The 144179-nt window shown below is 46.6% G+C and overlaps 2 protein-coding genes and 2 long non-coding RNA genes across 4 annotated transcripts; 2 read left to right on the forward strand and 2 right to left on the reverse strand.

Moving 5' to 3' along the window:
* Window positions 1-18102: 18102 nt before the first annotated feature.
* LOC125171906 (uncharacterized) lies at window positions 18103-89989 on the reverse strand. The gene is made up of 5 exons (XR_007154492.1): window positions 89871-89989; window positions 55947-56049; window positions 33417-33669; window positions 22687-22849; window positions 18103-18250 (listed from the first exon to the last, which is right to left on the reverse strand). It is a non-coding gene; the product is annotated as an uncharacterized LOC125171906 (long non-coding RNA).
* Window positions 41933-48472, reverse strand: LOC125171907 (uncharacterized). The gene is made up of 3 exons (XR_007154493.1): window positions 47677-48472; window positions 46639-46734; window positions 41933-42287 (listed from the first exon to the last, which is right to left on the reverse strand). It is a non-coding gene; the product is annotated as an uncharacterized LOC125171907 (long non-coding RNA).
* On the forward strand, window positions 48792-68811 carry KCNA3 (potassium voltage-gated channel subfamily A member 3). Its single transcript, XM_047869145.1, has 2 exons — window positions 48792-52271; window positions 64771-68811. Exon 1 carries the CDS (start codon window positions 48916-48918, stop codon window positions 50656-50658), a length of 1743 nt encoding a protein of 580 aa, XP_047725101.1. The 5' UTR covers window positions 48792-48915; the 3' UTR covers window positions 50659-52271; window positions 64771-68811.
* A 26282-nt stretch (window positions 89990-116271) lies between the features above and the next one.
* Window positions 116272-118651, forward strand: KCNA2 (potassium voltage-gated channel subfamily A member 2). Its single transcript, XM_047871349.1, has 2 exons — window positions 116272-116318; window positions 116772-118651. Exon 2 carries the CDS (start codon window positions 116934-116936, stop codon window positions 118431-118433), a length of 1500 nt encoding a protein of 499 aa, XP_047727305.1. The 5' UTR covers window positions 116272-116318; window positions 116772-116933; the 3' UTR covers window positions 118434-118651.
* Window positions 118652-144179: the final 25528 nt, after the last annotated feature.

The following is a 144179-nucleotide window of genomic DNA, read 5'->3' on the forward strand; positions in this document are numbered from 1 at the left end:
CTAATTAATAAACACTTTGGGCAGGCCGGAGAATCATAGGAGATTGAAGGAAAAATCACAACAGGAAAAAATTTCACTACCTTGTATTTAAATAGCATGTTCTACCTTGTACATTTATCTATGTTGCTTTCATATCTGTATGCTGCCATAACAAAGCACCACAAACTGGGTGGCTTCATACAACAGGAATGTATTCTCTCACAGTTCTAGAGGCCAGAAATCTGAAATCGAGGTGTCAGCAGGGCCAGGCTCCCTCTGAGACTCTGGGTAGAGCCCTTCCTCCCTTCTTCCTGGTTTCTCATGGCCACCAACAATCTTTGGCATCCTCGACTTGTAGCTTCATTGCTTCAGTCTCTGACCCAGTCATCACATGGCCTTCTTCCCTGGGTGTATCTCTGTGTGTTTTTTCTTATAAAATCACCAGTTGTTGGATTTAGGGCCCTTCCCAATCCAGAATGACCTCATCGTGGCTTGTTATATCTGCAAAGACACTATTTCCAAATAAGGTCACATTCTGAAGTTCTAGATGGACATATATATTTGGGGAGACACTACAATATTAGATTGCAATACTACCCCCAGAGCTCTTGTCTTTAACTATCTCCTTTTAGGCAGGTGTTTAGCTGTGGATCATTAGAATGTACCAATCCCTCACCTCCCTTCTACCACCTCTGCCTCCAGCTGCTCGGTGGTGGAAACTTCCTCCTTGGTCTTGCAGGTCCCATTCAAATGTACTTGCTGCAGATTGCATCTTTTAAGTTTGCTTCCCCTCGAAACAGACCCTGAAACAAAGATTTGATGACAAGCAGTTTATTTGGAAGACCACCCCAGGAAGTACCTGTATGGGAGCGGGGGACAGGAAGTCAACGTAGGGATCACTATTACCCAGGAAGCTGTGGGTGACTGGAATTCACTTCCTCTGGGAACCTCTGGAAGACCATGTAAAGCAACCCAGAATTGTTCCAACTGAGGGGTGAGGAAGTTGAGGTGTCTATAATGCCCTTCCGTCTGTCATTAGTTGAAGACTGCCCCCAGGAACACTGGCTCACCACACTGCAAGCCTGCCCTGTGCACAGGCTGAGCATGCCTCTGCCACCAGAGAAAACCCTAAGGCAGAGAGTCACAAATGCTGCCAGGAAGGAGCCCGTGGCTTGCTCAGGAAGCAGGCATTCAAGGGCGTGTGGACATAGGCACCAATTGTATCTGCTACAACTAGGAAGACATCGATTTCTTCCTAGGGCTTTCCAGGTTCCTATTTCATAGTAGGTGCTTAGTAAATATTTGTTGGATTGAACTGGCACAGGTCATTTGAATAAAAGAATAAAGAACAAAGAGCATTCACTCAGTTACTAAGCAATAATTCATTAAGCATTTACCACATTCCACGCACTGCACTATACCTTGAGCATGCCAGCCTTGTGTCATTCTGAGCTTGGTACAGAATTATTACCCTTAACAACCAACCACCCAGACCTGGCCTTCGTCCATTACCATCAGCCAACAACCTTGAGGTCTTCCAGAAGAACTGACCTTGGCTGAATCAGCAAATACAAGCTCTGTGTGTCTCTGATGGTGAAAATTCTTTGTAGAACCTGGGGATGAAGCTATCCTTCTTTATGCTCCCTCATTAAACTCTTCTTCTTCCCAATCCTCAGACTCACAGAGCAGTAAAGTCCCATCTGGACTGGGTCATCTCGACCAGCTGTGACAAACAAGTCCCAAACATTTGCTGGCCTCTGTCCCAGATTTTCACCAGTTTAGGAAGTGAATTTGGTGAATCTGAACCTCACTATTGGGTAGACAGCAAAAGAAACTTTTGGTACTATTGACATCGGGATCTTATCCATCCATCTTCTCTATGCCCCAAATCATTCCAGACCGATGGGACTTAATGCTCTTCTTAATGAGATGTTACAAAAACTCTTCCTGTCACCCCACTCCCTTACTCTCGAGAACCAATTATTCTCTCAGGGTCTCCCTAATACAGTTTCACTCTGCTGTCATCTTAGAGTGAGCCAAGCCCACCGTTCAGACAATCCCAGAAACACCCCTTCTCCCACCAGCAGAACAGTCTAGTGAGCAACATTCCCCAAGGGCAGGCTTGTCAGAGACCAGAGCCGACTCAGGCCGTGGGTCCTGTCTCATGTCAAACCCTGCTCTGTCCCTGCCTCCCTCGGTCCCTTGATGTGTGCTTTTAATATTCATCTCCTTCTCCCTCTCTTGATGTGAATTAAAAGAGCAACTTGCCAGGCAAACAAGAGGAAAATAACAGATTGCTGCTGTTCATTAAAGCTCCAGCTCAATAGAGTCTGATAAGAGCTTTGAGATTGGTTCTTCTCCCAGTCGGGGGAGGGGTGTGGGGGGCACGATAATTACAGTTCCTCGGATCTGCTGTGAGCTCCAGGGATTCTGTGGATGGAAATGCATGTTTCTTCCTGAAGCTTTCCTGTCTGGTGGAACCCCGGAGTTTAGGCCTATCTCTCTCATTTTCCTGACAGAGAATCTTAGAGAATTCACTTTACCTTTTTGGGTTTCATGTTGTTTCTCCTAGAAATGGAGGGGGAAGAAAAAAAGACAGATAGCCTCCTATAAGTGGTAAGGCTAAATAAATGAATAAATCTGAAAGTATTTTGGAAGACTCATTTTCTGTATTCTGTCCATCTCTTTTCCATCAGCATTTAAACGTACTTAACTGTCATCTTAAACAAATAAAGCCCTCCTGTAACCACAGGCCCCACATTAGCTACCACCTATTTCTCTCCTCCCCTTTGAAATCCAATGTCACGAAATGTCTACATTTATCTTTATTTCCCCACCTCCCACCCCCGCCTCTCAGCACCCTACAATCTGGCTTCCACTCGTCACTCCCCCGAAACCGTTCTCACCACAACCACCAATGACCATGTCACTAAATCCAATGAATACATTTTAATTGGATTAAGATGCTAATATATTAGTCATTACTTAATTTGACCTTTTTTTTTTTTTCTTCCAGCTGTTTGATTCTTTCCTGGAGTACTTAACTCTCTTTTCCTGGCATCCAAGCATTACCACATCTGGGCTTTTCCTCCTCTGTCTCCACCAGCCCTCCCGAGGCAGCTTCCTCAGTAAATGCCAGCATTTCCCAGGCCCTCTCCTCATCACCGATTTCTCTGGGAGTAACCTCCGTGTCTCTAGTCTCTACTCTAGCTCACTTCTGTTTCCAGAGCTTGAGACCCATGGACCCAGCCGCTTACTGGATGCCCCCCATGTCCCTCAAACTTGGCATCATTTTCTCCCACTCCATGTTTTCCTTTCCTGTTCTGACTCCAGAGACCAGCAATGCTGTGACCCCTCTTCCCAAGCCAGAGGCCTGGGCATGGTTACGGATTTCTGTCTCCCTGACTCCTTATCAGAACCCAGGTCTAGCCATTCTTCCTCCACTCCATCACCTTCTTTCCCCCCGCCTTGTAATCTGGCCCCGCTGAAGGCCACCCCTCTTATTTATTTGCCCAAATGGCTACACCAGTTTCCCACATGGCCTCACTGCCTCAGCCTTAGCATCTCCCAATCTGTTCTCCACAGTGCTTCCAGAACCATCTTTCTAAAGTCCAAATCTGATTGTGACACTCCCTTCAAATAACTCCATGGTGCTTCGTGGCCGTCAGGATAAAGTCCAGACTCATGAGCATGGTGGCCCTTCCTGCTCTCCTTCCTGCACTTCACCCCTGCGGTCTGTGCTCTGCACTCTCTCTTCCCCAAGTACATCACACACGCCCACATGTGCACTCTCCTTTAAGCCATTGCACCTGTTCTTCCCCCTTCCAGGAGCGATTTTTCCCTCTTGCCCTTATTTCCATGGTCTGGCAAACCACTTCCTGTCCTTCAACACCCACCACATTTGGCTTTGAATCCTGAAAGCTCCTCAGCATCCTCATGGTTCCCTCCTCGTGACACTATAGCCATCTATTTACTTGTGTGTCCCCGGTACTGAAAACTCACTGAGGTCATCGTTGTGCTCTTGTCATCAGCACCTGGTCCGATGCCTGGCATGATATAGGCCCTTGATAAGCACTTGCTCAAATACAGAACACATGGTATGCTGAGGACAGATCACTGTCACTGCATAACAAGCAGCTAAAGACCCCATTTTCCCATTTGGTTGAAAAAAAGGTTGTGGCACCAGAAAATTAAATAGTATTTCTAGCAAGACTCCCACTCTGCAGGGTCTAAGTAGAGACCAGTGGCTATTTTCGCAGTCACACAGCACAGGCTTGCTTCCTTTCCTATTCTGAAGCCCACACCCCTCCCTGAATATGCTGTTTCTCCCCCCAGGCAGGTAAATATCCTGGGTGGGTAGGATTATCTGACTTGTATATGCTCTTTTTGCTTATTTTTATGTTTTTATATCGAGCATGTATTATTTTTAATAAGCAGCATAAGTAACTTCATTTGGGGTTTACAGTCAGTGGTGACACGGAGTACTGCTGATAAGCAGGAGCTGAGTGATGGTACTTTCAGAAGGAGATCACAGTTGGGAACGTGGAGGGAACAGTGACACAGGGATAGTCCAGGTTAATGCTATCCACAGGCCCGGATCACCTGCCAGGCACAAGATAGTCCTGCAGCTACTGCAGGAGATAAAAGTGTGAGCGAGGCATGGGGCCCAACCCCCAAAAGTGGGCGAAACATCTTTTGGGGAAGCTTTTATCCAGTGCTGGGAAGCGCCAGGCAGCATGCTTGGTGCTTTGCTGATGCAACTTCTTAAAATCTTCACAACTACCCTATGAGGTAGGCATCTGAATTCTGTGTTTGCAGATGGGGAAACTGAGGCACATAGAGTTTTGGTTTTGCTTTTGTTTTTTGTTTTTTTAATTGCCTCCAGATCACAGTTAATAGGACAGGATTTAAACCCAGATGTCTCGTTCTGTCCTCTTCGCACTACATAAAACTGGCTTTGATAAGTATCTCACAAGGCAGGTATGAGCTCAACGGGGCTTTTAATTGCAGATCAGAAAGTTCGATGTGGGCCAGCCTTGAAAATAGAGCTGCCAAGATGGGAGAAAGGCCATAATATAAGCCTCAGGGAGAGGCAGAGCCCTTGGCAAATACTGTGCAGACAGCATAGGAGTGAAGCAAAAGGCAGTCACAGCCTGGATAGGATCCAGGAGCCGGGGGGTGGAGAGAACTTCTGAGCCTGTTGTGTGTTGTGTGTAGGTATAAGCAGAGCAGTGGGGAGAGCTGACCAGAACCAAGAGTTCCCGGGCTGAGGAGGGAAAACAGGAACCAGCACCAGAGAGAGGACACTCCAGGTGTCAGTTGCTGACTGATGACAGAGAACAGGCAGGACAAGCAGAAAGCAACAAGGGTACAGGCAGCAAGGTGCTGAGTGTGGTCCGTGCTGAAGATCTTTACTCCTGTGGGCCTGGCCTCCTGAGCGATGGGAAGAGCATTCCAGCCAGAAGGAAGAACATGAGCGAAGCGTATTAAAACATGGAACAGTTTGTGATTTGCTAACAAGAAACAGAAGTGTTGGATGTAGTGGAGTGTTGTAACAGCTGTGAGAAGAAAGACCAGAGTTTCGTGACAGTTACATTCTCGACTTCCCCGCCCATGGCCATTGACATCCATATCTTAGAAGGGTTGCTAAATGTGTGGGGGTGGCGACCAAGACTCGTGTTCATTGGAGGCGGCTGGGTGGCTCAGTTGGTGAAGCGTCCAACTTTGGCTCAGGACATGATGTCGCAGTTTGTCACTTCAAGCCCCGCATTGAGCTGTGTGCTGACAGCCCGGAGCCTGCTTGGAATCCTGTGTCTCCCTCGCTCTCTGCCCCGCCCTTGCTCATGCTCTGTCTCTCTCTCTCTCTCTCTCTCTCAAAAGTAAATAAACATTAAAAAACAAAAAAGACTTTTCATCAAATGATTGATGACTCCTCCCTGCTCTTTGTGGCCCCAACACTATGTTTTGGCACTGGCCATTCAAACACAGCCAGCCCTCCCACCTGGGACCTGCTGCATTCTTTGCAGAGCCCAGTGTAAAAGGACAATGCAGGCCCCCCCTTGTTCCAAACCCAGGGGGGAAATGCTATTACCGGTCACTATGATTTCCTTTCTGGGGCACCTGGGTGGCTCAGTTGGTTGGGCGTCCGACTTTGGCTCAGGTCATGATCTCATGGCTTGTGAGTTCAAGCGCCGCATCGGGCTCTGTGCTGACAGCTCAGAGCCTGGAGCTTGCTTCGGATTCTGTGTGTCTCTCTCTCTCTCTGCTCCTCCCTTGCTCACACTCTGTGTGTGTGTGTCTCTCTCTCTCTCAAAAATAAACATAAAAATTTTTTTTTCAAAATAAATAAAAATAAAATTTTCCTTTCTTCCATTATCTCTCTTTTGACTTGTCATGGTGTTCTCCATTTGCTATTTAGTATCATTCTAAGTAAAGAAAATTTTTAAATGTTAACTCTCAGTATAGATTTTCCATTCTTCTTGATATCTTATAATGTCGGTTTCAAACAAAACTGTAAGTGCGTTTAATTCATATGTGGAATCACTGAAATTAAACCATTTGTATTTCCTAGTTCTTCATGCATATGTATTTCATTACTACCAGAACAGGAGGAACATTACACAAAATGAAGTCAACGGTTTCATTTTACTTCTTGATAATGTGCACGTTCTATCAACACTCTGCCTTCAGCTTACTGATGAGCAAGAAAGGAGGAGGAACTGTGGGTTGTCCTGTCCTTTCTCTCCTTCTATGTCATCATTTTCAGTGGTTCGTTGATACAGGGAAGCAAAATGAGTAACAAAGGAAGTGAGCAACTCAGGAGACTATAGATGCTGGCGAGGATGTGGAGAAACGGGAACCCTCTTGTACTGTTGGTGGGAATGCAAACTGGTGCAGCCACTCTGGAAAACAGTGTGGAGGTTCCTTGAAAAATTAAAAATAGATCTACCCTATGACCCAGCAATAGCACTGCTAGGAATTCACCCAAGGGACACAGGAGTGTTGATGCATAGGGGCACTTGAACCCCAATGTTTATAGCAGCACTCTCAACAGTAGCCAAATTATGTAAAGAGCTTAAATGTCCGTCAGCTGACAAATGGATAAAGAGATGTGGTTTATATATACAATGGAATACTACTTGGCAATGAAAAACAATGAAATCTGGCCATTTGTAGCAATGTGGATGGAACTGGAGAGTGTTACACTGTGAAATAAGTCAGGCAGAGAAAGACAGATACCATGTATTTTCACCCATATGTGGATCCTGAGAAACTCAACGGAAGACCAGGGGGGAGGAGAAGGGGGGGACAAAAGAAGTTACAGAGAGGGAAGGAGGCAAACCATAAGAGACTCTTAAATACTGAGAACAAACTGAGGGTTGATGGGTGGTGCGGGGGAGGGGAAAGTGGGTGATGGGCTTTGAGAAGGGCACGTGTTGGGATGAGCACTGGGTGTTGTATGGAAACTAATTTGACAATAAATTTCATATTAAAAAATAAAAAAGGATATGATAGGGTTCCTTGGCCATTTGTGTTTCTTAGAACACTGCTGCTGTCTTTCCACACTGGAAGCAAGTTCTGGTTCATGTCTTCAGTCACATATGCAACATGTTCACTGTCTACTCTCTGTGAGTCCCTTGGAACTCCACATATCATGGTTCCATGGGAAGTTTGTGTTCGTGGGACACCACAAATGCTAAACACAAATGGGTAGGCAAGGAACAGAGGTGGACACTCCTGTCACACACATCTGTGCTCACACACATGCCCCATTGTCCATCAGGCAATTGTTCCACCACGAGTTGGAAGATAGAATTACTAGGAATTTCAAAGTGGTGAACAGAGCATTACATCAAGCATGGTCCATGTGACGTCACAGCCCTGTGTGACTGGGCAGGATGTGTGCCCGTGAAGCCAGCCCCGCTCCCAGTGGTCATGCTGTAGAAGATACACACAGCCAGGTCTGGACAACTACTTGAGGCCATCTGCCCCGGACTGTCCCCCTGCCCCCCCCCCCCACCCCTGGCTCCTGGGCTTTCCCTCTTCCTTGAGCATATCCTGGTTCTCAGTCTCCAGCTCTTTAACTTTGGTTTTCGGTCTGTGTTTCTGGCCATTAGGGTTTGGGGGCTTAGTCTAACATCCCTCTCTAGGAAGCCAGCTCTCTGCTTGACTCTTGGATCCCCATTTGGGTATCTCTTTCAGTGTCAGCAAAGAGGACCCCTCCTTCCACTTCTGCCCAACAGGACATATCAGCCACGCCAGCATCCACCCCCCCTCAGCACCACCACCTTCCCATCGAGGAAGAATTCAAACATCAGCGTTCGGTATTCAGGAGAACACCCACACGCACGCTGTTTCATTGCCTTTCCATCCCCATCACTGTACTAAAACCGCACTTTGAAAGATCATATTGCAAATCCAACAACTGTTTACATCCTATTTCCTTGATGGCCTTGGGGCAATTGCTACTATCAGCTAGAGTTTTTCCTCTCAAAATCCTCTCCTTTGGCTTCTGTTCCACTGAACGATTCTTATTCCCCCATTTCTGTAAGCACATTTTTTGGAGTGTGTTTCTCTCTTTTGCTCCTAGCTATTGGTTTCCCTCAAGACACAGGCCTTAGCTATCAGTTCTTGCTCACTTTCTTAATGCCCGCCTTCTCTCAGCCCCTGGCTGACAGTCCCCAGGCCTGCATCTTCCAGGCTCACTCCTTCCCAAAGCTTCAACCTCAAGCCCCTTTCCCCCTGTGGGTCTCAGTGCCCCCATCTGAAATGGGGAGTTTGGACCGAATGGTCTTGTGCCATACCCCAACCTAAACAGTGTCTTCTCTTCACCAAGTGATTCCCCGTCCCAATTAGCCTAATTCCCCTGAAACCTCCTCGAACAGAGAACACCAACGTTCAGGTCAAGTTCCCTCCTGTGGTTCTCACTGTCCAAGAAGGTTAAGAAAGGGGGTTTCTTTTACATTAGGAACTGAGACCACAGCCTCGGGTCCTTGGTGGGTTTTTTACTCACTCAACAATTCAGAATAAAGAATACCCAACAGCAGGAGGGAATCTCAAGTCACAACATATATCCCAGGAGGCAGAGTACGGGTCTGTAGCTTAATCCAGTTTGACACATTTAATCAATAAGACTGTGTTTATACAGTTGACCCTTGAACAACATGGGTTTGATTTACATGTGAGTTGATTTACGGGTCGATTTACATGTGAGTTTTTTCAATGTATGCAGCGCAGTACTGTAAATGTATTTTCTCTTAAGATTTTCTTAACATTTTCTTTTCCCTGGCTTACTTTATTGTAAGAATATAGTATAGAATACATATATCACAAAAAATATGTGTTAATTGGCTGTTTATGTTACTAGTAAGGCTTTGGGCCAGCAGTAGGTAATTAGTAGTTAAGTTTTGGGGGTCAAAGTTATACGTGGATTATCCGCTTGCACAGAGGGGGAGTCGGTGCCCCTACCTCTGCATTGTTCAAGAGTCAACTATACTTGACCTCTTGGTTTTCTGTTTAAGTCTAAGTTTTCTGTTAAATGGGAAGCATGATATATAATCCCAAGATTGGGGGAATGATTAGGTTGGAGAATAACGCTAAAGTATTTTAGTGTACAGTGCTTCTAAAGCCAAGCAGTGTTAAGCCCCTCTTCTTAACCTGTGCTCCCCAGGTTTTTCTCCTGACCCAGGACGGAGTCTGCCTGTGTGGCTCTTAAGATGTCTCATGTGGGTCTGCCTCATCTCTGTGGCCTTTTGAAGGTCGGGGCCATGATTCATGGTCTTTGCAATCCCCGTCAGGGCACACACCAGGAACTCAGCAGATATTCATGTAGTCAAAAGATGACTGTGACTGTGCTATGGCTATATCGTGGCAGGGGTGTCTGGGGAGCTTCCCCCTCGGGCAGTGTTTTTCTGAAGCTGATGTTTGGGTGAATTTCCACTTCCTGACTACTTGCTGACCAACCCGGGTGTCAGAGGCGGCAGAGGTGTGGGATTGGGCTGTGAGGCAGGGAACGTGAGCCTGGGGGAAAAGCATCAATTCTACGTGCTCTTTATCTTTTGCCTGATTTCAGGTCCCTCCTCTGACTGAGAGTTCCCCAAATGAACAGCAACTCTTTCTCCTCCTTCTTCTTGGTCCCTCACCAAGCAGCTCCCTGCAGCACATTAATAGGCCATGCGTTGTTTGGGAAGAAAACCTTGCGTTATTTAACACAGTACATAGTTAACAGGATCCCTGGGGTAAAAGGACCCCTCTTCGTGACCCACATGCCTCTTTTCCAGAAGGCCGTGTGGCAGGGCGGAAAGACTGCAGGCTACTGCTCAAGACAGTGGTTCTAAGCCATGCCCTCACCGGATGGCTGCCTTCACGTCCATTTCTGTTTAGTGATTATGTCAAGGCACAGTTTAGGCAAGAAGGTCCAGTCAGGAAAGTGCCTCCATGCCCCAAAGTTCTGTAGAAGGAACTTAAAAAGGGGGGCCAGTATTACAGGTTGTAGAAGAGTTAAAAAAGCAAACAGGTGCATTTGGCAGCCCCAAGTTAGTAACTGTAAGAAGCTCCTTTCAACTCTAGGCTGGAGACAGAGGGAGGCCATGATGTCACCTTATCCCAGGCGCAAGACCATCCTGTGGGAACTGAAACTAAGGAGGGGCTGCCCATTGGAGGCTGGGATCACAGAAGAGATGTAGAGTCTCCTTGAGGTGCTGCTCAGAACAGCAACCAGGGAGAAGCACTTGGCCTTCCAGATTCCTCTTGGCCTCCAAGTTCCTGCCATCCTGCCAGTTCTTCTCATTCATTTGGAAACCAGAGGACGAGGGAACCTGGGAAATGTCACTTTCAGGGTTGGCCCCGTGGTACAGAGCAGAGCAGGGGAAGGGTATTGAAAGACAAGTGTCAAAGATCGTACAAGGGAGTTGCATGACCACCCCCATTATCTCCACCAGCCCCCACAAGCCACCCCAATAAACAATCTAATTTTAAAAACGCTTTCTGTGTGGCTTCATCATTAAAACTCTGCCAGCGCCTTCTTGCAGTCGAAGTGTCACCCTTGGTTCCTCCATAGAAGTTCTAGAGCTGGTGCCTCCCCTACCATCGCCAGCCTCACTCTCCTGGCTTAGAAGGTAAGCAGGATGGTGATGCCTCAGGACTCTGATCTCACCTCTGCCCCAGACCCCTTCTGGCTCAGCCATCACCTCCTGGCTCTGACAAAGAGCTCAGTTCAGAACTCATTTGCTATGTGGACCTGGATTTGGCCAGTCCATTGCTTTTCACCCAACTTTTGAAGGTCACAGAAGTGGGAGGTTTTCAATTATGAGCAGGCTGTGAGGTTGGGGCAGCTGCCAGGAAATGACAAGAGGTAGACACAGTCTTTCCAGGCTGGGGCACGTCCCAGCTACAGTGATGAATGAGTTCGGCCTCCTTTGGTTGGCACCAACCTGTCAGTCCTTGATAAAGAGCTCACCAAACATTGTGCTAATACGAACAAGGATAAACAGGATAGGGTTTCAGCTCCCTTTGAAACACACTGGCTGGGAATAATCTGAAAAGGGAAGGTGAGGAGAGAGGCCCCGAAGGACAACAGTCCCCTAAGTGTCCTTCGTGCTGTCTCAAAGGAGCTCGGCTACTCCATTTCCTGAAAGTAATCAGGTCTGGTCATCTCAGCAGGAAGGCATTCTTTGGGGAAGGAATGAAAGGAGCAGTCTGGTGAACTGACCCTCCTCAAGCCCAGAGCAGACACCAGGGGGCGACTCAGATAGAAACAGACTGTGGTGGCCTTGAAAGCCATTTGAAGAAGTTGGGTGTGTTTCTGAGAACAGGGGAGCCATCAGGTGCTTTGAAGGAGGGTAAGGACGGAAGCCACGTGATAAACACAGTTATTTCCAGAAGAGAAATCCAGTGGGCCCATGTTCCCAGGGTGGACTGTAGGGACTGGAGGTGGAGACTGCAGAAGAAGGTATTTTGTGAATCCAGCCACGTGGTGAGGGAACATGGCCAAGGTAGGGATGGTGGGTGTGAGAAGAAAATAGTGGGAGACTGTGGATGTTTAGGAAGCATGGTGGTTTCAAAGATCTCAGAAAAGTTTTGAGGTCCATAACTATATTGACTAACAGAAATGGGAGAGAATCTGGTTCATTCTTCACGTTGGGTGCTAGACCTGCTGGGTTTAGATTGGCAGTGATATCTAAGTACATGTTTTACATCAGGGGTGGGACCCTAACATAAGAGGACAGAACTAAAGAAAGAGATTTCCCAGTCTTAGAGGGGACAGTTAGTTGATGCTATGATCTTCTTAATGAAGGCATGATAGAGGGAAAAAAAAATTAACCTGGTCTGGTCCTCAGTGAGAAGAACAGGAAATACCTCCATGTTCTTTGGTTCCTAAGCTGATACATTCAAGCTACAAAAAGATTCTTGAGATTCGTTGTTTTTCACCTTCCAATCCCTTCCCTTTTGCTCTTCATCTGGAGATGTGAGCCACACCATTACTTAGGATTGCTTAAGGGGGAGGCGTTGGCAGGGTGAGATGCTCCATTTGGGCCTCCCAGCATTAAAAAGGGGATCCTTCTTGACGCGACCTGCCTATGTGGCCAGGTGAATGAAGGCAGGGCAAAACTGGCTTCCTGAGAAGACTCACATTGAATGGATACGCATGAGTACGAGCTGACCTCATGTCATTCCCTCTTAGGCAACAGGGAGGTGCTGTCCAGATGCCAGGCAACAGCCCGCTTCCTCCCCTTCCCCGGCCGAAATGTTGTAAGTCACTGATCACATCTCCGAGTAATCAGAGATTTCAAGAACAAGAGGGAGAGGATTTTAATCTTATGGGAAAAGAAGAAACCAAACAGATTAAACCCCAAATCCCTCTAGAGGGAACAGCATGTTAGAGAGATCAAACAGCACTTGAGATTCAAGGAAACTGTTCTGCTTAATTCAGGGAAAGGATCCACTAAAAAAAATTGGTTTGCTGTCTCTCTTCTGGGTGGTTTGTGGACTTACCATTAAGTGGGTTGAGTGCGTAGGAATGAGCGACCTTGCTAGGATTTTGTAGAAGAAGGGAGACCAGTGCTAAGCAATCTTGGAGGCACCTCTGCCTGGTCTGGCTTCTCTCAGAGTTTTTCTGGAAGAGTCTTCACTTCCATCCTCTTTTTCTGATGGGCAGACTCCTACTCGTCATTCAGCATCCCTGGAGCCAGAGTGCTCCAGTTCAAACCTAAACTCCACTTGCTTGTGTGTCTGATTCCCCAGCCAGACTCCCGAGTCCCCACAAGGAACTGATTACATCCTGTTCTTCTTTGAATCCCCTGGAGCCAGCACAGTGCCTGGCACCTGGAGGGTTCTCGCTAAATACCTAATGACTGAATGATTAGCAAGCTAAAAGCTTCAACACTGGAATCAGGCTGCCTCGATTTGAATCCTGGTCCTACCGTATATTGACTGTGTGACCTTGGGCAAGTGTCATAACCTTTCTGTGCCTCAATGTCTTCATCTGTAAGATAGGATAATAAAACACTTATCTCATAGGGTAGAAGTGAGTCCATGTGTGTATAATGTTTGGAATGTTTGGCAAAAAAAACAACAACAAACAAAACAGTGATTGGCACAGAGAAGGTGCTCGATAAAAGTTAGCTACTATTACTTTTAGCACTTTCACTGGCACCTCAGATGGATTAGCAGCTGTCTTTTCTCAAAGTGATGCACCTAAAACAAAACACGTTTGTTAATAATTTCTCTCCCATACCACGGTTTGTGGGGAATTTGCCATTAGATGAATTAATGATCACACAAACAAATTATAATTCAGGATTTCCCACAGTAATTTGGCCCAGACAGAAGATGAACTCTGGAGAGTCAAATTGGCTCATTTATCTCTGCTCCGGGAAGGCCCCACAGGAAAGGGAATCATTCACCAAGAAGTGCTATCAACAGGGGAATCTGTTTTCGAACAACAGCGATTGGGCTGGTTTTCAACCTCAGCTTCAGGTGATGCGTTTTTAGTTTGTCTCAGGCTGACGAAGAGGAGGAGGTTTTAGAAAGTAGTGTAGGAAGTGGCAGAAAGTGAACATTATGGGATGTGTGGGAAGTGAGTGCCCACTGGAACTGAGGGAGTGAGCCACCAGATCTAGGTCATGGCCGGGCTACCACCAGCAGCAGCCTTTAGTTCGGGGAGTTTAGGGCCAAGGTTGCAAGGAAAGCCCAGCTATCCCAGAATAAGATAACCTGACTCGTGGTCCATGCCACGCTGCCAGCTGTGCACATTCATACAAGAAGCTCGAGGTCGAGGATCAAGTAAGTTGTCTGTGTCTTCTGTTGAAATAATTATCATAGCTCATGCCAAACATTATGCTAAGTGCTGAGCATAGATTGCCTCATTCTGTCCTCACAAAACACGCAGGAGGCAGATTCCAAGCCCTGTTTATGGAAGAGACAACTGAGTCACAGCGCCTTGCCCTGGGAACACCGCTAATCAGGTTTTGCAACTAGAGAATGTGATCCTAGGACTTGTGTGTTTACACACTAAACTTGCTGCTTTGTATAGGACATACTATACAAGCATCAGCTGCTTAAAAATTGCTTTGTTTGATGGATGAAGGAAGGGAAGGAAGGAAGAAAGGGAGGGAGGAAGGAAGGGAGGAAGGAAGGGAGGGGGGAAGTAGGAAGGAAAAAAGGAAGGAAGATGGCTGCTGTAGGATGGAATCTAGAATTCATCCCTAGAATCTCTTCTCACTGGACCCTTGACTCCATGAACAGATACCTATAGTGACCTAAGTCTCTGTCTTTTCTGGGCCTTATTTTAGATGATTAAAACAATACTTTGGTTTAGTGTGCCGTTGGACTGTAGACCCACCCTGAATCTGCCCGTGGCTGGGTTCACTAGCACGGAGGTAGTGGCCCCAGAAGGCCGGGGAACACCTGCTGGCCTGTCATCTGGGGTTTCACAGTGACACATGTTCTAGACTGCAAATCCATCTAGCAGCCGTGCAGTTCTTTACATTCGGCCTCCTGGATCTCCTCTCTCGTTTCTAATATGCCACCATTTTTGAGAAAGCCAGAGAACCCTTAACCTGCTCCGAGAAGCTGTGTTGCTCCTTTGCTTATGGGAACGAGAACAATGACTTTCAAGTTCTTTCACGTTAATCTTCAAAGACATAATCGCCGACAGAGTCTGAGTGGGCCAAGTAGAAAGTAGGTCATTAGGACCCAGAAGCCCTGGCTAGAATCGGTCGGTCGCTCTGACAGATAACCTGACAACAGCAAAGCCATAGGATTCCTGATGAGAAATGAAGACTCACCCGGGCTCCCTTGCCTCCTGCATCATGAGCAGCTGTGTTGCGGATGGTCCTGTGCCAGGGATGCCCCACTCCCCTCCCCCAGCCCACAGCGAACAAGCATCCGGTCTCCCCACCGTGTTGGGGAGGGGTGGGCAAGCCCCTCTCCTGCGCTGGAAATTCACTAGCCGGAGAATCACAGCTTTGTATCAGCCTCATTTTCCAGGGCTGCACAGATTTGTTCCTGATTACATTCCAGCAATTGGATACAATCTCTTTCCTCGGCGCTGAAAATGATTTGGGGGGAAATAAACAATAGGATTTGCCATGTTAATATTCTCTGCAGCCTGCAGGGTGTGGGAGGCATACGAAGCACTGACAAAAGCTCGTCCACCCAGACTCAGGAGATGATCTTGGGCTGTGAAGGGTGAGAATGAGCTAGTCTAAAAGAGAAGAAATCCACCGCGCCCCCCACCCCCAACTCACAGCCATCTAATCTCCTCCCTCCATTTTGATTTCTGAAGCTGGCCAGACAGAAGGATCAGGTCCTCCGGGCCGGGGTCTCATAGTGATGGAGCCCTAAGCCTCAGACTGGAGGGAGTATGAGTCAACGCCTCAGTGCCACAGAGGAAGTGTTTCCAGGCTATTGAAAAGCTTAGTTGTATTAAGATTGGCTATTTACTAAATATCTACCATGAATCAGGCACCAGGTAAAATCCTTCAACACATATTTAGTTTTAAAGTTACATGAATTACAAAAGAAGTCCATGCTCATTATTTTTAAAGTAATATAGATGAGCAAGATGAAAATATAAATACCCTGGAATCCCATCTCCCAAAGGTAATCGCCCTTGGCATTTTGGCATGTGTACCAAACAGCAACCCTATGAGGTGTACATATTATTTTGAATTTTGCAATTGAGGAAATTCAGGCATAGAGAGGTCAAGTATCTAGGTAAAAGCCACGGTGCCGGTAGGGTCAGGATTTGAGCTCTGGGTCCTTCATTTGATAAATCTTTATTGAGAACATAAGCACTGTTTGTTCTGAGAGATGGGATTTCAGGTCTATAAGGAATAAGACAAAGTTTTTGATGCTGCGAAATTTCAGTCCAGTGGGAGAGCAAATCAACACTTACTTGTGTCAAAAATGGCAAGTGCCATGAAGAAAATGAAAATAAGTCACTTTCATGTTAGTGACTGTCATGGGGTAGCTAGTAACATGGAATGGATCGAAGAATAATTTTTGAGGAAATATTTTAATGTTTAAACACTTACACAGAGTTTACTCTGTGTGTGTGTGTGTGTGTGTGTGTGTGTGTGTGTGTGTTTAAACAAACGTTAATGCATTTAAACCTCAAAAAATCCTGTGATATAGGTATCATTATCACACCTATCTCAGGTGAGGAGACTGGGGCACATAACGTTTCCAAGGTCACACAGCTAGGAAGTGGTGAAGCCCAAGATTTAGATCCAAGGTGTTTGGCTCTAAAGCCATGCTTATCACCATTACCCTCCACTGCCTCGGGGCTGGGATCTGAATACTAAGGCATCATCCATAGAAATATCTGGAAAGAATACCCAAACAGAAGGGACAGCAGGGCCGAAACACTGAAGTGAGAATGTGCTCGGTTTGCCTGAGTGTCGGAAGGAATGCCATTAGCCCGTCCGGCTAGGTTACACACGGCCTTGTACACCAGAGGAAAGCCTTTGGATTTTGTCTTCAGTGCAGTAGGAAGAGATTGGAGATTTTCAGCAGACAAGTAACTTGATCAAATGTGCATTTTGAAGACAATGCTTTGCCTGCTGAATAGAGAACAGAACTTAGGGAGTCAAATCAGAGAGGAACCAGGGACTAGGTAGGGGTCCAGACTAAAGATGAAGGTGGTTTGCACTAGGATAGTAGCCAAAGAAATAGAAATGGGGGCGAGGGAATTGGACCATCCAAAGTTATACTCTTTCCATGTAAAGCTCACTGCCTTAGAGAAAAGCATTTTGGTAAAAGCTCTTTGCTAAGCAAGGAACCATCTTGTGGGGTTGGATGGGAGGCTGGTCCTCTATAAGTCATGAGCTGGAATCAATGATGGAGTTTATTACAAGGGTACAGAAAATAATAATACTCCTCACTTAATGAGTAGCTAACGTGTTCTGGGCTCCATTCTAAGTTCTTGCCATATGCCAACTCATCAAATCCTCACAACCAGCTGATGAGGAAGGCGTTATTATTATTCCCACTTTACAGACAGGTCAAGTCAAACTCCTCAAGGCCACAGTGCCAGTGAGTGGCAGAGCTGAGCCTTCAAGCCAGGCAGGCTGACTTGGAGACCATGGCTGTTAGCCACCTCACTGACCTGCTTTTGAAAGAGGTCTTCTAATCCTACCAGAAGCCTAGGGAGCTGCCAGATGGCAGATGAGCAAGCCCCCAGCAACGGCAGCAAGGGCCTTCCATTATTTCCTAACAAGAATGGCTTTTGCATTAGGAAAAAAAAAAGGTACAGACAGTCCTTCTTTCAGTGCTGGATTTCACATACAGCCCATTGGTGCAACCACAGCTCATTCCACCAGTTCCACAACCACTTTCAGGAAGGAGCAGGGGGTAGTGCTGGAGGCTGGCTGCATACAAGGCTTTACGGCCGAGCGTCTGGTCAACTTAAAAACAAAAAAGCTTCCAAACCAATCCGTGTATGATCGTGGACGATGACAATTATAACCTAACATACCACTTTGAGCTAAAGAGCTTACTCATCAGAGGCAGCGTATTAGCCTCTCTCTGATGGAGATGACATTTCCATCAACAGATAAGGGTTGCAAATGAAAGTAAAATCTTAGTGACTAATAAGAAATACCTTTGAGAGACATACATTTTGGAATAAGTGTGCTTAGCAACAGCCATCTTCCTGTTTACCTTCTGCCTTAGTTGCTGATGAAAGTCTCCATATCGACGAGGTAGTAGATTTCTATTCATTAGATGACTTGTTTCGAACGTGTCTGTATTACGGTGTCAGCACATACTGGGGAAATGATTCAGAGGAGATATAAGGACATTTAATATTTAATTCCTACCACCTAGAAACTCATAATCTAACATGACAATAATTTAACATGACAATAAACGATATACGGTCATCCATACAACTCAAGGGATTTTGACTCATACTGTAAATGATAATAAAGGCCAAAGGGGGACTTATCATGGCTGCTTGGGCTGGTCAGGCTAAGCTTCTCAGAGGAAGTGGCATTCCATTTGGACCTTACAGGATGCATGGGAATTACATAAGGGAGAGGGAAGAGAGGGATTTCCAAGTTGCGAAAACACAAGCCATGTTCCTGGAATGATGGCAGAATGACCTGAACAGAGTGAGAAGTGGGTTTTTATGGGCTAAATTGTGCTCCCTCAAAATTTACCCGTTGAAACCCTGACCCCTAATACCTCAAAATGGGACTTGCATTTGGAAATAGGGCTTTAAAAGAGGTGCTTAAGTTAAAATGAGGCGGTTGGGGGGGACCTTATTAAAAATAGTGAAAACTTGGACATGCAAGAGAGGCACCAGGGATGTGGTGCCAGAGGAAAGATCGTGTGCACACAGGAGAAGGTGGCCATCTGCAAGCCAAGGAAGAAAAAAGGCTTTAGGAGAAACCCAGCTGGCTGCCACCTTGATCACAGATTTCTAGCCTCCAGAGAGTGAGCAAATAAACTTCGTTTAAGCTGCCGGGTCTATGGCAGGCCAAGCAACTAACACATGGACATAAGGAGGTGGGGGAAGAAAAGGGCTGAGTTTGCTGATTTGGGGAAGATTGAGGGCCATTTGGCCTTGCTTCTCACCCCCCACTAGATACATGTCCCACTCCTGCATGCTGCTGGGCACAAGATGGCACCTCAGGAGATGTGAGTGCCTCCATTTAATAATAAGCTGGCAATTATCCAACAGGTGGCCCAGACTCCAGCACGTGGGAGTAGCTCTGTAAACGTTTCCTGAAATAATGAATAAATGCATGAAGCAGACTCCAGTCAAAATTGCCAATGGCGAGTGATACTAGATTCCCTCTCTTATCCCTTTACTTTCCTTTAATTTTGTCATACCTCTTATTGTCACGTAACCTCACTAAATGTGCATTTTGTGTGTGCATTTGTCTTTCTCTACTAGATTCAACCCGTCATGCGGGTGGGCCTAGACTTTGTTTTTTTTTCACCCGGCACTTAAAACAACGACTCTAGCACATAGAGGACCCTCAGTAAGTGTATGTTGATGGAAGGAAGTGGAATTCTTTAAATAGATCATCCCTTTCACTCTTCACAACAGTTTTGCCAGGTAGACAGAGAAGGACCTAGAATAGGGTCCATTTTATAGATGTTGAAGCTAAGGTTCAATGGGTTAAGTGTGCTGAACCTCACGCAGGTACAGTGGCCTCAAGCTTAGTTCTTCTTATCCTGTCCTCTTCACCACACCGTGCTGTCTCTGTCACAGCTTTACTGAGTTATTATTTAATAATTCCACCGTGAGTCAATAAAAGAAATAGCTCAACAAAGAATGTTTCTGTATTACCTGCTGCACTGCTCTTGAGAACATTACATACGAATGAATCAGAGTCCTTTTTATCAGGAACCCAAGGGAATTTAGCGCCAAGAACAATTCTGGGTCTCCTGAAAATTGCTGTTTCCTCTTATCAGACAGAACCTTATAAATTATGGGATTTCATGTCTTGTCTTGGCTGTCAGGAAGCACAGAAATTGAATTAGTGCTTAATTACAGTAATAATCTAATTTCTGGTCCAATTGCAATCCTCTCCTCCTATACATGATTCCTGATCTTTATTTCTATTTTAAGCAATCATGTATATGGATGGACAGTTTTGATTATTAGCTATAGCAAATCCTTTTTAAAAATAGCTGTGGTGGAAAAATCTAGAAAACAAGCAATGACCAGTGTGAATCAAATGCTTGCCATTCGCCAGGAGCCATCTCTGCCCTTTACATGTATTAACTCATTTCATCACCAAAAAACCAAATGTGTATACTGCCAGGGAAGCCAAATGCTATAATACAGTGTAATGAAAATAATATTCTGCCTTAGGAAAGAACAGGAAATTTGCCTTCTCCTCACTTCCTCCAGCTCCTCTCACCTCTTATTTTTTTCAATACTCTCCCCTAATTAGATTCCCTGCTTCCACCCTTGCCCCCTTTAGTCTACTTCTCAATGAGTGGCTAGGAATGTCCCATGAAAACAAGACTCAGGGGGCACCTGGGTGGCTCAGTCCTCAAACATTTGACTTCGGCTCAGGTCATGATCTCCCACTTCATGAGTTCAAGTCCCACATCGGGTGGGCTCAAGCCCCGCTTCAGGTAAAAAACGTGAGCCCCAGGTGAGCCCCACTTTTCTCTCTCTCTCTCTCTCTCTCTCTCTCTGTCTCTGCCCCTCGTGGGATTCTCTCTCTGCCCTTTGCTCACTGGCGCCCTCTCTCTCTCTGAAAGAAAGAAAGAAAGAAAGAAAGAAAGAAAGAAAGAGGTATGTCACTGCCCAAGACCCTCCAATGACTTCCCATGTCACTCAGAGTAAATGTCAAGGACTTGCCTAGGATGTACAAGGTCATACAGGATCCGGCTCCTGTGACATGTCTGGTGCTGTCCTGTCCCTCACTGCTCTGGGGCCACACAGGCCTGCTTGCTCTTCCTTCAATATTACAGGTGCTTTTTCACCTTGGGTCCTTTGCATTTACCATTCTTAAAGTCTGGAATGCTCTTTCTTCAGATAGCTGCATGGTTTGCTCCCTTGCCGCCCTCAGGGGTCAAATGTCACCTCAGGAAGACCTTCCTTGTTCAACTGCTAGCCCCTCCCTCAACTTTCTTGTTCTGTTTTTTTCCTGCCCACATTTAACTAACATGCTATTTATTTTCACTTGTTTATAGTTTATATTGACTATTTCTTAACAATGTAGACTCTCTGAAGGCAGGCATTTTTGTCCGTCTTGTCCTTTGCTATGTCCCAATCAACTAGACCAATGTTTGGTATATAATAGGTGCCCAATAAGTACTTTCTGAAATAATGAGTCAACATGGGAGGAGGAAACACGTTCTGCTACAAACATACCATATTTTGCAAGTATACAAAATGTACAAAACGAAAATATTCACTGTAATTATTAAGCTATTTTCCCAAACTCCTTCCTTCCGTCCACATACTAACTCTATTAGGTAAACTGAGTTAATGTTTGACTGGTAGCATATGATAGACTACAACTGTTTATGTGATTTAGGTAAGTGAATGTTTCAGACGTACAGGGGATCTGAGCTGGTCAGACTGGAGCTCTAACACTGCTACTTCGCATAGCTCCTTTCTGCCCAAAAACCTTTCCTAAGTTGAGATCAGAGATCTTTTTCAACGTTTATTTATTTTTGGGACAGAGAGAGACAGAGCATGAACAGGGGAGGAGGGGCAGAGAGAGAAGGAGACACAGAATCAGAAACAGGCTCCAGGCTCTGAGCCATCAGGCCAGAGCCTGACGCAGGGCTCGAACTCACGGACCGCGAGATCGTGACCTGGCTGAAGTCGGACGCCCAACCGACTGCGCCACCCAGGCGCCCCAAGAGATCTTTTTCTTTTTTAAAAATTCCCTGTGCTGTAATTTTCATCCCTGCGACTTACTCATTCCATAGCTGAAATGAAATCCTTTTCATTTCTCAATATCTATGAGAACTTCTGTTTTGCAACTGAGGGAGGTAGAATAATTGGGTTTGGAGGGATGGGAGTTAGGGGCAGAGGAGGGGAAAGAGGAGGACACGGATAAAGGCGGGGACCAAGTCTCTGTGTTCATTATTGCACCCCCAGCTCTGGAATCAGTAAAGATTGGTTTGTTGAATTGCTCGTGCGGCCTCTTGGTCAGAGTCTAAATACATAAAACTGGAAAGATGAAGACTTGAAGTCAGAATTTTTTTCTTGGCAGCTTTTTGAGATTCTGAGCAACAGATTCTCCCACCTTTACCTAGAGGACTGGCATCTTGGGAAAATCTGAGAAGTGGAGCCCCTGGATGGATGCTGACATCTAAGAGTGAGCAGTGCAGTAGCGATGCTCCTTCAAGGGGATCCTGGGCGAGTGGAAAGCATCTCATGGTCCGTGGGTTGGGGCACACATGATACACCCGTTTGGAAACTCCTAAAAATAATGGGGGCATTTTGAAGGAAGCAGAGCATGTAGCCACGTCAGCATCCGCAGGCTGGTGAGGCTAGTTTGATTTATATGGCATCGCAGAATTTAGATTTGGAATGAGCTTTAGAACCATTTCAATTAGTCATTCTTCCCAGAAATACGTATGTCTTTCCTTTTCATGCAAGAACAAAGCACACGAGTTCAGCATAATTTATTCTCTTGTGCCTCTCATGTGTTCGTCTTTGAATTTATCCAGATTATTGAAAATCTGACCCCCCCGCCCCGCCCCTCTCCCACCCCATACCTAGCAACATTGAGAATTGCCTTGTCTCGAACTTTCTGGCTCTTTCTGGAGGTGAGTGCTTTTGTTCCTCTCCACTTCGCGTGTGCCTTGCTGCTGACACTCCTGCCAAGTGTCTTCTCGCAATTTTAATTGCTAGTCTTGGTATAGGGCGGCTCTCCTTCCCCTTTAGAAGAAAAAAAGCATTCATTTAATTTCTAACCCAATTAAACCATGAGCTCATGAGCTCATGCTCTGTGGGCCAGAGCGATGGGCCCTGCAGTCATAAGCAGAATAGAAATTGCCAACATTAACATGATTCCCTCTTCCCCATCCAGGAATGATTAACACAGGGTGAGAGTATGTTTGTGCTCCAGTAGCTTTTTTCAATTAATTAATCAGCAGGTACAAATCCAAAAAACCAAGCTTCTGAAAATGTTGAGGACTTGCTGGCATTTTTGGGAATGCCGGGGCAATCACTCGGGTTCAGGGGAGCTCTTAAAGTTCAGCCCAGCGATTCTGGTGTTGACCCTTACCAATTCCCTGACTTGGTAGGGATTTCACTCAGCTTCACAGAGCTACACGGATGACAAATTGGCCTCAAGTCGGCAGATCTGAGTAGAAGGTTACGCCTGCTCTGCCCCTGGTAGAAATAGAAGGAGTACTCTCCATCAGCCTGAGGTTTGGGCTGCAAAATGGCAAGTGGCTATAGAGGGACCAATGAGTGGAAGAGGAGTGCTGAGCCCCCAGAGATGGGGGCTGCTGAGGGGCTTACCAGCTATAAGGACTCGAGTCAGTCTCTATATCCTACGGTCTTCAGTTTACTTTTCTGTGAAATAAAATGGCTACGCCAGAGGCTCTCGAAGGTCCCAGTGGCCTTGACTCTCTCTGAGTGTATCAGTGAATGGCACTTAGGCACTTGCTGGGGTTTGCGCCTTTCTCTTTCTTCAGTCTACCTCCCCTACTGCTTTCTGTCATGCAGGATGTGAGCATTAGGAGAATGTTTGAGTTCATTACCAAGGCAGCTTATCTTGAGTCCAAGAGATCTGAGAGCCAGGGCTCCGACCAAGATTCACAATAGGGAAACAGATACGCAATCTGGTGCACGAAAGAATGATGGGTGGGCTGGGGGAGTAAGGCAAGAGAGGTGGAGACCTCTGTATTTGGTGGAATGGGCAAAAACAATAAGAAAGAAGGAAAAAACGATAACCCAACCTCCAATAGGAGGGCAAAATAGGATAGGATGCCAAAATTTCCCAAGCCACAAGAATCAGAGCCCAGAAGATACACCAATGGACTGAAGAGAGGCAATGAGCCCTGTAAGGAGCTATTTAATGCTGCAAACCTGTCACCAGGTCTTTGAGTAATGTGAAGGCTCATTTGTGTCTTCCCACAACTGATTGCGGGGGGTTCTTGAATCCCTCTCTCTCCCTTTCGTGCCCTCTCCCTCTCCCTGTCTCACATGCACACACTCACACAGTAGGGATCAGGTGTGTTCTTGAACCCACTGCATGCAGTTTTTACAGTGGATAGTGTGGAAAGGCTATGCTGACAGAGAAGAAAAATGTGAGGGTATGTTGTTTAATGGTGAAATTTCCCCCACTCCTTACTATCGGGTACTAAGAATAAAAAAGCAAAGTAATGGTAGAACATATTGTAGAAATTCAACAAATTCAATCTGTTTGAATAATGAAAGAGGGAATTCACGAAGGAATTAATTAAATTAATAAGGGAATTAAAAACTCATCTATTTGTGGGATTTGTTCTGTCCTTTGGTGGAGCAAATGCCCTGTTCTCTAGCAGCATGTTTTACTAGCTTTTTTTTTTTGTCCCTGGGACATCTCTAAATTCATTTCTCTGTGAATAAATCAAGGAAGCGCATCTCAAACATTTACACCATCGACTTAGAGCCTTGTAAGGAAATCGAAGGCTTGGAAAAGTACTGTCTAAAGGCTATTTCACTCTGTGTTGCCACCAGCCAGCGTGAAATGCTGAAAAAACAAATGTTCTCAATCATTTTGTATAGTTTAGTAGGCTCATTTTCTCACAGCTGTGTGAGATAAAAACAAGTAGCTGATTTTTTCCTGAGTAAACCAAATTCCAATTGCAGAGCCTATACCAGAAAAGAATCCACTGAAATGCACATATTTTTGTTTAGAGTTCTTTGACATGCACAAGTGAAAGACAATATTCCGTTATTTTGTCTTGCTTTCTCTCCCAGGAACTAAGGCAGACAGCTATGGGTGTGTGTGTGTGTGTGTGTGTGTGTGTGTGTGTGTAAATGACTCCCATATAAAACTATCACAGTGTATTGCTGACTAAGGTTCTTTAAATAAGTCAAGAAACGCAAAAATCAAAGTTCTCCTAACCACATTAACTTCTCTTTTCGCATAAACATTTCCCACCCTGAGCCTTATCATTACAGATTCCTATATTTCACTTCCTGGGTGTCGAAGGATGACTCTGGTTGAGAAAAGAGTGTCTGGAAACATTACAGAAATGGTAGTTGTGCCCTCTCAAATGTGCAGACTTTAGAAGGTCAAGAGAAAACAGGCCAGTGTCAAAGCTGACCCTCGCTGTAGATGATATACACTAGGTTGGTGGGATTGGACATAGGTGCCCCAAATGGTAAAAAGCAATGGGTGCCCACTCCCAGAGGGCACCTGAGCTGGTCTACAGGGAGAGGGTACTTACCACACCAAACAATAACGGACATGAAACATCTGTAGGAAGGTAGTAAGATGGAGGGCATTATATTCCTGGAATTTTAACACTCTGTAAAGGCCCTTGAAGTAGAGGGACTGAATTGCAAGAGTCATGCTCATTTGCTAACTGCTTTTCAAGGGGCAGTCCATTTAGCTCCAGGGTTTTTGTTCTGCAAGAAGGATGAGACTTTGGGGCCAAAGCTAAATTGTCCAGGACAATTGAGGATATGTGCTGTCTGCCATCAGGCACCTTCTTTCTCTGCCTTTCTCCATGGGGCATTAATCCTCTCCTTTAAATAAATGATGAGGAAATATTTAACAAATATAGGTTTCAAGAATAGCCAAATTATTAGCCTGCAGTCTGGTTGATGCTGGGCATGCTTCAAGGTAGGGAGTTTCCTAGGTTTACTATCTTTCCCTACCTCCCACTCATCACCCTCCACAGCGGGTCCCTGTGGTTCCGGGTTCATGATGGCTCGCACATCCCCTACCTTTGGTTTGGTCATTTTTATCCAGTCAGTCTACAGTGAGACACATTGAAAACTCCATAAGATGCCACAGCATGGCCGCCAGGCTCTGTGCTCAAAGATTTGGCTTCAACATCTCCAGTCCCCAAAATACCCTAGGTTGATCCCTAAACGCCATATACCATTTGAACAGGAAGATCAGAAAGCAGGGCTCAACGCAGAGAATGAAAGATTGGAAATCAGAAGATCTGATTGCCAGTTCTAGTTCAGCCATAAACTAACCAATAACCTTAGTCCACCATATCAGAGTAGTACTCACCATAGACTATGGGATCCTCTACCTTCCCCAGCCCCCCTTGCAATTGGGTTAGGATCATGTGACTAGCATTTGCCAATGAAATATGAATAGAAGTGGCCTATGTGGCTTTCAGGCTAAGGTAGTTTACGAGCCAGTGTGCAAACTCAGTTCCTCTCTGCTGTGACCTTGGCGGCCTCGTGTTCCTGACAGCGTAACTACAAGATGGAGGAAGACCACTGAGTCGCATCTAACTATGACATGAAAAATAAACTTTTATTGTGTTATGTAACTGATATATTGCAGTCGGTCTGTTAGAGCCGACACTAGCAACTAATACAGAAAGCCTTTCTATGACCCAGCTTTCTCATCCAGCTCCAGTACATTGAACCACATTAAAAGAAGATGAAATGACATCTCCAGAGTTGAAATTGCTTCAAAATAATAAGTCATTTTGAGTATTATGCAATATATTTTAAGATTATGTACTATCATTACCTAAGTAACCTTGTCATCTCTTGAGTGCAGGAACCACTCAATTCAAATGGTCTTTATTTAATGCGAGGTGTCCTCACCCTGTGTGGGAGTCTCCAGGGCTATGTGATGAGGCTGCAAGGCAATCTTCTTTCTTGGGGAACCCCACAACTTCTGCAGAGTGCCTAACTATGGTGGGACACAACAGATATTTGCCACATAACCAAACGGGGCTACCATTTTTGGTCCCCTCCCCTAAGTCATGTTAGACTTAACATTAATTTTCTGTGATGGTTGCCAAAAAGCTGACCAATAGGTTGAGAATAGTCCTGGTGGAGAGTTTCCTAGGCCACCAATAGATGATGATCTTTACAAAATTCTCTAACATGGGGAAATAGGTTCAAGAATTCCTTATACTTACATAAATGGGTTAGAAGAAAGCTTAGGGTGGAAAGCCACTACCACATGGCAAAAACACCCAAGGTTAGCTAGCAAGCTTTGTAAGGGGATCATGAGTAACTTGTTATATCACCTGCCGGAAATTACTTTCTTCTGACGCCAATATACTATTGTACTTTGATCACAAACTCCACTTGGCCCCCCCAGACTCTTTGCTTCTTACACACACAAGTTCATGATTACTGTCTGATTGTTTTCTTCATGTTCACCTTGTGTGTAAGATCTTGTTTTCTTCATGTTCACCACATGGGTAATATATTGTGAGCTCAATAAATACGGAGACGAAACCCCTGTTCAGGGCTCTTGTCTCCTCCCAGACATTAGCCTCTCTCATATTCAATTCTGCGTCCGCTGTCTTGCTGGACCAGAGAGAACTCCAGACTCATAGTCTGCGACACTCTAAAGCAGCTGCTTGGAAATATAATCACAGGATTTGGGGTTAGACAAATTTTTAGAGGCCAAGGTCATGAATATATATGGTAATTTTTGTGCTTGCCGTGAGGGAGGTCTCATCTTCCCGATAGAAATTCCATTCAATTAGTGCAGTTATAACAAAATAGCCTTCTTTATTTCACTTAAATAATTCTCCTGCCTCTTCCTTCTATTGTTTAGGTGTCTGATGTTTAGGACAATGCAATTAAGTCTATTTTCTTGTCCACATGACAGTTTTTCCAGTACTTGAAGACAATTATTGACTCCCCTGTTAGACATCTATTTTCCATGTTAAATCCACTCAATTTCTTCTATAAGTCTTTATGTCACATTTTATTTCATTTCCTCAATGTATTTATGCACTACCTCTTTCCCAAAAACATTTAGGGTGGCAGACAAAAAGAAGAAGCAAGTACACTAATCTAAAGGGTTAACACATTTGCTGGATTTGAATATCAGATATGGCTCTGAGTTTCCTAGTAGCCAAGAAAAAAAAAAAAAGGAAAATAGGATGAGTTTACATAGCTCTCAACTTCAGAATGAAAAAGCATACATAAAGCTGTTCTCTTCACCATTCTTACCATCTTTCTCTAAAAGAATTAATTCTAGGGGCGCCTGACTGGCTCAGTCAGTTCAGCCTCTGGCTTTTGATTTCAGCTCAGGTCATGTTCTTACAGTTTATGAGATTGAGTCCCACACTGGGCTCTGCACTGACAGGTGTGGAACCTGCGTGGTCCCTCTCTTTCTGTCCATTCTTCACTCGTGCACACTCACGTGCTCTTTGTCTCTCTCTAAATAAGTGAACATTAGGAAATAATAATAAAAGCATTCAAGCTCACGATTATCTTCTTTCACCAACCTTAAACAGAAATTAACATAACCCTTCAGATACAGTTTTTCTAGAAAGGGCTTATGAAAAAGTATCCTGGCCTTAAATAAAAGGAATTTCCTGAATTTTTTCTGTGGACCAAGAATGTGCAAGGTGCTTTAGGTACAGTATCTGTAATGCTCACAACAGCCTGGAAAAGTAGATGTAACTATTGCCACTTCACAAATGAGTCAAGTAAGAAATTAAGTAACTTATCCAAAGCCACACAATTATTACAGATCCAGGTCTGTCTGGATCCGAAGGTTATATGCTTTTCATGAGTAAACAAGTTCTCAACTGAAAGAAGTGTATCATTTCTAAAGGTGCCTCACTGAAAACCACAGGCACGTTGAGTCAGAGGGAGAACACGGTTGAATGTTTTGGGTCTGACATTTTCTTAAAAAACCAACACTGGCAACTGTTTTCATCTTCCTCCAGCATCTTAAGGAATCACAGAAACACATGTGAGTTGGGGGTGGCTTTGTTTTGTAACTGCAGCAGTTACTCATTTTTTGGGAAACACTCAGTGCAAACTGGATTTGGATCCACTTGGCTTTGTCAAACACAGGTGCTTATGCACCAAGTCAAGTTTGGGTTGGCAGGATCATGTTCAGTGGGGGAGATTTACATCTCTAGAATGCATGAAAAAGATACAATGGGAGAATGGGGGAATTTTCTCTCTATTGACTAGAGGCCTCTCAAATCAAGCCTTTCCCCTCCATTCCCACGGCCACTGACTTAGACCATCCCTCATCTTCAATGGGCAATAGCTTCTCAATGATCTCCTACTGCCAGCCTCTCTCCAAAGCTACTCCATCTTCCAGGTAGTCCCAAGAGTTTTGTCCCTAAAAATATCATGTCTTTCCTGTTTACAAATCCCTGTCAATTTTCATTGCCCAAAAAAATCAAATTAAAATTCTGCACCATGGCCCATGACACTCTTTACCATCAAGTATTGATTTGACACTCCAGCTCTATTCCCCTTCCTTTCCTTCTAATACTCCAAGCCCTAGCCATATCAGACTTCTCAATATTCTCTACTGTGCCTTTTCTCAACCCTGTATCTCTGTGTGACCTGCTTGCTGGGCCTGGAAATTTCCCTTCCCTTGAATGTTCACTCATTCTTGAAGACCAACCTGAAAAGTTGCCTTCTGTATGAAAAGTTGCCTTCCCTAACTTGCCTGGTCAAAATGAGATGATTCCTCCTCTGAGTTCTCACAGTCCCACCTCTATTAAGTCACTTGTAAATTGTGTCACACTTTTTTCTCTCCCCACCTGACTCTTTAGGCAGTAACTATATATTATTCAAGCCAATATCCTCACAGTCTGGCACAGAGAAAGTCCTCAATAAATGTTTATTGGATGAATGTTCTCATCACAGGGCTAAATTGTGTACACAGCACCAGGAGTTGACAGCTGTGAACACCAAAACTGAAATTAGGATTATCTCCTGTGAATGGCGTTAGCGAAGATCAAGCAGTAATGGATGACAGTCACCATTTATAGAAGTAACACAACTCTCAAATCTGTATTTTTTTTAATGTTTATTTTTGAGACAGAGACAGAGCGCGAGCAGGGGAGGGGCAGAGAGAGAGAGGGAGACACAGAATCCGAAGCAGGCTCCAGGCTCCGAGCTATCAGCCCAGAGCCAGATGTGGGGCTCTAACCATGAAACCATGACCCGAGGCAAAGTCAGATGCTTAACCGCCTGAGCCACCCAGGCGCCCCCACCTTCCCAAGTCTGTATTTAAAGACAACTTGTAATGTCCCAGATACAACCTCAGAGAGATTCACCCGGGTTGTGACTTTTATAATAATGTTTATTTGATCCTTCTTATAAGAAAATCAGTATATATTTTTGTGATAAAATTGTTTTAAATTTGTAGACAGTAAAATGTAGTAATTGTAGAATACAAACATATAGATAAGTAAAAAAGAAAAGAAAATCATTTGTAAATCAATCATCCAGAGAAAATTCTGTTAACATCTTAGTGTATCTTCTCTCACATACACAAGAATTTGTATATATGTTTATATAGATGCCTTTCACTTAGTATATTATGAATATCTTTCACGTATTTAAACTGTGTTCTAACACACAACTATATATCATTTCATTATATGTGCGCGTATAAAATAGTGAGTTTATCTACCTCTATTGGACATGAAGTTTGCTTCCAATTTTTCAGCATCAGCCAGTAGTAGTGGGCCAAGAAGCATACTTGTAGCCATTGACACATGGCGCTAAAAGGTCCTCCAGAAAGATCATGGAAATTTCCTGGTAACAAGCCGAGCATAAGACTGTTTCTTTAAAACCCTTGCTAACTATGGGCATTTGGATTGGACTATCGCTAGAAAAGGGCAAAGGTAATCAGCTATATTGTATTTTTTTATCTCAGACCCAAAATGGAGGTTAGCCCCCCCCCCCCCCCAGACTGTGGTTCCCAAAGTTACTGCCCAACAGTATCATCTAATCAAGTGGTTTTTTAAAAAACATATGAGCTTCTAAGGCCCATCTTTGGAGCTTTTGATTTGGGAGGTCTAGGAGAGGTCCTAGGAATCTCTATTTCTTAAAGCTCTGTCCACAGCTGACTCTGATGTAAGCCAAAGGTTGAGAACCACGCGTGGAGGCCATGATGGCCCAGCCAGTGTCCTTATCTTTCAAGTGATGTCTGGGAAACCAGCTGGCGCTCTCCACATGAGAACCTTTGTTTCCCTCTAGGTCATCCTCAAATGACTATACACAAAACCAAAACTAATAGCAATAATATATATCGAGTTCTTACCGTGGTCTGAGCACTTTTCAGACATGAGCTCATTCTGTCCTCACGTTTCCATGACTCCTAAGGCTCAGTTTCCCTATCTCTAAAATGGAGACAACAACTACATTCCAAATATTTGCCAAAAAATTTCCTTACAACATTGTTTTGCAAAACCCTGACCAAAAGGTTCCTACCCTTTAAGCCGCTCGTAACTATTATAAGTAGTAATATTGTTTCAGTCAAAGCTATGATCTTCATGACAGCTCTAGGCCCAGCTGTTAAAAGAAGCAACAGAAGGGGAATGCAGCGGTAAATGATTCTAGAGGGCATTTTCCCAAATGGGTCAGAATCAGATGTGGGTCCTCTAAAGCAGCTGCATGATGTGCAGTAAGATTGGGGAAAATATGGCCTAAATGATGGAACCTCCTGTTGGAAAAGAAGAACATCCCACCTCTCAAGAACCTTTTCCTTCTCCTGGTTTTGCAACCCCCCTCCCCAGTCTGTGGATGCTGGACACTGCTGTTCCTGCAGTTCCTGACTGCTTCTCTAATGGCTGAAGCCATGGTACCATCTTTGAGGGTGGTACTTGGTTGGAGAACCTCCAAGCCTGGCCAAAGCCAGCTGCACACTGCTGAGCATGGGGAAGGCCCAGTCAAGGCCCAGTGCCCAGCCATAACTTCAACTCCGAGCCAAGATGCTCGTGGCTCCAGAGATAACTACAGAGAGAAATCCAGAATAAATCCCTGGATTATGCCCTGATCAGGAAAGGGGTCCCTAGATCCTTGAAAAGATGAAGACTTCAGAGCGAAAAGGAGGTTTGGGACAGCAATATAGCAAGCAGAGAGAAGCCGTGTATGTTACTGTAGAGCCACAGAGCAGGGCTACCTTTAATCTGCTTTGATACTCTCACAGAGCAATCAAATGGTCTGGAAAATGCCATCTCAGACAATTCCACCGGCCATCATTAGGCTGTGTGGGGGGCCTCACAAGATCTTCCTTTGCCTTAAGATGGAGCTAGGGACACTTCACACGTTCCATTGGACCCAGTACATACCCTATGCTGAAGGAGTGAGAGCCCCCCACTTGGGTTGGGTGGATGAATCTACTGTCCTGCACAACCAGCTTGTCCCCAGGACCAGATCGGGACTAGAGCTGACCTACCATCAGGAATATCAGGTTCATTCTTGCCTCAGACCTCACTCCTAAGGATCCTGGGAGCCCTAGCAGCAGAGGAGGTTTTGAAAATAAGGGATGGGCCCCCTGGAAGGTCCAGAACAAGCTCACAAGGATGCATGCTAAGCTCAGAGGAGGAGCCACACCTGCAGGGAGCATAGTGGTGCTGCCCCTTGCTGCCAGTCCCCCACTGCCATCCCTCCCACTGATCCACATCCGTGGATATCAGAAACTGCCTCTTGTTAGACTCCTGGTTCCCTCCTTTGTCCTTACATTAGCCCCAGGAAGCCTGGGAAGGCAGGGGATTAGAGCAGAGTCCGAGGAGGGAGAAAGGTGGGGAACCAGTACTGAGCCGCAGAGAGATTTACTTTTACAAGTGAGAGAAAAAAAAAAAAAAGATGTCAGTGACAGAGTAGGCAGAGACGAGCAGATTGATGAGCTCTGTTGGTGACTAAGGACAGCTGTAAACATACTTATAAAACCCAGATAATTTGGAGTTTGTTTTTCTGTCTCAAAAAGAAAAAAATACATATTTGGACTTATTTTTTTTCTCTTTCTGGCCATAGCATTAGCTGGCTTCCTCCACAATAAGCCCCCAAATAGAATGAATGCGTGAGAGGTGGGAGCATTGAGGACAGCCCAAAACTAAAATTAGAACCAAGTCCCGGGAGGCAGCAGAATCCTAGATTTTTCACAAAATCTGCTCTCCAAATCTGGCTTCAGAAGCATTGCTCTTTTGCTAAACCGGCAACAGTTGCCATTGAGAACCCTCAACAGTATCTCACACTCGTCAACAGTGGGTTCCTTGGCAATGAGTCAACCTGGTGTGAAACTGGAATTTGCCACATATCCCAGCCCCCTTCAGCCCTCCTCCCAAGACCGCTTTGATTTCTCCTTCACTTTCCTTCTCCTCTTTGTCACATGTTTAGGAGGCCACCAGCCTTGATTACGAGGGAAAAAGAAGGCAGGGCAAACACTGCTTTTATTTCCCAGCTATGGACTATGTGGAACACATCATCCTTGAGCAAAACAGAAACAACTAGCTGAAATGGACACTTTGTAGAGAACCACCCTCCGGTGTGCTCCGATCTTACTTCTGTGCTCAGTGATCTTCTTTACCTGCTTTGCTGATGCATGTGTGAATCTCCTCTCTCCAGACAGGCCCTGAGTGTCAAGGCTCTTTTCTTGTTCCTCTGATGGCATACTTCTCAGCAGCCGGCCTCCTTCAAGCGGAAGTGACCTCAGATGGGAGGAAAAGTTTTCCCAGTCACTTCCTGCTGGTTAGGCAGCTCTTCAACCCAGGTGGGATGAAGTTGTCCAGCTCAGCAAATCCAGGGAATCGGGAGTCAGAGAAGCTGCCACGGAAGTTAATCTAAAACAGAAGAAATGTCTGGGTAATAGACAAAGTACTGTGTGGGCACTTAATAGTCATTGACTCATATTGAATTAAAGTGACCCAGGGCCAACTGTTGATACACAGCTATCTGTAACCAGTGGCCATTTCATCCTCTGGAGTGAGAGGTGATTTTACCTCTCGAAAAAATGGGCAAACACTTTCACAGCATGTCAGATTAGATATATAAGAGGCATTGGTTGAGGTACTTTAAAGGCCTTATTTCACTTAATCCTCAAAATCACCTTATAAACTGGTTGTTATCATCCTCTTATAACAGAGGAGGAAATTAAAGGCTCAGAGAGATTTAGGAATCCCGGGACCTAAGATCCAAACCCTTGTCTCTGGACTTAGAGTGCTGAGCATTTCCTACTAGGCCAGAGCTCCTCCAGACTTTTACCTGCGCATACACTGAGTCGGTTTCAGACCATCAAAGCTTGGACTTGGAGGGGACCCTAGCGAAATCATCTGTCAACCAACCAACAGCAGGAGCATAAGCATTAACTAAAAGAAGCATATAATATCTTATTCCACCACGTTAGGCAAAGTTGAGAGTATAAAATTCTGTCCATTTTTTGTTTTAAGCAATTTATGTCAAGAGTAAAATTAGAATATGTTATGGCCATCACCAATGAAGGTTTTAGATACTTTTGCTTATAGTTTTTAGTATTTTTAAAAAAGATATTATAAAAGAAGATGCTTTTCTTTTTTTTAATGCGTTTTTTGATGTTTATTTTTGAGAGAGGGAGATAGAGTGCGAGCAGGGGAGGGGCAAAGAGAGAGGGAGAAACAGAATCCAAAGCAGACTCTAGGCTCTGAGCTGTCAGCACAGAGCCCGATGTGGGGCTCAAACCCATGAACTGTGAGATCATGACCTGAGGTGAAGTTGGATGGCTTAACTGAGCCACCCACACACCCCCAAAGAAGATGCTTTTCAAATTGCCTAGTGAATTTGGGCTTATAAACACACACACACACACACACACACACACACACACACACGGGTGCCTGGGTGGCTCAGTTAGTTGGGCATCCGACTTCGGCTCAGGTCATGATCTCACAGTTCATGGGTTCGAGCCCCGCATCAGGCTGTGTGCTCACAGCTCGGAACTTGGAGCCTGCTTTGGATTCTGTGTCTCCCTCCCTCTCTGTTCCTCCCCTGCTCATGCTCTGTCTCTCTCTCTCCTTCAAAAATAAATAAAAAAATTAAAGACAGATTTTTTAAAAACACACACACACAAAAACAACAAATACAATGTGTAGTTGGAGATGATGATGTCAAAATAATGCCCTAGCACATAATCCCCTGTGCGTACTTGAGGATGATTTAATTGTGCTATAGTATAAAGAGGACCTGAGAACATTTTAGGACTAGCTGTAAGGAAATGTACTGGAATACATGCAAATTTGCCTATCCGTCCATACTCTGTGACTTTTCATAAAAATAATACAATGGAGTTGATTATTTCCAGAGTAGAAATGTCACAAACATATATGCAGAAAAACAAGTGTGGTGCTCTGGCAGAGATGCTGGAACAACCATGGAAACTTAGAAACATGAAAGAGAAGCCCGTTGTCTTTACAACTGAGGTGGCTTGCCGTGTCCTACTCAATGTCAGGAGACTGAGGCTCTGCACAGCTTTGGGTCAGTTCGGAAGATCAGACACTCATTATATTTTTAGGGAAGGTTCGTGCCAAAAATAGAATACTATAATTATACTAGGCCAACAGGAACCATGTATAAAAATGATTTAAGAGCTCCAGAAAACAGTATTAATATATTATTAGTAATAATATTTTTAGAAAAGTATATATTTTTATATATGTATATATATATACACACACACACACATATATATTTGGATATAATATATATAGGCATGTATAGATATTACATATATATATATGTGTGTGTGTGATACACTGTAGATACACAGACAGATGTAAGCCTGTATTGTGTGAGATGCTTTGATGCTTTCAAGCATATTCTTCCTAATCTTTTACATTTCAAACAGCTAGTTGAGGATTTTGATGAAACCAACTCCCTCCAAGGTAGCTCTAATGTTCAGGTCAGTTTCCCCATTTGTAGAATAGAACTTAAACCTTTCTCCGAAAGCAAGCGTCCACATAAGCCATCATCGCAACTTTTAAATGAAATAAAACCTGTAAATACTAAAATGTATCAGTACCTCTTGCTGATTATTCAATTTTCAGGAGACGTGACAAATATCACATTTTAATCAACCATTAATTTAAGTATGATCTTGGTTTTTTTACTTCTGTAACAATATACCTCTTCTCACATTCTATTTTATATTTGTTTGTTATGCTAAATACTTGGCAGATGCATAATTGACATATAAATTGGTCCTCATGTTGCTAGCCAAAATTATTTCTGACAGCCTTTATATCAGGCAGAACTCTCCAACAGTCTTGTTTTCAGAGCCAGAGGCAACATTTAGGAGAATAAATCAGATAAATATAGCAATTTACAATGATCCAACATATTTATTGTGGATGTTGCTATTCTTGGCAGTTATGTTAATACATTTAAGCTGTACAGATTTATATTGGTAAGAACTGGAAATATTTAATCAGGATTTTTTAATCTCTTGAGCATCTTTTAAAACATCATGCCGAAATTTAATGGCGATGAGCTTAGAAAGCACTATCAGCACCGAGGATTATTATAATGTTAATTGAAGTTCCATTCCTTCAGCTTAATGCAGTTTCTAGGGAGAAAAATGACTGAAGTCAGACCACAAAAAGAAAAGAAATCACTACTTGGTAATATTATTTCATAAGCCAGATAAGGATAGGCTAACAGACACGTTTATCTTCTGCCAGAGACAGCTTCTTTGACCAGCTCACATCCTAATCTCAGTTTAGTTCTTAACTGTATATAAGGGTTTCCATTAAGAGCTTGGAAATTTCACATACACTAGTTGATGTTGTAGCTGAGGACAAAATTGGCCCCATCGTATGTTTGTGTGCTGCTAGTCTCTGGTTGATAAAATGCAGCAGCCCACGGGAGTTAGTGGTCATGCGTCATTATCCTTCATGCTTTCTCTGTCTTCTTGTCCCCTAAGAAAGAGTGGCAGCTGATGGGTTTTTTTTTTTTTAGCTGATGTCACAGGTCCAGAAACCTTCAAATATTGCATCCTCAATGGGCAGCACACCAGGGACAGTATTGCAAATCAATTAGATATATTTCATATTTGAAATTAAGTTACCTGATTTCCAACATGTCTTCTGTCCTCGAAGGATGATGCGTTTATCTCTCTGGTTATTTGGCAGAAACTGGGCTGATGGGGGTTGAAGGCTGTTTTCTGACTTTAAAGAATTAATCTGTCTTAGCAACTGAAACGCTTTATGTGCTAGCCCCAGAGCAGAAGGGTCCTGCTTTTCCCTACCTTGTATTGTACAGGAGTGTTATGGATTGTACTGCATTTATGCAAATTCCATACTGTGGATAAGGGCATCTAAATTGGTAATAACCTACCAAAGCTACTATGAGGTCTTGGGGAAGGGTGGGTGGGGATAAAGATGTAGGGAAAATTATTACAAATAGATATCAGTCTGCCTTTATATTATCGTCATATTGAAATGCATGGCTTGAAATCCATTACCTTATTCTCCTGAGGGTTCTATTTGGATATAAAAGAAGCATTAACCTGGCACATCATCCTCTGTCCCAGAGTTACCTAGAGCTGGAACATGATGCAAATTATAAGTATGTTAACATGGGAGGCACCTGGCTCAGTTGGTTAAGCGTCTGACTTCGGCTCAGGGCATGATCTCATGGTTCATGAGTTCGAGCCCCACGTCAGGCTCTGTGCTGACAGCTCAGAGCCTGGAGCCTGCTTCAGATTCCGTGTCTCCCTCTCTCTGCCCCTCCCCAACTCGTACTCTGTCTGTCTGTCTCTGTCTCTGTCTCTCTCTCTCTCAAAAATAAATAAACATCAAAAAATAAGTATGTTAACATGGGAGGAAATTATATAAGTGGTTGCAGACCATGCCAAAACTGCATTTAGGCAGGAAAACATTATATTAAAATGTATCAGTGTGTTCCTTTGGTCAATATAGGAAACGAGTAATTCATTAAACATTCTATGAATATCTGTGGGGCTCTACTATGTAGAAAGCACTGTACTGGACACTGAGGAAGGTAATGATAAAGAAGGCATGGCCACTGCTTCTATGATCCAGATGGAGAGGTTACAAAAACAATCTATTTTGGAGTTTCCTAAACATGTTGCTTTACTGAACCCAGAAATCATTCATCAGGTGAAGTCAGAAAACCTGGCACACTGAATGTACCACGTTTCTTGGCCTGGCCATCAATTTTCCATTCCCATGCCTGTTATCTTAGGAAAATAAACTCAAAAGACCCCATTTACAATATATTTTACATGGCATATCATTTAAGTTTTTTTTAACCTCCAAAGCCTATCTGGATACAGTAACAACTGTATTAAAAGTAACAACTGACCCAAAAAAGGAATATTCCAGTATTCTAATCTGCCTCAGCTTTTCCTCTGACTCAGGCACGTAGCATTATAAAAAGTAAGAGCTGTTCAGTTTCTCAATATCTGGGGTTGATAACGTAGCCAGACCATTCACGAAGCACTAGAGTACTGAGATGCACTTAAAACACTCTCAGATTACATATGTGAATTGTGAGCATCTGGAATATTCTTTTTAGTTGGCACCTTTGAATTTATTCTTCATGCTGAGGTGGGTCCAGAGCTCTTGTACTTCAGAATTATGGATAATTGAGTTTCAGCCCATTTGTTTAGAAATCAACCTTACAGTAGGGTGTCAGGAGTACTGAGCAGTGCATTATCTCCCAAAGCTATGAGCCAGTGTTTTCTGGGCACTTATATCCATTAATAATATGTATTGCCACAGCACATTCCCTTCCTACCTCTCTCAGATATTGATACTCGGGAATTAAATCTCTCTTTTCAGATTTTGTTGTTTTATTCTCCTTGTTGCAAGAAAGCAATGTTCCCTGTGCCCATCTCTGAAGCCTGTCATCCCGCTAGGGTCTGGCCTAAAAGGGCATGTCCTCAATGTGGTTGCAGAGAAAGAGGGACCAGCTACATCCATGGCTTGAAGAACTATGTCCAGTCATATTCTCACTGGGGTTGATGTAGCAGCAGAAATCCAGGCAGCTTGACATTGGCTAGGCAATGAGGCCATGGTTTTAGGAGGGTGGCCCTCAGCAGGATTCAGGCAGCAGTTGGTGACCCAGGTAGCAGAGCTGGTCTCTCAAGGAGAAGCGTGGTAGATGCCGGTAGGGCATGGTGGGAGGACAGAACAGGAAGTGGGACAGACAGCCATTGGTGCACACGCAGATACATTAGGGCTCACCACGGCGTACCAGAATTAGGGTTTGTGACCTACTTCAGGTCTCATTAAACTGGCATTGTTGAGGTGGCTGCCCCAATTGGAATGCGTTTAAGAATCACGTAGCATTGATTTTGCCAAGTGTAGACTCTTCGATGTGGTGGTTAAAGGCAGAGGTCGGCATGTTCTCCCCAGCAGGTGATGTGTCACCAAAAGCACAGGCTCTCAAGCTCCACTTGGCCTGAGGATTTAGGGAGGAGTCCAAAGTAGAGGAGTTCTGGGTAAGAAATCCTGCTTCCTGGGTGAACTGATAAGTCAGGAAACTGCAGAAACTTTGTAGGAGTGAAAAGGCTGAAAGAAAAGGAAGGGAACCCAAGATCTAGGCAGAGAAGTCGGCTAATGCAAAAAAAAAAAAGGGGGGGGGGGGGGGTCCAGCAGGTGCTATCGGTATAGGCAGGACTGAGGGTGAGTCCAAAGAGGTCAGGTGAGGCAGGATGTCACAGGCACATAAAAGCAGCACACACATCCCGTTCATCTTCGATGCCCATGTGTGGCACGTATAGATATCGCGGAAAGGAAAGGAGGGATGTGCTGAGTGAATGAGTACATTGAAAAAGATGGAAAGTATGGATGAAAGTTCTTTGAACTTGGCTGGAAATTAGTAACATTAAATTCTATTCTGACTCTGTCACTAAATGCTGGACTTTGGATGGAAGTTCCTTATACCTTGAGATACAGATATTATCATTCTATCTGTAAAATGAATGTATTAGTCCAGATAATCTTTTTTTTAATGTTTACTTCAACAAATATTTTTTTGAGTGACTACTCAGTGCCATGCACTGAGTTTTGAAGAAACAGATGCGATAGTACTAATAACCAGGGAATACCAGAGTTCTGATTCTAAAGGATGCCCTTTGTTCTCCGACTAGTTTTGTAAGCCCTGCTAAGTGTGGATGCTATTGGGCCACATTTAATTAAAGCCAGAAGTGAGAAGCCTGTCCTATTTTGAGATACAACAGATAAAAGACTTGCATCACATGTGGCCTTTTGCAATCAGAAGTATGAACATTTTAGTGCATCTCACCCACTCCCCCCTCTTGTGCATTTGTGTTGTGTGGAAAGTATGAGTGAACAAACAACGGAGAACCTACTCCAGGCAAGACCAGTAATTGAGTACTTTCCGCATATATAATCTCACTTAACTCTCCTAGCATGTGACTCAGATATTATTTTCTTTATTGTATGGGTGAGAAACTGAGACAGAGGTCAAGTGGTTTTGTCAAGGGCACTTTATTTTTTTTTTAATGTTTTTATTTATTTTTGAGAGACAGAGACAGAGACAGAGAGAGAGTGGGGGCAGGGCATAGAGAGAAGGAAACACAGAATCTAAAGCAGGCTCCAGACTCTGAACTGTCAGCCCATGACATGACCTGAGATCATGAGATCATGATCTAAGCTGAAGTTGGACGCTTAACTGACTGAGCCACCCAGGCGCCCCAAGGGCACTTCAACTCCAGATAGTTTGAATCCCAGGCTAAAACGCTTTCTGCTATACTACAGCACATCTTAACATTAGCTTGTTCTGAACAACATAATGGATAAACACACTCAAATAGTAGGCTTTTTCTGAAAGCTAATCTTTGACAACAGCATTTGGGAGGAAGTTCTGTTCACATGCATGTTGAGATTGGTATCCTACATGTGGATTCCTAAATTCAAATGGAGTGTGATGGGGGTGGGAAATGAGGACACTTTATCTATCTATATCTATTATCTTACCTTAATTTACATTATATTATATATCCCCAATCTACATTTACATGAACTGTAAATAAACTGATATATATTATATGTGATTATACATCTGTTCATTTGAGTGACTATATAAACAGTGTGCTTCAGTTGAAATTGTTTTAGCATTTCTAGCTGTGCATACCAATGTATGTAGCTCAGTCATGAGGCATTCTAGGACCTCAGTAGACTGGTAAGGATATAAAGGGAAGCCAGGAATGATGGGATTTGAAGCTGGGGGAATAAATTCAGCTTTAGGACAAGTCCCAAAGGAGGGGGGTCAACCTGTAAAATAGTAAAGTTCTAGGGGAAAGAATGAAATCTGGGTACAAGCTGGGGAAGCCTCATTATTCATGGGGTCCAAACCAGTGGAAGATGCAGGGCTACAGGACTGGTGATGGCAATCCTGGTAGTCAGAGAAGCTATGAAGTTCCAAGAAACCCATATGGCATAAATAAGAATTCCAGCCTCTGGCAGGTTTCAGACTTTGGGGAGCCTACTAAAGGCTAAAAGGACAGAGAGAATCTTAAACAAGCCAGTTGGGTTTCAGGGTAGGGCTTCAGTCTTAAAGAACAAAGTGGAGAGAACAGTAGCAAGTTAAGGTAGAGGCTTGATCCTATTGTCATGCAAAATATAGCAAGGGTCCAGAACTAGGCTGAAGGTGTGTAGGCAATGGGGGGATGGGGGTGGGAAGGGCATCCCAGTCGCCTTGGGCTTAGGACAACAAGGTAGATTCTAGACCCACCACCATGAGTAAGGGTAAGGGTGAGATTTCCTAATATCTTCTGACAAGTTTGCTTAGAATTGGTTCAAGAACTGAATTGCCCTAGTGGTAAGCTTGAATGGGACCTGAGGATTGGGTGGTAGCAATGCAAAATGTTAGTTTCCCAACTAGAGTGGCGTCGTTGTGGTTACTACAAGAATACACACAAAACACACTAAAGTATTCAAGGGTGATAGGCAATTTAGTTTTGAAAATTATTGGCAAATAATTTTGGCAACTTATTTTCAAATGGTTACGATAAGAGTTCTTTGTAGGGCACTTTTAACTCTTTGAAAAGTTGTAATTGGATCCAAAATAAGAAATATATAGAAGTCACATTGTCTAGTTGGGGGGGAAAAATAACTGAGTTATCCTGAGTGGAGACTATAAATAAAGATTTTCAATACTTACAGCTATGTTTCGGTCGGCAAAGTCTGACACATCACAACATGTTTTAGTTTTATTTGCATTCGTTTTATAACCAAGTAATATATCCATTGCATTTTCTTAGGTATGATGAAGTCCCCAAAGAATTGCATTCATATTCTTTTGTCATTACAGTACTCAGTATTATTTGGTTCATCGTGGGCCTTTATATGCTTTCATTAATATCATCGCCATTGTCATGAAAAGTCAATAAAATGGTAATACCATTCGACAGACATGTTGAGTTGCTCTGTCAACATCACTGCAAAACCAATGACAAAGTAATCACACTGTAACATTTTGTCTGTAGATTAATAAAATATGCTTTGGTTTGCACCAGATTGGCAATACAAAAAAAAAAAAAAAAAAAAAAAAAAAACCTTGCTCAAAACCTCGATCTATTTCAGTAGATTCCTGTAAATGTCTGCTGAAGTTTTACAGTTGCATGTCAATTTATGGTCAACAGTTCATATTAATATCAACTCAGTCATGTGACTAAAACCACCCCTTTTATCTCTCCAAATTAATTTTATTGTGATTCACCCATAGCCTCACAACAAGTACTTCACACAAGGAACGTGAAGAAACACAAGGAGTTTTCTAGATATTTTTAAACATTCTTCAGGGCGCCTGGGTGGCTCAGTCGGTTGGGCGGCCGGCTTCGGCTCAGGTCATGACCTCGCGGTCCGTGAGTTCGAGCCCCGCGTCGGGCTCTGGGCTGACAGCTCAGAGCCTGGAGCCTGTTTCGGATTCTGTGCCTCCCTCTCTCTGACCCTCCCCTGTTCATGCTCTGTCTCTCCCTGTCTCAAAAATAAATTTAAAAAAACGTTAAAAAAATAAATAAATAAGCATTCTTCATCACGTCCACTTTGAGAAAAACCACAGTGAAAGTATTACGTGTAATGGACCTCTTGCTAGAAGAAAGTTAATACGTTTGGCAGTGATCTAAAACCATTCAATTGTCTCTACAAATGTTAAGATTCCCATCTGCCAACAAATAATTGGTACATACAGAGGGCTCTACTGCTTGTCTCATTAATTGCACAGCTCATCTATGATTAGGAGTGTGACTGCCTGATTTTTCAATACATTAACCAGAACGAGCAAAAGCCATGCAGGTATTTCAGTGTCTGTACTCTCTTCTACCCGGGAGCTTAAGAAGAAACACGGGACTTATTTAAATGCTTGGCCTAACATAATACTTGTATCTCTTCGGCTGCCATACTTTCTGACAGAATTCTAGTCTTCTCTGAATAGAAGTTATTTTCTGAAAATCACCCTGCCATGTGAGAACACAGACTAGACTGCTGGTTCATTCTGAGAGCCATCTTAACCCCAGGCAGAACCTGTATCTGCATCTATTTCCAGAATAACCTCTTCCCTGTGTCTAGCATCTTTCTTCTTAAAAATGGTACAAATTCAAGAAAGCGCATTTTATAGCCTTGGTGTTGAGGTACAGGACTAACACCTTCGTCACGGTCTATCCATCAGATTTTAGTGAATAAGCATTTATGCTTCGTGATTGTTTTTCTTAAATTATCTTATTCAAAAATCATTTATCGTATACCTGCACAATATCGGAGACTGGAAACACACAGATGAATGAGACAAGCCCTCTAACCCTCGCAAAGGTGGTCTAGGGATGGGCTTGTGAATGTGGACTTCGTTCGAATCCTGGTTCTTCCATGTCCTAATTCTGTATGATCTTGCAGAAGTGACTTTTCCCACCCTACACTATTTGTCCAGGTGTAGAATGGTACAGCAGTCATATTGCCTACCCACAGGGCTGTTGGAGATTACTGCGTATAAAGTGCTTAGCAGAGTCCTGGCTTATTACTGTGTGTTCACTGCTCAATATGTTAGCTATTAATAGGAGTTCACACTCTCATAGGGACACAGATCATCACATACACACTAAATATAGTACAGTAAAGCCCTCTTATGGAACTCTGAACAAAATGCGATAGTACTTCTGATGAGGAAGAAAATCATGAATTCCTTTATAATCACTTTTGCTGAGTTTCTTTGAATGGTAAACATGGCTGACCGGGAGGGTGGGGGTGTCAGAAGAGTTGACATCTAAGCTGGGCCTTGAAGACTGAATTCGCCAGTGGGTAAAAGGTGGAAAGGGTGTCCAGTGAGCTAGAGCATGAGCAGATGCACGGCTGTGTGCAAGGGGGTGGCTGGCATGTCCAAGGGCCAGTAAGTGGTGTGGAAAGAACACAGAAGATGGCTGCCAGAAGGTCAGGTCAGCACCAGGGTTCAGCCATCATGGCAGCACTAGAGAGCAATATGACCAAATCTATGTTTTACAGAAATAACTCAGCTACTTCCCGGTGATGAAATACATAAAAGAGAGACTGGAAGCAGGGAGCTTGTTATGAAATGGAGAGCCTGAACTGGGACAGTGGCAGTGAGAATGAAGAGGTGAGGACAGAACTTGAGAGGGACTTGGATGGAGAAGAGAAAGCACTTAGTGACCAACTGGATGTGGGGGGCAGAGGAGAGATTGAGGGATGACTTTGTATTCTAGCATGAAGTATGAAAAACAGGAAGAGGAACAACGTTGGAGAGAAAGATAATGAGTTCAGTGCTATAAATATTAAGTTTGGGGTCTCATCAGGAAGAATATCTAAGTAGGCAGTTTAGAATAAAATTCCAGAGTTCAGGACAGATCCATCCAGGAGGGTAGAGAAAGAGGAAGTGACACTTAAAAAACAAATTAATGCATATCTGCACAGCCTAGTTGGTTCTGGGAGAAAGAACCAGAACTGGACAGATAATTCTCCAAAATAACCCCTCTATACCAGCAAACTGATTCACTCACTGGACCTTACTATGCCTCATGCGTTCTCTGCACCTTTCTTTCCACCATTCAACACATACTGATTAAGCGCCTCTTGCGTGTCAGGTATTAGTCTAGATTTTGGTGACATACAAGTAAAAAAGTCAATACCCGGCCATTGGGGAGTTTATGTTTTAGTGCAGGAGATCGTCAATAAGCAAGTGACCAAATAAATGGAAAATATAAATTCAAAGAAATAAATAGAGTAAGGAAAAATAAAGCAGGTAAGAGATTAGAAAGTTACCAAGGGGGGGAAGGAAGGGGAACTCTGAAATCAGCCGGTTGTGGTCTGGGAAATTATCCCTGATGAAGAGACATTTTCTTTTATTTTTTATTTATTTATTTAAATTTTATTTATTTTTGAGAAAGAGAGAGAGAGTGCACAAGCAGGGAGGGCAGAGAGAGAGGGAGACACAGAATCCGAAGCAGGCTCCAGGCTCTGAGTTGTCTGCACAGAGCCCGACGCGCAGCCCGAACCCAAAAACCGCAAGAACATGACCTGAGCTGAAGTCGGACACTTAACAGACTGAGCCACACAGGCGCCCCGAGATATTTTACATGGAGACCAAAAGTAATGGAGAAAAGCCATGCGAAAACCTGCAGAGTGTTTCTGGCAGTGGGAAGAACAAGTACAAAGTCCCTTGAGGTAGGAACCAGTTTAGTATGAATGAGAAACAGCCAGTAGCAGCTTGGCTAGAAGGGACCAAATAGTCACAGGGCAGCTTGTGACATTTCTGGCACAATGCTGTTGTAAAGATTTCACAAACTTGTATCCTGTCTTTCCAACTGCATGTAAGTCTTTTGAGGGCAAGCCCCTCATTCAAACTCCATACTCCGATGCCTTGCACATACTCCGATGCCTTGCACATAGCAGGCGGGGTTTCTTTTTCATTCATTTATCTACCATTGTAATTAGTGGTAACTTCTAGACCTGCCTTGCCCCACTCTCCAACACTTCTGGACTAATTCTAGAAGCTGCTAACCAGCTGGCAGACCGTCGGCGAGCTACTCCTAGTACTGTTGTGACCAGTAAGAAACTCAAGCCATGTCCAGAGCAACACAGAAAGCCCAAACCAAGATTCACCCTTGCTGCTTGCAAACCTGATGGTTTTATTTAGGGTCTACTATTGAGGACTTGAAATATGAGGAAAATCTGCACATGCTCAGAGACGCTGTTGGCTTTGCCACATTTCTATGCTTAAACATTAGAATAATATTATTATTATCCCGCAGGGGTGTCATGTGGATTAATGAGACATTTTCAAATCACTTTGAGCTACTCCACTGGGGGTACTGAATAAGTGGCACGTATTCCTCCTGAAGTGCTATTTTTGACATTGATTTGTTGTGATGGGTTCTGCTGTCCAACAGGGCTGGAATTCGCCCACCAACTCACTTCCTATAAACAATAGACCAGCTGTCAGAAGGCAGTGGTTTTCGGTTCAAGTAAATATGAATTGAAGTGAACTAGTCAGCAATCAGAAGCAAATAGGCTGCTGTTAGAAATCTAATATTTATTAAGCACTCACAGTGATCAACTCAAGAGTTTCACAGTGTGATACAGTAGGGCGAACACTGGATTTGGAAATGGCCCAAGATTTTAGGCTCGGCTCTGCCCCTAACTAGCTGTGCAGGCTTGAACAAATTGCCTGACTTCTCTGGGCCTCAAATACAAAGTAAAGGCTATCCTAAGAAGCTCATAATGAGTCTTCCAGAGAAGGCAAATACATGAAAGGAGTGGAAAGAGTCGTTTCGGAAGGAAAGATACCTCACAGCAGGGAGAAGCTTGTGACCATCCATCACAGGACCATCCTCTGTTCTGGTCTCCCTTGCCATTGATTAATATTAATTCCAGTACTGATTCCTGCAAATGGAGAAATAAATCACTTTCTAGGTCAGACACAGAAGTGCATGAAACATTTGGTCTTTAAAAATAGGGTCCTTGCCTTTCTACGAGCCAACCTTGCAGCAAGCCGGCTGTCTTATTCTTAGCTTTAAATATATGAATGATTGATTATACCGCTACCCTAATCACCAGCTCAAAAACAGTGTTCTAGTTTTGTGAGACTGTTTTACCTAGTTGTCTCCTTTTACCATCTTACAACACATGTCACCGTCTGCAGTGCCTAGTACTGACCTAGAGGTGAAGTCAAAGATAAAAGGCCAGTAAAGAACATAAATGCTTGTTGTACCCAGAAGAGGCAGAGGTGGAATCTACAGCTCGGTAGATTCTCTGTCACTCGGTGAAATAACCGAGTAACGTACACCTCGTGAGCTGTTTCCCATCACTCTTCATCCCAGGAATCCCAGTGGACCTGGGTTCAGAAAGGAGAAATGTTGATACCCCAGAGCAGACAGAAATGCAAAGAATTGCTTATTGGGGAGTTCAACAAACATACTGAGTTCCTACTATTTATCAGGCACTTTGGTAGTTGCTAGGGATATGAACTGGGTAAGACTTCGTCTCTGCCCTAGAGAGCCTGGGTTGCAAGCGGTGGTAAGTAGTGACCACAAATCGCAGTTACTGGTGGTAGAATTATTAGCTAAGGTATGATGGGTGAGGGAGTAGTCCAAACAGTTCCCTTTTGTAAATGAGTTGAATGATACAGTAGAAAACGCATTCTAAAGCCTAGGGTCGACTCTAAGTTGGAGTTGCTAAAATGTCTAGAAACAGAACAATCTCAAGAAAGAGTTTAGGCTCAAAGGGGATAAAACTGTTGTCCCCAGGCCAAAATCAAGCAACAGAGATACAAATTGCAGGCTGAATGTTCTCCCAGCGTAACAACTAGAGCGTGGCAAACCCTACCACAAAGCCAGCAACGTGGAACATTAAGTTGAGGGGTCTAGGTACCCATCTTGCTACAGTCCTTCCCACGACAGACTTCGGACGAGATGTGAATTTCTCTTCTCCTCTTCCTCTCCTGTGCCCACCGACAGGAAACCTTGCTCTTCTTTAAAGACCTCTCTGCCCTCGCCAATCGCAACCAGGAACTTGGTCCTTGATTCTTCCCAAGGGCTGAAATCTCAGCCATTAACATTAGTGAGAACTAGTCTCTCGCTACACAGCAAAGTCCCTGAATGCCTTTAATGACTCATTTTCTTCAGACTCCGGGTGCGAAACTCATCAGCACCCATTACTCCGTTGGGCTTCTCATGCACCAAGGAGCTAAATTGTTCAGAGCGCTCCAGGCCTGGCGGTCTTCCAGCTTCAGTGGGCTCAGGGTGGGGGCAGCAGACTGGCCTCTTCCCCCAGGGCGCCCACCGGGCCTGTCACTCCCTCGCTCCACCACGCTCCACCACGCTCCGGGCCCGGAGCGCATCTCCGTCCTCCCTCCTCGCCCGCCCCGGCCCCACGGGGCCCTCCTCCCCGGGCGGGCCCAGGCGGCGCGTGCAGGACGAGAAGGCCGCCGCTCGCGGGGCGGCGGGGTGGCCCAGGCCGGCCGAGAAGCCTCGCGGGCCGGACGCGAGGGGAGCACTGACCGGGGGCCGGATTCCCCGAGGGCCGCCTCGGCCCGCCGGGGGCTCGAGGGCACGCGGAGGCGCAAAGCGAAGGCCACGGGCGGCCACAAGGGGTGAGGCGGCGGGTGGAGAGGGGCCGGGCCCGCGGCGCGGGCGGGGGGAGGGGGGGGCGCGGGGCGCGCGCCCGCGCGGTGGGCGGGCATCCTGAGGGGCCGCGGAGGGGCGGGCGCGCGCCCCGCGGGGGAGGGGCCGGGGAGGGGCGGGGGGAGCGCGGAGGCGGGGGAGGAGGAGGAGGCTTCTCCCGGAGGAGCCGGGCGGACCGCGCCAGAGTCACACTGAGCCTCACGGCGGCAGCAGCGGCGGCGGCGGCGGCGGCGGCGGCGGCGGCGGCGGCGGCGGCGGCGGCGGCGGCGGCGGCGGCGGCGGCGGCGGCGGCGGCGGCGGCGGCGGCGGCGGCGGCAGCAGCAGCAGCAGCAGCAACAGCAGCAGCAACAGGCGGCGGGCCCGGCTCGGGGGCGGAGGCGGCGGAGGGGCGGGGAGCGCGAGGAGGAGCGACGCGGCCCGCGCCGCCGCCTCTTCCCGCCGCATGGACGAGCACCTCAGCCTGCTGCGCTCACCGCCGCCGCCCTCCGCCCGCCACCGCGCCCACCCTCCCCAGAGCCCCGCGAGCGGCGGCGGCGGCGGCGCCCACACCCTGGTGAACCCCGGCTACGCCGAGCCCGCCGCAGGCCCCGCGCTGCCGCCCGACATGACGGTGGTGCCCGGGGACCACCTGCTGGAGCCGGAGGCGGCCGACGGCGGCGGGGGCCCGCCGCAGGGCGGCTGCGGCGGCGGCGGAGGCTGCGACCGCGACCGCTACGAGCCGCTGCCGCCCGCGCTGCCGGCCGCCGGCGAGCAGGACTGCTGCGGGGAGCGCGTGGTGATCAACATCTCCGGGCTGCGCTTCGAGACGCAGCTCAAGACCCTCTGCCAGTTCCCGGAGACGCTGCTGGGCGACCCCAAGCGGCGCATGAGGTACTTCGACCCGCTCCGCAACGAGTACTTCTTCGACCGCAACCGGCCCAGCTTCGACGCCATCCTCTACTACTACCAGTCGGGCGGCCGCATCCGCCGGCCGGTCAACGTGCCCATCGACATCTTCTCCGAGGAGATCCGCTTCTACCAGCTGGGCGAGGAGGCCATGGAGAAGTTCCGCGAGGACGAGGGCTTCCTGCGGGAGGAGGAGCGGCCCCTGCCCCGCCACGACTTCCAGCGCCAGGTGTGGCTGCTCTTCGAGTACCCGGAGAGCTCCGGGCCGGCTCGGGGCATCGCCATCGTGTCCGTGCTCGTCATCCTCATCTCCATTGTCATCTTCTGCCTGGAGACGCTGCCCGAGTTCCGCGACGAGAAGGACTACCCCGCCGCGTCGTCGCAGGAGCAGTTCGAGGCGGCCGGCAACAGCACGTCGGGGGCGCCCGCCGGAGCCTCCAGCTTCTCGGATCCTTTCTTCGTGGTGGAGACCCTGTGCATCATCTGGTTCTCCTTTGAGCTGCTGGTGCGGTTCTTCGCTTGCCCCAGCAAAGCCACCTTCTCGCGAAACATCATGAACCTGATAGACATCGTGGCCATCATCCCTTATTTCATCACTCTGGGCACCGAGCTGGCTGAGCGACAGGGCAATGGACAGCAAGCCATGTCGCTGGCCATCCTGAGGGTCATCCGGCTGGTGCGCGTCTTCCGCATCTTCAAGCTCTCCCGGCACTCCAAGGGGCTGCAGATCCTGGGCCAGACGCTGAAGGCTTCCATGCGGGAGCTGGGCTTGCTCATCTTTTTCCTCTTCATCGGGGTCATCCTTTTCTCCAGCGCGGTCTACTTTGCCGAGGCAGACGACCCCACTTCAGGTTTTAGCAGTATCCCGGATGCCTTCTGGTGGGCAGTGGTAACCATGACAACAGTAGGTTACGGTGACATGCACCCGGTGACCATAGGGGGCAAGATTGTGGGGTCGCTCTGTGCCATCGCTGGTGTCTTGACCATTGCTTTGCCAGTCCCTGTGATTGTTTCCAACTTCAATTACTTCTACCACCGGGAGACAGAAGGGGAAGAACAAGCCCAGTACATGCACGTGGGAAGTTGCCAGCACCTCTCCTCGTCGGCGGAGGAGCTCCGAAAAGCAAGGAGTAACTCGACTCTGAGTAAGTCGGAGTATATGGTGATCGAAGAGGGGGGCATGAACCATAGCGCTTTCCCCCAGACCCCTTTCAAAACGGGCAATTCCACTGCCACCTGCACCACGAACAATAATCCCAACTCCTGTGTCAACATCAAAAAGATATTTACTGACGTTTAATATATGATACAAGTGACATGCTGTGCTCAGTATTGTGTGGAACGTGCCCCCTTGGTCTGTGTATGCCCTTGTTTTATACATTTTCAGACCATTCATCAAGGAAAGGACATGAAGAAGTGGAAAGCACACTTCATTTTCCCTCTCCCTACTGCTTCATACTGAAACAGGTGTCTGTTTTGCAAGTGGGCTGCATTCTCTCAGCTCTCCATTGTTTTCTCCCCCTCTCTCTAATACTGCAAAGAACAAACTTACTTTAAACTTGATTTCTAGTACACACCCTCTAAAACAAACAAACAAACAAAAAGCAGCTGTACATCCTGGGAGGAAATGAAATTAAAGAACAGTTAGAGTAACCGCCTAACCTCAGAATTAAAAGACACTTGTTTCTTTACTAAGTAAAGCTGGCACGTACTTAAAGGATGCTTCAGTGTGATGGACTGTTCAACATTATTGAGCATTTAGTTCAGTTGCCTACGCTGTGGATGTGTGGATGAGAAGTCTGATTAGAAAAATGACTTGTAAACCCACCGTGAGTTTCTTTGGTTTTTGACTGGGATTTCTTCTATTCGGAACCCCTCCCGGAATTTTAAAGATATATACAACTTTGAACGAAGGGAAATGCCTGAGATGTCCTGATCTGACTAATCGGTTGCAACTCTCTGGGGCTTGTTGAGCATTTCGAAAGGGGTAGACTAACAGATTCCTCTGAACTTCGGTGTGTGTGTTCCAAGCAACATCTACCAAAGTGTAGAAACAGATGTTTTCAGCGCTGCTGAGAGAAACAAACAAAATTCCTAACGCGTCTGCGAGATAAGCTTCTGCAGTATCACAAGAAGATTAAAGTGGCAGACACTCCTTCCAGCGGAAGTTACTAATTCGGACCTGACTGATGCAGTTCCCATAGCAACCCGTGTTTCCTGGGAAACCCGAAAAAGGTTGTCATGGCATCTCTTGCTCTGTAGCCCCACCCCCTAGCCCCTGCCGTTTCCACAGTAACCTTTCCAGATGGTTCCTACTTACAGGATGTCGGAAGGAAAACCACTGTTTGAATAAACCGCACAAATAAAGTTATGTCTGAGAATCTGACGGTGGTGAAATGAATCACAAAATGCGTTATTTTTTTACTACAGAAAATCATTGATATCATCTCATAATGATTGAATCGAGAAGGAAAATATTGCCTTTGGAATGTTAGATATACACCACGATGAGGCATGATTTGAATTCAATGCCAACAATTAGGCAATAATTTAAAAGGATGCTGTTTTCTTCCTCCAGGAAGTTTCAAGCCAACAGATGAAATTTAAAAGCAAATGTAAAAGCATTCTGTACATAAGCATATGAAAGATCCAATCAGTGTACCTGAAACCTTACTGCAAGGGACCTTGAGACTTCCTCTTAAAAAAAAAAAAAAAAAAAAAAAACTCCAGATCCCACAAGAGCACTTGAAAAGCTAAGTAAACTTTAAAAATATAAAGGATGCACGCTTTTTAACTGAGGGAATTGCAGACAATCAATAAAAAAAAGACGGATGGGAAGTAACCAAATCTTGGGGAAATACCTGCAAGTTTCAGCCACACACCAGGGTAGCCAGAAGACACACAGAGAATCAGGTGAGCACTGTGGGGGTACTGAGAGCTCTCCCTCTTTGTACAGGGAACCAGGGAGATGCTGTTCCTGTTTGGGTTGGTGCTACTTGCAAACCCAGTAGTTTCATATTAATTACGTGCAAGTGCCTTTTAATGATCAGTGACAACATCTTTTCCATTTGATTTCCCTTTTGTTAACTGTCCTTTGGTTTCTGTTGTTTATGGCAAACGGATGGCAGGGGGGAAGTCATTGCTGTATAGAATAACCTTCACCCAAACTGAAATGAAAATGATTCCATTCCTTCTACTAACCCTCTTGGCTACTGCACAACCTGTTTCCCCTTAAAAAACAAAAGGATAAAAGGCAGAACCTACTGCTGTTGGATTTTTGGCCCAATTTTAACTTAACACAATTAGTCATACGCAGCAGTACGGTTCTTTTCAATAAAAAGTGGTTAAGGTTACAGTATGGGTAACAAATGTGTTTAATGTCTTTTAACAAAACCATTTTAGTTTGTATACATTATACGTATTATATGTAATACATTGTCCACAATTGTTTCTTGATATTGATAGGGTATGACTAACTATTCTATCTTAGAGTAAATTAGAGTAACCCTGAGTCTAAAACTCATATTTTCAGGTAGTCAGAAGCCTACTTACTTCATTGTTTGTGTATTTAAGACAGTGAAAAAGAATGAAGACTATATGAGGGGGAAGAGGAAGGAACAGACAAATAATAGAGGCAGGAAAAGTATATACATGTTCATTGCTTTCTCTGTACGTGCATGCAAATAGGACTCCTTTATCTAGTTTCCTTTGCTACTTGTTAGAGTTGCTTTCACCACTGATCTACCTTTTGATCAAACTCTTGGTGTTCTTAATGACCAGACATCCTTTTTGTGACCCATTTTGGTGGTAAACTGTTAGACACACTATAGTAATAACGTAAGAATAATTTTTGTGTCTGTTCTTAAAAGATCTGGACGTGAAGATGAACAAAGTGCAGTGACCCTTTATTCATTTTTTTTATTTGAAAATATAGAAACCTTGCTTTGTTCTGTGAGTAAATCATGGTTGTACCATAATTTTTAGAATTGTATGATTATTAATAGTAATATGAAGAAGACCTTTTTCTTCCAATCCAGAGAAATAATGGCTTTTTGAATCATAACTTTGGCATAGTATAATTATGTTCTAGTTGCCAAACTAAAAGCTCCTTAAAACGTATAGGTTCTGTATCTTGACAAAGTTTTGGATACTAGTGTCTACCACAAAATGTAGCACTTTCTATGTATTCAGTACATATTTGACGAGTGAATGGCTCTAATCTTACATTAATGTTATTTTAAGGTTTTTAATGAAGTGATTTAAAGCATAAGCTCTGCAGTCAGACTGCCAGGGTTTGAATCCTGACTATGCTGTGTGACACTGAGCAAATTACTTAACCTCTCTGTGCCTCAGTTTCCTTATTTGTAAACTGAGGATAAGAAATGGTACCTCATAGAATTGTGGCTATTAAATGTTGATACAGGCATGATACTTAGAAAAAAATAATTGCATGGTATGCAGCAGAGATTTTGCCAAGAGATTACGTTATTATTGTGATTGTTACTTACAAGCATTGTATAATTACTACTGAGGTTTGCAAATGATATGACATACATAAATAATCAGTGTCTTCCTATTTACTTTCTGTGTAACAATAGTAATTACCGTTTAATTACCATGTCCTGGATACTCTCAGCTCTGCAAGGTAAGTGGTATTCACCCCACTCTAGGAGGGGAAAAACGAGATGGCTATGGTTAAGTGATTTCCCAAAGACTTCCCAGCTAGCAAGAAACCCAGCTATGATTAAAGCCAGGTCCTTCTGGCCCCCAAACCCATGTTCCTTTTATTGGGTGACTTGAAAGAGATTGAGAAAATAAATTTCTTATGCTTTTAGGTTTGACTTCAGCCCATGTTACTAATTAATGAATTTCTGTAAAGAATATATCTCCAGAAACCTATTTTATGCAGTATATTGAAAATTAACCCTTTCTAAACATCAGATACTTTTAACCATAGGGATCAAGTATCAGGTATTTAAATTGAACAAAGAGATTGACTTTTCTAGTAATAAAAGATCACTTTCTTATATTATTGATTTGTCTGGATTTAATATTATACTCAGAAAGTATAATTAGTCATAGTAGTGATACCTGCTAGGGCAATAGATATTTTTCAGTTTTAAGATTAATTTTCTATTTTCATGTGCTTTAATCTACAATCGATGGTACTATGCAAATTGTTATTTTTTCCATCCCCTCATATTTTGCCTAGGTTACTGAAGAACGATGGCAGCAAGTAGTATAAATATTTTGACTCTGTCTTATTGAGAAAGGAGAAATTACTTAGAACAAAAGGATTGAAAGCACAAGGAGATTGCCAGCTCATTGAAATTTGTGACATGATTGCCTTACCTAATAACTCCATGGATCTTTAAGAGCATCTGTGCTCAAAGAAACAATAGAATATAATTTTGGCCCACATAATAGCTGTAGCCCCTTCTCTAAGGTCCTAAATCATTTAGAAAATGAAAATGGATAGTGATTTGGGCTTACAGCAAAATGCAAATGAGTCTAAGTCCACATTTATCAGTCAGCTTTGCCAAACCACAGGCTTCACTGTTGAGCTCAGTGCACGTCTTAGATGTTGAAAAGTATACATACGTCTGTGTCTACAAAAGATTCATGAGAGGAGGTGTGACTGGAACAGGGCACATCCATCAACACCCTGGGAAAAATGTACATACCCCACAGCTGGTGAATCCAGAGATGAAAATAACAGCATTGCTATTTATTTCCTTTATGGTGCTTTTAAGCTGATATTATACCAAATTTTAGTGCCCACCAACTATTAGAACAAACAGCTACAAATATGAGGAGGCGTTCTATCAGTTATTTCTGAATTTTGAAATAAAACTTCTGGGATTGAAATTTTAAATGCAGAGTATGAAGCAATTTAAAGTTATGGTTTGTTTATATGAAACTGGTGTTTACCTCTGGCATAAAATGTACTCAAGCAACTGCTTGAGCGATCGTATCTAAATTCAATATAAAATACCATCATCTATTCCTTTGAGAACCATAACTATAACTTAATGACTTCTATACATTTAAAACTTCAACATTTTCTATAGCAGTTCCAAGTCCTTCCCACCTCTCAGCTGTGAATAACCCCTCCCACTAAGAAATGCAGAGAAGTACACCTGCCCCTCCCCCATCAATTTGAAGACTTATGGAAACACTGTGAGATAGACGTGAGGAGCACAAGAATGAGACAGAGGATATTTAGGGATTGCATTTTAGGGTGGGCTTTTTTCCTTTTCCTTTTCCTTTTTCTTTTTCTTTTTCTTTTTTTTTTAATTATTTCAACTTTTGAATGAAGGAGGGTAAGACTGTTGGTTTGGTGCTACTAATTTTCTGTATTTTGTTTTATATATATATTAATGAAGTCACTGAAGTCACTTGTTTTCTATAACTTGCAGGGAGTACTTGAAAACCTTCGAGAGAGGGCAAATCAGAAAAGGCAGGAAGAAGGGAGGGGAAGCCATGCAGAGCCCAAACCCTGGGCTATCATGACTCAGCTCCTAACCTCCTGCCAGAAAATGGCCATTGCTATAGAGTACATGATAATAATATTCTTTATATACTCACATCCACCTTGCAAATTTCATTTAAGTGATTCAGAGAGGTCAGGAAGTTCTCAAATATCTGTCTTCGTCTTCAGTGATGCTGCAAACTAATTTTGTCTTCAGAACTGTAAAGAAAAAACATTTTACAGAGAAACGTTTTTGTGGTTTTCCTCTTTTTCCCCCCTTTTTTGTACTGGATGTGTTTTTTCTTGCGTTTCAAATTTTGCACCATAAACCATCAAATACATTAAAGAGGAGATCTGGAAAAGAGGCTCCATCATTTTCTTGGGAGCCATTTTATTATTGCTGCAACCTAAAGCATGCAGAATAGGAGCTCTAGCCTGAAAAGTAAATCCTGGGATCCTGGTTGTGAGAAAGATGGCACTTAAATGCACGAAAAATGATGTTTCATCATGTCTGGAGAACGTTATGAATAAATATGGGCATGCAGGGCTCTGACTCTGCAGATCATGCCCCCAGCATGGAGGCTGGGAGTGGAGAAGAGCTTTTTCTTTTTCAGTGAGTCCCCAGCCTCACCCTTACCCCTTCCATCAGAGCACAAAGGCTCTTGGGAATCTCTTTTGAGATTCCCGCTAAATTTCTAGAATGAAAGCTAGCATTGCACTTGTGTGTTACATGTCAGTCAGCATTGGTTTTGTTGTCAAGTTTATTTTAAACTCCTGTTCTTTATGGAAATTCTCTCTGAATCCTAAAGTTCTTATTTTTATACACTTAAACATGTTCCTTAAATTAAACATATGATTTAATTTGGAAAAGAATCCAGTAAGGGTAATTTGTTATACACACACACACACACACACACACACACACACACACACACACACCTCACCTGTTATTTTCTGTCCTAAGATATATTTACTTTCTGTCCAGAGATCTAAACCATATAAAATTGGTGAATTTCCAAAATACTGGTTTTCATTCATATGTGCTGCAGTGACATTTACAAAGCATTTTTATTTTTTTATAGCCTTGCTTAAGAGGCAGATTTATTGCCTAGTGTTCTCAATGTGTTTATTAATGTAATAGTAGATTCATATAAGTAAATACATTCAGTCTGTCACTGAGTTTAATCATTTCACTTCCTAAATACCCCTAAAAATAATCTACTTTTCTGCATCACTGTCACCACCACTTTAATCCACACTACTCTCCTCTCTATCCTGGGTAAGTGCCAAGGTCTCTTGACTGGCCTCCTTACATGTCCTGTGGCCAGTCTGACCATTCTCCCCCTGGTAGCCAGAAGAATCTTTTTGAGACTCAAATCCGATTACATCACCTGCCCCTACTTAGAATTCTTTGAAGGTCTTTTTCTTGTTTTGGGGATAGAGATCCAAAGGTTTCACATAGCTTTCATGGCCACACATGATCTCTCTCAGCCCTGATCTTCATCCACTTATGGGATTAGTTCCCTTTCCCCCTTCATCTATGGGGATCTTTGCAGATGTTCCCACTGCTAGCCCCCTCCTCACTTTCTTAACTTCTATTTTTACTTCAGTACTTCCAAGTTATCTCATGACTCTGGTTTTACCAATTCCCTATTTAGGCTACCCTTCATCAAATTTAAGGTCCCTTAAGAACCACCACTATTCTATGTGCCATTAAAAAAAGAAGAACTGCCAATTATGAGGGAAAGTACCAGTGATTTTAAGGTACATCCTGATTTCATAGGTTCTCAAATCTGAAAAAGTGTGTCTTAGAATTAATTGAATATACGATGTGTTCTTGGCATGGCTGTCATTTTATATTTATTTGTGTTATATGATTCATCTATCTCTTCTATGAGAGCAGGGTATCACTCTTTGTTCATCATGGAATCCCTTACCATTCGCTCCCAAGTCTGCTCCAAACACTTTCACCCCTGTCACTTCTGAAAGTGTACTTTTCAAGGTCATTGGTGACCTCTGATAGCTAAACCCAATGGTCATTTCTCAGTGCTTGTTTCATTTGACTCATCAGAAGCCTTTGGCACTGTGGAATACTTCTTTCCTCCTGCAAAGAATTGCTTCATTTGACTTTAGGACCCAACACTGTGTGTTTTTTCACTACCTCTCTTCTCTCTCCTTTTTAATCTCTTTTGCTGGTTCTTTCTCATCTCCCCTGAGTCTTCATGTTTGAGAGCCCCGTGGGCCACTGCTTAGTCCTTAGACTTCTTTCTATATCCCATCTTACTCTCATAGCTTTAGACTATCTATATGTAAATTTCTCTCTCCCCCCTGGACCGTTCCCCTGAACTTCAGATTGCATTTCCAGCTCTCTACTTGACATCTTTACTTAGACATCTGATCTCTCAAACTTAGTATGTCCAAAACTGAGCTTCCCTCTCTTGCACCACCCTTGCCACCAATCCTGTCTCTTGCCCTTTTCCCCCTCTCTGTGACTGTAACTTCAATCTTCCCGTTATTCAAGCTAAAAAAAATCCTTGGAATTATTGTAGATTCCTCTCTTTCTGTCATACCGCTTTTCCAAGCTATTGGCAAATCCTGTTGGCTCCTCTCTTAAAATGTTTCCGGAGTCTAGGGGTGCCTGGGTGGCGCAGTCGGTTAAGCGTCCGACTTCAGCCAGGTCACGATCTCGCGGTCCGTGAGTTCGAGCCCCGCGTCGGGCTCTGGGCTGATGGCTCAGAGCCTGGAGCCTGTTTCCGATTCTGTGTCTGCCTCTCTCTCTGCCCCTCCCCCGTTCATGCTCTGTCTCTCTCTGTCCCAAAAATAAATAAACGTTGAAAAAAAAATTAAAAAAAAAAAATGTTTCCGGAGTCTTACTTCTGCAACCACCTATTCTAAGCCATCATTATCTCTCACCTGGATTTTTTTTTAAGTTTATTCATTTATTATTTCTGAGAGAAGGAGAGAGCACAGTCAGGGGATGGGCAGAGACAGAGGGAGACACAGAATCCGAAGCAGGCTCCAGGCTCTGCACTGACAGCATAGAGCCGGACACGGGGCTCGAACTCAGTAACTGCGAGATCATGACCTGAGCTGAAGTCAGACGTTTAACTGACTGAGCCACCCAGGCGCCCCTCACCTGGATTTTTAGAGTACCCTCCTGACTGTACCCCATCCTTCATCCTTTCCCCTGCTGGAGTCTGTTCTCAATGTAGCAGCCAGAGAGAACCTTTTAAAACACTTGTCAGATCATGTCACTTCTTGGTGGCAAAACTCCCATCTGGCTCTCCATTTCCCGCAGACTACACACTAAAAGCCCTCACGTGGCCTGCAAGGCCCTACCTTTTCTACCTCGTCTTACCCTTACCCTTCTCACCTCATTTCTGACTCTTCTCCCCTTTGATCCTCTGCAGTAGCTGTGCCGGCCTCCTTGCCCTTCCTCAAACACACCAGGCACGCTCCGCCTCGGGTCTTTGTACCACTGTTCCACTGCCTGGAACGCTCTAACATCTGAGCTCTGCGTGGCTGGCTCCGTCAGCTCCGTAGCTGTCACTGCCTCAGTGAAGCCTTCCCCAGCCACTCTGTTTAAACTTGCAGCCCCCACAGCACTCTCCTTTAGCCTTTCTCTGCCTTGTATATTCCCTCCTCTAACATACTAGATATCTTACTTGCTTTTTGTTTATTGTCCATCTTCCTTTCCCTTCCATGAGCGTAAGTGACCTTTGTCTTTCGTTGCTACTATATCCCCCAGGATCTGGAATATTGCCTGGAATAAAGTTGGTGCTTAATAAGTCTTTGTTCAAGGAAGGGATAAGAGGAAGGAAATTCCAATTTGAGTGTTTTTAAACTATAAGCAAAATTTTCATGTTGTGTATCTGTGCTTCAGTCTATCACTGTGAGGCTTATACCCCTTATCATGCTTTTTTGTTTTTTTATTTTTTAACATTTATTTTATTTTTGAGAGAGACAGAGACAGAGCACAAGTGGGGAAGGGGCAAAGAGAGAGAGAGAGACAGAGAGAGAGAGAGAGAGAGAGAGAGAGAGAGCGACAGAACTCGAAGCAGGCTCCAGGCTCTGAACTGTCAGCACAGAGCCTGACACGGGGCTTTAACTCACGAACCTCAAGATCATGACCTGAGCTGAAATCAGACACTTAACTGACTGAACCACCCAGGCACCCCCTCACCGTGCTTTTTTGGATAGAATTTCTAATAATTGGTTCACTGGGGAGGGCTTCCATTTGGTAGAACATGCTCCAGTAGGTTTTATCCACAAAGTACTACCCAGTTGTGGGTAGAGTTCCTTAACATAAATAATTTAAATATAACATTATAAGAGATATCGCTCCTAATCACCATGGCTACCTAGAGTTGGAATGCTTCACAGAGACTGTGTTTCCTACCCTAGCTGGCAATAAAATGCTGTTTATAAATGATACTCAATATATATTTGTTGACTGATTGGCTTACATAGTATAACAAAAATCAGAACACGTAAGTGATATCTATAGGAACTTACCTATCTAGCCAACATTCTAAGAAACCTTTCTGTAAGTTCATCTTGCTTTCAGTTAATGGTGAGTCTTAATATATCCATGGGATTTCCATTACTCTGGAAGCTGATTAAATAAGGCATTAGATATTTCATCAATGAATCACCTTGAAGAATTACATTACTGTAGTTGTGACCTTACTGAGTAAAATAATTGCTTTTACAAAGTAAATTTTGATGTAATTGTCAAGTTATATGGTAGGCTCACAAAAATCGGTTATTTTTTTAAAGGGACTTTTTCATATATGAAAGAGAAGATGGGGACATTGAATCCAAGAGCAGTAAGAGCAGATTCTCCGAGCGACTGTTATTTTTTTTAATGTTTATATTAATTTTTGAGACAGAGACAGAGCATGAGTGGGGGAGGGGCAGAGAGAGAGAGGGAGATACAGAATCCGAAGCTCCAGGCTCTGAGCTCAGCACAGCGCCTGACATGGGGCTGGAACTCACAGACGGTGAGATCATGACCTGAGCCGAAGTCGGACGCTCAACCGACTGAGCCACCCAGGCGCCCCTCAGAGTGACTTTTATAGTGCCAAAACAGAGGTCATTTCTAAATAAAATAGGTGAGAGGCACCGGTAGTAGTACATGTTGGTACTGGGAAATTCTTAGAAGCTTTGGAAAACCAAGGTGTGTAGTATGGAATTACTGAGTCTAAATGAAAGCGTTGCTGTAAAGGAGTACCGCAGAGTTGAGGTGATAGTATTGTGGGATTTTAGGTAATCTTGTAACAGAGGCACTTCCCTGTGTAGTAGGAAATGGGGACTCTCCAGATATGAATAGAAGGGAACTTTTTCCACACTGCTCCTGGATTTGCTCTCCCTGGATTTCTCAGGCGCATCCGACCGGAACTTGACTAGGTGTTGCCTCTGTACCTCTACACAGAACAATTTCCTCACAAACATGTCCCTAAATTAAAGAAAACTGACGTATACGCTTCAGATTACATATGGAGACCAACAGAAGACAGAAACTCTGTTTGCCTCCATCACTTTATATAATGAAGCTCACATAGGACAGAGATCTTTTCTTTTCTGAGGGCACATTGTCAGGACTTTTTAAAGGAATGACACAAAATAGAGGATTGGAATGAGTAATTTTCATTTCTTATTTTTTCATGTTTTTTTCTGGTTTGAAGAATTATTGTTGATATATATATATAGTATATATATTAACCTAGTGTATATTAACCTGTACAGGTTAATATAGTACAAAGTTAATATTATATATATTATGTAATTATTATATAATATATATTATTATATAATTATTATATATTATATATAATATTATATATTATATTATTATATTATTTTATATTATATATAATATATTGTTACATATAATTATATATTATATAATATTATATATTATATATTATTATATAATATTAACCTAGTATTTTATATATATATGTGTGTGTGTGTGTGTGTGTGTGTGTGTGTATATATATATATATATATATATATATATATATATATATAATATTAACCTAGTATGGGTTTTTACTGGATTTTCTGTTAAAAGCTGGAATGGCCAAGGTATTAGACATTATAAGCAGCAGCCTCACATACCATTACATTTTATATTTACCTCATGTATGACTACAGGACAAAAAAAATTCAGGTATTCACCAACATATTACCTCTGTAAGAAATTATAATAAAAAGTATGTTAAACAAGAGTGACACTGTCCTGGATTTCAAAAGGTAGTGGGTGACTAAAAACCACAGACAAAAATAGTTTCTCCAGGGAAGAACTGTGTTTGAATTGCTTTACACCTGTATTCTATAAATCTTTCACCAGCAACCATTTTAACTTATTCTAAAAATCAATTCATTTTACTAGGTCACAATGGGATTTAAGGATATTTATTATTAGCAGACCTAAATATTGCTGTGATTACACCTCACAGCTCATTTTCCCATGACTTTCCAGATTTTTGACAAAGCTCATGTCTTTTTCAAATTTTTTTAATATTTATTTTTGAGAGAGAGAGAGCACAAGTTGGGGAGGGGCAGACAGAGACAGAGAGACACAGAATCCAGAGAGGCTCCAGGCTCCAAGCCGGCAGCACAGAGCCGGACGCAGGGCTCAAACTCACAAACCACGAGACCATTACCTGAGCCGAAGTCAGACACTTAACCAACTGAGCCACACAGGTGCCCCATCAAAGCTCATGTCTTAACACATTAGCAACTCTAATGACTGAGTTTAAACTTTTTTTGCTTGCCAAGAGTACATAATTTCCAAGAGGCCAATCAGAGAATTATGCATAATTGAACAAGAAAATTTTCTAGTCCTTTGGCTAAATCATTACCATTTGGTTGGCAGAATTCATAGAGCTTGTTGGTGTGCAGCCAACTCTAAGTTATTTAATAGATGTCAAAGTATAAACACATAAAAACAAAGTTCCCATAAAATAGAATGATTGTAACCCTTTCCTCATGAAATACAAATTAGTAAGGCTAGCAGTTAGGTAAGTTGGGTTTCTGTACCTCTTTTGTTTAGGCCTTGGTGGAGGTATTAATTACTTTTTCACAAGCTTGATAATTATAGAAATTTGACTGTTATTATCCTCTTTTCTTGCTTCTTTTTTTAAAAAATTTTTTTACATTTATTTTTGAGAGACAGAGAGAGAGCACAAGTGGGGAAAGGGCAGAGAGAGAATGAGACACAGAATCTGAAGCAGGCTCCAGGCTCTGAGCTGTCAGCACAGAGCCCAGTGCGGAGCTCGAACTCACAAACCGTGAGATCATGACTTGAGTCGAAGTCAGATGCCCAACTGACTGAGCCACCCAGGCGCCCCTCTTGCTTCTTATGTTAAATCATTTATTTGGTCAAATATCATCAATTATAAGTCACCATTTTCTGTTATACTTCCTTTCTCTGTTTTTGTAGAGTTGATTTTGATACCTAAGTAAGCCCTTCAACCCATTTCTTAGCCACTAATGTAAACATGATTAGCATCCAAATATCACTTTGATTTCTTGTTTCTGTTAAATTGCAACTCCCTCCACCCCTACAGTCTATTAGGATGCCGAGCTATACCTTACTTATTTAATAGTCCCAAGAGCCTTGAGGCAGGCACTGACACATGAGGTTTAAAAAAAAAAAAAAAAAAAAAAAAAAAGGCTGAACCTTTCATACAGAAAGGATGTAAATAGTAGCAAGACAAGACTAGCTTAATAGAACCATCTCAAGATAATGAAAGCTACAGTAGCATTGAGCAGAAACTAGGCACTTAGGAAATGAAATGGATGCCAGATCATTCATGTTACTTGTAATTTCTTGTAATTGGTAGTCATTACTAGCTATTAGACCATTGTAATTTTCAAACGCTCATAATGAAAATTAAGAATACTGTGATGCAAGAGTGTACTCTTGCTATTTGGCCAAAGATTAGTGTCAAGAAGTTCTCTCTTTCATGAAGGATGATCCAGTCTAATCCAGGCCAATAAAGAAAACTTTTCATTAAATGATTGCCAAGTACACAGTAGGCATATGATATTGGGTTTTGTGAGTTGATGATTCTTCCACAAAAAGCACATTCAAGTTTCAGATCAACACTGGTAGGCATTTGCCACTGGATTTCAGATACCTGTTAAAACCAGGAGTATGTATGGGAAATAATCTTCTTCCCTCCCTCCCGCTGCTACCCTCACTCCTCCACCCCCTTTCCAGAACCCTGAGCATGGGATTTCCATTCACTTTAAAAGAGTTCTCATCTAAGGTTACAACAGTGGGATATACAGCCAGGAAAGAAACAAACCCTTGGAAGTACACTGAGAAAATTAATACATATATTTTCTTTAAAAACAGGCACTCAGAACCTTTCAGATGGTTGTAAAGGTGAAGGTAAATTTTTATGTTGAAAAAGCAAACAATCACATTGGTTTAGACTACATTTCGAAGTGGGTATTAATAAGGATAAAAGGGGGGAAAGGGTGCCTGGGTTAAGCATCCTACTCTTGAACTCTTGATTTTGGCTCAGGTCATGATCTCATGGTCGTGAGATTGAGCCCCCACCACCCCTACATTGGGCTCTGATCTGGGCATGGAGCCTATTTAAGATTCTCTCTCTCCCTCAGCTTCTTCCTCGCACACACGCTCTCTCTCATAGGTGATAGATAGATAGATAGATAGATAGATAGATAGATGTAAGGAAAAAAGCTCATAATTTCAGCATACTCTGAAACTTCTTCTAATTTATAAATTAAGTGCTTTTGATAAGTTTAGAAAATTAAATTGGTTGAACTTTTCAGGGTACCTGCAAAAAACCCCAAATTTCAAAAAGTATAATGAATAGAATATTTTATATTGACATAAAGTCTATAATTTTTTTAAAAACTAAATACACAGTAAATTATTGTGCTTACTCTGTCCAACAGATACCTGAAGAGTCCCACATAGAGAACTGTGTTGCTGCACGGACCAGTAGGATCCTCATTTTTAAATTGCCTACATCAAGAACGCTGTGTTGGTCCTGTCGCTGATGGGCAGTGATCTGTCTGCCAGTGCATATTTTTGTTTCAGTTGACATTAAATAACATGTCTCTAATAAATGCTTTATATAAAGGAAACAGCTCTAAAGCTGGAGGATTCTCTTCGAATTGTGTGCAATATTAAAGATAGTGATAGATGAAGAAGAACATTTGAAAATATTAAGGGATCATTTCAACCTTTTGACATTTTGGTGAAATTGAATCACTCAAAAACTAGTCAGTACTGCTGATAAAGAAAACCTAAATGTTTGTTTCCAACAAGCCAACTGGTACTGTTTTCTTCTTTCAGTTAATCACTGGACTGTGTTGAATCATGAGATATAGTAATGTTATCTTCTGTGTTCTGGCTTATGTGCAACCTTATTTGTGAAGGCGTGTTTTGTACCAAAGGCTCTCCTACATAGATTGGCCCATTTACACATAAATAAGTGAAATCTACACTGTGCCCAGATGAATGGTGTTCAAGACAGACTGGCCTAAAAGAAATGTGCCTTGCTTGATTCAACATCCTTTTATTTTTTTGACTCAAAATGATAGATTTGCAAATTTGTCTCATAGGTAGGTTTTAGCTGAGCATAAATTTAAAAGTATGTTAGTACTTACGTTTAAGTTGTCTATTTTAGCTAAAATTTTAATATTTGGTTATAGTTTTCAGCAGTTCATAGATATTATAATCACTCAGTTTAGTTTTTGTATGATGTTTGGTGTGGTGAGACAAAGCACATTCTTAAAGATATATTATAATATCTCATCTAATGTATAGAATTTCCTTCAAAATTGTACCTGTAAAAGGTTTCTTGACTCATCCTCTATTTTTATAAGTTATTCCTTTAGAAATGGAACTTTTTTCAATAAAATAAGCAAAGTTTTAGTTGGAAAAGAGATTTAGGAGGTCATGAAGATGATTTCCCTTTTGGGGACATTTCACTTCTGTGCCATTATTAATGTATTTACTGTGACATTTCAGCAGAATGGTAGCTATTTGTATATTATTTAATAAGCCTTATGGAAAGTCAAACTGTGAACATTTGGTATAATGAAGACTTTTTTTCACTTTCATATTTTATTTTTGAAACATACCTGAGGAAATGCGTAAATAACCAATTTCCTGTTACTCAAATGCATAGCGACGCTGTTCTAATAAGAGTGCTTGTAGAATTTTAATGATATCAAAATATTTCAGTAGCAAAGCCAAGATTATAATACTTTTTGATGCCACGTAAAAGGAAATACAGGTGATGAGTTTCATTGTTAATATATAAGAATCGATAACTAAACAATCTTATACCTGTTAGCAGCAAAGGATGTAGGAGATAAAATCCAGGTAATTTTCTTTGAGTCAATGCCTACAATGAATTTTGCACAATCTGCTGATAATTCTTCTGTGGTCAAAATTTTGAGACCAGATCACTCTCGGGAAAAGTGAAGTAAGTGACTGATAAGTATCTCAGATTTGAGCTAGGTGAACCTCCCAACTGAATGATTTGTAATTAAAGTGAAAACATAGCCAAAGCCACCACCATGTTTTTGTTCTGTTAGCGCACATAGAAGAGACGCTGGCCCAGAGAACTGTCAATCCATTCCAGCCACCTAATACTCATAACTGATGTTCACAAACTTGTCAGCAGTTAAAGTAATTCACATCAACTATTGGGATGATTGAAACAAACCAATTAAAGGTCCTATAAGGGGTTTTAGACATTCACATGTTTTAGTAAGGATCGGTAGGCATTACAAAAATAGACACAGGTACTACCTTCAGGAAACACCAATGACACAACTTTAAGTATTATGTATACTTAATATCATATCTGCATTATTATTACAGGCCACGGTTTCAAATAAAGACAAAACCTGGACTTTGAGATAAAAGCACAGAATGGCACCAGATGAGTAAACTGTCATATCTGATATGGTTCACCAAATGTGTAGTAAAAATACAGTATTGATGTAGATATCATGAGACCAGAGTTCTTACCCACTTTCTACCTGTGGGACCCTAGATAAGTCACTTACTGTTGCTAGGCTACAGTTTCCTAAGTTGCAAGGTGGTTGTGCTGGGTTAAATAATCCCCAAAGCCCATTCTCAGCCCCCAAATCCTCATTTATACACATTTGAAAAGTCTTTGAAGAATACTTAAAGTACTCAGATTTTTCTTACACATCTCCAAAGGAAAGAGTAAATTGAAATAAGATTTAAACCTTTAAAGTGTCATAAATATACCGTTCTTCAAATTGATTGTGAGAAGAGGAAATAGGATGTTTTTTCTCCTCTAAGAATTGTCACTGGCCTACAATGGGATCACGAAAACGTAGAAAACCCACTGTGCGGAATGGAAACAGATTAATGAAATAGCTGCAAAGGAAGAGGAGGTTATTTGTTCAATTTAATTAGAACTTAATGTGATTTGAAATTACATATGAAATGCTAAAAACAGTTCCAGAGCTGTACTGCACACTCAACATTATAATCCTGGACTAGAAAGTGGGAAAAGGTTGGAAGGATGGGGATGTTTGCCTTATGATCTGTTGATTTTTTTTTCCCCACAAGAAGCAGTTTGGTAGAGCTTAAGCAAGTGTCTTTGCTTTAGTGCTGGCTCTGCTAATAATTTATGTGCCCTAGGAAAGTCCCTTTGACTTCTCTGAGCCCTTGTTTCTTTATCCGTGCAATGAAGACTTTAAATTTAGTAATCTGTACTTTTTTTATATCTTTGAAAATTCTATAATGTTTCCAGAATATTCTGATATGCACATACATGTTGCTCCTCTCCAGGCACTAAGATGCCACAGATCTCTGTTCATATGACTGAACAGACTACAAATCCAAACGTTCATATTTCTAATTGACCTCAGCAAGAGATTAAAAAATGTAACTTTTAATTTGGACCATGGCTTAACTATTATGACTTATCATTTCATCCTTGAATGGTGGGTTAGTTACTCTATAAACAAAGTTTCTGTGCAAGTGAATCTTCCGTTTAAATCTTTGTAGTTTAATAAACACTTAGCAAACCAGAATTAAATATATTATGCTTGCCAGTGAACCGTAGCTGATTGCAAGGTGCATTTTTGTCACATTAAAAAGGTAACGCCGTTTTTGGTCCTAGAATTCAAATGACTATAATTTGAAATAATATTCACAAAATGTTGTAGACTTTTGTGAATACAAAAGAGGCCTGATGGAGCCATGTTGTAATTAGTTTTGCTCAGGAGTGAGAAACGAAATTCAGGGATAACCCAGACGCTTCTGTTTGGCTTTTGTGGACAGTTGGAAAAAGAAGGGTTATAGCTTTTGTACAACATAGATAAGAGATAATTATATCCATTGAAAACCAAGAGTATATTCTGGTTGCTGGTTTTATGGTAGAAAGAGATTAAGATAGAAAGATGCTAAAATATGGACGCTAGGGAAATTGTTAAAATGATAGCAGTCCATTTGAATAATCCAGAAATATTTTGTCATAACGAGATTATTTGTCCAGAGGTTTAGTCTTATATCCTTCCATTCAGAAAAGGGGGCAGTTTTTAAAGGCCTCTATCACAATAGGAAATGTATATTTTGGCTAGCCGAGCAATTCATTAAAACATTTAATCTGATAATTTTTGGTCTTGCGAATCTGAATTTTCACTTAGGTGTAATTGAGTCTCTTATATATTCGTGTTAGTGATATTTGTGAAAAGTAACTTTATCCATTTTTTTTAAAGTTGACGAAATTTGCTCAATGGTGATTCTATCAAATTGTGTTCATATCGTATCTTGCAACAATTTGTGAATTGACCATACAGAAACAAACCATAGTAGTATCTCTTCTGGTGAATTGTATCCATGGTGTAATCTCTTAATGCTGGGTTTGGGGCGGGAAGGTTAAGTATTTAGTTGACTTAAAACTAATTGTCAAAGTGTTTTTAAAACTGTAGGACTATAAACCAAATAGGAATATACTCTTCTTTTGTTCAGTGTAGACCATTTTTGGAACTACCCCATACAATGGCATAATTTGGGGTAAAAAGTTCCTCTATATGTATACAAGGGAAAGCAAACAGTGTATGTAGTATTTCCATGTAGTATGTTAAATGTAATAATAACAATAATCCATTTCTGAAATCGTATACAGATAGTAATTATGCAGACATCCAAATATGATTTTTTCATAGCAACGTCTAACATTTGTTTATCTCATACTTTTCAAAGATCATTCACATCTTATTTAATCTTTAAAATATCCATATGAAGTAATAATAGCATCTGAAGTTTAGAGATTAACCAACCAGTGGAAAGATCAAGTGACTTGTTCAAGACCATATGGCCATCAAATGGCTCCAAATCTCATTTTCTTTACACTGTTCTCCCTTATGTTATTTTGCCATTAGCTGTAAAACTTTAGCTGAAATCTAATTCTACATGATATGTTGGGAAATTTCAGAGTTGGAGAACAAGGCATTTTTTGCTATTAACAGACCTTGTTAGATACTTCCAAAAGAGAGTCCTCCCACAGGGTGATAGCCAAACATTTTCCATCTAGAACATAATTAAGTCCACCAACCCTGATCATAGACACCAAATCCACGTGTTGTCATAATGTTAGACAGACAAGTTATCTTCTTCCCTAGCTTTCTAATTTACTTTAAAAAAAAAAAAAGGCTACCATAGTAACTGACTTCTGAACAGTTGAAAGAGGCAATAACCCAAGAAATGGCCAACATTCTGGTTCAGAGAAAACGTACCATCAGACCAACCACTGTAACCAATTTTCAGCCCACTGTCTTTCGTCACATGTATGCTGTGATTAGCAGAGGACAGGGAAGGAGGAGAGGATAGAAAAACTGTCTTCATTTTAAGAAAACTCCTTATTCTAACTATTCAAAAAGAATTGGTTATCAAATATTAGACTACAGGATTAATACCTGCAATCTAATACATGTTCAAATACATGGTAAAGTTTATCCCCATATTTAAAAAGTAGGTGATTTCCCTGATAAAATTAAAATCTGATGACTGCTCAGATTGAATATAGAGAAGATTCATGTGTTAATTCATGACATAATACAACATTTTTATTCTTTTTTTTTATTTTCAACGTTTATTTATTTATTTATTTGTTTATTTATTTATTTATTTTTTGGGACAGAGAGAGACAGAGCATGAACGGGGGAGGGGCAGAGAGAGAGGGAGACACAGAATCGGAAACAGGCTCCAGGCTCTGAGCCATCAGCCCAGAGCCTGACGCGGGGCTCGAACTCACGGACCGCGAGATCGTGACCTGGCTGAAGTCGGACGCTTAACCGACTGCGCCACCCAGGCGCCCCTATTCTTTTTTTTTTTTAAACAACAGAGAGGCACTGTTAACTGCTTTCCCTTGTAAATCAACAGTCTGTGATACGTTCTGTACTTTTACTGACTAGCAATGCAATGTTACTGTGCATAATTAAGTGGAACATATGCTATACTATATCAGAATTTAAATTTTGCTAACCTTAAATTTAGTTCTCTTTATCAAACAGATAAGTCAATCAAGTATTATTTTGTATGGAATGAAATAATCATTCTCAAATAATGACGTAGTAACAAATAATGGAATTCTGAATAGAATGTAAAGTCAAAACTTCTTTTCTATATTCGTCTTCCTTTGACATTGAATTGTGTTCACTTATCACTTATTAATGTAAAGTTTAAATAAGTTTTTATGCCGTGTTCTTGGATGTTCTTGTCATAATACATTCGAGCCTTCTGTTAAGTAAATACAGTAAATACCTGTGAGTTGATTATGTGATATTTTTATCTGACCCATTTTTTAAAATTTGTCGTCGTATTTAAAGTATTTTCATGGCAAATGTTATGTGCGGAATTCAATAAAATACCCCCCAAAATCCTGTTACTCATATTAATTAGCTCCAACTTCTTTCTTTTCTCTCTCCACCTGCCTTTTCTCGTTTTGGTTTTGCAAAACAGGAAACATCAAAACCCGAGCTGTTGCTAACAGCTTAAGTATCACCTATCTTTGCAGACAGTTCTGTGTCTTCCTCCATGACTTGGCAAGTCTTTTGGATGCCAACATTGCCCAGGTTTCTTCCGTTGCTCCCTCTCTTACGTTGTTGAGGGCCCAGAAAAATCTCAGGGAAGAAGAAAATTAGTTGTAATAAGTATGTACCTTCATACTTGCTGTCAGTTATATGGGAAAATTGAAGCAAATGTCTGAAGGTGGATACAAAGATGACCCTGCTCTCAGAGAGCTTATAGTCTAACAACGGGGGAGGGTAGAATTCTCATTATTAGACCCAGAAGAGTCAAGTGTTAAATAAGGGCATTTTGTTTTCCGTATGTATTCTCTATTATGTCCAATATTTTTTTATCCCGGGACAGACTGTAATTTCTACTAATCAGCCCACACATACCCATTGTTCTTATTTTGTGCTCAGCAATGTGGATCCTAATTCTTTTTCCTAATAGCAGCTAGTTACTCAAATGTGTTTGTGCTTTTGGAATGTCAGCACATGCTGCGTCACCAAAACAGAGGCCCTCTTGTTTCCATCTGGAATTTTACTTCGTCTAAAAAGGAAAAAAAAAGTGCAGATTTAGGCTGCCTTCTACCTGTAGTAATTAGAACAAAACATATTTTTCTAAGCCTCCGGTTGCTACAAGAAATAACTGTTCCTGAGTTTCTGGTCATGCAAATTTGGTGGTAGATTTCCATGAGCCATAATTTGTATTTCATGTTCAGGAACTAAATCTTTAAATCCTTTGCGAACATTTACAGAATGAATTAAGAGATGCGGGATTACAAATAGCCTCTTAGAACCATGCCTTCCTCCAAGAGAATTCTCTTCCTCCAAGAGAATTCTGTTGGACTTAGCAGAAACAAATTAGTACCTAATTCTCACTGCTGCACGCCTTCTATGGGCTGTGGGGTATGTATGGGCCCGCTCAATCCTCAGCTCACCCTTCTGTACTTTCTTTTATATTAGAACCTTTATCAATATTGTGCCTTTCTCTCCCTTAGGCCCATTGATCATGTATTTAGAAGTTCCATTAATCGCAGCCAGATGGGGCACATTATTATTTTTTTTCAATCCTTCTGGATTCACTCTGCATGATACCTGATAACTTGAGTCATGAGAGAGGAGAAAAAGCCAAATGGAGAACTCCGTCCTCTGGGGACAGTACTGTCTTTTAAAATCTAAGGTCAGTGAAATCATTGTTCTGGAAATGAAGCCACAAGAGGAGGGACAAAGCAAATAACCCAGAAATCTGATTTCAAAGCGCACCACTGTCAGGGAAATGAGTGTGTGTGGACCGTCCCTCACCCGTGTCTGGTCCAATTTGGCAAAATAAACGCCTTCAGATGAAGATAAAGAACACAGGTTGATTCATGGGCACCATCTCATTAGCCTTTACGATGTTGGTGAGACGTAGATGCCAGGTAGTCCTGGTTTAATTTATACCTATTCTGCTAGCCATGAAAACAAACATTTCCGCATGACCTGAGTCTGAAAGCAATCAGGCACCGCGTGAGGGAAGTTAGTCAGAGGGCCGGAGAGGGATCAGGAAGCCGAGCTAAATGATGTTAACCGCACCTGATGTCTTCAGTGTTCATTTGGTTTCTCCAGAGAAGCTGAGGAACTCTGCAGAGGAAAATGCTTGTGTTGCCTTCTGGTTTGTGGTGATGGAGACGGAAGTAATTTGGAGAGAGAGGGGCAATTTCTGGGGGCAATTTATAAAGCTGTTTGAACTTTATATGTCTAGTCTTGAGAAAGTAATGAGTTTGTGATTTTAATATGCCTCTCCCTGCAGGCACTGTCTGTGCCCGTGGGAATGCTCTGCGCTCAGGCCAAGCTCTCATCATGTGTAGTACCCCCAGAAGGAACCTAGCAAACAGTACTCCGAGGCCATGTTGTGCATGTATGTGCAGTCAGACAGGATTAGACAGCTCCACGGGGCACACTGCACAGGCAGCCCACATCTCTGGAATGCCTGGCGTATGAATTAAGGGGCCTTTACAATATTTATGATATTTTAAGAAGAGATAGGGCATATATATCACATATATTTATTTAAAAACAATCTGTAAAATCTGTAATCTGTAAAATCGGCAGAGGAGGTACCCTCACACACTTTGCAATGAAGAAACTACACGCATAGTTGTGCGATTTAAGGTGGTGCGGTCAGGAAGCCCTCTTGCCTTAAAGTGAGAAACCTCAGTTCTGCAAATTGGCTCCATCACCCCTCCATGAGTCTATTCATTTGTTACTCACAAATATTTATTTGGTGCCTCTTACATTTCTCCCTCTCGCTTCAGTGGAAACAGTGTCCCCATCTCTGGAGCTCTGGTTCATGCTGTTCAACCTTCTCCCAAACTTGGCTTCACCAAATATCATCTGTCTTGGCCATGTACTCAGTATCTTCCCACCCTGGAATCTTTTTTTTTTTTCTTTCAAGTTTATTTATTTATTTGGAGAGGGACAGAGACAGCATGAGCAGGGGAGGGGCAGAGAGAGAGGAAGAGAGACAGAGAGAGAGAGAGAGAGAAGCCCAAGCAGGCTCCACATGGTTGGCGCGGAGCCCGACTCGGGGCCCAAACTCACGAAACTGAGGCCATGACCTGAGCGGACACTGAGAGGCTGACGCCCAACTGACTGAGCCACCCAGGCGCCCTTCCCCACCCTGGAATCTCTGATTACTAAGTAAATGCTTCCTCCACCATGGGTCCGTCTTTAGCTCTATTTGCCCCTTTCCATTCAAAGTCAAGCTTTTTACACAGAAGTTGTCTCTGTTCCCTGACCCCTCATGTATTTGATATTCTACTTCCACCGCATCCTACCATCATCCGGCTTCTGTCTCCATCTCCTCACTGAATATTCCCTCACTCCTGGTTTCCTTGTCAGCCTTTAGTTCTCATCCTACCCACTCTCTGTGGAATTTGATGCCCTTTAGCCACTCCCTCCTTCTTCATTTTTGTGATGCTATCCTTCTTCTTACCTTTCTTTCCATCTGTTCCCAGTCACGTTCACTGACCTGCCTTCCTTCTGTCACTTCTTAAATCCTGCTGCTCCCCAAGGTTCTGATCTGAGCCATGACCTTCTCTCGGCATCTAAACTCTCCCTGGGTGATATCTCAGCCAACATCTTAGATTTAACTGCTTCCCCAAATCCTTCTCTCCAGCCCAGATCTATCCCCTGAGTGCTATTCATACTGTAGTCCAGGTACCAGTTGTTTTCTCAGGAGGTACATTTCCTTCTGCTCACATTCCATCCTTAGAGAACCTGCTACCCACCAGCCTAGAAGGGAGAGCCCTAGAACCCACATAAATTCCTTCTCTATCCACCAGCGGTCACCTCACCGACCCTCACTGAGCCAATTAGATTTCTCTCTCCCTAGAATTTGTCACTGAGACTGGAAGACCTAGAGACAATTAAGCAGAGATCTAAGTCTTGTAGAATTGAGCTAAGGTCAGTCTCTTGATGACCCTAAATCCATGTAATCCATATTCTGGTAGAGCCGTAACTAAGCCTAGAAGAGAAGCAAAGAGAATGAAATGGACATGAAACAAAACAGTCACACTGCTTCAGTGAAAGATGGTAACTACTGACAAATTTCCAGTATGTAAATTTCCCAACTCTACCTCCTGCTCCTGAGTTTAATGAGATTCTTCTACAACCTTCCAGTAAGCCAGGATTTTGTTAGCCAGCCTTATGGAGTTTTCTGATCCACACACAGATGATCTCTCTTGTATATACCAATCTCTTTGCTAGAAATATCTTATTAGATGGTCTCCAAACTATCCAAGGGACCTCACACTCAACATGTCCGACCCGGAGTGACTCATTTCCTGCACTCAGAACCACATTACACCCTAACCGTATTTCATAATTTGGGGAATGGAACCACTTCTCCTTAATCCTCCCGTTTGGAAGACTGAGGATCATCTAATCTCAGACTTCTCCTTCTCCCTCGCTTTTTACAGCCAATAAATTCTCGCTGCAACGTCCACCACCCGCTCCACCTCTGAGTGGTTGCCGTATCTTATAATTTCTTGCCTATTTTGCTGCAGTAGCCTCGTCCATTTTTCATGCTACAGCCCAAGTGATGTCTGGAAACCACAAATATGCTAATGACTCTCCTGGCTAAAATACTTCAGTGACTTGCCCTTGATCCTTTGAGAACAAAGCCCAAACTTTCTAGCATGACATCCAAGGCCCTTCATCATCTAGCCCCTGTTGACCTTTCTAACCTCATTCTTTATCCCTCTCTAACAGGTGCTGTCTGCTTCCATCACCCTCAGTTACTATGAACTCCTTGCATGTAATATGCTCTCTCTACTCCATACCTTCACATTTGCTGCTCCCTCTGCCCACGCCTTTTTTCTGCCCCACTCCACCCATCCACCCTCTTCTCCTCAGCTGGACCGTCACTAGTTACTTTCAAGACTTACTTTAGGTGGTCTTTCCCCTCGAAGATCTCTGGGAAGTATCCTTCTTTTTTTTTTTTATTTTTTTTTTTAACGTTTATTTATTTTTGAGACAGAGAGAGACAGAGCATGAACGGGGGACGGTGAGAGAGAGAGAGGGAGACACAGAATCCGAAGCAGGCTCCAGGCTCCGAGCTGTCAGCACAGAGCCCGACGCGGGGCTCCAACCCATGAACCGGGAGATCGTGACCTGAGCTGAAGTCGGACACTTAACCGACTGAGGCAGAAATTCAGTCTTGACAAGTATGTAGAAAGAACCGAGTGCAGCAAATGAGGAGGGGAAGGGTGTTTTCAGCATCCTGCAGCCCAGGCCAGGTTGGTTGTCCTCCACAAGTTGCAAAAGCCGCGACACTTTGAGGTACCTCTGTTCAGAGGCTCTCAACTCTAGATTCGTAAAACAAATGCACTCCAAGGAAACTGGATCGTTGACTTAGCAGTGGAAAGCCCTAAAATAACATGTCAAACTTTTGCAGTGCTTACAAATATTTTGGATTCAATAAAACCCCAAATATGTCCCTCTCTTGGAAATTTTCCCTCTTAATTTTGAAACACATGAGTCGTGTTGAGGAAGTTAATCTGTGCTTTCAAGTCAACCACACTTACCTCATTCACTTGCTGTTTTAGAAGATCTGTTTATTATTCCAGGAACCTTCAAGGTCCTTATTGTAAGCTTGCAGACTTAGAAACAGGAAATCAGATTTTATCTCAAGTGTAATTTTAACCTCAGCACTTAAACATTTCCAGTAGTTTCTAGACTTCATCAGAGGGCTACTTCAATCTCTGATCCTTGGAAGTATTCCACTTGGACAAGAGCTCTCATGCCTAAACAGAATTTGCCTGTTCGTATCTCTACGAACCCTCAGTCAAAATGATTCCCAGCTCAAAATTACCTACACATCCTCTTATCTGTGTGGAATCTGCCGGAAGCAAGCCTGCAGAAGGCACCAAACTTAAATCATTGCAGTCACTAAGAACCATTCACTTAAAGCAAGAGTTTAGCTACTGATAATGCCAAGCACACTTCTTTTTCTTTTTTTTAATTTTTTTAAAACATTTTTATTTATTTTTGAGACAGAGAGAGACAGAGCATGAACAGGGGAGGGTCAGAGAGAGAGGGAGACTTAGAATCTGAAACAGGCTCCAGGCTCTGAGCTGTCAGCACAGAGCCCGACGTGGGGCTCGAACTCACGGACCGTGAGATCATGACCTGAGCCTAAGTCGGCCGCTTAACCGACTGAGCCACCCAGGCGCCCCCCAAGCACACTTCTTAACAAAACTTCAAAAATGGATTTTCCTCCTTGCAATAACAGAGAAAGAACATATTTACTGGAAAAGAAAAACTAAGCCCAAGGGTTGCAAATGGGTCTCGATCCATGTTATTCATTGCAACTCCTTCGGGCCTATTAAAGGGGAATTTAGGGAACCAAAGAGTAAGATATAATTAATGTAACTTGGTGTTGGTGATTTACTCAGTGACAAATTATAAGGCTGCTACTATAACAGGTTCCCACTAGCTCAGAAGGAACAAAGCTCTTCTGTTTTAAGGAAGGGTCATAATAGCAATTCTCAGATACATGTCATTTCATCTTTCCCAACGGTTGTACGCCAACTGAAGAGACTTTCATCTGGAATCCTATTTGCGTGGTCTCCACTTGAAAAGACTTTTAACATCTAACGCTCTGGAAAAACTTTGTATTTTGAAATATAGATTGTTGTCCCTATCTGTCATATTTTCCTGTCTCCCACCTGGGTTGTTATGAGCTGACCATGTCCGCGTCTACAAGGGTTAAATCTGACACTAAAGGGACACTTCCCTCCTTTTTTTTTTTTTTAAACATTTGCAAAACACTAGTTCTATTCAAAATAAAGAGCCAACCTGATTTAAATGTACAAAACCTTTTCCGAGAATATACGGATGGCGAGTGAGGATAAGAGAACATGTTCGGTACTCCCATTACCACACAGCCGGAAGCCACAAAACACTCGGATGCAAATGTCCCTAGCAGCTTTATTTGTTTTCCAAAAACCGGAAACCAATGTATAACGGAATGGACAAACAAAATCATAGTACGTTCACACGATGGATACTACTTGGCAAAAAGGAATACATGGTTCAACCTGTCAGAAACTTAATACCAAACGAAAGCACCTTGAGGGGCGGTTCCTTCCTAGCTGGCATCAACGTATCTTGATCCGCGGGCCTTTTTGAGAGATGATGCAGATCTTGTTTAATAAGCTAGTAGAGATGACCACACAATACTGCCTTGCAACAAAGGGGGTAGATCACGTCGCTAAAAGCCTAAATCCGGTTGAGATGATCTTCTTGGTAGAATGCACAGACATGTTCTTACCATGCTCTTCTGAATCACGGCGATCCAGAATTTAAAGAACTATACTTCACATTTTCACATTCCTTTCTCCCATGTCATGTATTTCTTCAAAGAATGCCCGTTCTCCAAGGAGAAGCTCACAATCACTGGGATTTTTAAGTCACAAAACTGGTAATTGTGAGTCATTGGCTGATTCATCTTCTAAAGTAGCTAACCCTCTCATTTTATAACACGGGCCTTTAATCCCTCCACTGGTAATTCAGAAGTGATTTCCAGCTGCTCTATAGCACCACTATTGTTCGTTGTTAAAAACATGTCAAGAGTTAGAGGTGTTTTCAAAAAAACAAACAAACAAAAAACAAAAACAAAAAAGAAAGCTTCAACTGAAATAAGAGATTGCCAGAGATTTATAGTAGGAAAGCAGTGCTTTTAGGTAAGCGGGAGTCGAAATTTTGAGTTAATATTTTAATAATTATGTCTTTGTTTGGCCCAATTTCACTTGGATTTCAGTCCAACAATCCTCTCTTGAAAATATTCTGGGTAAATCAGTGTCTCCCCCCCCCATTCTAAAATGCCACCCTAAAAGTGATGGGCTTTTTATTGGGTTCTGAAAATACTTGAAGAACAAACCAAAGTGAATAATCACACTCGTAAAGCAAGAGGAAAACCCTTATATAATGCAGTCAGACACCTCTGAGCTTTCTGGCCAAAAGCCAGACGATTGCATACAGCTTTACTTAACTTCCTTTGTCAAAAAGACCTCAGGGGACGGTGGGGGGAAAGAAGTGTCTAGCTTTCACTGATCATTCTTAATCTCATTCCCTCGCGAGAGCCCAGCTCTACTAATATCGGGTGATTCCAGCTTTGTATGTGGGTAGGAAATGGGAGGAACCCCTTCCTCTAAACCCACACTTCTATGCAAAGGCATCTTCGGGAAGAGCTGTATTCAAAAACCTCATAATCTCGCTACTTACTGGTCCCCAAGGACCAGCGGCATCAGCATTACCTAAGAGCTTGCCAGAAATGCATAATCTCAGACTCCACCACTCCACCCCAAACCTACCGAATTAGAATCTGAATTTTAATAAAATCTCCAAGTGACTCATAGGCACATGAAGGTTTGAGAAACCCTGCTGGGGCGTCTGGGTAGCTCGGTTGGTTGGGCGTTGACTTCGGCTCAGGTCACGATCTCACAGTTTGTGAGTTCAAGCCCCACGTTGGGCTCTGTACTGACAGCTCGGAGCCTTGAGCCTGCTTGGGATTCTAGGTTTCCCTCTCTCTCTGCCCCTCCCCCACTTGTGCGTGTGTGCTCGCTCGCGCTCTTTCTCTCTCTCTCAAAAATAAATAAGCATTTAAAAAAGGAAAATGAGAAGCTCTGCTATCAGAGTGCTACTACATCACCTCACTCACCTGTGAGCCATCAGAGTGGATAAATAATATCTTAAATTCAAATCAGACTTAAACTAAAATAATCTACCTTGATTCCATATAAGTTTGTTTAGCAAAGAATGCATGTTGTTACCCATGAACAGTAAGAATTGAGAAGCGACCATCCCTCAATAGCTATACAGCCCTTGGTAAAGCCCCAGCTTTGGACTAGTCTTCATGAGTGTCGATAAACTGGGGAAATAGTAGCTTTCACGTACTAAATGCCAATAATCAATGACAATAGCCATTTTACCAGGCACTGTTCTAAGCCTGTACCGTATTAACTTGTCGAATTCTAGAAACCACCCTGAAAGGCAGGCCCTATTATTATTGCCCCCATTTCAAAGATGAGAAAGGTGATTGATGGAGAGGTCGAGTGCCTTGCCTCAAGTCATAAAACTAGAGGTTGGCAGAGCCAGGATCCGAAGCCTACTCCAGAGCCCAGAGGCTTAACCGTGAGGCCATATTATGGCCTCCAAATGCCTGGAGTACGATATCTCTACCCCTCACAGCAGCCCTACAAGGTAGACAGTATACAGTTGAGAACACTGAGGTCTCAGAGCTAGCAAACGATGAAGCCTCTGTGTTCCCCCACCCGCAGCCCCACCATGATTCCATGCCGGCTTTGAGCCACCTTCAGTGTTGCAAATCCCAACTATTCCTGGCAGGCTGGCTACACATCTCAGCCTGGTACGATCACAGCCCAGGACTTCAGTTCCTTCTGTCAGTGTAACAAAGGTAAGAATGCCTTATCTCATGCCTTCCCCCCTCCAGCCGAATTCAACATGTATATTTTATCTGTATTTAGCACGGCATTTTTTACAAGGCTGGGGATTCAGCCCTGTCCACTGTGGTTCTTCATGTATACAGGTCAAACCCTGGTCCCGAACACATATGTCTAGCAACGAGCTTGCCCTGGAGGGCCCCCTCCCCGCTGCCTCACTGGAAAGCCATGTTTTAGTCATTAGTATTCTGGTCAGACAGGAAATCTCCCTTGCAGAGCTGCGGTGGAGGGGAATGAAGCTTTGCACACTATAAATAGTGACTTTATTAAAATGTAGAAAAATTGTTGAGAAACAGAAGAGAGGTGGGGGTAGGGGGTTGCCACGGCAACTCAACCCTCCCTCAGTTTTCAAAGAGCAGAGAAGGCTAAGGAATAGTAAATAGAGAAAAGGAACCAGGTGACACGTGATCACAAATGGAATGCGACAATCCGAGGGACAAGTTTCAGACTGACTGACTAGCTGGGAGGCAGAGGGTGGGCCTCAGGAGGAGATGTCCTTCCTCCAAGTGCAAGGAGCCTGGAGGAGGTAGATCTTTGTCACCACCTTTACCGCATGGCTCAGCCACACAGGTCACCAAGCAACAAGGCCGTGGACAAACGATTTATGGATAAGTGAGTATCTCTCACGAAGAAGCAGGAATTCTCCTGGCATCCTCCCAGGAGCTATCCCCCATGACCTCTGTGCATATTTTTAGGTATTGGCTCTGGGACCCCCATGTTTCATCCCCACCCGTTACCCCAGGATTGTTGATTGACTCCAGGCAGATCAGGAAAGATCAAGATGGTCCAGAACTCCACCGACTTATTTGACATTAGATAAATTCCCATGTAACAAATTCAAAATATATTATTGAGGAAAACTAGGATAAAAGGATAACCTTTATTCAGGACTTACAGGTTACCTAGTATTTGCATATTCTCTCATTTAATGCATGGGAGAGCAGCCCCAGCAATCTGGGATTACTCAACCTTACAGTAGCTGACGAAACCCGGTATGCAGCTGAGACTGAAATAAAGTGATTACTCTCTCCGGCACGCAAGAATTTCCCATCTCTCCTGGAGAACGGAATTCATGCTGATGGCCTACCTCATCTTCAGTCTGGCTTCTTCACCCATTGTGACAGTTTGAACAATGCACTATCCCCACTAATTAACACGTCAGCTTTTGGGGGTGGGGAGGGTGGAAAGAGTAGGGGGAGAGAGAGGGAGACGTCCCTGTAGATACACACAAGCCAATGCGTGTGTATCTTTCTGCTAATGGAGAAGAGCAATGCTGGAGATAAACAAAAGATTGTCCAAAAGTCATTTTGAAGACTGAAATGCATGAAGTTACTTTGTAGCGGAGCTTGCCAGCGGCTGTTTCAGTTAATTTTTCAATGAGATTGCATTTCCACCCCCACGCACTCTGAAAGAGATAGCAAGGGGAAGGTAGTTAGGGGGGAAAGTAGTCTGGGATTCAAAGCTGGCCCCAGATGACCCACAGCTCACCTTGCAGCACGGCGAGCCATGCCACGTGACACCTGGGGTTCAGCGTTCATTCTACCCGCCTCCCCACCGGTCAGACCTCATGCACACAAGGCAGGGCTCAGGAACTCTGACATCGTGGCTGAAGGGAGGAGTGGTGCCAAAGAGAAGCTGCCTCATGAGGCAGGGTGAAGGCGTCCTTGGACTGGAAAAAACATGATGCAAAAGAGGGAAGGTTCTGGGTGAGATCGATGCATACTTGATCACCATACCCCAGAAGAGCACCCGCTTGGAGAGGTAAGTTCTGTAAGTCCATAGACAGTCAAAATGGTGCATAGTAGGTCATCATCAGAGAGGAGAAAGCTGACACTTGGAGAAGGTAGATCATGAATTTGAGCCGAACACCAAATCTTTGGGGCTGATGCTCTCAGTAGTCCTCTCATTTCTTGAGGTAGGGGGCAGGCAGGAGGAGAATCGGTAGGCATTGATTAGAAGGGCATTGCTACAAAGTCGAAATGAGAGAGACTCTAGACTACATGTTTGCAGCCTTGCCTGGGGAGTTGAAAAGGGCCACCAATATTCACAAGCGCAAACTGGGAAGCCACAACTTGGTTGGGTTTCCGGTACTGAAGCCAACTGTGCAGTGGCTCAGTGGCGTCCATTTCTACCAGTCATCGAGTGCGGTCTTTCCCTAGTTGTACCATACACACACACACACACACACACACTATTATTTCTCTAGTCTCCCCCTTCTCTTCCCTTTTCTCTTTTGTGAAGTCACATACAATCATTCGTTTTTATATTAGCCGCACTTATCTATCCAGGGCAAGTGTTAGCATTTGTCCAGCTAAATCCTGGGGCCCCAGTTGCCAAACGACTCCCCCCGAGACTGCACTAACACACAGCCAAGAAAAGCTTATAGCAATGATAACCAGTATTTACTGAGCACCTGCTTACAACGTGGAAAACGCTGGGATAACAGCTCTCATGCATTCAGGTTCCTGAATGCCTCATCCAGTCCTTAGGACAATGCAACAACCTTGGGAAGTGTTACCATCCCTACTGTGCAGGTGAGACTCTGAGACGGAGAGGGGTCAGGAACTCCCAGAAAGTCACAACACTGATCAAGGACTGGGTTGGAGAAATACGACCTGCTTCCCCTTTGCCTCCCCAGCATTTTAAATATATTTAATTTCGTCTAAGTTGCGTGCCTTAAGAATAGATGTTTTCTGTTAAGCTATCTTAGCTGGTTCAGTATTCAGTTCATAATCAACTGATTCTACTTTGTAATTAATCTTTCTTTTCTCAGTGATGAGTTTATATATGCCTTCTCCCACTCCCCGTTTCTGCCACTCACATCAATTTCTTCATATTCTGGTATCCGGCAAACCATCCAGCCTCCTTCTCTTGTTCTCTTTTCTGATCTTAGTTTCTTGCATTAGGAAGGTAGGCGGGACTGAGTGAGCTCACGGCACATCTTTCCCTTCATTCTACAAAGCACCTCGTGTTTCCCATAACCCTTTGAGCCACCTCCTCCTTGCACTACCTTACTCTCTCACTCCTTATTTTCCCTTATTCTTAAACGTGTGGTCCTCACACAGTCTGGGGGTTTTTTTCCATATAATTCAAAAATTATTTGGACCCAGCGATATGGCATCATCCCAGAACTATATGCGGACGCCTCTCCGAGGTCACTGGCTTTTCTTGGGTCTTACCCTCTTGACGTCTCCATTTTTGTTGGTTTCCATGACACGGAACTGCCTTGCTTCTCCTCATTAGTAATTATTCCTCTTTAGCCTTCCTCAGGCTCCGTTTCTTCCGTCTTTCCCATCAGTGTTCTGTTGCCAAGGTCTAGCCTTAGCCCTCTTCCCTTCTCCCTCAGTCCCCTCCTGTGCCATGATACATTCCCATTCTATGACTGTCTTTGGAGCCAGCTCCTAATCCATATCCCTGTCCTCAGCCTCTCTCTTTGGCGCCTCCATTTCCAACAGCTGGCAGGTCACTGCCACTGGGATGACTCACTGACATTTGCCACCAAAACTGTCCCGGCAGAGCAATTTCTGTTACCGAACCAGTCCCTTTTTCTGACTTGCCTATTTCTGGCAAATATCACCATGTCCTCAGTCACCCAGGTAGAAAAATATGTTGTAATCTTGGACTCCTCTGTCTTCCTTACCCACTAGATTCTCTTAGCTTTAAAATATAACAAGATTTGACCTCCAATATCCCCATTTAGGTACCTTTAGTGACCCTCTGTTGCCTGTCGACAACGTGCCAAGTCTCACCTTCGTTTTTCATTTCCTCTCTCCATTGGTAGCCCAAAGCAACCCTTCTTATCCTAGTTTGCCCCAACCAAATTAGACCCTGCCCTGTTCTCACATAAAGGCGAAGCTTTCCTGCCTCCCTGCTCTGATCCATACTGTTCCTGACACCTGTAACACCTTCTCCTCCGAAACACACAAGTCTTTTCTGACCTTCCTACCCACAACTTAATGAGTCTTCGTAAGTTTTGGTGGTGTTTTTCATGCTCTAAGACTCTTTGTTTTTCTCTATTTGTTTCGCCTCCTGAAGCACACTGTGGATTCCATGCCTCAAGGATCTCTGTTTTCCCATCACCCTTACATGATGTGTGAGTGGCAGATTCTCTTGTATCCTTGATGAATGGAATGGAGTCGGGGCTCAGTGGCTGTAAGGGAAGAACCAAGTTGCCAGGACCTTCTCCTCTCCTGAACCCAAGCACATATTCTTTTAATTGTCCTACTTTCTCATCCTACAAATGAGCCTCCTGTTCCCCCTATGGCCTGAATGACTGCCATCTCCCTCTGTGAGCGGTGAGATCTTAGGAGTAATGGCCACGACTATTCAACACTCCCATGTGTCTTGCACCATTCTAAGCATGCACCCGTTTTAACGTCTTTAAACCGCTAAGAAATCCTGCAAAGTATAATCTCTATTCTACAGATGAGGACACTGAAGCACAGAGAGAGGTTATGTGGCGGGTATACATTCCAACAGCTAGTACGGAAGGAGCCAGATTCTCACCCAAATCCTCTGGCTCCAGAGCCCATGTCAGACCACAATGCTACGATGAAATGCAGATTCAAAGTGGGGAGATTTTACTTGTAGGTTTGGATGGCCAAAATCTCAAAACCTGGATGGGTCTTTCGTGTGTGGCCAGATATGTACAGATGTGCATCTGATCGTGAGTGTATGTGCAGTGGAAGGGGGGACGCGTGTCTGTCTTCGTACTCTGCTGTTCAGCTGCTGCTTGTGTATTTGCTATCGTTTCCCCGACACGAACTTGCGAAGAGAAGCCAGTACCACCCGTGACTTTATTCTGCCACTGGAGTCTACTCCCGGGCTTGTCACATAGTCTATGACCCACAATTTGAGGGCTGAATTGTATTTTCATGTATAAAATGTTCAATCCACGCCATCTCTGTTAAAGCTTCTGTTGTCTGCCCCCACTTCTCCCAGCCTCCCGACTCACACCCACTCTCTTACAAAGCAGGTGCAGTTCAGCAAAATGTAAGCAAATCAGCTCTGAATGTCAAAACACGACTTTACTCAATTATTCATTTGGGAGAACCAGGAGAACAGCAAATAAATATCCCAACTAGGTCATGCTATGAAGTATGTGAAATCCTCTTAGATCTAATATTTAATTTACACTCTACTGCCTGAACAAGTTTCCAGCCCCCCAGATTCAAGCCAGAGGCCATGAGACATGGCGTCAGATGATGACGCCAGATGACGTCAGATGAAGACTCAGCAGCTATAGAGGCCCAGTGCAAAGGCCAACGCTAAATGAGGGACAGCTTCCCAGGAACAGGTGCCCACAGGGCAGAGGCAAAAATGCTTCTCTGAACAGACCAATTAGCTCAAACACAGGAACGAGAGCTTGGGCCCTGACATCTGGATAAGTCCGGCTGCAGGTCAGGGCTTGGCCTCAAGATTCTGCAGGCAGCCAGGTTCTGGACCAACATCAGCCTCTTGCCGCTCTGTGCTATTCAGGCCAGCCAAAAGGGAGATCCACGCATGTGAAGTGCCACCTAGGGCTGAAGCAAGGGGACAGGTGCCTGACAGCCGCTCTCCGGCTGTAACACTATGTAGGTGTTGGGGCCACAGCGAATGCCAAAGAGGAGAAGGGAGGAAGAATGGAGGAGTGGAGAAGCAACAAGGGAAAGAGACTCAGAGAGTGAATCCCCTGCTCATTCCACTGACCCCACTTCACCTAACATCCTTTGTACCCATGTCTACAGCCATCATCCCCTGATCCCCACAGGCTGCCTTCCTGTGGCCTCCAGACTTGGGGGGTCTGCTCCCCATCTCTCCCAAGCTTCTGCCCAGGCATGTGTGGCACACATGGACTGTTTCCCTTGTCCTTCTGTGCTCATGAACTGGAGTTTCACTCTCTCCTCTCCTCTGATACCTCCCTGAGCAAGGATATGTCCACTCTTAGCTCAGCATCCCAAGTACGTAAAGCAGGCTCAGCTTCTAGAGTCAGGAAATGCATGAAGGCTTAGGATACGGAAACAAATCTTTCAGTCATCTGTTTCAGCAGGGGACGTCTCAGGGCCTGGTGGGAATCAGCTGTCAAAGTATCTTTCATCAGACCTACCAAAGGGCACCCATACGGCTCGGACCCCACCCAGAGGGAGACCCAGGTCCCAGACAGGTCCTGACGTACCGAAGGCTCTATCACAGGGCTAAGGAATAGGGATGGGTTTGGCTGCCATGGGGCTGCTCAGTCTGCAGAGCTGACTGATGACCCTATGCCAGCTAGTGAGGGAGGAAATGCTACCAGTGAACTCAAAGTAATCTTGCAGCAGAAAAGGAAGTGGCAGCTAGAGCCGGAGCCCCACCCCACCCTGAGCATGCAACAGCTTCCCAAGAAGGTGCAGGTTACTCAAAGTAACGCATTCTTTCTGGCTCCTCAAAGTCCCTTTTAGACAAAATCTGATTTTAATGAGCATCAAGGGCAACCCTAAACCGACACCTTTGACTTGGTCATTGGGGACGGTCCATGGAGAACTGGCACATGACCCATTTATTTCAGAGATCTTTGGTGGCTTTTCTCTTCTGCAGTCCTCGACTTCTGCAGGTCTGATGTTGGTGACGGAGCCCCAAGACTTTGTGAGAACGCCCTTTCCACTGTTGGACAGCTCCCGGGCAGCTAATAGTTGGTGAGCTCTGGTCAAGTGCCCCACTCTGCGTTAGCCACTACCCGTGAGTTCTCTAACCCCACCAGGTCAGTATTGTTATAAATCCCATATTCAGAAAAGGAAATTGTGGCTTGGAGACGTTGACTCACTTGCCTAAGATCACGATTGCTTGAAAGTGGCAAAGCCAGGACCCAAACCCTGAGCTCTTAACTAGAACAGAGTTGCAAACTGTAATCCCTCCAAAGGGCTGGGTACCTGTGAATCGGTGAAAGCCATGCAGGTGTAAGAAAGGTGGAGGAGAGTGGCATCTGTGATGACCTGGGAGGGGGCAGCTGCCATCCTGGTACCGTTTATTGTTCCATGACAGAACATGAACCTGAGTGATCAGCCCTTCAGGTTTTTCAAGAGAGGTTATAAATACAGATGTATAAGCACAACTTCTCAATTTGTATTGTTTACTGATGGAATTTTTAAAAATCGTGGTGCAAGCCAACACTGAACAGGTCTCATAACCACATCTGTGAGCAGGTTTGTGGCTACGCCCATTGTAACGCTGCTCTAGAGCCCAGGGTGTTAACCACCAGGTTCTGTTGTGTTAAAATGATCAGACAGGTGTATCTCTGGTGGTTTGCAATTTTTCTTCCTGTTATTTCCGTCTGCTGGCCCCAGTTCCGCCATCTGGAGCAAGAAGTGTTCCAAAATGCTCTCCTGTTCTCTTCTCTAGACTAAATATCCCCAACGGCCTCAAGCATTCCCTTCCTGGTTGGTTTGTAGGACTTTTGCCATACTGGCTGCTACTCCAGGCAAGCCCCACACACACTCCCACCTGCTCACATCACTCCCCAAACCCACTGCTGGAAACTGAGCCATACACTTGAGGTTGATCTGCATCACACAGAGCAAGGCAGGCTCCCTGACCCACCAAGACTCAACCAAACATGGAGCTCAAAGACACTTGGCTTACTGGGAGCTCAGGTTAAGTGAAGAGATTCTGGTCCCTCTCCCCAGTGAAGGGCTTCTCAGTCTCCGAGGTGATTTCACTGTCGTGAGGAATGACATCCCCAGCCACCAGCCCTTCCCACCATGGTCCCAAGTAATCACCCCAGTCCTCGCAGGGACTACTCCAGGGCTAGCCCACTAACACATATGGCTGTCAGGCCCACACCTGGCTGACATTCCCTTCAGCGAAGAGAATTTGCACACGGCACCAAGGATCCATCCTTCTGTGTTGTGAAACAAACCTCACCCTCTTCCCCAGTTCCTCTCTCCCAGTATTTGGGGAGACTTTCCCCTGATTCATCTTGCCCACACAAGAGTCACCCCCATTTCCTGACACTCACTGCCCCAAGCATACCACATGGAGACTAAAAGCCTGGCTGTCACCACCTGTGGGTCAGAAGCAAAGTGGGGGGACAAAGGTGAGAACCCAGTGGGTCTGAGGAATAGGTCCAACAGCTCAGCCCAAGCCCTCCACCCTCCGTAGCTGTGGGCCTTCCATCTGCCTCTTTGGTTCCAGTCCCACCTCCTAACTTCCCTTCTGAAATCAGGAAATGCAAATCTGGAAAGCCGCTGTAGAAACTGAGAAAAACAAAGTAGCCTATCTTCGACTCTTGCTCTGCCTGCTGGCCCTTCCCCATGGCCACGGAGCCCGGGACTGAGCAGAGCAGCTGGGTTTTCCCCTGAGCAGTGACTCACAGATGTCGTTTCTCTGGCACAGACTCTCACGAAGGTCCCAGCTGGGAAGGTTGCCTGGTGGCCAAGTGATCCCTCACAGCTGCCAGCCCAGTGACAAGAGATTCCAGCTGGTGCTAGGTGACGAAGAACAGGTCTGGGCTTTGTCCCTTGGCTACAGGACCTGTCTGTCCCACTTGCTAGACTCAGGATGTAATCCATCTTCGAGGTTACTGAGCGCCCAAGCCGTCAGCCCATCAAAACCACTTTAGTAAAATTCGATTTCTGGAAGGGCACCATGACCACCTCAGAAGAGCACTGGCTTTTCAGTGGGCTCAGGGCAGGGCTCTGGAGCTGCCCAGTTGCCCGCCAAGTGCCTAACATTCAAACTGACAAGGGTCCACAGATAAGGACGCACCACCAGGGACACGCCCTACAGCACACAACAGCAAAGGCTCGTGCAGGGTAAGGGCCAGGCAAGACCGATTTTTTTTTTAATGCTTATTTATTCTTGTGTGAGAGAGACAGAGCACAAGTGGGGGAGGGGCAGAGATAGAAGGAGACGCAGAATCCGCAGCAGGCTCCCGGCTCTGAGCTGTCAGCACAGAGCCCGACATGGGGCTCAAACCCATGAACTGTGAGATCGTGACCTGAGCTGAAGTCAGACACTTAACCAGCTGAGCTACCCAGGCGGCCCTGGGCAAGACCAATTTTAACATTGCTTTGGACAGCTGAATCCTCGCTCTGCCCAAAATCTGCAGAACTGCAGTACTCAGATCCAAGGACAGCTTCTCAGGTGGAAACCAGGAGCCCGTCCCCACTCAGACTCCCCTCAGTCCTGCCCCCCGGGGAGGGGGGGCCTTAGCCTCTTCCAGGGAGTCACTCGGACTCCACTCGACATGGTCGAAAACCCACGGTTCAACCCCTCATTGCACAGAGGCTCGCAGAACATGCCATGCATTTCCCTAAGTCACACGGTGACTACATATTACAAATTCAGCCATATCACAAATTCAGCCAGCATAAAAGGGCTTGCAGACCAAGCTTTCAGTGAACTGAAACGTCCGTCCAAATGGGCAGCTCGCGCAGGTAGGAGGAGTAAGAGAATCCACACGAGAGTAATTTTAATTTTTCTCAGCCACTTTCTAGCTGCCTGTACTCAGGCAAGCCACTGTATCTCGGCGGGCCTGAGGCGAGGGCTAGGTCCAGTGACGCCAACTCTCCTCGCCTTAAGGAGACCTCACGCTCCCCTGCAGGCACTTAGTCTGCAGCTCTTTCATCACCATAATGTCAGGCTCCTGTGCTCTGTCCATCCAGCACCTCTACCTCTTCCGCTCCGGGATCCCACATCCGGGCTCCACTTGGGCTCCCCACCCAAGGTCACATCCAGGACTTTGATAAAACCTGCCGCTTCTTGGGAATGTTAAAGACTCCAACACCCCGTCTCACCCAGCCCTCAAGCTCTCCCAAATCCCCCTGCGGGGCTCTGATAACTTAGCAACACCTTCCACCTTCACTCTCTTTTCCCCCAGCCTATCCACCTCGTCCTGTCTTCACTCCTGCCAAGAGGTGGCCCAGAGCCCTGGACTGTTGCCTTGAGTACTTTCTGGCTAAATTCTCAACTCCAAGAACCCTTACTATACTGCTATCACTCTCCAGCTCCCTCTCCAGCAAATCATACCTCAGATCGGATTGGAGACTACGGTGGCCTCCTCACTCCTTTCCCCAGACGGTAGAGTCCTGATGGAGAAGATCACAGAGCCACGAGGACAGGAGCACTGCCCCATCCTGCCTTCTCACCACACTCTGGACAGAGCTCAGTCTGCCTCAGTGGCCTTCTTTCTGGTCCAGGCTCCAGAGCCCTGACTCCACCAGTCTGGTTCTCAGCAAAGCCCATCTCCTTCTCTCTCATCAAGCCCAGCCCCTCTCCCATCAAGTAAGAACCTGATGGCTCTCCCTCCTCCCTCTCTGAATTCTCGTCTCTTATTTCCCCTACATCCCTAACTACTCATGCTGGACCCATTTCCCTCCATACATTTCTTCCATCCCAAACCAAAAAGTCTCAAACAAATGAGACACTTCTTTAATCTGACATTCCCTTCTATCACCACCCCTTTTCATTAATTCCTTTATATTCAGATTCCTTCAAAGGGCAGCCCTGAGTCTTTTTCCTGTCTCATTTCCCGCTCCTCCTTCTGCCTATGGCCTCAGCCTCTGCCCCACACCGTCCCATTGAAAGCATCACCCCAGTGTTGCTGACTCCAAATGCCTGAGCTCAGCTGCCTTTGTCTCTACCACCTGCCGCCACCGGGGCTTCTATGCCATCACTGCCCCCAACTTACCTTCTCTATCTATGACCCTGCCTTCTCCATTCCCCTTGTGGCTCCTCCTTCTCTTCTAGGTCCCTAGATGTCCCTGCTTTCCCCTCTTCTGCTCCCCTGCCCCTAGTGTCATCTCCTCTATGTTGGAGGCCTCATCCGTGCAGACTCCAGATCTCCTTGGAGACCCAGCCCCAGCCTGTCTCCTGAACTCCAGGCAACATCTAAATCCCCCTGAACTACCCACTCAGGTCTGCCATGGACCCCTCAGGGCCTTCAAAGTCCACCCAGGTCACTGAGCCTGTGACTGTACCCCTAAAGTATCCCTTACCAGTTCATACCCACATTGTGTCAGCTGGGACAAGCAGTATCTTTCCCTCTGGCCTCCTCACCTTCTGCGTCACCTGCTCCCATTCCGTCCCTCAGCAGGCAGAGTGATCACCCCTAACAGGAAAATCCAATCATGTCACCCTTATGCTTGAAAGCCTTCCAGGCTCTCTACCTCCAACAAAAGGTCCAAATAGCCTTTGCAGAACCTGCTGGACAGACACTACTAGATCTGGCTCCTGCCACCCTCTTCACGCACCTCTCCTGGATCTCCTGCTCAGGCGGCCCCCGTCATAATGCTTATAAATCCCTTGGCCTTCCATGTTGTCTTCCCTTCATGCTTTCACAAGTGCTGGTTCCTCTTCCTAATTCTTCACATGGCTAACTAATTCCCACTGGCCCTTCAGTGCTCAACTCTTAGTCACTGATTCTGGAAACTTCCATGGCCTCCTCCAGCCCCTCCCTTTCTGTGCTCCCACAGAGCCCTGCACTTTCCTCCCTCGTGGCACTTCTCCTGCGCCACAGTAAGTGGCTGTTCACTAGCCTGTGTCCCCATTAGACCTTGGGGGTTTTGAGGACTGGCATTGGGTCTATCTGTATGTTCCTAGTACCCACAGTCCAGTCAATGCTCAACACATTGTTCTGAATAAATGAATGAATGAGTGAACAGAGAGGTTGCATTTTCTCAGTAAGCCTCAGAAGGCACTTGATTTCCAAGAAGACTAAAAATCTAATTTTTCTGGGACTTTTGCCTTTTACAGTGTCCTTCCCATCCTGATCAACAAGGAGCCTTGGGGACATAGGGGATCTGGATTGTTTCATCCGAGCTGCTCTCCAGGGCACCCTCTGCCCTCGTCCCCACACACCATTGTGTGGGGACCTCCTCCTCACTCCCTTTAGCTCACCAGTAATGATTAAGGGCTCAATGAATGCAGGGCACAGACCAGAGTAGGGAAAAAGGACTTGTTTTCCTTTGAAGAGAAAGACCTATTCTTGCCCTCCCTTGCTGGGGTGACAGGAAACACCTGGAGATTGTTGATAAAGCATCATGAAAACAGGTCAACCACCAAACCTGAAACCCAGAGAGCACTTACCAAGAAAGGAAATGTTGATGGGGTACTCAGTAGAGTGAGCCTTCATCTGGTGCCAAACCAGTGAAGACTTCCTGGAGATGAACTTTGGCTAGGTCTTCAAGAGGCTGAGAGAAATAGAGGGGCAGCAGATATGAGCATCGATGGGTGGGTATTAACAGACAGGAATGATGTGAGCAAAGACAGACAGAATGGGAGATGCCTCGCGGGCCATGCCGAGCAGTGACAGGCACAAGACGGTGAACTTTGATGTGGACACATCTTAAGGGCCCAACGGGATTCTGAGCCTTCACAAAAAGCAACATGGGGGTCTGAAATGGAGTGAAGGTGAAGGGAAGGTGCTCTGCGAAGGATTCTGAACAAGAACCCTGCAGGTGTAAGATGACCCCGGGGCAAGAGGCTGGAATCTGTTGATTGAAAATTGAAAGGAAGAAGCCAATATTAAAGCACCAGTTTTGACTCCCAAACAGCACACCAAGACCAGAGGGGCAAGGGTTAGTCCCCTCCTTCTCCAGGGTTTCAGAGACCCTGCAATGCACAGGGCATTGACCTGCCTACCTTACTTAGGCCAAGCAGCCAGAGAGCTCTGTGCTGCCATCTGGTGGTGGTGGAGTGGAAGCCCGGTCTTGGCCGGTCCAGGACTCACCATGGCGGGATGTGGCCAGGGAGGGTGTTGGGAGTAGACTCGGGAGTTTGCTGAGACTCTTCCGGGAGCGTTGAGGTGGGAGATGCTGACACTGGGGTTCTCAAATCCTTACTCTTTGTAAAAGGTGCAGTTTCTTTGCTCTTTCCGTTGCCTCTTTTGGGCCCTTATGTAGCATAGAGGCTGGCAGAGTAGGCATTTTCTTTTTAATAGTAATAATGAATTAACAGTTGTTGAATGCCAACCATGCACCAGGTACTTATATATATTATTATCTAAATTATTCCTTATAGCAACCCTGAATGAGTATATTATGATTTTTTTTAATAAAAGAAGGAACTGAAGCCATGGGCAATCCTCTGAGTTACTGGGTAAATACTTACTGAGCACCATTGTATGTCGTGCCGTGCTAGGCACTGGGGACATGGAGGTGAATGCCAGGGGTAAGGTCTGCCTTCCTAGAGCTAACAGCCTGGAAGAGGAAAAAAGACATTGTGCATATAGTACCTTAGTAATTAATTGATTTTATTGTGATTCATACACTGAAAAGGAGAAGAGATACAGAATACTTACAGATGTTAACTAACTTTCGAGTCCTTTTAATAAAAAATAAGCATGCCTCTTCCAGCCTGACTCGCATTCTTCTGCATGACGTGAATGAATACTCTTTTCTTCTTTGGTTTTTACTCCCCTACTTTGGATTCTGTCTCCTCATGGAATCCATATTTTTTTTCCTCTCTCTTCCTAATTTATTCTTCTTTTCTGCCAATATTATCCCTTCTATCCTTATTATCATTTGTTGAATGCATCCTTGCATAAGTGAAAGAAAGAAAGAAAGAATGAATGAATGAATGAATTCATGGACACAAGTATTGCACAAACATGCGTCACCCATCCACTGTGGGTCAGACACTTAGTGTGCTTATGAAAACACAGTTCCTGTTCTCGAGTTGCTCACAGGCTAGTGGGGACAAAAACATGGCAACGAATAATCACAATACTGAATAAGCACACAGAGGAAAGAGAGGGTACCAGGCTGAGGTACTTAACTGAGCCTCCTTCTCAGGGTGATCTGTAAATGTTAGCAGCATCTGGCCAAATTCTGGCTGTCCCAGCAGATCCTTTGCACTTTGAAAAAGTCCTATGATGGTTAAAACCCATTTATGTTGTGTCAAAGGTATGGGTGCCCTCCTTACTTTAATTTAGTTTATTGGAATACCTCCCAAACAAGTGGTTCCAAAACTTAGTGCCCCTTGGGATCGCCTGGGGATCTTTGCAAATCACTGATGCCAGGCTCTTACCCATCCCAGACATTCTGAAATGCAGCCTGGACACCAGGAATTTTTTTTAACTCCCCCAGGAGATTCTAATGTGCCGCCACATTTGGGAGCCAGGGACCAGCTCCTGGGTTTGAAGGGCATAGCCATGACTCCCAGAGGAAATGGCTCTGCTGGGCTCTAAGTCAACGAACAACATTGTGAGGTTGTGTCCACCATTTCACAATCATTTCATGCTCACTTTGTACCTGCTTTGAGCACGTCAGTCCATCTCTGCTCCCAAGGATCTGGCTGAGGGGAGATGGGTCTAAAACATACGAGAGACTCATGTATGGTTGCTAAGGTGCAGGATGTCCAGGGCACCATAGGGGCACTTTGATGGGGTATCTAATCCGGACTCCCACCCTTTATGTCATCTGCTCTTTTCCAACCCTCTGCAGAGAGAACTTGCCCAATAAAAATGTCCGGGGCACCTGTTATATATCAGACAGCAGGTGCCAGGCAGTGCATGTGGCCCCTGAGGCAGGACAGGGATGAATAAGATAGATCCCTGCCCTCAAGGAGCTCACAGGCTGGGGTGAACAGTCTTCCCCTCTTCTTCCTCTCATATGAAACAGCTTGGGGTGGACCCATCACTGAGTAGAAACCAGTGCTGTGGAACACGGAGGATGGTCAGGTCAGCTCTGACATCTAGAAGGATCCTTCACAGCCAACCTTAAAAGATGGGTAGGATTTCTGAGGGTGAACATGGAAGAAGGGGAAAATGTCTCACTACTCACTTATTCTGCTCGACTCAGGACATGCCCAGGGTGGAGGATAGAGTTGAGGCTTGCTTCTGGGCCTCGCATGACCCATGCTCACTAATGCTCCCAGGGGCACACCACCTTCTCCCCACATCAGGGCACACCAGCAGCCTGTGATCGCTGAAAAGCCTTGTCAACCACCACCATCATCTGGAAACAACAAGGCTTTATTGGGTAAGGCACTTGGGAACTAGCAGTGGCTTTTGCATCGCACTTCAATCATCTATATCTTATTGAATTCAAGAAAAGAGGAACTTATCATTGCCCAATAGCAGCCTCTTTACTATAAATGTTTCCTCAATGCATGGCACTACTCTCAATACCTCTTTTCCCATTCCTATCCTTGATATTTCACTTCCTGTCCACCCCATAGAGGTTCCTGCCTCTCTCACTTCCTCCTGAAATCAAGTCTGGCACTAACGTTTTCTTTAATTGAACTCATCCTTTTTTTTTAAGTTTATTTATTTTGAGAGAGAGAGACAGCATAAGAGGGGAAGGGGAAGAGGGAGAAGGAGAAAGAGAATCCCAAGCAGTGCCGAGTCCGACGCAGGGCTCAAACCCATGAAACCATGAGATCATGACCTGAGCCAAAACCAAGAGTCGGACACTCAACCAATGGAGCCGGCCAGGCACCCCTTAAACTAGTCTTTAAGATGTCCCTAATTTTATTTTAGTTTTCTTCTTCTACCTTTCTTCGCCTTCCCTACTGTCTTCTTTCAGACTTAATCAATCATTAAATTTGTATTGAGCATCTATTAAGTGCCAGGTTCAATCATGGGGTATCCGTACAGAGAAAGGCAAAGCTAGTCCTGGTCCTGAGCCTTTGCCGTCTAACTAAGGACACATGGAGGTGGGTAGAGATAACATGGCATTAGCTGGCATAGTGCTGCTGGTAACACCAAGAGGCTCAGGGGGCTGGGACTTCACATTTCAAGGGACAGAGACTGATTGTACACGGGAGAGTGGATAGAATCTGGAACTACAAAGACTTTGTGCCTGGACATTAACTTAACACTTACTACGTGCCAAGCTATGTGTGGAGTGTTTCCTTCCCAGTGTCTCATTTAATCCTTAGTAACCTCTTGAAGTGGGAATTTTTATTATTCCCATTTTACTAATGATTACATTAAAGCTTCTGTAGATAAGGTAGCTTTCCAAAATCACAGAACTGGGAAGGAGCTTAGTTGGGAGTCTAAGCCTGGACCTATGTGACCCCAGACATCAAGGTTGGGTCACTGAGCTGAGCCATCTGGGAAGGGTTTCCTGTGTGTGACATAGCAATTCCTCCTTCACACAGTTGGCGGGAAGATTAAAAGACATGCAACCAACCACCTACTGCAGTGCCAACACAGAAGGCTCCTGGTAAACAGTGGTCAACACCATCATCATCACCATCATCATCACCATCCTTACCATCATTACCACCATCATCATCACTATCATCATCATCGTCACCATCATCATCACCATCATCGTCACCATCATCGTCACCATCATTGTCACCATCCTCACCATCACCACCATCATCATTAGCACCATCATCATCATCACCATTATCATCATCCTCACCATCATCATCACCATCATTGTCACCATCATCATCACCATCATCGTCACCATCGTCGTCACCATCATCACCCTATCATCCTCATCATCATCACCATCACTGTCACCATCATCATCATCACCATCCTCACCATCACACCATCATCATTATCGCCACCATCATCATCATCACCATCATCATCATCATCACCATCATCCTCACCATCATCATCACCATCATTGTCACCATCATCATCACCATCATTGTCACCATCATCGTCACCATCATCACCATCATCATCATCATCACCATCATCATCACCATCATTGTCACCATCATCGTCACCATCATCATCACCCTCACTTACCATCATCCTCATCATCACCATCATCGTCACCATCATCCTCATCATCACCATGATGATCATCATCATCATCCTTATCCTGTTACATTCTTCTTATTATTAAAGCCTCCCAGGGAAGTGGGAGAGGGCCCTAGACGTTATTGTTTGAAAGGAAATGGCATTCCATGCAGGGAGGTGAAAGAACAAGATTCAGGTTCCAGAGAACCTGGTTTGGCTGGAGCCTGAGCCCTGGGCAGGGCTGAGGGGGAGATAAAGCCGGAAAACTGAGTCTCTTAAGTTCAGGCTTAGGATCTTTAATATCCACTAATAGCAACCTTTGAAAATAGGGTGTTGTTGTTGTTGTTGTTGTTGTTGTTTTGAAGGGCAGTGTTTTGTATAGATCAAAACTCAAAATAATAAAGATACACATTGATATGTCTCTTCTCATTCTGCCCTGACTGCCCCATTTTATAAGCCCTGGAGGTAACCACTGAGTTTAATTTCTTCTGTATCCTTCCAGTATTTCTTTGTGCAGATATGAACACATACACATGTGTATTTGTATTCCCCTGACTTCGGTATTCAAAAGGTAGCATACTAAATACGCTGTTTGCCCCTTGCTTTTTTTTTTTTTTTTTTTTTTTCACTTTACATCATTTTACTGCCTTGGGGCCTCCATTTTTTTCTCAGGAGGAGTCAGCTCTTAACCACGTGCTTCTTCCCCTGTGTGTGATGAGGTATTTTTGTCTTGCTGCTCTCAAGATTTTCTCTTCATTTTAGCTTTCAACAGTTTGACTATGGCGTGTCTAGGTGCAGATCTCTCTGCGTTCACCTTATTTTGGGTTCGTTGAGCTCGTCAGATCCACAGATTCATGGGTTTTTTAATCAAATTTGAGAGGTTTTCAGCCACTTTTTGTTCAAATATTTTTTTCTGCTCTTTTCTCTCCTTTCCTTCTGAGAGTCTCATGACACATTTGTGGGGCACATTTGGCATAATATGAAAGATATCAGAGCCTGTTCATTTTTCTTCCATTTTTTTTCTCTTTGATCTTCATAGTGGATGATTTCTACTGATTTTCATTCAAGTTAACCAGTTCTTTTCTTTTTTCTGACATCTCAAACATGCTGTTAAGCCCATTTAGTGAATTTTCCATTTCAGCTATTATACTTCTCAATTCTAGAATTGACATGCGGTCCTCTTTTAAGAGTTTCCATTCATTCTTTTAGATTCCCTGCTTGTTGATCCATTTTCTTAATACTTTTCTTTAATTCCTTAAACATGCTTATTTCTTTAAACATTTATAATAACTACTTTGAAATCTTTTTCTGCTAAACCCAAAATCTGGGCCCACTGAGGACTATTTTTAACTGCTGTTTTTCTGAGTATGGAGTACATTTTCCTATTTCTTTGAATGTCTTATAATTTGTTGAAAATTGGAAATTTTTAGGTAATATTTTGTAGCAACTCTAGGTTCTGATTTTTTTTTCCCTCTGAAATTTTTTGCTGCTCTCATTTGGTTGGGTTTTGTCTTTTGAGTAACTTGCCTGGGTTTTTTTTTTTTTTAACATTTATTTATTTTTGAGACAGAGAGAGACAGAGCATGAACAGGGGAGGGTCAGAGAGAGTGAGACACAGAATCTGAAACAGGCTTCAGGCTCTGAGCTGTCAGCACAGAGCCCGACGCGGGGCTTGAACTCACGGACCGCGAGATCATGACCTGAGCCGAAGTCGGCCGCTTAACCGACTGAGCCACCCAGGCGCCCCTCTTGCCTGGGTTTAATCTGTGGTTATTTGTCTCTCTGCAACATGCCTCACTGATGTGCCTGCTTATTCTCACCCCCTTACTCCCTTTTTCTTTTTCAGCCTGTCTTTAGAGAGGTTGCCTCTGGTCTGATAGCTTAATGACCAGCCAATGATTGGCCGGAGATTATACCCAAGCACCTTGAGCCAGTAAAGCATCCACCCTCTACCCGTGGATCTGAGTGTAGGCGGGTAGTGCATTCAAAGTTCGGGCAGGTTTTAAAGTCAGCTTGTATTTTCCACCCGGAACTTGCCTCTGCATGAGCTCAGCCTCCCAGTCAACCAGAGATGTGTGGAGAGCTTATCTAGTCCCTCTGTGACTATCTTATTTCCAGATGTTTCTGTTACATTTCTGAATACGCTACTGGTCTGCTGCCCACCCCAAGCGGCATGAAGCATCAAGCAAGCAGGGCTGTGGGCTTTCCCATTTGTTTCATTCCGTGTTTGCTACTTTTACTGAAAACTCTCCTGAACGTGGGCCTTTTGTCCTCCTCTCCAAATCAAGAGAGCCTTCTTCAGCAGTGAAGCTGTTGGTGTTCATAGCCAGACACCCTCTGGTAGCTCTCCCTCTCCCAAGCTTGGGGGGTAGGAGGGAAGCTCTGTGCACTAACTCCACAGATTCCCATTGTGCAGACCAGAAGTTCGACAATTTTTTATTTTTATTTTATTTTTAATTTTTTTAACGTTTATTTATTTTTGAGACAGAGAGAGACAAAGCATGAACGGGGGAGGGTCAGAGAGAGGGAGACACAGAATCTGAAACAGGCTCCAGGCTCTGAGCTGTCAGCACAGAGCCCGACTCGGGGCTCGAACTCACAGACCGCGAGATCATGACCTGAGCTGAAGTCGGCCGCTTAACCGACCGAGCCACCCAGGCGCCCCAACAATTTTTTAATGAGTAAACATTTCTCAGTGTGTTAGTTCGTATTTGATCGATTTTCAGAGCCCTGAAATGATTTTGACAATTCTGTCCAGTTGAGCATTATTTTTGGATGAGAGGATTTGCCAGAGTTCTCACTCTGCCAGAGCTGGAAATCTCACCAGTTTTGTTTTTTTTTTAAACGAAGTTATAATTTTATGTTCCAGAGACACTTGTATTTTATCGGGCTAAAGCATTTTGTTACCTGGAAGGGCTATAGTCAAAATTAGCCTAGTGGCCCATTTTATTTTCATGGAAACTTATTAAAAAAAACTAGCTAATGCAGCCTTCTTCACCCAGGAAAGAACAGCATTCTAAGGAGTGGGACTCTCAACGGTGAAGTTCGTTCGTGTGAAGGACAAAGCCGAAGCCAGTGTCCACATTCAGGAATCTCCAGAGACTTGGCGTCCCAGGGGCAAGACTGTGGCACTCTAAGTTAGAACTGCAAAAAGCCTGAGGAAAAGTCACACCTTTCCCTGTAACAGGGCTGCCCAAGCAAAGCAGAATGTCACGTGGCTTTACTTTGGGCTGAATCCTCACCCTTGAGCGAGGCAGTCGGCAGCCTCCCATGCGGGCCAGGAGCTATGCTCGCTGTTACAAACGTTCACGCTGCTAACAGTGGATACTCACACTCATCGTTACATAATACAGGCAGTTTGTTTCTCAGGCAAAATGATCCCACACACGGGGCTCCTGGGCGGGGGGGGGGGAGTGGGGAGGATATTTTAAAAGGAGTTTTCAGTGGGAATGACCACAAAGCGGAGCCACGTGGAAGACAGGCTGACCATTCCCACCTCAGGTGCAGTGCAGCCCTGATCCTGTATTCAGCTCCCACCCACATCCTGTCCTTGGGACGTCGTTTGGTTAGACCAGCAGCTCACCGCCTCCCTCCCTCCCTGTCCTGCCTTCCCACTCCCACTCGCTGGCCCTCTGCCAAGCGAAAGCCCCATTGTCAATGGCATCACATCCTGCCCCTGAGAAGGAGCCGCGGGACAGACGGGCAAGCCCCATGAGCGGCCGTGCCCGGGAGAGAGAGTTTGCTTACCATCCAGAAGACATTCCATCGGTCCCCGTGGGCCCAACCACACCTGAGGACCTGGAAATGGGGATGGGGATAGTAAGCGGTGGGTTCCCAGCATGCTGGAGGTGCCCAAGAAGTGGTGAGGTGGTGAGGTAACCTCCAAGACACCGTGGCACTGAGGGCTCACCTGCCCGTACGGGATTGGCCCGGAGGGGACGGGAGGGTCTGGAGGAGAGACCGTGATGGGTGAGGACAGGGCATGGGTCTGGATGCTACAGATGTCAAATTCGGTCTGGGGGCTGAGAAGTCTGGTAGCCTCCTGGCTCTGGGTCCTCACCAAGTGAGTGCTTAATCCCTCTCTCCCTCTCCCTGTCTCTCTCTTTTTCTGTCTACCCCCCTCTCCCTCTTTCTCTCTCTCTCTTTCTCTCTCTTTCTCAGGAAGCTCCCACAACTACAGTTCAGAGCAGCACTTGCAGTGGGAGATGTCCACAGGGACCGGTGACCTCCTGGGAGACGGTTAGGCCCGAGTCAGCCTGGAGAAGCTGCAATTGCTGTCCCCAGAGGCCTGGCTGCTTAAACGGGTTGGTTGGGCAGAGGGGTTTGTGTTCCTTAACCACACTAAAGCTCCAGTTTCTGGGGCCTGTATTTGCAGAAGGGAGACTGGGGGGAGGGCACTGCTGTCAGCAACATGACCTCTGGTAACAGGAGACTGTGGGGCTTGGCGTTTGACAAATAAGTGGAGGGAAAACCCATTTTTAATCGGCAAGGTCTCACCTGCCTGTTTTTAAGAAGGCCTCAGTTAGCAGGTATGAGGAGAGCCAGGTGCTGGTTCAGAATGCCTACTTCCCATCTCTCCCTTGCTGGGGGAGGGTTAGGGGCCTGGGGGACTGGGGCAGGTGGCTCCAACGTCCCCAGGCGGCTGCCGTGGCAGCGTGTGCCGCAGTGTGCCCTTGAAGCTGCCTGTGGCGCCCTCTGGCGGCCATAGACACCGCATGCATCTGGTGCTTTCAGCGGGGCTGATCGCATCTTCTCAGTGTAGGTCCAGTGGAACCGCCGAGGGTGGGGGGCGGATTTCATGGCCAAGACAAGAGAGCTTTGGCCAGGCTATTATTCCATGCTGGTTATTAAGTTCTTCCTACGTGCCAGGCACCTCCTAGGAGACCATGTGTAAGCAGAGACCCCAGAAAGGAAGCGAATATTGAGAATGCTCCGGGTCAGTCTTCCAGGGGGTGGCGACAGTCAACGCACAGGCCCTGCAGCAGGGATGGGCTTGCTGGGTTTGGGGACAGGCGAGGAGGCAGCTGGCCCAGCTGAGTGAACACGGGCGGGGGTGGGGGGTGGTTGGAAATGAGGTCAGAAAGGTATCCGGGGCACAGATGGTGCGGAGCCTTCCAGGCCACAGAAGAGCTGGAGGTTTAGTTCTAAGGCCGGTAAACAGCTATTGGAGTTTGAACAAAGGCATGATACAACCTGATTGACATTAAAAAAAAAAAAATCACTCTGGCTTCTCTGGGACCATGGGGAAGAGCAGAGAGACCTGTTGGGAGCCCAGGTGAGAGATGCGAGTATCCAGTACCCGCCTTGCTCCTTGGAGGAATCTGAACCAGACTCAGAATACATTTTGAAGGTAAGACAATAGGATTCGCTGATGGCTTCGTAAAAGGCTGTCTCCCAGGGTTTGGGCCTGAACAATTGGGTGAGCGCTGACGTGGTTCAGGACCAGGTTTGGGGGGGAGGGGAGCAGAAAGGAGAAGTCCGTTTGGACATTCTGAGTTTGAGCTGCCTGTTGGACGTCTAAGGAACGATGTCAGGTTACCTGAGCAAGGCTCTCTATCCTTCTTGTCCTCTCCTTATGTTTCTTCCATCACCCTCCTGGGTCTCTTTCTCACTGGAGGGTCACACGCCCCCCTTGCCTCCTCCCAGAAGGAAAGTCCACCCAGAGCAGTTATTCCAAACAGAAAGGACAACAGGCATCGCCGATCTTCCGGGGCCACGCCTCAACTAAATGGCGAAGTCAGAGAAAAGCTTGGGATTCTGGGCTCCTCGGATCCGCCAAAAAACACTTAGCTGACAGGTTTCTCTTGGGGTGGCTGGGCTCATCCTACTACGGGAGTGTGGATCTGTGCACCCCAGCAGGGAACAGGTGGGACCCTGGGTTCCAGGGCCAAGTTCCAAGTCCTCTCTGTCCCAAGTCCCCACCCCTACAGCCACCTGGCAGAGTGGTCTCCCGTGGGTCCCATAGCTCCCATCACCCGACATCTGCAAGTCTGTCTCCCCTGGAATCAGTGAGCCACATGAAGGAGGTGGCCACCATGTCTCCTAGAAGGCACAGTGCCCAACCCTGCGCCCCAGGTATTTCCAGGTCACAAAGCCTGCTCCAAACTCCTCTGGCTCCCCTTCCCCAGAGCCCACATCTGGACACTGGGTCCTATCTCTAGACCACAGTCTACCCTTCCCAACAGATGAATGGGAAGGACAAGGCAACTTTGGAGAAAACTCTAATGAGGCTTTGCCAGTGTTTTTAAAAAACTATCTTGGGGACGCCTGGGTGGCTCAGTCGGTTGGGCGGCCGACTTCGGCTCAGGTCATGATCTCGCGGTCTGTGAGTTCAAGCCCCGCGTCGGGCTCTGTGCTGACAGCTCAGAGCCTGGAGCCTGTTTCGGATTCTGTGTCTCCCTCTCTTTCTGACCCTCCCCTGTTCATGCTCTGTCTCAAAAATAAATAAACGTCAAAAAATTAAAAAAAAAAACTATCTTACGTTTAGCTCCACAGATACCACTAATAAAGTATTTCTTCCTTCTGAAGAATTGTTGGCCCCAATGTAGCGTGAACATTGACCCTAAGTAGGGACCCTGGGATATCAGACCCTGCCATGCCCTGTGCTTCTGTGTGGGAATGAGGGAGGGGGCCATGGGGCTCAGATGCCATGGAAGTCCCATCAGTGGGGGACGTGAGTGTGTCAGCGAGGCCCTGGCCCAGATGCAGCTGTCTGGGACACTGCCTTCGGGCCCTCCAGCCCCTCTGACCATGACTCCACTGGCTCCTTCCCCTCCACTGTCTTCCTTTCCCCATAAAGTGGGTTGTTCTCTTCTCATTCCATCTAACTCTCATCTTGGAGGATCTCGTTCTCCCCTGCGGCTCCAAATACCCCAGCCCCAGCCTCTCTCCTGAGGGTCAGGCAGCATTGTCACCTGCCTAGGTGACAAGGACAGCCTGGCTGTAGCAGCCCCACAACCCCCCTCTCTGCCAGAACTGCCCTCCCATGGGCTCAATCCCCCAACACCCACGTAGGCTCACATATGCAGGCGCACACCCACCTGACACCTTCCTAAATCCCTTGCTTGGCCAAAGGCACCGCGGTACTTTCTCCCCCTCGCCTGTCTCACTGACCACTGAGTCCTCTTGACTCCCCCTTGGCGGCTCCCCGTTGATCGTTTCTTCTTACTACCGGGACCATCTCTTGGTCTCTTCCTGCCTGTCACCTCTCACCAGGAGGAGCCACCTCAGATCATCCCTCACGCTACGTTTTCATGACAAATTTCATTACAAATCATATTACCTTCCTAAATTATCTTTCTAAAATCTAGTTGGATCCTGTCTCTCTCTTCCACAAAACCCTCAAAGGTTCACTGTCATCTATAGGACAAAATAAATCGAACTCCTCCACATGGCATTCGAGGCCTTCCCCTATCTTCCTGAACAACCTTTCCTGTCTCACTGTGTCCTTCCAGGCAGCCCGCTCCAGTCCTGCCGTATGACTCGGTATTCCTGGGGCAGGCGACACTGCTTCTGTGCCCTGTCCCTCTTGTCCCCGTATGCTGGAATCCACTCATCCATTTAGACATCTATTTTACAAATATGTGTTGACTACCCTTAACACCCCAGGCACTGGGGGTATAAGAAAGAGTAAAATCCTCAAAATCCTTCCCCATGGAATTCGTCTTCTAGCAACAGGGAATAAGAGAACAAACAAATATGTAAATAGCAAAGTGACAGGTAGAGATAAGTGCTCTAAAGAGAAATACAGCAGGATAAGGTGCAGGGAGGGGGTCGCTGCTTAGGCTGGTGGGTTTCTGCAGAGAGGGTTTCTGCAGGGAGTGAATGCAGGTATGCAGAGACCCCATGCAGAAAGCCCCAACCCTCCACAGCCCTTTTACGGCCTTTGGACATTCTTCTTAACGCCACCTCTCAAACACCCCGTCTTTTATGAAGGCTTCCCTTGTCTCATGCACTTTTGTACTTTATTCGTCAGCTGAAGCCATTTCATTCTGCCTCGAGTCAGAGTCAGTTACTGACAACTTGCTTCCCTCTCCAGCTCCAGGGAAGGATCCACTTTGTTGAGAACCTCCTCCTGGCTGGGCTGGGGCCCCGTCTGGAGCTGGGGCTGCTGAGTCGGACAGACCACAGTCCAGCTCCTGCCCCTCGCACCTGCTTACTGGCCATGCGGCCACCGGCTCGTTACTCACCCTCACTAAGCTTCGGTTTCTGTATCTGTAGAATGAGAATGAAAATAGGACCTGCCTCCGTTAGGTATTGTCCTTATCACATACTCTTGGGCAGGAGAGTTTCAAGGAGACCCTCATTCCCAGGTTCGATTGTGTCTTTCTCAGGAATTGTGCCACCTTCTCCACGACCCAACTCTGGGGTCCCACGTTTCTTAGAGGAAAAGCTTCTGTCTCTTTCTTAAAAGCTCAGGGACCCCGGGGAGGGTGCACGAGAAGAGAAGTGGAATGCAGTCTGCCGGGAAGTGACTTGCAGCCCCCTCCCCTGCTGCCCTAGAGATCGCACTGTGCCAACCTCACTGCGACTATGACCTTGACCATGACCAGATCAACCCCAGGGGAGGGCCAGCTGGCCCTTCCTCATCCAAGAAAGTGGGGCTGGGGGAAGGGCTGCAGACATCCCTGTCTCTTCAGGTCCTGGGGCCTCCAGATTAGAGGAACGTGGGCTGAACCCAGCAGATTCCGAGTGCCCCGGCTGAGAGGAGACAGGCAGTCCTTTGGGGGGTGTGGACCACTACAGAACAGCTCTTCCTAGACCCAGAGACCTGTGGGGAGCCCTGCACCATATCCTCAAGGCAGGAAGAAACGCAGAGCTTTCTCTTTTTCTGCGTGGCTGGGTACTTTTCCTCTTCCATCTAATTTCAGCTTCCCTGGGCACCTCTCTGCACCTCTCCCACATGGCCACTGGGTGGCACTGTTGGATGATCCCGGAATTTTAAGCTGGGGACCATCAGGCAAGCCAAGTCGCCGCTGGGAGTGTACAGGGGCAGGGAAAAACACCGGTTCCAACTCTCTGTCCCTCTGTCTGGCCCTCCCTCATCTCCCTGGGCCTTTGTCAGCTTCCCTCCGTTTTTCCGGGCGCATCTTGGCTCTGCAACACCGGGAAAGTTGCCAAGATGGCTCCATCACCTCCATTCTCTGTCTTCCCTTTTCCCTAATTCAAAGTCGGGTCAGACAGGCTGAGTCATCCAGAACCTCACATCTGAGCTCCCCGGACAAGGCCCTACTACCTCCCCAGACCAGAGCTCATTCCGTTCCACAAACATATTATCTGCCACCTGATACTTCCCTACCCAGTCTTGAACTCACCTGACTCACCTGACTCTTAGCATTCTGGGGAAGGCCATAACCTAAGAGGTGTGTGACAGTCAGGCCATGTTCTTTAAGATGTCCTTGGGTCTCATAGTTCATCAAATGTCCCATAGTTTCCATCATTATCCCTCTGCCACTCCCCGCCCCCCCCCCCCCATCTACGCGAGCTCTCTTGCTGAGGTTTCATCAGCCTGTCTTCTCTCCGTAGGGTCTCAGACCTGAAGAATCCCAGAGTTCCCCTTGTAATGACCCTTCTTGGATTCAGAGAACATCATTAAGATGCGCTGAGCATCAAGTTTGCACTGTTTTGAATTTTTTTCAGGACTCATTTCACAGTGATTTAGCATCTCCAAAATTCCTTCCTCCCTTTTTAAAACAGGCACTGATATGTGATGGGGGCTGCTGACTTGGGAGGCAGAGGGGCTTGGGCCCGAGTCCCAGTTCTGCCACTCCCTAGAGTGAGCCTTGTGACCTTGAGCAGGTCACACGCCTCTCTGAGGCTCAGGGTCCTCGAAGCAAAGTAGTTCTAATAGGAGCACTGATGATACGAGCTAATGAGATACACGCATTTGTTTGCACGGGGCTCCCATCCCTTGGCTGGGTGAAGTCAAAGAACTAGTCCTAGAACAAGACGAGGTCGTATAGATCGTGTTGTCCAGCTTTCCCGTTTTACAGATGAAGGGGCTGAGGCACAAAGAAGACACGTGATTTACCCAAGGTCACACACCTCAAGGTCACCCAGGCAGTGGCAAAGCCGGGGCCTCAACTGCCCGGCCGGCGGACTTTCCATATCAGGTTCCTGCTCGTTTGTCTGCTCTAGTCCGCTTGCGTATGGACTAGGCAGTAAAGAGGTGAAAAGGAGGACACAGGGGTCACAGCAACAATCAGGCCCAGACAAAACAGTCACAGGACATGGACACGAAGGGTCAGTGTGTGCTGTGTTTGTGTGATAAGAGCCGTGCTGGTGCCCCTACCTCTGGGCTGATTGGGCCACACCCGGGCCAAAGGGCTCTTCTCTGGGGACCTCCGAGTGAGACACACTTAAAAGTTGGAGTAATTGGGGCGCCTGGGTGGCTCAGTGAGTTAAGCCTCCGACTCTTGATTTCGGCTCAGGTCATGATCTCACGGTTCATGGATTCGAGCCCCGTGTCGGGGCTCTGTCTGCACTAACAGTGTGGAGCCTGCTTGGGATTCTTTCTCTCCCCTCCACCTCTCTCTGCCCCTCCCCTCCTCTCTCTCTGTCTCTCAAAAAATAAATAAGCTTAAAAAGAAGTTGGAGAAATTTTCAGAGAATGTCATGAGGTGTTAAGGAGAACAGAGGGCCTGGGGATGACGGCCTCAAAGAAGAAAGGTTGTGGGGTTCCCAGCTTCTCTCTGCAACTGTGTGAAATGCTGGTGTGTGCTGGGCGTGGGGGTGGGGCATCGTGCTCTATGGCCACAGGTGGAATGGAGATCTCTGAGTTAAGACTTCAGGAAGGAAGGTTCAGGGGTGGACACAAGGCAGTGAAAACGTTGGAATGGCCGTGGTGGGACTCACGGTGTCCCGGTGCAGTAAGCCCCGGTCCCTGATGGCGTGTAACAGCCATAGGTGGGGAAGCATGAGCCAAAGGGTCCTTAGGAATCCTTGCAGAGCTTAACGCACAGAGTGACCGGCGGACAAGATCTAGTCCAGCCCACAGGATGCCCGGACGCTCAAGCTGTGAGACAGCCCAGCAGAAGGGCAAAGGGCATGAATCCTGGAGCCTGAGTTCAAACCCTGGCTCTTACCTGGTTTAGCTGTGTGACCTTGAGCAAGCTATCTAGCCTCTCTGTGAAATAGACAGGGAGCCAGCCCCCTTGGGGGAACCATTCTACCCCCTCTGTCATCCTCGGGCTCAGGGGCTGCCCAGGTGTGTTCCCTCCGGTAGTGGCTGCTGTGTGACCGGCCGTCCTTCTCGAACCCTCTCTGTGGATTAGGCAAGAGTCGGGAACAGGTCCCAGCCGGTCCTGGGGTGACTGAGGGTTCTTCAGAAGCAGGAGCCTTCCACACATCTGCCAACATCTGCTGGCTCACAAATACAGCTCTGGGCCTGGCCTGGACCAGACACGCAGTTGCAGGTGGGAGACACCAGCACCTGCCCTCAGGATGCCCCCTGCCCAGGGGAAGAGAGCATGGGGACAGAGACAGACCCCCAGAACTCAGTGTGATGGGCCTGTTTCCTGGGCAGCGTATAGGCATTGCATGGATGAGCGGAGACCAGGGAGAGGGTCCAGAAAGGCTTCGTGGAGGACGTGACATGAGTTGAATGTTAGGAGTCACTGGGGTAATGGGGGGCGGGGGGAGCAGGGTGTTCTGGATGAGAGGCTGTAAGCCAAAGCAGGAAGACCTGGAACCATCTGGAAGTTCGTATTTTTGAGCCCATGCTGCAGGGGAGCCACTGAGATAAACACCCTGTGCACATTATCTCCTTAGGTCCTCAGAATAAGCATTAGGCGTTAGTCCCATTTTGCAGTTTGGAACTCAGAGAGGGAAAATACCCCAGCTGAGGTCACGTGAGTGGCAAGCAGCAGAGCCAAGACTCGACGCCAAGCCTGTCTGACCGTAGGACTTCATTTAATGTGTCTGTATTAAGCCAGGTAGAGCTCTCAAGACCGTTTGGCCTAATGCCAACATAGACTTTTAAGATGGGCACAGAGGAAGGGTGGGGGGAACACCAGATCATGAAGGGCTCTGCTTGTCTTTCAGAACACGTAGTCTGGGGGGCGCCTGGGAGGCTCAGTCGCTTGAGCGTCCAGCTTTGGCTCAGGTCATGATCTCACAGTTTGTGGGTTCGAGCCCCGCATCGGGCTCGGTGCTAACATCTCAGAGCCTGGAGCCTGCTTTGGATTCTGTGTCTCCCTCTCTCTCTGCCCCTCCCCTGCTCATGCTCTGTCTCTCTCTCTCTCTCTCTCTCTCTCTCTCCTTCAAAAATAAATAAAAACATTTAAAAAATTAAAAAAAAAAAAAAAAAAGAACACGTTGTCTGGGTCACAGCAATAGGGAGCCAACAAGGGGTTAAGAGGTAAGTGACATGACGGGATTTGCTCTTTCAGAAGATCACTGTGGCAACTGTGGGGAGAAGGGACCAGGGAGAGCTAGCCTGAACTGTAGTGGCTCAGACCCCCCTGCTGGTGGCTGAGACTAGGGTAGCAGGAGAGAATCGGAGAGAAGTGAAGAGCTACCAAGGCCAAGTGAGGGACTGCGTGCAGGGGATATCGGGGTGAGGGAAGCAAAGAGAGCCGATAGGGCTCCCAGGTTTCTGGTTTGGGTGACGGAGTGAAAGGTGGGCTTTCTCCAAACCAGGGGAGTGCGAGGGAGACGCGGTCCTGGGAAGTGAGGCTCCGGAGACAGGCCTGGGCTGATGACAGAGCGCACAGAGAGCCAGCCGTGGGCAGGGCCCGGAGCTGGCTCAGCTGCCTGGAGCACAGGCCCAAGGAGGTGGGTGGTCAGGACCTTGACCTAACCCAGGCCAGCTGGCTCACGTGATTGAACTGATTACCTCTGTGAGCCATTGGGGCTCTGAACACATGGGAGGCTGGGACATTCAGAGCTGCACCCCCACCCCCACCCACCAATATCCGGGCCACCCCAGGCCACCTGGGCAGGCCACCACGGCCTCAGAAAGAGTCTGGAGCCAGAAAAGCCGAGAGACACAGTGACTGATGGGGACACCGCCAGCGTGCTCAGAAATAGGCAGCTCCAGGGGCGCCTGGGGGGCTGGTCGGGTAAGCGTTGACTTCAGCTCAGGTCATGATCTCGCGGTTCGTGGGTTCGAGCCCCACGTCGGGGTCTGTGCTGACAGCTGAGAGTCTGGAGCCTGCTTCAGATTCTGTCTCCCTCTCTCTGTCCCTCTCCTGCTCACACTCCATCTCTCTCTCTCTCTCTCTCTCTCTCTCTCTCAAAAATGAATAAACATTTTTAAAAAAGCATAGAAAGAAAGAAAGAGCTCCACAGGCAGCTGAAATCACAGGTGGTCCAGGGGATGTGGTTTGGAATACCCAAGGCATCCGTGTCACGGCCCCCCATCAACCTCGCCCACTTCTATTCCAAACAGAGAGGAAAAAGGTGATTGCAATGCTGAGGGTGGTCTGCCGAAAGTATCACTTAGTGTGTGCTCTGGGATAGGCACTGTTCTAACTGTTTTACATCCCCACCACACGATGAAAGTTTACAGGTGAGGAGCTGAGTCACAGGGCTAAAACATGGCAGGCCGGGGATTGGGTCCTACACCTGCTGGCACGAGCGGTTGTACCTCAAGCGTGACGCCATTCTGCCTTTGGGTGCTAACGGCAGGGACGAGAGGGTGAGGCCACCAGCATGATGCCTGACCCAGAGGAGTGGCCCCAAAAGGGGAGGGAAGGTCCACCCCCTTCACCCATTCCTTAATATACTCTTTTATGTGGCCAAACTTTGCAGTACAGGAGCCAAGGCCCAGGCCTCCTCACAGGAGTTCCTTGGAGGCAGCGGGGAGTTAATCGCAGAAGGCTTCCTGCAGGAGGCAGCGCTTAGGTAAGTAGGGCACTGGAACGATGCTCCTTCTACTTTCCAGGGGAAGTCCTCGGACGTCAGACATGATGCACACGGGCAGGGCACAATCATGACAGCAGCAGCAATGGTGACGGGACCAGTGTCCTCTTCCACACGGACCAGGCTTTCTCCTTTTCCAAGCACATTCACATCAACTCTCCTCTGATGCTAACAATTGCGATTTTTAACACACACTAAAAATGAATGCTAATTTCCTTTCTTCTTTTTTTCCTTCCTTCCACTCTCTCTTTAAACCCTACAAAGCAAGGGGAGCCAGGGGACAAATGCTACCCTTCCTATCTTACGAGTAAACCACAGCACAGAAAGGTCAAGCCAGTGACTTTGGGTCACACAGCTCTGCATGCTAAGACTAAAGCTCTGGGGTGAGGGAGGCTTAGCCCTGTGCCCTGCAGATGTGACAGCCATCAGTGGAGCTGCTCCAGGCAAAGGCACAGAGGGGAAACTTCAGGTCCTGAGTCTGAGTCTTGTACTGCTGTCTTGACTCCACCAACAAGCTTCCAAAACAGACATCCTGGCAGGTTGGGCAACCTCCGCAGAATATATGGATATGTCCTAAGGGTCTAGAAGGTCTGCTGGATGGGATCCCTGCCCCTAAGACCAGGGAGTGAGCCCAGAGGCCTGGCACCAGGCTAACGGTCGAAGTGGGCAGGAGAATGAACAGTGATTTGTGGAGTCAGACATCTTGAGTTCCGTTCCAGCCTCACCACTTACGAGCTAAATTGCCCTGGACAGCGACTTGTCCTCTCTGAGTATCTTCATCTATAAAATAGAGATAATGGCATCTTTTCCCTTAGGTGGTGCCAAGGAGTCGATCAAACAACCCACGACAGCTGTCAGCAGGCGCCTGGGCCCACATTCCCTGTTTCCCTGGCCTGCTTCCTGCGGGCTCAAGGGGGCTGTGCCACCACAGTGGGCCCGAGGGCTGGTGGGGGACCAAGCCTCAGCAGAGGTGACGGTCATGCAAGGAAGGAGCGCCGCTCCTTTGGAAGTGACACCGGAGAAGGGCGCTCCTGTCTTCTACATTCATGAATCATGGCGGGAAAGACGAAGAGACCCTCCAAGAGACCACCAAGGTACCTGCAGTGCCTTGGTGTGTGTGTGTGTTGGGGGCTGGGGTTCATGGATGTGCCCTATCATAACTCCTCCTTTCAGTGACTGTAGTCGCAGAGGGCAGGAACCGACAACTTCAGGTCACTGGCAGGTCACTGCTGTGACCGTCACCAGTATTTCCCTCTGCCGAAGACAAGGCACGGCCCCCAAGCAGGACACCCGACTGAAGGATAAAGGAGTGGTCTTTGGGGGTCTGGCCGGCCCTAGGGAGGGATCAAGAGGCACCCCAGCTGTCCTTTCGTGGCCCAGAATAAGAAATGGTGGCCTCTAGAGGGCTGGAAAGAGAGCTAACAGTGATCAAGCAGCTAGGTTAAGCTGGCTGGCTGTCCACTACACCTCAGTTCATCCTGCCCCCCACCCTGTGAGCCGTTTTGCTGTCCCGCCCACCAAAGGAGAAACTGAGGCCCAGAGCAGTTTAAATAACTTGCTCGAGTTTACACAGCTAGCAAATGCCAGAGGTAGGAACTGGGTCCGTGCTCTTTTTCTCACACAGCCCTGCCAAACCAAGAGGGACCGTCCAGGGTGGGAGCCACACCCACGTGCCCTGGCACAACTGATATTATGCTCCTTTTTCTTTCTTCCCTTTTTTCCTTCATTTCTTTTTGCTTGTTGTTCACACTTAGGTAAGGCTTTGAGGGGGGTGGGGGGGTCGTGGAGTAGGACGACATACCCCTGAGCCCGATCAGATGGGACAGGGGTCAGAGGAAGATCCCAAAGAGGGAAATGAAATTCTGGGGCTGCTCCGGTACCTGAGCAGTGTGGCGTGGGGGCTAAAGGTATCTGCCCTAGGGTCACAGACACCCGATTCAAGTCCCAGAGCCGCCACTCAGGGACGTCGGGCAGGTTGCTTCACCTCTTTCTGCCTCAATTTCCTTCCCCCCGGAAACGGTAGTGATGTAGAAACTAGCTCTGGGAGCTGTGAGGATTAAGCCTCCCGCTGAACTGGACGTGCTTAGCACAGTGTCCGCCACATGGTGGGCACATGTTACCAATTAGCACAATTATGAATTCTCCCTCAAGAGCGTTTTTTCTGTCCGCGGCTTTCATTTGAACAAAGGCGGGCGAAGAAAATATATACAGGTGGTCAAATGGATGTGTGTTGTGCTTCAATTGACATGAGGACCCCCACGGAGCCAGAAGGAGAAACAGAGCCTTGCAGAGCTGGGAGGGGAGACTTTCCAGTAGGAGGGCGGAGCCCAAACTGGCGGACGGTGTGCTGAAGGAGGTGGGAATGGCTGAAATCTCAGGGGAAGTGAGGGGTGGGGCACACTGGGAGGCAGAGAGAATGGGCCAGAAAAACCCGGTGATCGGGAACTTAGAGAAAGAGCCACAAGCCAAGCTACAGGCTGGGAGTTACGGCCTGTTTCACAGGGAGGCAGAGTGGAGAAACCATCATTTGTGGAGCGTCTGCTGGGGGCTAAACTCTTTACATAAGCAACTTAACCCTCACAACAGCTTGTGAAGTATCCTCATTTTGCAGATGAGGGCACCGAGGTCCAGAGAGCTGAATTAATTCACCTCCTACCCAGCAGGGATTTAGGTCCCAGCCTGGCTGGCTTCAAAACACCCAGGTCACCCTCAGGCTGGGACATGGATGGCTCAAGTTCTAGAAGCCCTAGGCCAAACCAGCCCGCTTGATGTGTCATCCCCAGAGCTCACTAAGGTCACTTCCCTCCCAGACTATGCCCTGCAGCTCTGGCTAGGCCCCCAGTCTTAAACCATACCTAGCAGACCACCCTGACGGCTGTCAGAACTTCCATCACAAGGCTACAGGCCTAGAGACCGAAAGTTCTTAGTAAGGAGGTCCCAGCAGGAGCCTCCCTGGGATTGGAGCCCCTTTGCATCTAAGGCTCCTGGTCTGCCCCAGTCTGGGGCTCACGGAATCACTGTTTGCAGCCATGATTCTGACAGAGATCCAGATGCCAGAACTCCCAGGGGCATGGGGCTGTAATGTGGTCATGAGCACCCTGGACCCTCTCACATCCACCATGTGAGCAGAGGGTAGGCTGGGCTTCCCCTACCCTTTCTTCCAAAAGCAAAGGCCTTTCTCTTCTGCCCACACCCCAGGGTGCCAGGGCGCTGGGAGCTGGACTCCCATTTTCAGAGTTCCGTGGGCCATCCGGCCCTGTTAAGGTCTGTGAGGAGACCGGTTTTGTGAGTGTCTGGCCTTTCCCTAGGGCAGCAGCACGGCCCAGAGCCTTCCCTGCCCGGCCCTGGAGGGGAGGGGAGCCTAGAGGGCCGGCTCTGCAGTTCTGCCCGTTTCCTGGGGCTCCTTGGCAGGAAACCAACCCAGTGAGTTTCAGCTACACTGCGGCCCATACCTGCTGCATTCCCTTGCGAAGCCAAAGCTTTGGCAGGGTAAGAGGGAGGTGAGGAAGCAGAGCTGGAGGAGGGGGCGAACGGGCGCGAGAGGGGGTCTGCAAATTCTGTCTGGCAGCTTCGTAAAAATAGCAACACATCTCCCGCGGGGCTGGATCCCTCCTCGGACCCGGGATGGCTGCTATCGATTGTTTCCTCCTCGCCTACTTCATTCTGTTGGCAGGAGCCTCTCCCGACCGCCCCTCAACTTCTGTCCCCCTTCCCCGGGCCCGGCAGCACGCAGCTGAGCTCTCCACGAGGTTCTGGTTCGTAAGCTGGGTTCTGCCAAAGCATGGGTGTTTTCCTCGCAGGGTGGGGGCCGAGGCCGGGGGAGCGGGGGAGGGGGGCGCAACTCAGCGGCCACCTGCTCGGCTCTGGCCCCCGCCGGCCCCTTTAATTCGAGTTCGCAGCCGGGCCAGGTGCGGCGCTGCGTGGCGCGGTGCGGCGCGGTGCGGCTGCGGGCGGCGGCCGGGCGCTCCGTACGCGCCGCCCGCGGGACTGCAGAGCCGGCTCCCGGCTGGCCGCCCGCACCCCGCCGCCGCCGCCGCCCGCCGCCGCCGTGTCACGGCGCTCGCGGTCAGCCAGGAACATGGAGGCCCCGGGTGCCCAGCGCGAAGGGTAAATGGGTGTCGGGGCGGTGGGCTGCGCGGGCCGCTTCCCCTGCCCGGGCTGCGCCGCGCAGAGGGGCTGCGGGGCACCGGCGGCGCAGCCCGCAGCGCGGCAGCCTCGGGCTGAGTCCGGCCCGGGCGGGGGATGGGGAGGGGGGGGTGCTGGCGCCCTGCGGAAGGAGAGGGCACGGAATGGGCTCGGGACCCTTGGGCTGCGCGCGGCGCGGGCGGTGGGCGCAGCGAGGCGCGCGGGCGGGTGATGGGAAGTGCAGCTGACAGCAGAACCGGGTCTGGCCGATAGCGCCGGTTGGTCGGACCCGAGCCACTTGGGACGCCGGCCTGCATTCCCCTCTCCGGCTCCAAATCAAAACGGCTTTGCGGCGGGGCAAGGCTTTTCCGCTTTCCGGGGGCCGTGCGTTGCGGGGGAGCCCCCGCGCTTAGGAGGAAGGGGAGGTCTGGGGCAGCACCCTACTCCCCACCCCCAGAGTTCGGGCTCCCTTGTTTTCGGGTGGAGATGGACCCCAGGGGCGAGAGAGCCGGGTTGCGTTCGGGCCCGCGGGAGCCGGGCAGGAAGGGGTTAAGGCGGCGCTCGCAGCGGTGGCCGGCTGGTGGGTCCGGTCCGCGGGCGCGGAACCGAGCGCGGGGCGCGCCTGGCGGAATCCCGGCCGGAGTCCGGGCGGTGGGGAGAGGGCCCAGACCCCTCCCCGCCCTGGGGGTGGCGGGATTGGGCCGGCAGGGGGCCAGCCCGGAAGCCGGCTTCCTCCAGGCTCCCCCTCTCGCCGCTGCCAAGCCGCCTCGCAGCCGGGCTGGCCGGGCGTTCGTTCTGCGCTCCCTGCCGAGACGGGAGGGATTTTCTCTTGGGGAGAAATCGGTGGTCGGGCGCCTGCCCAGATCAAATGCCACCCTGCTCGGAGGGAAGCCTGCAACCTAGGCATCCCCGAGGGAGAGTAAGTCCTGGGACCAAGCCAGCCAGCTTTTGTAGAATCGACCTTTCCGTGTGAGGAATCTCCCTAGATGGGCTTTGAAGGAGTGCGTGTTGAGGAGGTGGGGGGAGGGGTTCTTCCTCCTCCGGGACCCGGTCGAGGTCAGAGCTTACAGTCCGGCTGGGCTGCCGTGGAGGAAGCCCTCCCCTTGGGAGATGCTGTGTTCAGACCTAGGGGCTGGAGGGCTTGGCCCAGAGTCCCTCCAGATGGCTGCTGAGGACCAAGGGAGATCTGTGGCTCTGCCCTGGGAGGCCCCTAGAGGAGGCAGGCCCAGCGGAGCCTGAAGGCTTGTTCCCTGGGAGAAAAATGCTTCCAGCTGATGGAAGCCCGCCCCGGAGGAGGCTGGGAGGCTGAGGGGTAGCTCTCAGGTGTGACACCAGCATGGAAGGTGGGCACGGAAGGCAAAGCCGCCAGAGCCCTCCTAAATCTTGGCACCAGCTACCCAAGAGCCACGGTTCCACCTTTCTGCTGTTTTTTCCAGGCAACGTCACACCTCCTGAGGACAGCCAGGAGGACTCTGGCTTTTGCTGAACTTTGCATCTTGCCTCCTTCCTTCCAAAGGCTCCGGACCCAAGTTCAGCTGCCCTGGAGTCCTACGTGTCCCTGGCCAGGCCCTCCACTGCCCCTCCAGGCCAGCCCAGTTCTGGAGCTCACCTCCAGGACCTGGAGCCTGCCCTCCTGCCCAGAATGACTCACCATTATTTCTCGCTCAAGTGAGAAGGCGTGATGGGCAGCCGGGCTGCCTATTTGTGTATCTAGGATTCCCACAGTATCTGATCAGCTCTGCGAGGAAGAGAGCTTCAGGTTCCTGCCTTGCCAGGTAAATCAGTCTATTCTTTAATAACAGCCATGCGTAGAGTCATTGGAGTGGGGGCGATGAGGGAGACCCAGGCCCCAGATGCACCACTGTGACTAGCTCCCCGAGCGCAGGTGTCTGCAAACCCCGAGTTCAGTGCCTGGGAGAGGGCTCCCTTCCGGCCTCTAGTATGGGCTTGTGCTCCATGAAGCCCGTGCGGTGCAGAGGGGACCCGTACCAGCCACCTTCCCCCAGTGCAGGGCAGTCCGGAGCTTTCTTGAGAGCCTGCCACCTGCTTTCCTCTGATCCCCAGCCAGGTTACAAGGTGAAAGTAAGTTCTGCTTTTTGGTGGTGGTGGTGGTGGTGGTGGTGATATTTCTGAACTCTTGGCTGAGAGGTAGGAGACAAGGAGCAGCAACCGAGGTCGGGCTGCTGATGCCGAGTGGTCTCATGTCCTTAACTGCCTCTGTCTTTCAGCCAAGCGAGGCTGTCTCTCCAGCTCTCAGAGAGCCCACGGGCTCTCCTGCAGGAACCCAGGCCAATGCTTCTGTGTTTCCTGGGGCCATAAGCGGTACCCTGAGCTCCCTGCCGCCAGGCAGCTGGAAGGCATAGTGTGAGGCCCTTCTCTCAGCCCCAATTATGACAGTGGCCACCGGAGAGCCAGCAGACGAGGCTGCTGCCCTCCCCGGGCACCCGCAGGACACCTATGACCCCGAGGCAGACCACGAGTGCTGTGAGAGGGTGGTGATCAACATCTCGGGGCTGCGGTTCGAGACCCAGCTGAAGACCTTAGCCCAGTTTCCAGAGACCCTCTTAGGGGACCCAAAGAAGCGGATGAGGTACTTTGACCCCCTCCGAAATGAGTACTTTTTCGATCGGAACCGCCCCAGCTTTGATGCCATCTTGTACTATTACCAGTCTGGGGGCCGGCTGAGGCGACCTGTGAACGTGCCCTTAGATATATTCTCTGAGGAGATTCGGTTTTATGAGCTGGGAGAAGAAGCCATGGAAATGTTTCGGGAAGATGAAGGCTATATCAAAGAGGAAGAGCGTCCTCTGCCCGAAAATGAGTTTCAGAGGCAGGTGTGGCTCCTCTTTGAATACCCAGAGAGCTCGGGGCCTGCCCGGATTATAGCTATCGTGTCTGTCATGGTGATCCTGATCTCGATCGTCAGCTTCTGCCTGGAAACACTGCCCATCTTCCGGGATGAGAACGAGGACATGCATGGTGGCGGGGTGACCTTCCACACCTATTCCAACAGCACCATCGGGTACCAGCAGTCGACCTCCTTCACTGACCCTTTCTTCATCGTAGAGACCCTCTGCATCATCTGGTTCTCCTTTGAATTCTTGGTGAGGTTCTTTGCCTGTCCCAGCAAGGCCGGCTTCTTCACCAACATCATGAACATCATCGACATCGTGGCCATCATCCCCTACTTCATCACCCTGGGGACAGAGCTGGCCGAGAAGCCGGAGGATGCCCAGCAGGGCCAGCAGGCCATGTCGCTGGCCATCCTCCGTGTCATCCGGTTGGTAAGAGTCTTTAGGATTTTCAAGTTGTCTCGACACTCCAAAGGTCTCCAGATTCTAGGTCAGACCCTCAAAGCCAGCATGAGAGAATTGGGCCTCCTGATATTCTTCCTCTTCATCGGGGTCATCCTTTTCTCTAGTGCTGTCTATTTCGCAGAGGCCGATGAGCGAGACTCCCAGTTCCCCAGCATCCCGGATGCCTTCTGGTGGGCAGTCGTCTCCATGACAACCGTAGGCTACGGAGACATGGTTCCAACTACCATTGGGGGAAAGATCGTGGGCTCCCTATGCGCGATTGCAGGTGTGTTAACCATTGCCTTACCGGTCCCCGTCATCGTGTCCAACTTCAACTACTTCTACCACCGGGAGACAGAGGGAGAGGAGCAGGCCCAGTACCTGCAAGTGACGAGCTGTCCAAAGATCCCATCCTCCCCTGACCTAAAGAAAAGTAGAAGTGCCTCTACCATTAGTAAGTCTGATTACATGGAGATCCAGGAGGGGGTAAACAACAGTAACGAGGACTTTAGAGAGGAAAACTTGAAAACGGCCAACTGCACTTTGGCTAATACAAACTATGTGAATATTACCAAAATGTTAACTGATGTCTGATGGAAACCCATTACCATACTCGCAGCTCCATGGAACTAATGCAGATCTTGCGTAATAGCCTGCATTGTAGTCAGTGTGTTCTACAGTGTGTATCTGGTTCTGCATGGAAAGCAATAGTCGTGCAAGTGACTTTTTGATCTTTTGATTTTGGATTTAGAGCACAGAGTATCTGTCCATGGCTTTCATGCAAATCTTCATCACCGGCTTAGGGGTTTCCAAACGGGGGGGTCACCCATGGAGCCAGAATTTCAGAAGGACACGTTGGGGCCACCTCATGTCAAATACATAACCCACCGCCTCAACGCCACCTTCCCTTCCAAGTTAGATGCACACGGCACCCGGGAGATGCACCCCTCCCCCACCCCAGCCTCCGGGTCCCCGGCACCATCATCCCATATGAGCCCACCTCCCCCTTCACAGAGGAAAACCATGGTGGCTTAGCTTTAAAGCGCTGGTAATTGTGCAAAAGGTCATTCCCATTTTTGCATCGAAAAGCACGCACAGGCCTGTGTATTGGAATTACTTTCTGTGTCACGGGCTGGGCTTTGTGAGTTGCAGTTGCCAAGTGGATGGTCTGGAGGCTTGTGTTTCGTAACGGAAAATGCTGCATTTGGTTTTTCTCTGCAGTGTGGATGTGAGGGAACCCCAGGGGGGAGGGACGGTGAGTATGGCCGAATGTGAGTTGTCAAGTTTCACATTTGCTCTTAGGCCTATGGGGAGAAGCTAGCAAGCCAAGGGACCTCTCGGCTTCAGATCTCACCATTTTTGCAGGCTTCGGGGTCACACAACACGTCTGATTTCTTCGTTACACTGGAGTTTGCAGACATCTGCTTTCCTAGTGCCGTGCCAGCGGCACTGACACCGCAGTGAAATTACCAGTGATGCGATAGAGCTGCATGGGTGTTTCTTGCATGAATCTCAATATTTAAAACACAGGAGATAACCTATTTTCTTAGTAGCCTACACAGTATTCATATTTAGAGTATTAATAGCCCCAGAGTGGCATTGAACTAGGGTTTTTTTCCCCCCCATCGGAGGACAAAAGCCCTCAATCAGGAGAAAAAAAAAAAAAAGAGACTGTTTGGCACGGGGAACCAAAACTTCTGGCTCTCCAGCCCACGCCATCCCTGTTCTTCCAAGCTGGGGCACAGACCTCTGCGAAGCCAGGAAAGTGAGCAGGGAACACAGCGCCTGAACACCTCACATAACTGCACCTTAGGAACTAACCTGGTCATGGGCATGACTCTATAGCTGACCAGGGCATCTGGTCCCGAGGACAGGCGGATTTGTGGATCCAGTGTATATAAATATATATTGAGTATCTCTTTCATGAGTTCCTCTACCTAGCTAGCTATAGGAAAAAAAAAATTGCATTTGAACCTTGTATAAGCTTATGCAATATTTTGGACACAGGGCAATTTATGCATGTGTTTGACTATGTGCACTAGAGTATGTATGTATATACTATGTACTATATACATACATACGTACGTGTGTGCATATGTTTGTGCACACACGCACACACACACACACATATTCATTCTCTGGAGTTCAGGTTCAGGAGCAAATCCACTGCTTGGTGGGTTGGTCGTCTGAGAGGCCTAATGGGTTAATTTCTCTCATCGGTAACCCGACTGGGCCTGGGTTTGCTGCCATTGCCTCAGACACTCCAGTTTCACGGATTCTTCGATGTTACAGTTGTCTCTCTGCCCTCCATGTGCTGCAGCTTCAGTTTCCCGGGGCTGAAGCTTGTCTTACCGAGTGCACAAGGGCCCACGGCCCTCCCAGCTCCAGCTGCCCTGGGCCAGACCCGCCCCAGGCCTTGTCTCTACAGCACATCATGTTAAATCATCTCTGTTGTCATCTTTCCCCGCCCTCTTTGGTCTTTATTGTCACTTGGCTCTGCATCAGTCACTTTAAATGAACCTTTCCCTAAAGACCCAGAACGGATTGCCTGCTTCAGAGCAAGGACACCAGGAGGAGGGCTTCTGGGGACCCGAGATGCCACAAGTCTGGACTTGAAAGGGAGCTTGCTCTACATGGAAATTTCTGAAGTCCAGGACCAAGGCATGGAGACCCTAGATGACCCGCAGTCGTCATGTGGATTGCCAGGCTCAAACTCTCTCCTCATTGAACTGGCAACCAAGGGGGTGGATAGAGACTCATTTCCCACCCCCAGGACAGACTGAGAGTGAATGAGCACCGCACGGCCTAAAGGTAGAGTTCAGGCTGGCCCTGGAGTGGGTTGAGGTGGGGAGGCTTTTGCCTCACAGACTGGGCTTCTTCCTTTCAACATAATGGCTTAGATTTCCCAAACACAGTGAGTTGTGCGGTCGGGCTGCCCAGTCGTGGCTCCAGCCCTAGCCTTGCTGTTGGCTACTGAGCACCTACAGTTACCTGGGGGGAGTGGGGCACCAGCTCAGGGTGCTAGGCCCAGGGTGCTCATTAGTTCCTGGTCACCCACGTCCCCGGGTATCTGCAGGACACCCCATGCCCAGCGCAAAGCCTCTATGCTTGTCTTCCTCTCCTTCATGGGAGGTGGTGCTGAATTCCCAAGACATGGGGTGGGGAGGACACAGACCTAGGGGAACAGATGATAAAACAGTCCATACCTAAGGCCTCCGTCAGGGGGTAGTTCTTTTATCCCAGCGTCTTTGACCTGGGACCATAAAACGTTCACAGGTGCAGGCACACACACGTGCACACCCAGCCCCAAATCGATAGACACACTGTTGCCACACCCAAACGCAAAATGCACACGTACCAATTAATGAAAAGGGCACACACAGGTGATACACAGCTACACCCGTATCCAAAGCGTGCACATTCGGCACAGACCTGGAATGCACTCACCAACACAGAACACAACACAAAAGACCAACACCATGTGCAAAGACCTACCCGCAACTCAGATGCAAAATGCATAAAAACCACACGGACACGATGGGTATGGATGTGAAATATACCAAGGACACTTTATGTTGTTTATGCCCACAAAATACACATAAACTCGGTTTATACCCACGATGCAGTTACTCACACGAAGCACAGAAGATACAGCACAAACACCCAAGCACATCCACTCATGATTCACAGGGAGCGTGCACATATACTCAGATCCATTTCTCTGCCCCCAGAGCTGCAAATTAATAGACACAAACAACAGATGAAATTGCATCACTTTTCCCTAGCCTGCATCTGTACCTCTCAGTAGCCTTCAAGAGGCCTCTTCCCCTACCCTCTTCTCTTTCTCCCACCTCCAGATTTCAGAGAAGTAACCCCCAGGTTTGAAGCAGAGAGATGGGCCCCCGTTGTCAAGCAGAACTCTGATTAAGACTGGGAGTCTCAGAGGGCTTCTACTTACTCACCTTCCTCCCACCAGAAACGCGGGTGTGGAAGGACCTGGGACAGCCAGAAGCCTAACACCTTCACCATGACCTTTCTTTGGGAGCAAGTCCACACGGGCAGCCCCCTAGCCTGGGCTCCCCTGCTCCCAACCCCTAGGCTGTCTACATTCAGCTCCATTCTCTTGAAAGCAGTTGATGGCTCAAGAAACTGCAGGGACCTGGGCCCAAAACCAGAGTGAAGATGCCCCCCAACATCCACAGACCTTCCTGTCCTTCCATCCCCCAGTGGCTTTGTCAGGAGTGGGTCAGAAAGTCGAGACCAGACGTAGACTTGTCTCTTAAAATGAACCGCTTTTCCTTGCTTGTGGCGTCTCACTTGCTCCTGGGCATCAGCCCAGTGGGGTCAACTCCTGAGTCCCTTCTGTGGGTGTTCAATCCCAGGCATGCTCCTTTCCTTTGCTGGGCCCCTGCCCGGATGCCCCACCTCCCATCCGATGGCTGCGCCTTGAGGAAACGCACACAATTAGTGTGCCTTAAGTAAAACACGATTAAGGATGTGAACCTCATGCCGCACAAGCAAACAGTTTTTTAGAAGGCCTGATTTTTATCCTATATTCTAAGTCCACGTTTGAATGCTTTGTGAGACTCCCCACTGTCTGGATTGCACCCCAAGCTGCTGCTTCCCACCACTAGGACTAGCTGAGAGCTGGGTGCTTTTTAGCAAAGGCTCCACCTCAAATGGAAGTTGGGAATGGAAGTCAGGTGTCAGGCTCAGGCATCTTAGTCTCTACTCCTGTGGCCGTCCCTTGTCCCTTTCCTCCGAATGACAGAGGAAGCAACAGCACCAAGGAATGGATGGGGGGAGGGGTTCAAATTTGCACACTTGGTGCAATATGCTGGCTCTTTCCCGTATTCCCAAGTCAGGGCAGCAATTTCCCCCTTAGCTTCAGCAGGTGTCTCTGTGAGCTCAAATCTTCAAGAAAGTTGGAGTTTGCAGGAGGCTAAAGAGAAAGAAGTCCGGGAAAGGTGGGGGAGATGGTCAGGAAGACAAGGTCAAATTTCAGAGTAAACTCTGCAGGAGCTGAACTTAACTAAGGACATAATTAAGGCTCTCTGCTTCCCGAAGCTTCTGTGGTGTTTGACACACTGTCTTCCTTCCTCTCTGCTTCTCTCTGTCTGAGCTGGACTTCTGAGGATAGACAAGGCATGTCAACAGGAGGTTAACTTTTTGGAAGGGGCCCCCAGGGAGTGTGGCTCTAGACTCCATTGGCTTGATGTGGAAACGGCTCCGTGAAAGCTTTGTTGGCCTGAACCCCAGCCTGAGCGCTCGTGCAGCTGCTTCATGTGAGGAGGGTCGCAGGACTGGCTTGTCTTATCTGCTGTCCCTGGATCTCTCATTCCATTGTAGTGAGGACTTTGGCCGACTTACTTCGTCATAGTTAGCCGTAAAATATCAGTGCGAACTCACGCTGAGAGAGGGCAGTGCTCTCCGAAGAAGTCTCCAGCTGGGGGTTTAGTGCAGCCCACAGTAGTGGCGAAAAGAGGGGGAGGCTGACTTTCCCCAAAGGAGACTAGAGGACAGTTTGCAAATCGCATAGCCCCCGTGGCAGACAGGAGGAGCATGGTGCTTTGAATGGCTTACCCAGGAGTTGGGATGGTGAGGTCTGCCCAAGCTCTGGCTCTTCTGGGTCCCATTATCATAACAGCCTCCATCTGGGTGATGGCTGCCTGGTCTGAGAGGCTGGTCCACGTAGGCTATAATGCCGGGGGTGCTCCTTGGCTATACAGTGGGGGTTCCCCAGCCTCGGCAAAGTGTCCACCGCCAGGCTTGAACTCATGACCTTAACCCCGAACGTCATTAGCCACCTGAGCTAACCTAACAGAGCGCTGGATGCTGGGAGGTGTCCACATGGCTAGTGTGACCATCATCTGTATCTTCAGAGTCTTCCCTTGTTGAGACCAGCTCTTTGTCCTCATCAAAGCAGCAAGCAGGATGTGAAGGGTCCTCTACAAGCTGGGATGGGTTTCTTCTTCACACTAATCCCGTTCACTTTTCCTTTCTTTCTGCTTCCCTTCCCACCAAAGCTCAGTTCCATCTCTCATGGTTTGTGTTTTAAAATATTTTTAACGAGGAAAAGTGCAATAAAATAAATGGCGACTGTTTTCTTTAGCAATAGCTATTTCAAAACCACATTCTCAGGACTGAAAAGTGATAGTACTTGGATTATCAGATAATGCCCTTGGCTTCTGAGCGTTGTTAGTTCAGTGTCTGTGGTTCCCTCTTCTTCCCGTGTGTTCACGTGGCTCCTGTCCTCTGAGGCCCTGACCCTCCTTTGGAATGTAAACTTATGCAGAGGTGCAAGTATGCACAAGGAACCCCCCCCCACCACCACCACCAAAGGCTTTCTTTGTCTCTCTCACGTGTACTTCCCTCTCTGTTCCTCTCTTCCTCCTGCCTGCCCCTGACCGTTAGCTCTCACATGTCATTTTCACAACCTGTAGGCACTGAAACCTTGAGTTTGAAGTGACCTCACGGCAGCCCATCTCGTTGACTCTCAATCTGGCGGGGTGTAATGGAACCCTGCAGGAAAGCACTTACCAATAGATAAGAATAAAGCATCCTGAGCCATTACAGAAGATCATTTCCATGCACTAAAAGCCATTACTTGATCCATTTGTCTCGCCTCCTCCCTTCCCCAGGGGGAAGGATGCTGGGGGAATGTGGCCTGGAGGTTCGTACCTGGGATGGGTAGCCTGGGCAGATTTGGGGAGTTGCCCTCTGGCTGTCCTTCTAAATAAGCTGATTTGCTTAACCAAAGGGACTGCGTGGGGTGGAGGTCTACAGGGACAGGAAGTGGGTGCTTAGGGCATGACAGTAGAGAAGCAAAGGCCCCCCAACCCACTACCGTGTGCACTTGCACAAATATTTGCACACATAACTGGGGACTTCAGAAGAGACCGCTCTGCTGAAGAAAAATCTGTGAGGTTAAATAGCCACACTGGACAATCAACCCCAGGGTCCCATTCCATGGCTTCCCAATCCACCTTTCTCTCTACGCGTGTAATACAGCAAAACCTCAGTAAACTGATGGGGAAATCCTCAGGGAAGGGGGCGGCTTGGCTGCTTTACAGTTACGGTTGTTGGTGTGTGGGAACCTTCGCTATTGAAAAAAAAAAAAAAAGAAAGAAACCCATTTCCTAAGTAGGTTAGTATAAACTTTCCTGCCTTAGCAAGTAGAGTGTTTGAAGACGACAGAAGACCTTGCATTGCTCAGGGTCAACGCCGTAAACCTCAGTGCTCATCGTACAGAAATACAGGCGGAGGAGACCAAAGAGATAGGCTGAATGTATGCTGGCCGCGAGGCGTACCCAGAAGTTGACCATGTGGGCACGTCCTGGCTCAGCAGAGAATGCCCTGGCTGTCATTTGCGTCTTTCTACCGAAAGTGTGGTAAGAAAACGTAATTCTTGTGTTAATCGAGGTTTGGGTTAATTGGTCCCGAGTTATCAGAGGTTTTCCATATATACATATATCTGTGTGTATATATGTATAGTATATGTATATATGTATACCATTGTTTTGAAAATTATACAGTGACCGATCCCCTTAGCTTCACTAATGTGGAATACGTTTGGCAATCCAAGGAATAAACTGCGTTTCTTTGAATTTTTAAATGACCTTCCCTTGCATTCTTGCCACCTCCCCAGTTCAGCTCTCTTTCTTCTGCGTAGGAACCTCTCTAGAAGGCACTTCTTTCATAACAAATGATCGGGCTCCAGGATCACCTCTTTCCTTTCCCTCCCAGGTGGCTGCCTGACTCAGGGATAAAAGGGAAGTCTGATCTAAGGGCCAGGTGCTTTATCCTTTGTTCTGCCTGCCCTGGTTGGCTGTAACCTCATCACGGAAGCCAAAAAAGTTATTCCAGACTTTTTGGCTCTTAGGGGTGGGAGCCCGATGACGCAGCGGCACAGGACTGATCTGTTAGGCTTTCCCTTTGTCATGGGTGGCATCCTAGGCTTGAATTTTGACAGATCTACAAGTAATGGTGTTGATGAAGATCTAAAGAACCCCTCTGCCCCTTGGAAGGCAAGTTGTGTGATGACCAATAGAACTAACAAACTCACCCTGTCGTTGTGACCAAGTGTAGGTTGCAGGTTTGGGCAGGAGAGCAGCTATAATTCAGTTGCCTCTTTGGAGAAGCAGCTGGCTCTGAGCTGAACCACGCTCTCATTCTCCATCTTCCCCGGCAACACCTTAGATGCACGGTAGAGAGCTCTGCTTCACGTCCTGCATTTGATTGTATGCAGTCTACCCAGACAAGGGTGGGTGGGAGGGATTCCCCACTGCTACCTGGGATAACTGAGGAAGTGCGGGGGTGCCTGCCACCTCCCTCTGCTCACAGCAGCCCTCCAGTCCGGCCACACTGGCCACGATCATGTGGTAGAAGCCCACAACCCAGACTTAGCCTGACGAGCGGTCAACGGGGCCAGTCAAGGCAGCCTGTCTGGATGGCCACTTCTTACGTTGAGTGAACCCTAGCGTGGAAACAGATGAAACGCTTTGTGCTCCTCTGCACGCCTAAAATAGTCAGGTATGTTCCAGATGAGTTCGCAGCTGAGAACTCCCCGCATCATTCCCGTGACGGATGCACAGGGCGGGTGTGGTTACATAATACCGTGCACAGCTGCTGCAACATCTAGATAGTCGAGGGCAGCATCGACGTGGCTGTGTGCTAGGACCTTCAGTCGATACCCAGAGGACTCAATCCCGTGTCTCTTCTCAGTCCTTGTGAGAGGCTCCAAGCCCTGCTTCTCCCTGAAAAAGATTCCCTAGACACTGGCTGCCTTGTTTGTACAAGGGCGGCTAGAGAAAGCGAGAGGTAGGGCTGGGAGGGAGGGAATATCCAGGGCCTTGCTTTGCTACTAAGCAGTTTCCGCGTCTGCTGCTGTTATTGCCTCTTTTGCTTGTGAAGTGCAGGGCAAGGACTGTGACCTGCCAGGTAGGGCTGGAAAAGAGCAAACAGCTGCAGGCTAGGAAATGGGAGAGAAGAGCAAGAGTGGCCTGGCTGGCTGGCTGGCGTTGGCGAGGGTGAGTGTCAGCTCTGGAGGGTCTGAACACGCTCTGTGCTTGCCCCAGTTCTGCCTTCACGTGGGATCCGACGACCCAGTTTCCTTTTGTTGTCGTGCTTGGATGATTCCTTCATTTGAAGGGCCCCAGGAAGCTGGAAAGTCCCATGATCGAGCTCCAGCCTGCTGAGCAAACAATGCCCTGGCCAAATTGGCCTCTGCCTGGGTTTCTGCATTCCTGCACCCCTCTCTCCGCTGAGGGTAATCTTGGAACAGTCGGAATTAATGGTGCCAGCCATCAAGGAGGATTCTCTCCTTTTCAGCAGGGACCCATCTGTAAGGCTCATGGGTACAGGATGCTTTCTCTAGACCTGTGTGCTTGTGTGCTGATATAGGCTGTCTCTGGAGATTTTATATAGTACACACATATGTATATAAAATGTGGAAATGGCCGCTCACTTAGGCTCATGCAGCACAGACTCTAATTAGGGTTTGCTCTGGCTTCCTTGCTGCTCATACATGACTCCGCAGCTGCCCTCCCGTGTTCTGTCTCTGATAATTGCTGTAAACTCAAAAAGCAGAGGCAGATAAATAAGCCTCCCTGGGATCAATAGGAGAAGGAACTCCAAGGCTGATGGTAAAGCTTCGTAAGGATGATGCCGAAAGGGAACCGGGGTCTCCATGGTGATAAGAGGCTGGGGACCAATGGGAGTTGAAGGCGGAGCAGGACTTGTGGGGAAGACTCATGGGAGTCGGGAGGCATTTAACTAGTTGTTTGCTTCATGAAAATTTAGACACCAGCTGTAACTGCATCGCACAAGATATATAGGTATTATCATTCTTGCTGACATATTCTGGAAGCTTTCGGCCCCTCCAACACTGCCCTGCCCAGACTTCTGCAGCTGAGAGTTCCTGTGTCAGTAGGGTCTGATATTTGTACATAGGTTATACATATGTGTGTACATACATGCCTCGATGAACATTGTCTGTCCCCCTGATCATGGGTGTACATAGACCTCATAGAGCGCCACCGTCTTTTGTAACTATCAACACAAGTAAATAGGTATATAAATATATATATTACTGAGGATTTATTTTAACATCATTCTGTGTGAAATGAAAACATAAAATAAAATTTTTGACAGACACGGATTGTCTCCACCTTCTTTCTTGCTTGACCGGATTATCATCCCTACGACATGCACGCGAGCTTGCCCCGCCGTCACTCTGGTTTCTGCAACTTCGAGGGCCCCGCCAGAGACCAGGGCAGGATAGGCGAGGGCTCTCCTGGGTGCATCAGGGGCCACCTGGGCCATGTGCCCGTTTGCCCTTGCCTGAGGGCTCAGTGCACACAAAGCAGAGAATGTGGATGGGACACTGGGTGGGGGTTTTCGATCTCCTCTCACATTATATGCGTGTTTCTTGCATCTTCTGTGGATCTGGGGCATGGGTGGGGAAGGGGGACCCTGTTTGAAAACCAAGAGCAGTCAGACCCCCTCATTTAGCTCCAGCTGCACCCACCTTTGAGGGCCCGGTTCTCAAACCACTTCTGCCCATTCCTGCTGGTGCCCAGGGGTCTGGATCAACCATGCTGTCAGCACTCAAGTGAGGAGACCATCTACCTTTGCCTGCCCAGGAGGAGAGGCCTGGTTCTCTAGCAACTCACTGATGCAGTGGCACCTCCTTGGAAAAGATTTGCTACACACATGCGCATGCGCGCGCACACACACACACACACACACACACTCACTCACTCACTGCGGAGACTCATCTGTCTGATTGTTTCTAAGGGCTAATCTGGTCCATAGCTGGACTGCCCAGCATTCAGATAGCTCAAAAGGAGCCAAGGTGTGGGGTAAGAGAAGCCCTTACATTCAATCACCAGCAAGCACACTCCACTCTGCCCCTAGTGTCTTGTTAATGATGTCCCCTTCACGGTCTCTGCCATACTCCCCCGCTGGGAAACTGACCCACCCAAGCAGCTGGCCCCCCAACCCTGCTCGCACCTGCACAAGGTGCTGTTTCCGGGTAGCACGTACTGAGGTGACAAGGGAGAGCATGATAGATGAGAGCCTTTGAGGACAGCTGCTGGGGCAGGGGCATTTCCTCCGGCATGGAATGGGAACTGTGAAGGATGCGGAAGAGCTCTAGGCTTCTCCGAACAGCCCCAAGCAGACTAATGATGACTAACAGGGCTCCTTGCCCCCAAAGAAATAGGAAACTGAATCGGGCTCCCAAGGTCCAGTCCCTCCTGCTAGTTTCTCCTGTGACACATGGCCCTCCCACCTCTGTCCTCTAAAGAGCGGAGGGATGGGAGCCGGAGAGAGTTTTGTCTGGCCCTGACTGTTTAGATTTTGTTAGACAAATATATCAAGGGGAAAAGGGAAAGGGGCTGGGGATGTGTACAAGCTACAACACCAAGGTCCCACTTCTCTTCCCCATTTGTGGCAAGGGCGACTGAGCTAGTTCAAGTGTAGGCCACCGGTGCCACTTGAGCACGCTGGACGCTTCCCTGCCTGGCCTGGGGTGCCTGCCCTGTGCCCTGTGCACCACAGATCTAGACCAGACCCTGCTCCCAGGACATCTCTTTCCATTAATCTCTGCCCTGTGCTGCAGCTGTGCTTGGGCCTCAGACCTGAAGTTTCCCAGGCTGGTTTAGCACAGCAGTGGGGAAAAGACCTCATATTCTGATGTGGAATCAGTGCTATTTAAATGACATGCAAATGAGGCAAGTCTGCATCTCTTTGACCAGAGGATCATTGGACATTTCCGAACCTGTCAGCTCTGATTATCTCTCCCCTTTGTCCCTTTAGACCACCCCTCACACCCGTCCCTCTCGTAGGTCAGTAAGCAACACACCCACAAGTGATTGGCTTATCAGGGAAAGATCAAGGCTTTGGGGCCCGGACCTATTCCAGACTGGACACTAGGCAGGGCTCCATGCTTATTGTGAGAAGGAAATCTTCCACCTGCATGGAGATTTCTATTCCATGGAAAATCAGCCTCTTCCCAGGCCTGTTATTTTTTTTAATTTTTTAATGTTTATTTATTTTTGAGAGAGAGAGAGACAGACGCAAGTGGGGGAGGGGCAGAGACAGAGGGTGACACAGAATCCAAAGCAGGCTTCAGGCTCTGAGCTGGCAGCGCAGAGCCCAATATGGGGCTCGAATCCATGAACCGTGAGATCATGACCCGAGCCAAAGATGAACACTTAACCGACTGAGCCACCCAGGCGCCCCTTCCTAGGTCTGTTCTGATGAACACTCACACTCTTTTCACTGATCATTTGGGGACCTAGCAACAGCCATGTGAGAAGTAAAACCACATCCATTGTGCTCTGGTGGCTTCTGGCACTTTCTCTCTCCCAAGCATCTTTAAGTGTTTTGTTAATCTCTGAATCCCCAGCATCTGAGACAGTGCCAGGCACAATAAATATTCATTGAGTCAATGACTATTTACATCACATCATCACAATGGTGGCCAAGTTATCCATGCCATTGAGACAGCAAAGATACAGCCGTGTTTCGGGCTCCCTTACTTCTGTGTTTCTCTGGTCCTACAAGAGACCTCTAATCTCCACTTCTGGGGTCAGACTGACCTTTAGGTACAGGTGGTCCGAATCACGACGCAAATGGTCTGCAGTCAGGGTGCCATGCACCTCCTAATGTCCTGTCCACAGCACATATTCCCACAGAGCCCAGAGAAGTTGCCCTCCAAAGCCTGCCTGGCACCACAGCAGCCCCAGGGCCACGCCTTTCCCATTTCCCAAGGGCCGAGAATCTAAAGGGTTCCTACAGGCTTCCCAAATTCTAAGACTGAGGAGACCTTGGCACCTTAGAAAATGTTGGGCCTTGGAGTCAGGGTTGGGTTACACACACACACACACACACACACACACACACACCTCTGTGAGGTCTTTGTCACTATCTCAATTTTCAGATGAGGAAACTGAGGCTCAGAGAGGCAAAGTAATTGCCCAAGCTCACAAAGCCAGTATGAGGCAAATCTAGGACTCAGACCCAAGACAGCTGGAAGCCATCAAAACCTGGCCTAACGCCCTTGATATGACACCACAGCCCCCCTGGTGGGGTCAACTCCAGCTGGGGTCTTACAATGACATTGCAGCAAAAATCACCAAGGGCTCCAGCGCTGTCCCCTGAACCTCTGATCTCTGGGAGCCTCCAGGAAAATAAAGGAATGAAGCATACTGGGGAAGAGTCAGGAAGTCTTGGGATTAGGAGGTGCAGTGGACTGGGATCACCCTCCTCAGGTATTTTTGTCAATGGGATTCACGAGGCTGCGAGGTGTGAATGAGCAAAATCGCTATATTAAAAGTTCCTGAAAAAGCTTTCCTCCTCTGAGCCTTAGCTTCTGATCTAGAAAAAGGAGGAAGCCTAGGGGGTCTGCAACCCTCCCCCAGCCTCCGTCTCCAGTTTACATTTTCTGGTCAGAAGGTGGCCAAAGGGATTGCCTTCACCCTGCTTTTCCTCCTCCTCTTTCCTCCGTCCTCCCCTCCCCCCACAGCCTTACCCCTGTCTCCTCATTTATAAAGCAGGGATGGGAGTTAGGGATACATTCTCTTCACAGGGCAGCCATGAGGATGAAATGCGTATTGGAACGAGCCTAGTACGATGCCTGGTACACAGTAAGTGCTCAATAAGTAATACCTTCCATTCTCGGGGGCTTGGGGGGAGGGGAGCAGGAAGTGGCCCAGGAAGCAAGGAGCCTCAGCTCTGGACTGGCAGGTCAGCCTCAGAATCCCAGCGCTGGTTTCTGTCTGGGTAATGGAGCTCGCTGAATCCCAACGTCCTCATCTATAAGATGGGGTGATAACACCCACCTTGCGGAACTGTGGGGATAAGAGCCTTATGCGAAACCCTTGCCAGGGAGCCTGACAGGGAATCAGTATTTAACAGACGCTGCCCAATGCTGGGGCCTCCTTGCTGCTCATCAACTCAGTGAATATTTGCAGAGCCTGATATGGGCCTGGTACTATGCTAGGTTCTGAGGATCTAAGGTAAATAAGATGTCCTTCTTGTGCCAAAAATATCTCATGGTAAGACCGCTCCTCCCCTCAGAAGGGAAAGGTGGAGGAAAAATTAAATTGGGGAAGGGAAGGAGATGAAGCTGTAATAGAATATGAATAGGCTCTTGATCGATGCTTGCAGAATGCATTCAGAACGAATGAATGATTCCATGAATAGATAATAAAAGCAAATGTTCATATGGCACCACTCTGTGCCAGCCCCTGTTCTAAGCACTGTACATATATTAACCGGTTTAATCCTTGTGACTACCCTGGGTGGTAGACGCTAATTATCCCCGTTTTATGTACAAGGGAACTGAGGCTTAGGGAAGCTTTCATAACGTGCAGGATCAGGATCTGAACCCAGGCCTTGTGGCTCCAAAGCCCATGCTGCTAAGTCTCCCCCCCCCCACCTTTTTTTTAAATATTTATTTAGTTTTTGGGAGAGTGCAAACAGGGGAGGGGCAGAGAGAGGGGAACAGAGGATCCAAAGCAGGCTCTGCGCTGACAGGCTGACAGCAGCAAACCTGACGCGGGAGCCGAACTCACGAACCATGAAATCATGACCTGAGCCGAAGTCGGACGCTCAACCGACTGAGCCACCCAGGCACCCCTAAGTCTCCCTCTTATTCATGATCTAGACTCCAGAGCAATTTTTCAGCTATTGAGCCTTATGATACATCTAGGTGCTGGCCGGCCCCGCAGGCATTATCTCCAGTTTACAGAGGAGGAAACCAAGGCACGGAAAGGATGGTGACTTTTCAAGGACACCCAGCTGGAAGCAAAACGGAACCCACATCTATTGTCACCAAGAGTGAGGTGAGGGGTGAGAAGGTTGAGGGTGATAAGATCCTGGATTGTCAGATCTAGAAAAGGTGTTGGGGTCAACTAGACCAAGTGCTTCGTTTTATAGATGAGACGACTGAGGCCCAGAGAGGGACAGCCTTTTCCCTAAGGCTACACAGCAAATTGGTAACTGGAATACTAGTTGGCCAACTGCCAAGCGAGCCAAGTGCACCACATTTTTCTTCAAAAGATGTCAAGAGCCATGACATTTGGCAAGGAAGATGCACATAAAGTCAGGCAGCATGAATGAAGCCCCTACCCTGCTCCAATACCTCCCTTGATTTTATGAGGAATGCAAAGAACTGAATGCCCTTCCTTGCTAGTCTGAGAATGAATATACATCAATAAACCGATTAGTGAGAGCTCCTGCTCTCATGGGGTTGAGGAGATTAGAGAGTGATGGTAGGGGGCTCTTGCGCACTGGGTCATCAAGGAGGGTCTCTTGGATAAGGTGGTATCTAGGCAGAGACCTCAAGGAATCTAGGGAAGTGGTCATGCAGATTGATGTGGGAAGAGCATTTTAGGCTCAGGGCATGGCAGGGCCAGAGTGCTCCAGGCAGGAGAGGGCATGCCTTGGAGGCCAGGGCAGAGGAAGCCAGCAACACACGAAGCCAGAAAGCTTGGGAATGGGGATTCGGTGGCGGCTTGTAGATCCCATAGGACCCTGTTGTTACAGAAAGGACTCCAGAATCTATCCCAGGTAAGGTGGGAAGCCACAGGAGGCTTTTGAGCAGAGGAGGGAAGTGATTGGACATGTTTTTCTGCGATCACACCAACTGCTGTGTGTAGAATTCATAGCGGGCAAAGATGGAGACAGGAGGAGGACCAGCAAGAAGGTGCCATGATAACACAGGTGAGAGAGGCTGGTAGCGTGGAGGGCTATGCGGCAGAGGGGCTGGGGAGAAGCAGGTGGATTCTGGAGCCCACCTAGGTAGCCAACCTATACATCCTATGTATGAAGATGGATGCAAAGAAACGTATGGCCAACTCGTCTTCGACAAAGCAGGAAGGAGTATCCGACGGAAAAAAGACAGCTCTTCAGCAAGTGGTGCTGGGAAAACTGGACAGCGACATGCAGAACAATGAAACTAGACCACTTTCTTACTTTATACAAAAAAGAATAAACTCAAAAAGGATGAAAGACCTAAATGTAAGACAGAAAACCATCAAAAATCCTAGAGGAAAAAAACAGGCAACAACCTCTTTGACCTCGTCCGCAGCAACTTCTTACTAGACGTGTCTCTGGAGGCAAGGGAAACAAAGCAAAAATGAACTATTGGGACTTCATCAAGATAAAAAGCTTCTGTGCAGTGAAAAAAAAAACAATCAACAAAACTAAAAGGCAACTGACAGAATGGGAGAAGATATTTGCAAATAACATTTCAGATAAAGGGGGTAGTATCCAAAATCTATGAAGAACTTATCAAACTCAACATCCCCAAAACAAATAATCCAGTAAAGCAATGGGCAAAAGGCATGTTTCCAAAGAAGACATCCATATGGCTAACAGACACTTGAAAAGATGCTCAACATCACTCATCATCAGGGAAATACAAATCAAAACCACGATGAGATACCACCTCACACCTGTCAGAATGGCTAACATGAACAACTCATGAAAAAACAGATGATGGTGAGGATGTGGAGAAAGGGGAACACTTTTGTAATGTTGGTGGGAATGCAAACTGGTGTAGCCACTCTGGAGAAGAGTATGGAGGTTCCTTAAAAAATTAAAAATAGAACTACCCTATGACCCAGCAATTGCACTACTAGATATTTATCCAAAGGATACAAAAATGCTGATGCAAAGGGGCACATGTACCCCAATGTTTATAGCAGCACTATCGATAATAGCCAAAGTATGGAAAGAGCCCAAATGTCTATTGATGATGACTGGATAAAGAAGATGTGGTATATATACAACGGAATATTACTCAGTGATCAAAAAGAATGAAATCTTGGGGCTCCTGGGTCGGTTGAGCATCTGACTTTGGCTCAGGTCATGTGAGTTCGAGCCCCATGTCGGGCTCTGAGCTGACAGCCCAGAGCCTGGAGCCTGGTTCAGATTCTGTGTGCCCCTCTCTCTCTGCCCCTTCTCCGCTCACGCTCTGTCTCTCTCTCTCTCTCTCAAAAATGAATAAACATTTTAAAAAAACTTTTTTAAATTAAAAAAAAAGAATGAAATCTTGCCATTTGCAACAACGTGGATGGAACTAGAATGTATTATGCTAAGCTAAATAAGTCAGTCAAAGAAAGACAAATATCATATGACTTCACTCATATGTGGAATTTAAGAAACAAAGCAGATGAACATAGGGGAAGGGAAGGAAAAATAAGATAAAAACAGAGAGGGAGGCAAACCATAAGAGACTCTTAAACACAGAAAACCAACTGAGGGTTGCCAGAGGCGTTCTGGGTGGGGACTGGGCTAAAATGGGTGATGGGCATTAGGGAGGACACTTGGTGGGACAAGCACTGGGGGTTACGTGTACATGATGAATCACTAAATTCTACTCTTGAAACCATTATTACACTGTATGCTAACTAACTTGGATTTAAATTTAAAATATATATATATATATATATATATATATATATAAGCAAGATGGAGCCAGCAGGACTCGCTGGTGAACCGAATGTGCAGTGTGAGAAAAACTAAGGCATCCAAGATGACCACAAGCTTCTGGCCTGAGCATCTGACACAACAGAGCCGCCCTTTCCCGAGAGCTAATCAGGCGACCACTTGCCCAGGTGCTCATTTAAGAGTCTGCACCTTCTAGCCCTGCCCCTTCCCTAGAGTCCTAGCTACGGGCAGCCAGGCGCTGTTGAGAGGGCCCTTCTTAGCCACGGATGGAACCACAGTAGCGCCTCTCATAAGACACCCCATTGTCCCATCTCCATCCAACCACAAAGCCTCCGCTCTCTCAGAGGCAAACGCTGGCCCGTCCTGGGAGCCAAGGGCCAGAGCCCAAGTAGGGTCAGAGCCCAGATGGTCAGCCAGGCCTGGCCCTGATTTAATTACGAGATCAATGTGACCAGCTGCCCTGCCAGCAGGAGTGCCCCTGGGTCTCAGCTTGGCCAGCCCCTGGGGCACGGCTCCTGGGCTTGTCAGAGGGAGTTAGCCTCACTCGCCACTCCCTGGGTCCCGTCCAGCAGGCCTGGCTGGCCCCACCACTGGCCACCCAGAGCGTGAGAAGAGTGCAGGTCAGGCCAGCCCGAGGCCATGGGGTTTGGGGAGCAGAGCCTACTGGGGCCCTGACTGATATGGAGGGTGGGGTGGGATAGCACTGAGTGCTTTCTTCCGGCTCCTTCCCCCAGGGTTTCCATTTCAACAGGACAGCAGTGAGCCCCTGTCACCCGCCCCCCCACCCCCGCTCCCAGACAACGGTTCTCATTACCCCAGGATACCCTTACGATGCAGCTGTGATGTGCCCTGTATCCTTTATCTCTTCATAGTATTCAATACCTATAAAACCTGTAAGGTAGGTATTACTGTCCTGTCTTAACAGATGGAGAAACTGAGGCTCAAAGACATTCATGTAGCTAAGAAAGTGACGCATAGAGCCTTAGACCCAGATATGTCTGATGCTATGAGCTGTGTTTTTTTTCTCCATGACACATCACACGTCCATGGCGGGGGTTTCAGGTGTGAAAGCCAGTTAGTTGCCCTGACAAGGTCACCTCAGTTCCTTCTCCTGGAAAATGAAGGGCTTAAATATGATTTCCTACAGGCCCAGAGGGTTAATCCTTAGGGATTTCTATGAGGAACAGTATGGTCGTGATGTTTTCTGAGTCTATGGACAAAGGGCCTTCACTTACATGGGCCCTCCAAGGTCCCTTCTTTTCATTCTAGACCAGTATTCACTTTCTTACCAAATGTTGTGTCCTTATAAAATGTTTGTCTTAAAGATCCCCCTCCTCTATCCTCCTCGCCCCTAGCCTCCCCAAAATTGAATAAGCTTCAGGCTCCACAAAATAGGATCTGCCTTGGGAGTCAGACCGAACTAGACTCAAATACATTTATAAGCTGTGTGATTCTGGGAAAGTTGCTTAACCTCTCTGGAATTGAGCCATCTCCTCTGTAAGGCATTGTGAGTGTTCACTGGCCCAAGACTGCTAGATTTCCTCTGTTCCTTCTGGTTGTACAGAGCCAGGTACAGATCCAAGTCCAATCTTCCTCAAGGTGGGAAATGTAGGAAGGACACTGACTTCAGCCAGTCATTTGCACATCTTTGGAGAAGTGGCTTATGAGACTCCGTCCCCGCCCTCACCTCAAGATGGCTCCAGTTTAGTCCCTGGCCAGTGTGTCTTTCCTCTGGGCCCCGGTGTTCCCCACTGGTTCTCAGAATACAAGCCACTCTAGTGCATCTTTCCTCTGCGGGCTGCCGGGACGTGGGGGTGAGCGTGACCCTAGCCTAAGCACACAGCCCTCCATTTCTATCAGGCTGCACAGTGATCCCCCTTATTCACGGGGGATGCGTTCCAAGACCCCCAGTGGATGTCTGAACCCATGGATAGCACGAAACCATATGGACATTGTTTTTTTTTTTCAATACATTCGTACTTGTGATAAAGTTTAACTTAGAAATTAGGCACACTAAGAGATGAACAACAATAACCAATCATAAACTAGAGTATCTGTAGCAATATACTGTGACAAAAGTTATGTGGATGTGGTCTCTCTCCCTCAAAATATCCTATTGTGCTCTACTCACCCTTCTTCTTGCGATGATGTGAGATGACAAAGGGCCTACACGATGTGATGGAGTAAGGTAAATGACACAGGCATTGTGACTTAGCTTTAGGCTACCGTTGACCTTACAATATGTCAGAAGGATCGTCTGCTTCTGGACCACAGTTGACCAAGGGTAACTAAAACCACGGAAAGCAAAAACATGGATAAGGGAGGGGCCACTGCACAGTCTTCCTCTCATCTGCCCCTGACAATGACACCGAGGTGGATATTCTTATACCCCTGTGGCAGATGAGAAAACTGGGGCTCAGAGACAAAAAAAAAAACCTGTCAAGGTCATGCTGCTGGTTGGACGAGAGAACTGGTTGGAAGAAGAGCTGTTCAAAGCACTTTCCTACCCTGATGTGTCACCGCCATCCTGGGAGGCAGGAAGAGGAGACGCACGGGGACCTCGTGTATTCCCTGACCTGCCAAGGTCGCCAAGCAGCAGGTATGAGAGCCAGGCCCAGAACCAGGCCCCGGATTCTTGACCTGTTACCCATATCTGCCCTCCCAGGCTTGATGGTCTTGGGGTTAGCCATAGAGGGATTCGACCCAACAGCCTCACTGCCAAGAGTGATGCAGGCCCCAGGCCCAGATCAGAAAGTACAGTGACAATAGCAATAACATACATGACAGGCACTGTGTTGGGTGCTTTACCTACACTGTTACGATTCTCCCAGCCCGCCTCTCAATGGAGGTATCATCACTTCCTTTTCACAGATGGCAGACTGAGGCTCAGAAAGAGTAAGTGACTCGCCCATGGTGACAAGGCCCAAAGGTGTTGAGACTGGAACCCGGAGCCGCTGGATGAACCCTCGCCAGGGACACTGTTCTGTTTTCAGCTTTACTGGCACCATCCCAGGTCCTTCCTAAATGGCCCCCTTCTAGGCCAGGCTCCTGGCGTCCTTGGTGTCTGCACGCTATTATCTTCTGAGCATCTGTTGCGATCTGAGCATCTGTTGCGATCTGCGATCCATTTCATTTCTTTATTCCCCTGTTTATTTGCTGACTCTCCACCAGAATGTAAGCCCCAAGAGTCCCGACACCATGTTGGTCTGGTTTTACCGAAGAATCACCAGAACGGAGCTTAGCGCCCAGCAGATGCCCGCCATGTACTGATTGAATGAATGAATGAATGAATGAAGACTCTCAACACCGGCCCACAAGACCATGGCCAAAGTTCAGGGAGTCTGACTGAGCTTGGGCGTGTGAAGAGGAAGCTCTCCTTGGTCTAGTGTGGTTGAAAGAGCATGGATTTTGGAGTTAGCCCCTTCCTGGCTCAACATTTGAGAGTAACCTCAACATTTACTCTCTATGTGACCTTGGGCAGGCTATAGGTTTTCTCATTGATTAGATGGGAACAGTAATACTCTCAAGAACTGCTGTGAAGATTCACTGATCTTAGAGAATGAGAACCCAGAATGGATCCTGGCATATCTAGCCTCCAGTATGAGCAGCTCCCTTCCCCCTCCCTGCTAACGACAGGCCTCGGGACTCCAGGCTGGGAAGGGTCCAGAACTCCACTTGCATTAAAAGCCAGGCCTCAGAGCCTGTTACTCCCCACCCCGTGCATGCAGCAGCCAATTTCAAACTATGTAAATATGCCAGACTGCCTCCTCAGCAAGGGGACAGCTATACTTAGTGCAATTTGCATGTATTTTAAGCTGACTTGTTCCAGGCAAAGAAGCCGATTCATGAATTTAATAACATTCATAGATTCCCAGAATGTCAGCTCTGGGAGAGACGTCAGAGACCAGGCAGCCCAGCCCCTCACTGGGCAGAGGAAGATGCCTGGGGCAGCAATGTGTTCAAGGTCATGCCTCCGGGGTGACATCAGCCCCTCGGCCTCTGATTCCAAGCCCAGAGCCATCTATATTTCACTGTGTCCCCTCCCAGCACGCGTCCATGAAAGGTATGAATTTGCAGCCTTCGGACCCTGGTCCGCCTTAGCTCAAGGGGGTCAGTAAGGCCCTCCAGGACTGCCCTGCAGGCAGGGGTGAGGGTGTGGGTGTGGTCTGTGGCATGCTGGGACTGGCTGTGTGCGGAGGGCAGTCTAGTGGGTGCCCAGTCCCTGCTTCCTTTCCTGCCAGGGCACCGAGGGACCCATAGAATGAAGTCTTGTGAGCATTCCCATTAACAGCCCATTAAGACAAGGCATTAGGTCATCCAGGGAATTACCTAGAGCATCCTTTTAACTCTAATCACCAGTGATTGCCTCTGCCTGGCCGGCCAGCCTTCTCTCTTCTGGAAACTGTGCACTTCTCTGCTTTATGGGAATAGTGCCCCCTCCCCGGCCTCCGGCATGTCTGTCAAACACAGGGCCCTCGGGCCTTGCCACACGGCTGGCCATGTGATCCAGCCCCAATCTGGTCGGTGGTTCAGGGGTGGTCATGTGACTCAGACAGTCGTTTTGAGGAGTGTGACGCGCTCAGGGCGAGGAAGTGTTGCTTTCTCCTCTGAAGGTGGCCTCCCCGGGCCTGACAGCAGCTGGCTTTGCCACCACAAGGAGATAACCTGCCTGAGAAAGGAGTCCACACAATGGAAAAGAGGACTCCAGACGGACAGACAGTATGCTGACGCCATTGTCCACATGCCTGGCTCCAGGTGAGCCCGAAGCCCAGCTCAGTCCAGCTAGTATTCCCAGTTTTTCAAGCCAATTTGGGTTGACTTTCTTCACTTTCATTATTAGCCTCTAATTGTAGAGATCAGGAGGCCAAGGCTCAGCGTGGTCAAGGAGTTTCACCAGGATCACATAATAACTACATGTTGGACGTGGTCTCCAAGTGAAGTAGAGTGACTCCAAATGCACCAATAAAAACGTCTGGTGCGGATGATGATGATGAAGATTGCTCCCAATTATTGAGCACTTACCGTGTGTGTTAGGCACCATGCTAAGCACTTCAGCCATGTTAAATACTCCTCCCAACAACCTTGAACTCTTACAGCTGAGCAAACTGAGGCTCAGAGCACTTATGGAACTTGCCCAACTAGTAAGGGGAAGCTGGACTGGCCCTCACCTCGGCACTGTCACCCCTTACTCCCGTATTGTAGATGACTCGGGCATGGGCTGTGTTCATGCTTCTCAGACTCGTCCTAAATGTAGTGACTACTCTCATCCTCTCAGGTTTTGTCTTTCTTTAAAAATAAAAAAAAAAAGTTTGGGGCGCCCGGGTGGCTCCGTCAGTCGAGTGTCCGACTTCGGCTCAGGTCATGATCTCGCAGTCGGTGAGTTTGAGCCTCGCATCGGGCTTGGTGCTGACAGCTCGGAGCCTGGAGCCTGCTTCGGGGTCTGTGTCTGCCTCTCTCTCTCTGCCCCTCCCCTGCTCATGTCCTGTCTCTCTCTGTCTCTCAAAAAATAAAGATTAAACACATTTTTTAATAAAATAAAAATAAAGTTTATTTATTTATTTTAAGAGAGAGAGAGAGTGAGTGCGAGTGAACATGAGTGGGGAAGGAGCAGAGAGAGAGAGAGAGCAAGAATCCCAAGCAGGCTCCACACGGTCAGCACAGAACTGGAGGCAGGGCTCAAACTCAGGAAATAGTGAGATCATGACCTGAACCGAAATCAAGAGCCGGGTGCTTAATCAACTGAGCCACCCAGACACCCCTCAGCTTTTGTCTTTCTGAGCTAAGGAGAGACCTACTGTCTTAAGAATGACTCCAGCTCCTTTTCAGCTGTCCACCTGCCCCTCCACTCACACGGACTCACACGGACACTGCTCACCCGGATCCTCACCACCGGACTCGAGAGCCCAAGACCAGGTGCCAGGGCAGCATCCAGAGCCCTCCTTGACCACTGCTGTCAGTGAGGGGCCAACGAAGGGCTGAACAAGGGTAATGGAGCCCCACCTGGGACCACCTAGAAGCTGACTATGGGGGGACTCTGGGTCTCTGTCTCCCTGGCCCTCACCTCTCCCAGAGCAGAGGCACACTGGGCTCCTGGTCCCAGGGGGTGCTGGGCAGTGGCTCCACTGCATTTATTTACAGAGCAAGAACAGTGCCTGCCTGTCTACCTTCCAGGAATAGCTCAGTGACCTAGGCCAGAGAGGCCCCATATTTGGTGAAGGGAAGAAAACCTTTACGCAGAACAACCAAATGATCCAGAATTGCTGCCCTTTGCCAGGGCCACCTCTCCCAGACGCTCAGTCCCACTCTCCCAGGATGGACACCTCCTGCTCCCTACCAGGCCCCCTCGGTACCCCTGGCAGTGACTTTTGGCCAATGATGGTTCATGGACTCTGCTGGCAGTGCCCCACCTGGGATGCCAAGGGAAGATGTAGGTACCCATCCAGCAGACAGGAATTTGGTTGTTCATCACCTAGTCATCCGGACAGCTTCCCAGGCTGAACCTGGTCTAAAAAGTGCCAAGTCAGCCCTGGAAGGAAGCATCCAGGACAGCAGGCACAAATGGTCCCATCGGGGCCACCTCAAGGGAATTCTTCAGTGGCCACCAGGCTCACTTTGTCCAGTCCTCAGCCAGCCTCCACTTCCTCCATGGATGAGAAGTTACAAACTTCGTTTCAGAAGACACCTTGGGGAGAACAACTCCATGGATTTTCTCAGCCCCTGTCCAAGAGTCAACTCAACTGTCCTTTGACCTCACGGAAATCTCCCTTTGATGAACCTCCAGCATTTCTTAACTCCTTGCCTTTCATCTACCTCCATCCAGTGTTCCCTGAGCCCTGAGTCACAGGAGAGAGACAGAGCACCTGCTTCAGTGCCCAGCCTAAGCTTGAAATCCTGCCCTCTTGCTCAATAGCTGTGCGGCCCTCAACAGATAGCTTAACTTCTCTGAACTTTGGTTCCCTCATCTGTATATAAGAATAACTCCTTCCTTGCCTGGTGGCGATATGGATTAGAAAGTAGGTACGTAAAGTGTCTGCACAGAATAGCTGTTCGATACAAGATGGTACATTCTGCTATTATTGTTTAAAGGTTATCCCTCTAAAAGCCCAGGTCTGCCTTGCCACCAGATCCCCCACCCCAGCAGCTTTCCCAGATGAACCCTTCCTGGAGTCTTCTTCTCGTGCCCATTCAAGCTCTGTCTTCCCTGAGGCTTTCTGGAGTCAGTGTGCCAGTACCGGATGTCGTATCCTACGGAGAGAGGTTTAAGATCACTCTCACCTCTCAGAAAGCCGGTCAGGAAGCTCTGGTTTCTTCTCTCTGCTCTTCTTCAGACCCTTAGAAAAACACCCATGCCCCCAGGAAGGACATGCGCTCCCAGTCCCAGGCAACCCCCTCCGAACACTCATGAACACTCACACCATATGCAAAAATTAGTTCAAAATGTCTCATAGCCCTAAAGGTAAAATACAAAATTACAAACTTCTAGGAGAAAACCAGGGAGAAAAGTCTTTACAATCTTGGGTTAGGCAAAGAGTCCTTAGAGACGGCACCACAAGCAAAATCTATTATTTTTTTAATGATAAATTGAGCCTTGTCAGAATTGAAAACTTTTGCTCTATGAGAGGGACTATTAGGAGAACGAAAAGACAATTCACAGGCTGGAAGAAAATATTTTCAAATGGCATATTGGACAAAGGACTTGTATCCAGTATACATAAAGAACTTTCAAAATCTCAACAGAAAGGAGACACAAACAAAACGAGCAAAAGATTTGAACAGATGTTTCACTTAAAAAGGCATATGGATGATTTTTTTTTCATTTCTTTTGTTTTTTAGATTCCACGTAGGGGGAAATCATATGGTATTTGTCTTTCTCTGCCTGACTTATTTCACTTGGCATTATATACCCTCTAGGTCTGTCCATGTTGGTGCAAATGGCACAGCCTCCTTCTTTTCCATGGCTGAGTAATGTATAGAATCGTCAAATTCATATGTTGCACACCTGAAACTAACATATCATGATATGCTAATCATACTTCAAGAAACGATACATAAATAGGCTTGGAATATTGGGCTTTGTGAAGAAAAAGAAAAGGTGTACGGGTGGAAAATAAACACACGAAAAAGTATAAAACATCATTAGTCATTAAAGAAATGCAAATTAAGACCACAATGCGTGTGGTTTGTGTAGAGACCACTGCACCTCTGTTAGAATTGCTGAAATGAAAACTCCCGACAATAGCAAGCACTAGGAATGTGAAATAGCTAGACTCACATACATCAATGGCTGCAAATTGCTACAGCTCCTGTAGGACACAGCTTAGTAATGTCTTAGGAAACCACACATATACTTGTGTGTAACCTACCAACCCTACTCCCAGGTATTTAACCAAGAAATGAAAACTTACATTCACGTAAAACCACTATGTGAATGTTTATAGCCACTTTATTCATAATAACTAAAAACTGGGAAGAGCTCAAACATCCTTCAACCAGTTACTGGATCAACAAACATCTAAACAACAGAGTACTGTTCAGCCACAAAATGTAATTAGACATACACACACACACACACACACACACACACACACAATGATGTGAATAAATCCAAATGCATCTTGCTAAATGATAGAAGCCAGATCCAAAGAGCTGTATAACATATACCTTTATTTATATGATTTTAGTGAAAAGGGCCAAGCTAAGGGGTTGGAGCACAGATCAGTGGTTTCCAGGGGTTAGAGGTCGGTGGGAGGAGTTAACTATGAAAGGGCAACACACAGGAATTATTTGAGATAATGGAACTATTCTGTATCTTGATCATGGCAGCGGATATACAATTCTATGCATTTCCAAACCCATGGAACTATTCACCACAAAGAG

The sequence above is a fragment of the Prionailurus viverrinus genome, chromosome C1, assembly GCF_022837055.1.
Source record: "Prionailurus viverrinus isolate Anna chromosome C1, UM_Priviv_1.0, whole genome shotgun sequence".
Classification (NCBI taxonomy): Eukaryota; Metazoa; Chordata; class Mammalia; order Carnivora; family Felidae; genus Prionailurus; species Prionailurus viverrinus.

Excerpts from the sequence above, each read along its gene's own strand:
- KCNA2 (XM_047871349.1), top strand. The coding sequence starts at position 116,934 with ATGACAGTGGCCACCGGAGAGCCAGCAGACGAGGCTGCTGCCCTCCCC.
- KCNA3 (XM_047869145.1), top strand. The coding sequence starts at position 48,916 with ATGGACGAGCACCTCAGCCTGCTGCGCTCACCGCCGCCGCCCTCCGCC.